This window comes from Anomaloglossus baeobatrachus, chromosome 2, assembly GCF_048569485.1.
Source record: "Anomaloglossus baeobatrachus isolate aAnoBae1 chromosome 2, aAnoBae1.hap1, whole genome shotgun sequence".
In the NCBI taxonomy this organism is placed as follows: Eukaryota; Metazoa; Chordata; class Amphibia; order Anura; family Aromobatidae; genus Anomaloglossus; species Anomaloglossus baeobatrachus.
In genome coordinates, this window is record NC_134354.1 from 367,093,815 (window position 1) to 367,237,993 (window position 144,179).

At 48.1% G+C, this 144,179-nt stretch overlaps 1 protein-coding gene across 1 annotated transcript; it reads left to right on the forward strand.

Annotated features, from left to right (window-relative positions):
- The first annotated feature begins 4,969 nt into the window (after nt 1-4,969).
- Nucleotides 4,970-114,400, forward strand: AGO4 (argonaute RISC component 4). Its single transcript, XM_075336028.1, has 18 exons — nt 4,970-5,104; nt 31,415-31,583; nt 31,710-31,830; nt 33,105-33,286; nt 33,423-33,559; nt 46,414-46,548; nt 46,635-46,722; nt 49,985-50,132; nt 50,240-50,359; nt 54,689-54,817; nt 70,301-70,434; nt 75,826-76,010; nt 82,323-82,482; nt 85,137-85,452; nt 94,146-94,280; nt 107,336-107,437; nt 107,514-107,713; nt 110,868-114,400. Exons 1-18 carry the CDS (start codon nt 5,086-5,088, stop codon nt 110,974-110,976), a joined length of 2,589 nt encoding a protein of 862 aa, XP_075192143.1. The 5' UTR covers nt 4,970-5,085; the 3' UTR covers nt 110,977-114,400.
- Nucleotides 114,401-144,179: the final 29,779 nt, after the last annotated feature.

Below are 144,179 nucleotides of genomic sequence, written 5' to 3' on the forward strand. Positions count from 1 at the left end.
TCCCTCTGCCTCTAGATCCTCCCTCTGCCTCTAGATCCTCCCTCTGCCTCTAGATCCTCCCTCTGCCTCTAGCTCCTCCCTCTGCCTCTAGCTCATCCCTCTGCCTCTAGCTTCTCCCTCTGCCTCTAGCTTCTCCCTCTGCCTCTAGCTCATCCCTCTGCCTCTAGCTTCTCCCTCTAGCTCATCCCTTTGCCTCTAGCTGCACGCTCTGCCTCTAGCTTCTCCCTCTGCCTCTAGCTCCTCCCTCTGCCTCTAGCTCTTGCCTCTGCCTCTAGCTTCTCCCTCTAGCTCCTGCCTCTGCCTCTAGCTTCTCCCTCTAGCTCCTCCCGCTGACTCTAGCCTCTGCCTCTAGCTCCTCCCTCTGCCTCTTGCTCATCCCTCTGCCTCTAGATCCTCCCTCTGCCTCTAGCTCCTCCCTCTGCCTCTAGCTCCTCCTTCTGCCTCTAGCTTCTCCCTCTGCCTCTAGCTCATCCCTCTGCCTCTAGCTTCTCCCTCTGCCTCTAGCTCATCCCTCTGCCTCTAGCTTCTCCCTCTGCCTCTAGCTCATCCCTCTGCCTCTAGCTTCTCCCTCTGCCTCTAGCTCATCCCTCTGCCTCTAGCTTCTCCTTCTGCCTCTAGCTCATCCCTCTGCCTCTAGCTTCTCCCTCTAGCTCATCCCTCTGCCTCTAGCTGCACGCTCTGCCTCTAGCTTCTCCCTCTGCCTCTAGCTCCTCCCTCTGCCTCTAGCTTCTCCCTCTAGCTCCTGCCTCTGCCTCTAGCTTCTCCCTCTAGCTCCCGCCTCTGCCTCTAGCTTCTCCCTCTGCCTCTAGCTCATCCCTCTGCCTCTAGCTTCTCCCTCTGCCTCTAGCTCCTCCCTCTGCCTCTAGCTTCTCCCTCTGCCTTTAGCTCATCCCTCTGCCTCTAGCTTCTCCCTCTGCCTCTAGCTTCTCCCTCTGCCTCTAGCTTCTCCCTCTGCCTCTAGCTCATCCTTCTGCCTCTAGCTTCTCCCTCTAGCTCATCCCTCTGCCTCTAGCTGCACGCTCTGCCTCTAGCTTCTCCCTCTGACTCTAGCCTCTGCCTCTAGCTCCTCCCTCTGCCTCTTGCTCATCCCTCTGCCTCTAGATCCTCCCTCTGCCTCTAGCTCCTCCCTCTGCCTCTAGCTTCTCCCTCTGCCTCTAGCTCATCCCTCTGCCTCTAGCTTCTCCCTCTGCCTCTAGCTTCTCCCTCTGCCTCTAGCTCATCCCTCTGCCTCTAGCTCATCCCTCTGCCTCTAGCTTCTCCCTCTAGCTCATCCCTCTGCCTCTAGCTCATCCCTCTGCCTCTAGCTTCTCCCTCTGCCTCTAGCTTCTCCCTCTGCCTCTAGCTCATCCCTCTGCCTCTAGCTTCTCCCTCTAGCTCATCCCTCTGCCTCTAGCTGCACGCTCTGCCTCTATCTTCTCCCTCTGCCTCTAGCTCCTCCCTCTGCCTCTAGCTTCTCCCTCTAGCTCCTGCCTCTGCCTCTAGCTTCTCCCTTTGCCTCTAGCTCATCTCTCTGCCTCTAGCTTCTCCCTCTGCCTCTAGCTCCTCCCTCTGCCTCTAGCTTCTCCCTCTGCCTTTAGCTCATCCCTCTGCCTCTAGCTTCTCCCTCTGCCTCTAGCTTCTCCCTCTGCCTCTAGCTCATCCCTCTGCCTCTAGCTTCTCCCTCTAGCTCATCCCTCTGCCTCTAGCTGCACGCTCTGCCTCTAGCTTCTCCCTCTGCCTCTAGCTCCTCCCTCTGCCTCTAGCTCTAGCCTCTGCCTCTAGCTCCTCCCTCTGCCTCTAGATCCTCCCTCTGCCTCTAGCTCCTCCCTCTGCCTCTAGCTTCTCCCTCTGCCTCTAGCTCATCCCTCTGCCTCTAACTTCTCCCTCTGCCTCTAGCTCATCCCTCTGCCTCTAGCTCATCCCTCTGCCTCTAGCTTCTCCCTCTGCCGCTAGCTCATCCCTCTGCCTCTAGCTTCTCCCTCTGCCTCTAGCTCATCCCTCTGCCTCTAGCTTCTCCCTCTAGCTCCTCCCTCTGCCTCTAGATCCTCCCTCTGCCTCTAGCTCCTCCCTCTGCCTCTAGCTTCTCCCTCTGCCTCTAGCTCATCCCTCTGCCTCTAGCTTCTCCCTCTGCCTCTAGGTTCTCCCTCTGCCTCTAGCTCATCCCTCTGCCTCTAGCTCATCCCTCTGCCTCTAGCTTCTCCCTCTAGCTCATCCCTCTGCCTCTAGCTCATCCCTCTGCCTCTAGCTTCTCCCTCTGCCTCTAGCTTCTCCCTCTGCCTCTAGCTTCTCCCTCTGCCTCTAGCTCATCCCTCTGCCTCTAGCTTCTCCCTCTAGCTCATCCCTCTGCCTCTAGCTGCACGCTCTGCCTCTAACTTCTCCCTCTGCCTCTAGCTCCTCCCTCTGCCTCTAGCTTCTCCCTCTAGCTCCTGCCTCTGCCTCTAGCTTCTCCCTTTGCCTCTAGCTCATCTCTCTGCCTCTAGCTTCTCCCTCTGCCTCTAGCTCCTCCCTCTGCCTCTAGCTTCTCCCTCTGCCTTTAGCTCATCCCTCTGCCTCTAGCTTCTCCCTCTGCCTCTAGCTTCTCCCTCTGCCTCTAGCTCATCCCTCTGCCTATAGCTTCTCCCTCTAGCTCATCCCTCTGCCTCTAGCTGTACGCTCTGCCTCTAGCTTCTCCCTCTGCCTCTAGCTCCTCCCTCTGCCTCTAGCTCTAGCCTCTGCCTCTAGATCCTCCCTCTGCCTCTAGCTCCTCCCTCTGCCTCTAGCTTCTCCCTCTGCCTCTAGCTCATCCCTCTGCCTCTAACTTCTCCCTCTGCCTCTAGCTCATCCCTCTGCCTCTAGCTTCTCCCTCTGCCGCTAGCTCATCCCTCTGCCTCTAGCTTCTCCCTCTGCCTCTAGCTCATCCCTCTGCCTCTAGCTTCTCCCTCTAGCTCCTCCCTCTGCCTCTAGGTTCTCCCTCTGCCTCTAGCTCATACCTCTACCTCTAGCTTCTCCCTCTGCATCCAACTTCTCCCTCTAGCTCCTCCCTCTGCCTCTAGGTTCTCTCTCTGCCTCTAGCTCCTCCCTCTGACTCTAGCTCATCCCTCTGCCTCTAGTTTCTCCCTCTGCCTCTAGCTTTTCCCTCTAGCTCATCCCTCTGCCTCTAGCTTCTCCCTCTAGCTCCTCCCTCTGCCTCTAGGTTCTCCCTCTGCCTGTAGCTCATCCCTCTGCCGCCTCTAGCTTCTCCCTCTGCCTCTAGCTTCTCCCTCTGCCTCTAGCTTCTCCCTCAGCCTCTAGCTTCTCCCTCAGCCTCTAGCTCATCCCTCTGCCTCTAACTTCTCCCTCTGCCTCTAGCTCATCCCTCTGCCTCTAGCTTCTCCCTCTGCCGCTAGCTCATCCCTCTGCCTCTAGCTCATCCCTCTGCCTCTAGCTTCTCCCTCTAGCTCCTCCCTCTGCCTCTAGGTTCTCTCTCTGCCTCTAGCTCATACCTCTACCTCTAGCTTCTCCCTCTGCATCCAACTTCTCCCTCTAGCTCCTCCCTCTGCCTCTAGGTTCTCTCTCTGCCTCTAGCTCCTCCCTCTGCCTCTAGCTTCTCCCTCTAGCTCATCCCTCTGCCTCTAGCTTCTCCCTCTGCCGCCTCTAGCTTCTCCCTCTGCCTCTAGCTTCTCCCTCTAGCTCCTCCCTCTCCCTCTAGCTCCTCCCTCTGCCTCTAGCTCCTCCCTCTGCCTCTAGCTCCTCTCTCTGCCTCTAGCTCATCCCTGTGCCTCTAGCTCCTCCCTCTGCCTCTAGCTCCTCCCTCTCAGTACATAGTCTCATCAGTAGCAGCTCTCATCTCCTATCTCAGTAATGGGAAAGTCCTCATGGACTACGGATTTTACCTCAGAAATGAGAATGTTGATAATGACTGATCAGTCCTGGAGGAGAAAGAAGCAGATTTGTCTGATAAGATCCATTACACAGTTACTTATTTTCATGTGTTCTATTGATTTATGAATCTTTGAACACGTTAAGCACTTCTAGGTAGTTGCTCACTAACTGCCTGTTGTGCCCCATGCTGTCCTTGGCACAGAGCAGACACAGGCCGCTCCTGCTGACGTCGCCTCCACAGATCAGTGGCTTTTTTCCGCCCTGCCTAACAGGGAAGCCGGCTATCAATCAGCACAATGTCAGCAGTCACACCCTGTCAGCAGAGCGGAGCGGAATACAAGCCTGTGGATGGACCGTCCGCAGAAGCCGCTGGATCGCCGGCAGTGCCGGCGGATAACAGTGCCGGCCACAATGGGGTGGCCTCTACCTGCCTGTTAGTGCTCGGCCAAAGCCCCAGATAGCCCAATAAAGGCTGTGTTTGCAGTATAGAGCTGAAAAGGGGTTGACTACATTTGTAGAGGATTTCGGGGTGTTCTACGCATATTTTGGGGCCAGTTGGAGGCTTTTCAGTATTCTAAGTGCCATTTTTTCCGTACATTTTGATTTCGAGCAGTCGTCTCCTCTGTAACTGGCAATGAGGACTGGCGCTCTCCATAGTGTACCCTGTGCCATAGGCGCTATACTGCCCAGTCCTGAAATCCCGGGAAGCGCCCGCCTCAGCCGCGTATTCACTGGACACGGTTCCATATGTGGTTCTGTAAAGATGGCAGAATGGAAAGAAGCAGCTTTCTTCTGTGTGGAAGTGTGAGAACACCGATATCCGGGCCTGGGCACTGTACCCACTGCTCTGCTGGATGGGATGTGTACATGCCACCTATGTGAGGGCAGCACATGTATAGCTGCCATCCAGCCTGCCTGGTGCCCGTCGCCCACTCTGCTCTGCCTCCTCCCCTACCTCCTCAGTGCGCGCCCCCGCCCCTCAGTGCGCGCTCCCGCCCCATGCTCGGTCCCCTCTTTTCCGTCTCCGGTGTCGCCGTACGGGCACAGCTGACCCGCGACTCTCCCGTTCCCCTCCGTGTTCCCGCAGCACAGACGTCCTCTCTGCTGCCGCTCCGCGCCGAGCTGCGCCACTTCCCAGACAGCGGAGGCGCCGGGCGTCCGGAGGCTTCGTCCCTTCCCCCAGACCCGATTCCGTCCGTGGAGGGACCCCCACCCGGAGCAAATATTCCGGAGAAAAAGAGACTCCCGGAGAGGACTGCTGCGGAGATGGAGGCGGTGGGGCCCGGTAAGTGCTGCCCGGCTGGATCGGTCTAGGCCTGGGCTGCCCGGGGTGGGTAGGCCTCACCTGAGGCAGGTCGGACATGGAGAGCAGGGTACGGGGCGGACGTGAGCGCCCCCAGCAGGACGCCGGGGTATGTGCCCCCCTGGCCACAGGTGACGGCTCCTGCGGGCAGGAATGGGGGGCTGCGCTACACTGGTGTTCATGGTCACAATGAGACCTGTATTTCCCAGGGAAAGGGGCCGCTCCACGTCTGTGGGGTGAGAGGATGGCGCGGGGCCACTCCACGTCTGTGGGGTGAGAGGATGGCGCGGGGCCGACTCCACGTCTGTGGGGTGAGAGGATGGCGCGGGGCCGACTCCACGTCTGTGGGGTGAGAGGATGGCGCGGGGCCGCTCCACGTCTGTGGGGTGAGAGGATGGCGCGGGGCCGCTCCACGTCTGTGGGGTGAGAGGATGGCGCGGGGCCGACTCCACGTCTGTGGGGTGAGAGGATGGCGCGGGGCCGACTCCACGTCTGTGGGGTAAGAGGATGGCGCGGGGCCGCTCCACGTCTGTGGGGTGAGAGGATGGCGCGGGGCCGCTCCACGTCTGTGGGGTGAGAGGATGGCGCGGGGCCGCTCCACGTCTGTGGGGTGAGAGGATGGCGCGGGGCCGCTCCACGTCTGTGGGGTGAGAGGATGGCGCGGGGCCGCTCCACGTCTGTGGGGTGAGAGGATGGCGCGGGGCCGCTCCACGTCTGTGGGGTGAGAGGATGGCGCGGGGCCGACTCCACGTCTGTGGGGTGAGAGGATGGCGCGGGGCCGACTCCACGTCTGTGGGGTGAGAGGATGGCGCGGGGCCGACTCCACGTCTGTGGGGTGAGAGGATGGCGCGGGGCCGCTCCACGTCTGTGGGGTGAGAGGATGGCGCGGGGCCGCTCCACGTCTGTGGGGTGAGAGGATGGCGCGGGGCCGCTCCACGTCTGTGGGGTGAGAGGATGGCGTGGGGCCGACTCCACGTCTGTGGGGTGAGAGGATGGCGCGGGGCCGACTCCACGTCTGTGGGGTAAGAGGATGGCGCGGGGCCGCTCCACGTCTGTGGGGTGAGAGGATGGCGCGGGGCCGCTCCACGTCTGTGGGGTGAGAGGATGGCGCGGGGCCGCTCCACGTCTGTGGGGTGAGAGGATGGCGCGGGGCCGCTCCACGTCTGTGGGGTGAGAGGATGGCGCGGGGCCGCTCCACGTCTGTGGGGTGAGAGGATGGCGCGGGGCCGACTCCACGTCTGTGGGGTGAGAGGATGGCGCGGGGCCGCTCCACGTCTGTGGGGTGAGAGGATGGCGCGGGGCCGACTCCACGTCTGTGGGGTGAGAGGATGGCGCGGGGCCGCTCCACGTCTGTAGGAATGTGTAGAGTCCCTCCACCGCATTGTGATCACACACTGATACCGAGCGAGGGGTGTACCTCTGTGCGCTGCGTGTGCCGGGGCCTGCCTCTGTGCGCTGCGTGTGCCGGGGCCTGCCTCTGTGCGCTGCGTGTGCCGGGGCCTGCCTCTGTGCGCTGCGTGTGCCGGGGCCTGCCTCTGTGCCCTGCGTGTTCCGGGGCCTGCCTCTGTGCCCTGCGTGTGCCGGGGCCTGCCTCTGTGCGCGGCGTGTGCCGGGGCCTGCCTCTGTGCGCGGCGTGTGCCGGGGCCTGCCTCTGTGCGCTGCGTGTGCCGGGGCCTGCCTCTGTGCGCTGCGTGTGCCGGGGCCTGCCTCTGTGCGCTGCGTGTGCCGGGGCCTGCCTCTGTGCGCTGCGTGTGCCGGGGCCTGCCTCTGTGCGCTGCGTGTGCCGGGGCCTGCCTCTGTGCGCTGCGTGTGCCGGGGCCTGCCTCTGTGCCCTGCGTGTGCCGGGGCCTGCCTCTGTGCGCGGCGTGTGCCGGGGCCTGCCTCTGTGCGCGGCGTGTGCCGGGGCCTGCCTCTGTGCGCTGCGTGTGCCGGGGCCTGCCTCTGTGCGCTGCGTGTGCCGGGGCCTGCCTCTGTGCCCTGCGTGTGCCGGGGCCTGCCTCTGTGCGCGGCGTGTGCCGGGGCCTGCCTCTGTGCGCGGCGTGTGCCGGGGCCTGCCTCTGTGCGCTGCGTGTGCCGGGGCCTGCCTCTGTGCGCTGCGTGTGCCGGGGCCTGCCTCTGTGCGCTGCGTGTGCCGGGGCCTGCCTCTGTGCGCTGCGTGTGCCGGGGCCTGCCTCTGTGCGCTGCGTGTGCCGGGGCCTGCCTCTGTGCGCTGCGTGTGCCGGGGCCTGCCTCTGTGCGCGGCGTGTGCCGGGGCCTGCCTCTGTGCGCGGCGTGTGCCGGGGCCTGCCTCTGTGCGCGGCGTGTGCCGGGGCCTGCCTCTGTGCCCTGCGTGTGCCGGGGCCTGCCTCTGTGCGCGGCGTGTGCCGGGGCCTGCCTCTGTGCGCGGCGTGTGCCGGGGCCTGCCTCTGTGCGCTGCGTGTGCCGGGGCCTGCCTCTGTGCGCGGCGTGTGCCGGGGCCTGCCTCTGTGCGCTGCGTGTGCCGGGGCCTGCCTCTGTGCGCTGCGTGTGCCGGGGCCTGCCTCTGTGCGCTGCGTGTGCCGGGGCCTGCCTCTGTGCGCTGCGTGTGCCGGGGCCTGCCTCTGTGCGCTGCGTGTGCCGGGGCCTGCCTCTGTGCGCTGCGTGTGCCGGGGCCTGCCTCTGTGCGCGGCGTGTGCCGGGGTGTATGTATACAATCATGCACTGATTACTATACATAACTTCCTATGTTTGTATGTACATTTTTCTGTACACGTGTATAGTAAGTAGTGCATGTTTGTATATGTACACACCCACACATGTGTAACATGTCTGTATGTATAGCCCTCGCACAGTAGTCTGTGTCCCGCCTCCTAGTCGCTGGCCCCTCCTTCACGTCCTGCCATATAGGAATGTGCTACCTAGTCCAGTGAGAACAGTAGCTAGACACTGTGCCCTTTTTTCCCTTTAAATATATGGGTTTATCACCAGACTGAGCAACGGTGTGTGGACTCTAATGACCCCGTTGTTTATTGTTTCATTTTATTCCGCGTAAATAGAAAACTACCCTGCATAAACCTGTAGAGGAATGGCCATTCATTCAGTCCAGCAACAATTTTCCATCTGGATTTCCCTGTGCTCTCGCTTTAGAGAGTGCTCTAAGGAATCACACACAGGCTCCTGCTCCAAAAGGACCCCACTTTATTAATCTGCCCAGGTCCTTCTACTTCTGACCTCTTTCCTGACAGCTGCACTTTCTTCCAGCCCAACTGTAGTGGTGATGTGATCATCAGGGTTGGCGGTCTAGTGCAGTTTATTAAAGAAGCTCTCCCACCAAATGTTTTTGTTGCCTGAACCAGTGTAAATGTACATGTAGTATAGTTGCGGTAATATACTGACTGAGTGCTGTCTTCCCAGGTTTCCAGCGCTGCTCTGGCTTTCTTCTCACTTACATATTTGTATTCTGACTTACCAGGTCACACTGGGGTTTGTCAGCCGGAAGTCGCTTCTACAGTGTAAATCTCTGGAGTTTCGGAATTCGGCTCCATAGACTCGCATTGTAAAAGCCGCTTCGGGCTCACATAAACCCATTGTGGCTGACTATGGCTTCCAGGTCTGTCATCTCACCAGATTTGGGCCTATAAGCTGCAGCCACCACCAGTGGGCTCTTATATACAGGAGTCTAACATGCTGTATATAAGAGCCTAGGCCACTGTGTGAAACAAAAAAAACACTTTATAATACTCTCCTAAACCGGTCGCTGCGGTGGATGTGGGTTTCGGCCATCTTCATCCTCCATCTTCTGAAGCCGCGGTGCATGAGGCGTGAGATGGCCATTTCGATAGAAAGTGAAATAATGCAGCCTGATCCCCATGCTGATTAGATCCGATGACCATGGGTGGGAATGAGCTTTGCGTTTCACACGTCTGTGTCTTTTGTCAAAACTAACCACTCATGTTAACTTTGACGTAGGATGCAGGACGTCTGAAATGCATAGCTCATTGCCACCCATGGTCATCACATCTAATCACCATGGGGATCCGGCTGCATTTTATTTCACCTTCTATGGAAATGGATTTTAAAGTTGAAATAAAGACTTCAGTTTTATTTCTATTTGAGTTAGATTTATTTTTTTCTATTTGGATTTCCACGCTAATGATTAAAGCCATCTCCTACACATTAGATAGCCAAGACGTCTTTATCATCAGACAGGATTACAATGATAACACCTTTATATACCATGATTACACAGGATCCACCACTCACAAATGTGACAGTGCCCTTCCTCTCTTTCCTACACTATGACCTCTTCTGAAGAGCATGGCTAGATATGCTTAATGGCTTTTAAAGCCTATTGTTTCCTAGGGTCAATGAGGCTGCTGTAAAGCAAAGCTCTGAATGATATTACCATGATCTGAGGCATCAGTGGTATCAATTATCATATAAATAAAATAAGACATGTAATATCTGGTTTTATGTACACTGCAACCTTGGTTAACGAGAACAATCCGTTCTGGGAGTGTGCTTATTAACCCCTTCAGCCCCCGGGCACTTTCCGTTTTTACGTTTTTGTTTTTTGCTCCCCTTCTTCCGAGAGGCGTAACTTTTTTTATTTTTCCATCAATCTTGCCATATGAGGGCTTGTTTTTTGCGGGACGAGTTGTACTTTTAAATGAAACCATAAGTTTTACCATATAGTGTGCTGGAAAACGGCAAAAAAATTCCAAGTGCGGAAAAATTGCAAATAAAGTGGGATTGTACAATAGTTTCTTTGTCGCTCCATTGGGAGACCCAGACAATTGGGTGTATAGCTTCTGCCTCCGGAGGCCACACAAAGTATTACACTTTAAAAAGTGTAACCCCTCCCCTCTGCCTATACACCCTCCCGTGCATCACGGGCTCCTCAGTTTTATGCTTTGTGTAGAAGGAGGCAGACATGCACTCATGCTCCCATTTTAGTCAGCAGCAGCTGCTGATTTTATCGGTTGGAAGAAAAGAGGGCCCCCACAGGGCCCCCGGCATGCTCCCTTCTCACCCCACTGAGTCGGCGGTGCTGTTAAGGTTGAGGTACCCATTGCGGGTACAGAGGCTGGAGCCACATGCCGTTTTCCTTCACCATCCCATAGAGGCTCTGGGTGAAGTGGGATCCTAACCGGTCATCCATTCACTGGGACCGGGCTCCCTCCGCAGCCCCTGTGGGAATCTGCCGGACCGGAGACTTGGTATCATCAGGGACAGGGCCCTGCATCCAAAGGTACTCTGGGTCCCCATGGGGACAGTGCTTGGACCGCTGGTGTCACTGACGCCGCAGCTGCGGCTGGTTTTTGTGACGACCGGGACTTCCGCGCAGACCGCGCCTGTTTTTCGGCCGCAGTATTAAATTTAGTCCCCGGCTTCATTGCGGCCTAGTACATAACTCCCGCCCCCGGGCCTGCCAGTCAGGGGTAAGGGCGGGACGGTCGACCTGACGTCGACAGTGAGGGCTGGAGCATACTTTAGGTTTCCTCCCCCCCCCCTCACTGATCACTGTGGGGCACCAGATTCCCGCACTTTATTAGTCGCCGCCCACGGCTCCCTCCTCCCCTGAGAGCTCCGGCAGCCATTTTTTACACATTCTGCCGGTGGAGGATTTCAGGAACGAGTTCTGAAGGACAGATCACAGCTCTGGGAGACCTGGGCAGGGAATCTGGTGGACACACACCGCTTTGAGCGGTCGGTAAGCCACACCGGTCACCCGGTGCTGGTCCCCCTAGGGTGCCAGAGTATATATATATATATATATATATATATATATATATATATATATATATATATATATATATATATATATATATATATACGGTATATATATACGGTATATATATATATATATATATATATATATATATATATATATATATATATATATATATACGGTATATATATATATATATATATATATATATATTTTCTCTGCTCGGCCGGGTTGTTTTGCTTTTGGCTATATACCCTCAGTGATCACTCTCTTGGGAGACAACAGCATGTCGTTCACAAGGAGCAAGGGCGCTAAGGCAAAGGGTTATTTTGCAACTTGTACCTCTTGTGCGGCTATGTTACCTGCAGGTTCCACCTACCCTCACTGTGAGCAATGCTCGGCCCCTGTTGCACTTGCTCAGCCGGAGCCTCGGGCACTAGGGGGACCCTCGGCTCAGGCAGACCCTCCTGCTTCCCCTGTCCAGGCGGCAGGGACAGAGTTTGCAGCTTTTGCTGAGAAACTCTCTGATTCGCTTTCACAATCCATGGCTCAATCTATGGACAAATGGTCTGCCAGGCTACTAGAAGCCTTGCAGTCCAGACCGGTCCTTACACAGGCCCCGGGCACTGTTGGATCATCGCCTCCAGGTCCCTCTCGGTCTGCGCCGCAGCGTGCTCCCGGGGTGGCCCCTAGGTCTCACGTGGAGGACTCCGGCACGGACCACAGTCCCAGACCGGCTAAGTGGGCTCGCTGGGAATCTTCCCCGACTTCCTCCCGCTGCTCGGGGTCTCAGCTTGAGGACTCTCTGGAGGATGAGGCGGACGTCGCAGCTCAAGGCTCTGACCCTGATGTTGCTCTCAATCTTGATACACCTGAAGGGGACGCCATAGTAAATGACCTTATTGCGTCCATCAACCAGGTGCTAGATCTTTCTCCCCCAACTCCACCTATAGAGGAGTCGGCTTCACAGCAGGAGAAACACCAGTTTAGGTTTCCCAAACGTACACGGAGTGCTTTTTTCGATCATTCTAACTTCAGAGATGCTGTCCAGAAACATAGAGCATTTCCGGACAAGCGCTTTGCTAAGCGCCTTAATGACACACGTTACCCCTTCCCCTCTGACGTAGTTAAGGGTTGGGCTCAATGTCCCAAGGTGGATCCTCCAGTCTCTAGACTGGCGGCTAGATCCGTAGTATCAGTGGCAGATGGCTCATCGCTCAAGGATGCCACTGACAGGCAGATAGAGCTCCTGGTGAAATCCATCTATGAAGCCACAGGTGCGTCTTTTGCCCCGGCCTTTGCAGCCGTGTGGGCACTCCAAGCTATCTCAGCTTGTCTGTCTGAGATTAATGCGGTCACACGTACCTCTGCTCCGCAAGTTGTGTCTTTGACTTCTCAGGCATCGGCTTTTTCGTCCTACGCCATGAACGCCGTCCTGGACTCTGCTAGCCGTACAGCGGTGGCATCCGCTAACTCGGTGGCAGTCCGCAGGGCCATGTGGCTACGCGAATGGAAGGCAGACTCTGCTTCCAAGAAATTCTTAACCGGTTTGCCGTTTTCTGGCGACCGATTGTTTGGCGAACGATTGGATGAAATCATTAAGGAATCCAAGGGAAAGGACTCGTCCTTACCCCAGTCCAAACCGAAGAGACCTCAGCAACGGAAAATACAATCGAGGTTTCGGTCCTTTCGGCCCTCAGCCAAGTCCCAATCCTCCTCGTCCAACAGGCCACAGAAGGGCCAGAGGAACTCTTATGCGTGGCGGTCTAAGTCACGCCCCCAAAAGACCGCCGGAGGCACTGCCTCCAAGGCGGCCTCCTCATGACTCCCGGCATCCCCGAACCGCATCCTCGGTCGGTGGCAGGCTCTCCCGCTTTTGCGACGCCTGGTGGCCACATGTCCAAGACCGATGGGTGAGAGACATTCTGTCTCACGGTTACAGGATAGAGTTCAGCTCTCGTCCTCCGACTCGTTTCTTCAGAACATCTCCGCCCCCAGTTCGGGCCGGCGAACTTTTTCAGGCTGTGAGCGTCCTGAAGTCAGAAGGAGTTGTGATCCCCGTTCCCCCTCAGGAACATGGTCACGGCTTCTACTCCAACTTGTTCGTGGTGCCAAAGAAGGACGGATCTTTCCGTCCCGTTCTGGACCTCAAACTGCTCAACAGGCATGTGAGCACCAGAAGGTTTCGGATGGAATCTCTCCGCTCTGTCATCGCTTCGATGTCACAAGGAGACTTCCTAGCATCAATCGACATCAGGGATGCTTATCTCCATGTGCCGATCGCTCTGGAGACTCTCCAGCGGTTCGGGTGGATCATCAACTTTCCAAAGTCCAAGTTGACACCGACCCAATCACTGACTTACCTAGGGATGGAGTTTCATACTCTCTCAGCGATAGTCAAGCTACTATTGGACAAACAGCTTTCACTGCAGACAGGGGTGAAATCTCTTCTTCGGGGCCAGTCACACCCCTTGAGGCGCCTCATGCACTTCCTGGGGAAGATGGTGGCAGCAATGGAGGCAGTTCCCTTCGCGCAATTTCATCTGCGCCCACTCCAATGGGACATTCTCCGCAAATGGGACAGGAGATAGACGTCCCTCGACAGGAACGTCTCTCTTTCCCTTGCAGCCAAAACCTCTCTTCAGTGGTGGCTGCTTCCCACTTCTCTATCGCAGGGAAAATCCTTCCTGCCCCCAACCTGGGCTGTGGTCACGACGGACGCGAGTCTGTCAGGGTGGGGAGCGGTGTTTCTCCACCACAGGGCTCAGGGAACCTGGACTCCGATAGAGTCCTCCCTGCAGATCAATGTTCTGGAAATAAGGGCAGTGTATCTAGCCCTAAAGGCGTTCCATCGGTGGCTGGAGGGCAGGCAGATCCGCATACAGTCGGACAACGCCACGGCGGTCGCGTACATCAACCACCAGGGCGGTACGCGCAGCCATCAAGCCTTCCAGGAAGTCCGGCGGATTCTGATGTGGGCGGAGGCCACAGCCTCCACTATCTCCGCAGTTCACATCCCGGGCGTGGAAAACTGGGAAGCAGACTTTCTCAGTCGTCAGGGCATGGATGCGGGGGAATGGTCTCTTCACCCAGACGTGTTTCGACTCTCGAGAGATCTGTCGACGCTGGGGAACGCCGGACGTCGATCTCATGGCGTCACGGCACAACAACAAGGTCCCGGCCTTCATGGCACGGTCTCTAGATCACAGCTCTGGCGGCGGACGCGTTAGTTCAGGATTGGTCGCAGTTTCGACTGCCCTATGTGTTTCCTCCTCTGGCGATGTTGCCCAGAGTGTTACGCAAGATCAGATCCGACTGTCGTCGCGCCATTCTCATCGCTCCAGATTGGCCGAGGCGGTCGTGGTACCCGGATCTGTGGCATCTCACGGTGGGTCAGCCGTGGGCGCTTCCAGACCGCCCAGACCTACTGTCTCAAGGGCCGTTTTTCCATCTGAGTTCTGTGGCCCTCAACCTGACTGTGTGGCCATTGAGTCCTGGCTCCTAGCGTCCTCAGGGTTATCTCAAGATGTCATTGCCACCATGAGACAGGCCAGGAAGCCAACGTCCGCCAAGATCTATTACAGGTCTTGGCGGATCTTCTTGTCCTGGTGCTCTGATAATGGTTTTGCTCCCTGGCCGTTTGCCTTACCCATTTTTCTTTCATTCCTTCAATCCGGAATGGACAAGGGTTTGTCACTGGGCTCTCTCAAGGGACAAGTATCGGCGCTCTCAGTATTTTTTCAAAAACGCCTGGCAAGGCTTCCGCAGGTCCGCACGTTCCTGCAGGGAGTTTGCCACATAGTTCCACCCTACAAGCGCCCGCTGGAACCCTGGGACCTTAACAGGGTGCTGACGGCTCTCCAGAAGCCACCTTTCGAGCCGCTGAAGGATGTCTCTTTATCACGTCTTTCGCAGAAGGTGGCATTTCTAGTGGCAGTTACATCACTCCGAAGAGTGTCGGAGCTTGCAGCGCTGTCATGCAAAGCCCCCTTCCTGGTTTTTCACCAGGATAAGGTGGTTCTGCGTCCTGTACCGGAGTTTCTCCCTAAGGTGGTATCTCCTTTTCATCTCAATCAGGATATCTCCTTGCCTTCATTTTGCCCTCATCCAGTTCACCAATGCGAAAAGGATTTGCACTCTTTGGATCTGGTGAGAGCACTCCGTTTCTACGTGTCTCGCACGGCGCCCCTGCGCCGTTCAGATGCGCTCTTTGTCCTTGTCGCTGGCCAGCGTAAGGGCTCGCAGGCCTCCAAGTCAACCTTGGCTCGATGGATCAAGGAACCGATTCTTGAAGCCTACCGTTCTTCGGGGCTTCCGCTTCCTTCGGGGCTGAAAGCCCATTCTGCCAGAGCCGTGGGTGCGTCCTGGGCATTGCGACACCGGGCTACGGCTCAACAGGTGTGTCAGGCAGCTACCTGGTCTAGTCTGCACACTTTCACAAAACACTATTAAGTGCATACCTATGCTTCGGCAGACGCCAGTCTAGGTAGGCGAGTCCTTCAGGCGGCGGTTGCCCACCTGTAGGAAGGGGCCGTTTTCGGCTATCTGTTATTGAGGTATTCTTTACCCACCCAGGGACTGCTTTTGGACGTCCCAATTGTCTGGGTCTCCCAATGGAGCGACAAAGAAGAAGGGAATTTTGTTTACTTACCGTAAATTCCTTTTCTTCTAGCTCCTATTGGGAGACCCAGCACCCGCCCCTGTTCCCTTCGGGCTGTTGTTCTTTTTGTGTACACATGTTGTTCATGAAGATTTGTTCTTTTGGTTCATGGTTTCAGTTCTCCGAACATCCTTCGGATTAAATTTACCTTAGACCAATTTATAAGTTTCCTCCTTCCTGCTTTTGCACCAAAACTGAGGAGCCCGTGATGCACGGGAGGGTGTATAGGCAGAGGGGAGGGGTTACACTTTTTAAAGTGTAATACTTTGTGTGGCCTCCGGAGGCAGAAGCTATACACCCAATTGTCTGGGTCTCCCAATAGGAGCTAGAAGAAAAGGAATTTACGGTAAGTAAACAAAATTCCCTTCTTTTGGGATATTTTATTCACCGTGTTCACTATATGGTAAAACTGATGTGTGGGTATGATGCCTCAGGTCGGTGCGAGTTTGTAGACACCAAACATGTATAGGTTTACTTGTATCTAAGGGGTTAAAAAAAATTCACAAGCTTGTCCAAAAAACGTGGCGCACGTTTTGCGCCATTTTCCAAAACCCGTAGCGTTCTCATTTTTCAGGATCTGAGGCTCAGTGATGGCTTATTTTTTGCGTCTCGACCTGACGTTCTTAACGGTACCATTTTTGCGCAGATGCTACGTTTTTATCGCCTGTTATTGCATTTTGCGCAAAATTTGCGGCGACCAAAAAACGTAATTTTGGCGTTTGGAATTTTTTTGCCGCTACGCCGTTTACTGATCAGATTCATTGATTTTATATTTTGATAGATCGGGCATTTCTGAACGTGGCGATACCAAATATGTGTGTATTTTTTTATTTTTTTAACCCTGTAATTTTCAATGGGGTGAAAGGGGGGTGATTTGAACTTTTAGGTTTTTTTATTTTTTTTTAATTTTTTAAAACTTTTTTTTTACTTTTTTTTTTATTTTACTAGTCCCCCTAGGGGGCTATTGCGATCAGCAATCCGATCGCTCTGCACTATCTGCAGATCTCAGCTACAGAGCTGAGAACTGCAGATTTGCTGCTTCACTTTCAATGCCGGCTGTATTCCGGCATTGAGAGGAAGTGACTCATGTTAGCTACAGGCGTCATCACATGACCCTGTGCTACCATGGCAACCGCCGAAAGTCACGTGATCATGTCACGTGACTTCCGGTGGGGGCGGGGTAAGTCACTGTCATGGCGGCGTCCATATACATATCGCTGCCAAGACCTTGGCAGCGAAATGTAAGGGGTTAATGGCCGCGGGTGGAAGCGATTCCACCCGCGGCTAGCAGGCACACATATCAGCTGTTGATAACAGCTGATATGTGCGCGTCTCGCCGCCGCCTGCCGGCGGCAGGGGGCGGGGCTTACCGGCACACGATCCATGACGTATCTAGTACGTCATGGGTCGTTAAGGGGTTAACCAAGTTACTCGTTCAGCAAAGCAACATTTCCCATAGGAAATCATTGTAATGCAGACAATTCGTTCCACAACTTGTTAAATGTCCCATCCTGGTCCCCTATTGTGTCATTCCACACACGTACAAACGCACAAGCACACACACACATATCATGCTCACCTTACCTTTTGTTCCATCGCCGGTCTCCTGGGACTTGCTGTTTGCTAGTACGGGCTGTGTATCGGGTAACCATCGCGACGAGGGAGGAACTTCCGCTGCCAGAGCGCTGACGTCAAAGGCAGGAGCTGCTTGCCTCTGATTGGCCAGCGCGCTGCCTTTGAGTAGCGGAAGTTGACAGAGGAAGTTCCTGCTTCGTTGCTATGGTTGCCGATGCACAGCCTATACCGGCGAACTACAGGACTCAGGAGACTGACGTTGGAACTGAAGGTACACATATTATGCTCACCTTACCTTCCGTTCCATCGCCGGCCTCATGGATCTTGTAGTTCGCCGTGAGGATTCCTACCTCGTCACGATGTACTGGGGAACTACAAGAACCATGAGGCTGGTGGTGGAACGGAAGGTAAGGTGAGCATAATACTGTATGTGTGTGCTTGTGCGTTTTTGTGTTGACTGCAAGAGCGAGTTAGAGCGCGGTGGATGTACGGAACCGGAAGTGTGTGCGGTGAGGATTTTGCTCGTACAGCAAAGCTTTCTCGTAATCAGAGTTACAAAATTACAGAAAGCTTTGCTTGTTAAGCGAAATTCTCGTTAACTGGGTTACTCGTTAAGCGAGGTTCCACTGTACTAATAAGTAATATATTCTGTTCATTCCAATGTGCCATTAGATTCCTTCTGACTATACCATATAGTTTGAAGTCGTCAGGGGCGAGAGACGAGACTTGTCTGTTGTGGCCCCTGCTGACTTCTGCTGCCCCACTCCAGTTACTTGATAGGTCCTCTTTATGTTTACATATGGGAATGGTGGGGGAGGGGATGCTAAATGGGCGCCGTACCATTTTAGATCGGTCTTTCATAGCTAGCCAAACACACAGTTCTTTACTGCAAGAGCAGTGGACTATGGCCCTCTTTACCACATACTCTTGTACTAGTTGATTCACAACTAAATTTTGAGAGGCCTTGATGCCTTTCTTGGAAAGTATAATATTACTGGTTATGTGCACGAGATTATGTGATGGGGGGTTGATCCATTGAACTAGTCTGATTGCCGTATGTGCAGTCAGGAATGATTTTTTTTTCTCCTAATGTGGCTCCTATTGTCTGCTCATTGGGTTTTTTTTTTTTGCCTTCCTCTGGATCAACATGTTAGGTTAGGTCATGGGTTGTACTCAAAGGACTTAAGACTACCTTAAACACTATGAAACCTATCTGGCTGCAGTTGTATAGCCAGGCTCTGATTCATGCTGCCCGTTGTTCAGGAACCATCACTCTAATGACATGTTCCCGCTTACCTCACTGTACAATCTGAACGGCTTAAATTAGAAAAAAGTCCCATATGTCCAGATGTCTGTTACATACTGGTCTTCGCATGTTGTTCTTCCCTCTGAACATGTACCTATGGACAATTCCACTTTTTTTTTGGGGCACGTTTCTGCACCCATATTATGGTGCAAGGTTATGGACCAGTGTAACAACCCAAGTTGATCAACTGATGTCCACGATGAGTGTCTTTTGATAGGGGAGTGACGTCCCTGCCCCTGAAACCATATACCCCAGTTTTGTTTTTTTAGCCCTTTATGGCAATGCTGCATAAAACTATGTAAGGCTATGTGCGCACTGGAAAATGGAATTTTCTCAAGAAAATTCCGCAGGTATTCAAAAATTACCGCACCCGCGGTAACAAACCGCAGCAAACCGCACCCGAAAACCGCATGCGGTTTGCCGCGGTTTGCTGCGGTTTTACCGCGGTAGTGTTCGCGGTATTGCCGCGGTTTTGCCGCGCTTTATTGCATTCAATGCAATAAAGCACATTGAAGAAAAAAAAAAGTCATTTCACTCTGAGATAGATAGACAGAAGAATAGATAGAGGGATAGATAGACAGACAGAGGGATAGACAGACAGATAGATAGATAGAGGGATAGACAGACAGACAGATGGATAGACCGATAGATAGAGGACAGATCGCTGCATTTCCCACGGTCGGCAGTGAGTTCACATTACCGGCTGTGGGAAATGACCGGTAATTACCTCTGCTGTCTGCTGCATTCATTCAGCGCTGTGTCTGTGTCAGTCGCGGCTGGATGTAAGCAGCGCAGGACCTGTGGATTACGCCGGAGCTGTGGATTGCGCCGGAGCTTTGTTTCGGGAGGGGTTAATAAAATGGTGAACGAGGCTTGTTTGTTTTATTTAAAATAAAGGATCTTTCGGTGTCTGTGTTTTTTCACTTTACTTCGGGTTGATCATGTCAGCTGTCACATAGACGCTGCCATGATCAAGCCTGGAGTTAATGGCGGTGATCCACCACCAATAACCCCTTGTATTACCCTGACAGCCACTGCTACACGGCGGCAGGAAGAGCCGGGGGACACTCTGGTACTGTCGCATAATGGATACGACAGTCCCGGGGCAGCTGCGGCTGATATTCTCGGCTGCGGGAGGGGGAGTGAGGCGGGGGACATTAACCCTGCCCCTCTCCCTCCCCAGCCTGAGAATACCAGGCCGCCGCTGTGTGCTTACCTCGGATGGACGGTAAATATACAGCGGAGCCCACGTGCTTTGTTTTCTATATTTCCGTTTGCTTTCTATGTGTATTCTATATGTTTGTGTCTGTGTTTGTTCTATGTCTGTGATGTCTGTGTGTGAGTGTGATGTGTGTGTGTTTACTCTCTGCTTTGCTTCCTCTTCCTGTAATGACATCACTTCCCTGCAAAATCGCAGACAAGCGATGTACATTACCGGAGGTAAACCGCGAAATACCGCAGGGAATAACGCAGGAAAATGCAGTGAACCGCACAGAATTTGCTTCCTGCGTTATTCCCTGCGGGATTTCACGATTACATTGCAGTCAATGGAGTGAAATCCCGCAGCGACGTGCGGAAAAGAAGTGACATGCAATTGTTTTTGCTGCGGGAATCCCACAGCAAAACATGCAGCTGTCAAATTCCGCATAGTGCGCACAGGATTTTTTTTGCCCATAGGTTTTGCTGGTGATTCACTGCAGAGATGTTATGAACATTTTCTGCAGCAAAACCGCAAAAAATCCGCGGCACAATCCGGTAAGTGCGCACATAGCCTTAAGACAAAAGAAGTTTTTCCACGTTTGCTCTTAAAGAGAACCTGTCAGATGCAATATGTACCCAGAACTACGAGCAGTTCTGGGTGCATATTGCTAATCCCTGCCTAACCGTCCCTGTATACACTAGAATAGATAAAGGGATCTGTAGACAAAGTATTTCTAAAGATCTCATATGATATGCTAATGAAGGTGGGGACTAGCCCCAAGGCTGTTATACCCCTGACTAGCCGCCTTCTTAGCATGTTAGTTTGCCCACAGGGGTGTACTAATATGCTATTCAATGCAGCATCACCAGCGGTGCTGTACGTACCTGTGTTGGCTATGACTGTGCATCTGAATGCCGGGCACTTCCGGTCATGCACGGTATGAAGCCGGGGTACGTGTCCCGGCTTCAGAGAGGTCTACTGCGCATGACTGGAAGTGCCCGGAGCATTCAAAAGCGCAGTCACAGCGAACATAGGTACACGAGTCACTGCTGGTGACGCTGCATTGAATAACATGTTGGTACGCCCCTGTGGGCGTGCTAACATGGCGATTAGTCGGGGGATATAACTCCCTTGGGACTAGTCCCCTCACTCATTAGCATAAGATAAAGGATCTTTAGAAATAGTTTTTCTAAAGATGTCTTTTTCTATGCTACTATATACGGTTAGGCAGAGAATGGTAATATGCACCCAGAACTGCTCGTGGTTCTGGGTGCATATTGGACCTGACAGGTTCCCTTTAATTATGATGGCAAGAATTTTGCACACACTTGGTCATTTACTGGGTACAGCTATAACATTTCACAGCGCTCCACGGTGGATTCAGCTACAACTTGTTATATAGCAAAGTTGTGGCTTCGGCCGAGAAACATTTGGTCTCCTGATTATGTTAGGATTGTGCACTGTTTTAACTTGAGGAACCATTCATGTGTTTAAAAATAGCTTTGAGCAGTGCGTTTAGTGGCTGGTTGGCAAAAGCTTCCTGTTTCACCTCTGCAGGCAGCAGAGTTAAGGATATACTCATGTGAACAGATGGCTAAAATAGCACGTAGCTGCCAAGAACTCCTTTTACTTTATGCTAGTATAAGGCTGGTTTCACATCAGTTTTTTTTGCCTATCGGCAAAAAAACGCAACGCGCATATCACCGGATCCTGCAGATGGAATGTCCAACGCATGCAACCGCAGTTATTTACTGGATCATGGATGCAGCGGGACATAGAATTTATAGGCCGGCACTGGAGTCAGCTGAACTCCTGATGTGACAGCCTGCACACGCTGTGGATGCACTGCTATCGATCACGTGTGCGGGCTGTGTGGTCAGGAGTTCAACTGACTCCAGCATCGGCCGATACTTGTTCTGTGTACTGCTGCATCCATCACAGCATGTACGGGCTATGAGGTCAGCTAAGTTCGTCCGGCACTGGAGTCAGCTGATCTGACCTCATAGCCAGCAGAACAAGTAATCAGATCAGCTGACTCCAGTGTCGGCCGATTACTTGTTCTGTGTACCGCTGCATCCATCGCAGAGTGTGCGGGCTGTGAGTTCAGATCAGCGGACTCCAGTGCCGGCCGAACTCAGCTGACCTCACAGGCCGCACACTCTGTGATGGATGCAGCGGTACACAGAACAAGTAATCGGCTGACACAGGAGTTAGCTGATCTGATTACTTGTTCTGCTGGCTCTGTGGTCAGGAGTAGGGATGAGTGAGCAGAAGAATGCTCTGGTGCTCGATGGGCAAAGCGCATGTGTATATATATATTTTTTTTTCTTAAATTCATTAAAAAAACAAAAACCCCAAACACACAACCCTAACGTTAGGGGTATAAAAAAAAAAAAAAAAAAAAAAGACGTGGGCTTCGCCATATTTTTGTATGCTAGCCAGGTACAGCAGGCAGGTACGGGCTGCCCCCAACCCCCAGCTGCCTATTTGTACGGCTGGGTACCAAAAATATAGGGAAGCCCTTTTTTTTTAATTATTTCATGAAATAAAAAAAAAACGACCTGGGCTAAGCCCAATTTTTGTGTGTCCAGCTAGGTACAACTAGGCAGCTGGGAATTGGAATCCGCAGTGCAGGGTGGCCCAAGCTCCCTGGGCCCCCCTGCTGCGAATTGCAGTCCGCAGCAACCCCAGAAAATGGCACGTACGTAGAAGCGCCATCTTCTGGCGCTGTATCCAACTCTTCCACAGCGGCCCTGGTGCTGGGTGGCATGCTGGGTAATAAGGGGTTAATACCAGCTTTGTTTTGCCAGCTGATATTAAGCCAGAGAGTCTTAATGTCAGGCCAAGTTTGACCCAGCCATTAAGAATCTCCAATAAAGGGTTAAAAAAAAAAAGACAACACAGAGAAAAAATACTTTGTTAGAAATAAATACACAGACACACTTAGAGACTCCATGTTTATTACTCCCTCTCACCCCTCCACGATCCTGGTCTTGAGAGAGATAGAGAGAGATCAGCTGATCGCTCATATAAGCCAGCTGATCGCTCATATAAGCCAGCTGATCGCTCATATAAGCCAGCTGATCGCTCATATAAGCCGGCCATCGGCTGATCAGCTAGCGGCCGGCTTTTATGAGCGATCAGCTGATCAGCCAGTAGCTTGCTTTTATGAGCGATCAGCCGAGACTCTGTTCACACCAGGCAGCTTCAGAGCATGCTCTGTAGGGCAAACTGGATCCGTTCGTGACGGATGCAACAGCATTTGAAAAGTGGGATCCGGCACCCATTCACATACATTACAGCTCCAGCCGCAAGCTGCAGGATCCGTTCAGATGCAGTTTTTTTGACCAAGGTCAAAAACGCAACATGTTGCGTTTTGGGACCTAGGTAAAAAAAAATGCTAAACAACGGATCCGAGGTGTGCCTCACTCACCCAACCGCATGCAACAACATCTTACCGCGATTCCATTGAAAATGAATTGAAATCAGGGCAGGATCCGGTCACATGCGGCTTGTGTTATTTTGCCGTTAGGCAAACAAACGCTGATGTGAAACCAGCAAGCCACATTTTCTCACTGAATTCAGCTGGCTTTCAGTATGCTGTTGTGGAAATTAGTCTCATATAAATCCCTTGCTCTTTTAGTTTGCTAGCAGATGAGGTAGGCTACTCGCAGATTGCCAATTCTCTGCAGTATTTTTTACCAATTCGTTGCCATCTTTTTTAAATTTTTATTTTATATAAGTAAATCTGTTGCTTATGGAATTTTACTCTTTTTAGAATGCGGGCTGTATAGGGACTTAAAGATGGCATAAATTTGAGGAGTGGGCTGAGGGAATGTTTGAAACTAAAAACCAGATTCTGAGCAGAGATATGTCTTAGTCTTTGCTAAAAATGGTTTGTTTTGTTTGTTTGCTTTTTTTGGGGGGGTGGGGTCTGCACAATTGTGATCTCTGCGAATTAATATGATTAGGGTAGTGCATTCCAGAGAGCTGGTGCAGCACATTGGAGATCTGAAGCAGCAATGGGAGGTTCGGATTGAGTGATGTTAGTTTTAGATTAATAGAATGGAGTGGACAAATAGGTTGGTAGTTGCATGGTTATGGAATACTGGAATTCTTTGTGGGTGAAGATGTTTTTGTTTTCTATAGCAGATGGGAAGCCAGTGCAATGACTGGCACAGAGTTGAGGCATTAGTGTAGCAGATGGACAGAAATAAGATCTCGTCTGCTACTGAGGATTGATTGGAGAGTAGTAATGGGCGGACCTGGACTGTAGAAGTCCAGAATCGCGTGGGTTCAAAAGCACCCATGCACCGACTCAAGGCCCAGAGTTCTCAGGGAACTCTGGGAACCTATCTGGATCTGGCAACTCGGATAATAAAAAAAAAAACGGAAAACTGGGCACTTTATACTTACCAGTCTGCCACGCAGCTGTTGAAACTCTTCTTCTGGGGCCACTCATACTACTTCCAGGTCCGCTCATTATCCTTCATACATATGCACAGCTTCCCCCGCTCACCGGCAGGCCCCGCGTCTCTGGTTGCAGTCAGACCGCACCCCCACCCTGTGTGGCAGCATGTCTGACTGCAACCAATCACAGATGCTGTGTGTCTATATTGGTGTAAATATAAATTGGCGAAGGGTCCTCCTACATTATAATACCCCGCACAGAAAAAGCATACAGCCACAGGCTGCAGCCCCCAGCCATGTGCTTATCTTGTCTCTATCAAAATAAAAGGGAGCCAGATTTCTTTTTTTTTTTTTTTCCAAAAATATTTTCAATAAATAATCTAAAAAAAAAATGTTGTGTGGTCCCCACCTTAATTTTGATGTCCAGCCATGATAAAGCAGACAGCTTGTCGCTAGTATTCTCAGGCTGGGGTGACCCATGGTTATAAGGCCCACCTAAAAATAGCAGCCTGCAGCGGCCCAGGATTGTCTCATCCATTAGATGCAACAATCCTGGCACTTTACTCTGCTCAACCCAATTGCCCTGGTGTGGTGGCAAACAAGGTAATAAGGGGTTAATGCTTAAGCTGTCACGAAGTCCTAGTAAAATAAATCCAACAAACCCTTTCAACCCTTTATTTACCCCAAACATACAGTTCTGATGTAATCTATACAAAGTGCCACAACGATTCCAGCTCTGCTACAAATATACTGAAGGCGCACAGTCCATTCGCACAGAACATGTCTGCACGCTGTGGGCTTCAGGCAGAGTATGACTGAGCCGCAGCGATAAGCGGTGACATCACTGTGACCGCAGGTAAACTGACCTCAGGTGACCTCACCTCAGATGAGGTCACTGAGTTCAAAGACCTGCATTTCCTTGCAGAAAACCGCTGTTTTGTTTTTTTTGCATAACGATGCAGATTTGTTGCTAAAATTTATACACTATATTCCTGCAGTTAATCTGCATCTTCTGACAAAAAAAAATAAAACACATCAAAATGCGGTAGTAATGCGATTATTTTTTTTGCCAGGAGATGCAGGTTTAGTGCAGTCATATGGTGTATAAATTTCACCACCAAATCTGCATCTCCTGGCAAAAAAACAAAACAACAAAAAACTGTTTCCTTGTCAGGGGAGTCAATAAAAAAATAGTATACATACATTAGAATCAGCTGCAGTCCCCGACTGTTTCTGTAATGAAAAACATTTCATTGCCTGTTTAAAAACTTGTTTTACATCACCGAAAGAATCTGCTGCAATCCTTAGCTGTAACTTTCCGCGCCTGGCTAGAGGAGTTATGTTCTGCGCCATATTGGATATGAAAGTGTGGTTGGGTGTGTTTTGTGCATGTGTAGTGACAGCACGTCAGACTTCAGAGAGATTTGTCCATTTACCATAAATTAGGTTTTTTTATTGCCTCAGTTCATTCAGCAATATAAACTTACAGCCTTAGGCCCTGTGCGCACAGTGCGTTTTTACCCGCGGTTTTGCTCCAGAAATTTCTTGAGAAATGTTTGTAACCTTTCTGCAGACATTTCCCAGCAAAACCTATGGGAAAAAAAATATCTGTGCGCACACTGCGTTTTTTTTTCAAGAACATTCTTTCTGCAGAATTTCTTGAGAAAATGTGCATGTCACTTCTTTTCCGCAGGTACCTGCGTTATTTCACTCCATTCACTGTAATGTAATCGCGAAATACCGCGGGTATACCGCAGGTAGCAAATGATGTGTGGTATACCCTTGGTATAGCCGCGGTTTACCTGCGGTAATGCTCATCACTGCCTGCGTTTTGCAGGGAAGTGATGTCATTATGACAGAAGAGGAAGCGGAGCAGAGTAAACACACACATCACAGACCCGGACATAGAAAACACACAGATCACACTCACACACAGACACAGACATATAGAATACACATGCAAATCAAACATACATATTACCAAAAAAAGCGTGTGCTCCGCCGTATTTTTACCGTCCAGCCGAGGTAAACACACAGCGGCGGCCCGGTATTCTCAAGCTGGGGAGGGCGAGGGCCGCCATGGTTAATACCCCTTCCCGCAGCCGAGAATATCAGCCCGCAGCTGCCCCGGGACTGTCACATCCATAATGCGGCAGTCCCGGAGTGTCCCCAGCTCTTCCCGATTGCCGTGATGCGGTGGTAATTCGGGGTAATAACGAGTTCATGGCAGTGCATTGCCGCCACTAAGTCCAGTCTTAATCATGTCAGCGTCTATGAGACAGCTTTCATGATTAACCCGTAAGTAAAGTGAATAAACACACACACACCAAAAAATCCTTTATTTAAAATAAAACACAAAAAAAGCCCTTCTTTCACCCGTTTACAAACACACAGCTCTGGCGTAATCCACCGAGGTCCCAGGTTGCTTGCATCCAGCCGCGACTGACACTGTACAGAATGCAGCCTCGCAATGAGCCTGCAGAGGTAATTACAGGTCATTTCTCACGACCGGTAATGGGAACACACTACCGCTCGGGAGAACTGCAGCGTGTTGATTGTTGATTGATCTGTCTTCTAGCTATCTATCTCAGAAGGAAATTACTTTTTTTTTTTTTTTCCAATGTGCTTTATTGCATTGAATGCATTAAAACACATGTACCAACCCGTGGCAATACCACAATAAAACCGCGGCAATACCGCGGGTGCGTTATTCTGCCACAGGGTGCGGATTTTTCTTAAGAAAAATCCATTTTCTAGTGCGCACATAGCCTTAGAATTGTCGTAACGTTTGTGTACACAGACTTAATGATCTCCAAACAAAGCCTAAACTGTGAGAACTGCAGCGTTTGCATATACCCTAACTTTACCCAAACTGCAACTAAAACTGCACCTTGTCTCAGACTGCCTGTAAATGTAAAAAAAAAAACCCCGCTTGTAATGATGGTGCGTTGTTAGTGAGTTTTTTTGGTGTATTTAATTCTGAATTTAAAGCATTTGTTAGTGAAAAAATAGTGATGGGTGGACCAAATTGTGAAGCCCAACCCCCGCGGGTTCAAAGGCACCCAGGGGGGAAGCAGACACTCTGGGAAATAAAAATAAAAAAAAAAAGTAAAACTAAAGAAAAAAATAAAGCTGGCGCGATTTACTTAGTCCCTTGCGCGGCTGAACACTGCTCCTGCAGCCGCACATTCTTCTTCCGGGGCTGCTCATTAGGCTCATGGATATTCATCGCTTCCCCTGGCCACTGATGCTTCCAATTACACACACGGTCTGCGGGTGTACAGTAAAAATAAATTAAAAAAGTGTGCCCCCCCAATTTTGATAGCCAGCCAAGATAAAGCCAGACAGCTGGGGGCTGTTATACTCAGGATGGGGAGACTCACAGTTATTGGGAGCCCCCCAGTCTAAAAATATCAGCCTGCAGCCGTCCAGGAGTGTCTCAACCATTAGCTCACAGCTGACCCTAAGCCCTAGATTAGGGATGGCAGGCATCTGAGACCCTGCAAATACAAAAAAACCTTATTTTTACTGTACTCCCGCAGATCGGGTCTGTGATTGGAAGCGTCAGTCTGTCACACAGACTGGGGGTGCTGTCTGACTGCAACCAATCACAGATGCTGGTGGGCGGGGGAAGCAGTGAATATATATGAGCCTAATGAGTGGCCCCAAAAGAAGAATAAGCGGTCGCGGGAGCAGTGTGACAGCCGTGCTGGTGATCGGTGAGTATGAAGCACATACTCCATCACCTTTGCCGCAGATTCTGGGGACTGGCATCCGGCCAGATACCAGGGATCAATCTAGGGGGATTGATCTGAGAATCCTCCCATCACTAGTGAGAAACGCAGGGACAAAACACAATAAGATAGAACATGTTGCATTTTTTGTCAGAAGTTTGTGACAAACTGGAGACAAAATATCTGATAGACTTTACTGGGAAGTCAAAAGTCAAAACTTTCTGACAACAAAACTGCAGCAAAAAATGCAGCGTTTGCATATAGCCTTATTTGCAGTCATATACCCTTCCCTGCCACCAACATCTAGCTGGCATACAGGATCACATATTAGAGGTGTCCTTCCTTTTACCACAATCCACCTAATGGAATGGATACAGGTGCATGGCATTCCATTTGCATATTCTGCACTCCCTTTTACCTTACCATAAAACTGACAAGTAATCCAGTAATAACGTTTCAAAAAACAAAAGTGGAATAGATGGTTTGTGCATGCCAAATTCTGTATTCTTAGTTCTAGCTCCCTGTATCTACGCTGGGGTTAAGGAGTTGTGTAGGCCATGTGTAAAATAATTAGGGAGGGCATATAACACAGTAAACTCTAGCACCGTGTAATATATGTTTAGCCTGTATAGCGCCATTGATTCTACTGTGCTTTATACAGCCTTCAACACTGTCCCCACAATGTAGACTACCTATAAGTATGTCTTTGGAGTGTTGTAGGAAACCCACACAAACACAGGTAAAACATACAAACGTGCAGATATTTTCTTTGGGCCACGGTGTAATAAACTCTGTGAAAGATATTGCAATGTTTGTGTTTTCTTCGCCTCTTTGCTTTATCTTAGTTTAGGTAATTTAGAGAAGCGTAAGTTGGTAAATTGCCTATGAGGAATTACGTGGCAACTGATGGCAGTGTGATACAGAGCCAAATCCTAACAGTGTATACAGTGTGTCCACCCATATCCTGTCCACCGCCATTAACTTGAGAACGGCGGCAGCTATAGGAATAGAAGTGGTGTCTAGGTACTGTAAAGTAGCCATGCGCTACGCAATGAAACCACCTATAGCACCACCTGGTGGAAAACAACGGAGTTAGCATTTTTATCTCAAAAACAGAACGAGATAGAGAAGAAAAGTGAATTAAAAATTTGTAGGGCATCATCAATTCAGTAAGAATCAACACCTTGCATATTCTCCAAGATTGTGTTGTTTAGACATCTTATCACTTCATCTATTGATGGCAGTGCACTTGCCCACCAATTCTTGGCAATAGATTTCCTAGTTTGCTGGAATATTTTTGATCAAATATCACCGGATCAACACGTAGAGGAGGGACGCTCTCTACAGAGGAAACCCGCACTATGGGTGATAAGCCCCACTACTAATATAGGCGCTATTTGAATAACCTAATTCATCAATATGCAGATGGCCAAGTATCAAACTAACTAATTTTTAGTCTTTGTATCCCCAGTGACGAGGGGGAAACGCGTCCGGGCGTCTTGATCGCTTCAATAATTAAGTACCTTTTCATTTTAGGCCAATTTGAGGAGTCCTATCAGACTGTTGATCACCTCGTAGCAGTATGAATTTGTGTATGGCCTCTATAACAACTGAAAGTATTATGACTATTAGATACGGACTGTATATTTCATCTACTGGACGTTTATTCTCTCACTAACACGGTGGTGGATGCCACATTATGTGGGGAGTAGGGGCAGAGAAGGGACAGCCAACGTGGAGCAGGGGCACCACAAAACTAGGGTGAGAAACCTCCGCTGCCAGGCAGGGAATAATGCAGGGTGAGCCAGTATATTCCCTGTCTTCAAACCCTGACACCGGAGCCTGATATTCCAGGCCCTCGCTGCTCTCACGCCCCTACAAATAATACCACAGGAAGGCATCCTCTTGTATTCACAGTGCATAACACCTTTTCTAATCTTTTTTGAATGGATGTAATAAAAAAGTATTAATTTTAGAGGATAATAGGTGGTTTTAGTTTATATTTTGGATATGGCCAACTGAACTGGGGGACAGTCTCCAGCATCTCCTACCAGACTGAAGACACAGGTCTTGAGACAAAGTGGGATTTGAATGTGCTGAACCTCCATAACTGGTCTTCCAACTCTTTCTCACAACTCTGTAATTGGAAACATGGCCAAAACCATTTGGACTCATGTTTGAGTGAATGTACTTTATTTTGGCCCTGTAGAGGTTACGACTTCTTTACTATCTGGCTATCCTTAGTAGCCTTAAGCTCAGGTTCATCTTTTTGTGACCACTCACCTTCACTATAAAAAGTCTCGTGTCTTACCATCTGGCGACGGTTATAGAATCTTATTCTTATGCTGTCCACTTTAGAAGGAGCCAGTCTCTGGAAGAAGCTGAGGAGTTGTGACCATTGCGTCTGTGGTGTTTAGCTGCATTGGAGGAGCTTGGAGTGTCTTCCTTTTTGTGTATTTTTTTTCTGTCTATCTCCCTTTCCTTGTGTTAAATTATTGTAGTGCTAAGACTAAGGCGGGCTTTGCACGTTGCGACATCGCAAGCCGATGCTGCGATGTTGCACGCGATAGTCCCCGCCCCCGTCGCAGGTACGATATCGTGTGATAGCTGGCGTAGCGAAAATTATCGCTACGCCAGCTTCACACGCACTCACCTGCCCTGCGACCGTCGCTCTGGCCGGCGACCCGCCTCCTTCCTAAGGGGGCGGGTCGTTCAGCGTCATAGCGACGTCACACGGCAGGCGGCCAATAGCGGCGGAGGGGCGTAGATGAGCAGGATGTAAACATCCTGCCCACCTCCTTCCTTCCGCATATCCTACGGAAGCCGTGGTGACGCCGGTAGGAGATGTTCCTCGCTCCTGCGGCTTCACACACAGCGATGTGTGCTGCCGCAGGAGTGAGGAACAACATCGGACCGTCGCGTCAGCATAATTATGGATTACGCCGACGCTGCACCGATGATACGATTATGACGATTTTGCGCTCGTTAATCGTATCATCTAGGCTTTACACACTACGATATCGCATGCGATACCGGATGTGCGTCACTTTCAATTTGACCCCACCGACATCGCACCTGCGATGTCGTAGTGTGCAAAGCCGCCCTAATGCTCTCGCCGGCCTTCTCACTTGCCAGGGTGAGTTCATGGCACGTGAGGGCTTAGGCACATGGTGGCGACGGGTGGGAAGGACCTGTATATGGACATTAGGGAGCATAGATTATAGACTCAGGTGAGTGGCAGGAGGTGTCCCCTCTTCCTATTACCAGGGCCTTCCTTCTAAACCAACCCTGTTGTTACCCCTGGGTTGAACCGCACGCTAAGCGTCTGTACACTCTGGCAGGACACTTTCTTTCTTTTTTATAAAGAATTCATATTTATCTTTTTCTGACAACTTGGCTTAGGGCGCATTCAGATGTCCATGCAGATCTGTCAGCCCAGGCTGAGTGTAGAATAGATGGTTTTTTTCCCATCGCTCAACACAGTCACAAATTGTCTGTCTGAGACGTGTTGTGTGACCAAAATCACTCTGTAACCCTAACCTTATCTGGTGATTGGACTATCCTTGATTCGGGGATAGTAGGCAAGTTGATGTAAACTAGGAGGTGACAAGTGTGGTAGGCTTTAACTGTGGGTTTGTTTTTTAAATTCTATAGTATTCTAATGTTAATTTTTACAAATAACTGCTATCTTAATTATGCTTCACTTTTTATCCCCAGGTCCTCCACCGACCAACCTCTTCCAGCCTCCGCGGCGTCCTGGTTTGGGAACCCTTGGAAAACCAATTAGGCTCTTGGCAAACCATTTCCAGGTACAAATACCAAAAATTGATGTGTACCACTACGATGTGGACATTAAACCAGAGAAAAGACCCCGGAGAGTAAACAGGTACATATTTTGAGAATTAAAAGTGTGTGTGTGTGTGTGTGTGTGTGTGTGTGTGTGTGTTTTTAAATAAAAAAAACAAAAAAAAACACTTTCTAGCTACTGCTACCCTTTTCTGTGTGCATATAGGGAGGTGGTTGATACAATGGTGCGACACTTCAAGATGCAGATATTTGGAGACCGTCAGCCGGGATATGATGGGAAAAGAAATATGTACACTGCACATCCACTGCCAATTGGAAGAGACAGGGTGAGAAATTTGATATAATATACTGTATATATGTGTGTATAATTTTTTTTAAGGGAATCTCTATTGTTTGCAACTCCATTTGAGAGCAACATCATGCAAAAGCAGAGAGCTTGATTCCAGCTGCTTACCTGTATTTGTGGTTGTTGTTTTTTTTGTTGTTGTTTTTTTTGTTGTTGTTTTCTTTGGTTAAATATATATAAAATGTGTTTTCTTTGCTGCAGATTGAGCAGTTATCTGAATGTTGATCTCTGTATAAACCTGCCCACCAAAAATTGGCAGCTTTGCTGCCTATGCATAGTGTACAGCTCATGGATACAAAGGACTACTAGGCAGCGGGTTTACTAGCTTTCTAATGGTTACAAGGGGCTGCTGATAAGTCTTTGGCTTTACCCAGAAAGAAACAAGATAAGATGATGAAACTTTACATTTATTCCACATACTCTCCACTGATGTCACCTCACTTCTTACATTGGTATTCCAAGTTCTGTAAGGGCCGTTTCAGATCAACGGTATTCTGCCGCACTCGCAGATCCGGCATAAGGGCAGTACAGTACTTTACAGTTCACTGTCAAGCTCCGGGCACATAGGGTCATGTGACCGGAGCATGTGACAGCATGTGACCGGGGCTTGCCGCACTGTCTGTGAACTGTAAAGTACTGTACTGCCCTTGTGCCGGATCTGCGAGTGCGGCAGAATACCGCTGATGTGAAACGGCCCTAAGCCTAGCAATAAGGATTTCAGTTGTGCCTTAAACCAGGCATCCGTAGCAGCCATGGCATCAGAAATGGTGTGAAATTTGGTACCCTTGAGGTGTTTCTTCAGGTTTGGAAACAGATGATAGTCGGAGGGAGCTAGATCTGGTGAATAAGATGGGTGGTCAACCAGCTGAAAGCCCAGCTCAGCCAGTTTTGCCGTGGTCGCTTGTGCGCTTGTATCTGGTACAAAAAATATATTTATTTTTTTTTAGGAAACTACAGCAAGCATTGCTGGAATCATGCTCTGTATCTACATTATTCTGCTCTCAGATTAGGAGACAAAAACCTGATTCCCTTTAACACATCCTTATTTTTTTACTTATTTGATTATAGACTTTTAAAAATAAAACAAATTACAAGTGAGTGCTTTGAGGACACATACAGCATTGGAGTTTAGTGAAGTATGCAGTGTTCCCATCTAGCTGGTCAGTAAAGGCCCTGTAGTTGTTGAATCCTGCTGCTAGCTATAGGTGTGTGTGACCATTAGTGCTTCATAGCCCTGTTTCTTACTTTCTGCAGGTTGATCTTGAAGTCACCCTTCCAGGGGAGGGTAAAGACCAGACTTTTAAAGTGACCATTCAGTGGGTTTCAGTTGTGAGCCTGCAGCTTCTCTTGGAGGCATTATCTGGACATTTGAGTGAGGTTCCTGACGACTCTGTGCAAGCTCTTGACGTGATCACCCGTCATTTGCCATCTATGAGGTATTTTAAGAATGAACTATATGATAGGGCATTACATAGGGTAATCCCATCTGTCTGCTTTGTTACATTTTTATTTACACTTTTTTAAAAAAAAAAAATTAAAAAATCCCCAAACATATATTTTTTTTTTTTTCAGGTATACCCCTGTTGGACGTTCATTCTTTTCACCCCCTGAAGGTTACTACCATCCACTGGGTGGGGGGCGAGAAGTTTGGTTTGGGTTCCACCAGTCTGTGCGTCCTGCAATGTGGAACATGATGCTCAATATTGACGGTGAGTAAGCAGAGTTCTTTTAATCAGGGCTGTGGAGTCGGTAAACCAAACCTTCGACTCTGACTCCTCAATTTCTCTTGCACCGACTCCGACTCCTACATATATTGCTTATAGTTAGGTGAAAAATGTATTGTAATACATGAACAGGTGTATGTGAACATCAGACATTTAATAATTTTTATGATACAATAATCAAGATATTTGGATAGAACATAAAATATATTTATTGGAATACAACTTTAGAACACAAAAAACTAATACATTGTAAATATGTAATACACTATGTAATATACAGTAGATTACATATATATCTTTGTGTGTGTGTGTATATATATAATATATAAATAATTACATATTGTATTTCATATTTACAATTTATTCGTTTTTGTGCTCTAAAGTTGTATCCAATAAATATTTTATGTTCTATCCAAATATCTTTATTTATTGTATCATAAAAATAATTAAAGGTCTGATGTTCACATTGTACTACAATACATTTTTCACTTTAACCCCTTCACGACCATGGACGGAAAGATCCGTCATGGTGCCCTGGGCCTTAACGACCAAGGACGGATCTTTCCGTCATGGCGTAATCGCGGCACCGGAGCCTCCGGTGACTGCGAAAAGTTAGGATAAACCGTAGATTCGGGGAGGAGGGGACCTGTACCTGACCTCAGGAGGGGTGGTGCCTCCTCCCCGGACCTACGGAGGCTGTGATTGGCTGACGAACGTCGCTCAACCAATCACAGCCACTGTAATGTTCCAGCCACTTAAAGTGACTGAAACATTGAAATCCAGCCCTGGCCAGTGCAGCTATAGCACTGGCCATTGGCTGGAGCTGGGTGACCTCACTGGATCACCCTCCCCCAGCTCCAGTAGCTCTGATTGGAGAGATCGGCCTTGTGACCGTTTTCTCCAATCACAGTGGACCTGTTGCCGGTGACCGCCCCCGTCATCGTCCCTGCAGCACGCCAGCACAGTGAGTGTACACAGTGCAATGGCAGGGCGACAAGCTCCGGTCCCATGCTGTTATGAGACCGGAGCATGGGACCCGGAAGTTGCCGCGCTGCCATTGCACTGTATGAAACCGGCCTCCCGATCCGCCGCCGCGATCTGCCACCCGCACCCCCACCCCTCGTATCTGCTGCCCGCACCCTCACCCCCACACCTCCCGATCCGCCGCCGCTGCTGCCCTCCGCCACGATCTGCCACCCGCACCCCCACCCCTCGTATCTGCTGCCCGCACCCTCACCCCCACACCTCCCGATCCGCCGCCGCCGCCCTCCATCTGCCACAGTGCCACCGGTCCCCCCCGATCTGCTGCCCGGCCCCTTTCCCTCGTGATCGGCTGCTCGTCCCCTCACCGCCGTGATGTGCGCTCCCTCCCCTGTCACTGCCGTGATGTGCGCTCCCTCCCCTGTCACCGCCGTGATGTGCGCTCCCTCCCCTGTCGCCGCCGTGATGTGCGCTCCCTCTCCTGTCGCCGCCGTGATGTGCGCTCCCTCCCCTGTCGCCGCCGTGATGTGCGCTCCCTCCCCTGTCGCCGCCGTGATGTGCGCTCTCTCCCCTGTCGCCGCCGTGATGTGCGCTCCCTCCCCTGTCGCCGCCGTGATGTGCGCTCCCTCCCCTGTCGCCGCCGTGATGTGCGCTCCCTCCCCTGTCGCCGCCGTGATGTGCGCTCCCTCCCCTGTCGCCGCCGTGATGTGCGCTCCCTCCCCTGTCGCCGCCGTGATGTGCGCTCCCTCCCCTGTCGCCGCCGTGATGTGTGCTCTGCTCACCTGTCTCCTCCGTGATCTGCGCTGCGCTCCCTCCCCCACCTCTCACCCTCCCCGATCTGCTGCCTCCTTCATCTCCTGTGATCCAGCTGCCTAGATCCATCCTGTAGGGTAACTATCCCCAATCTCACCTCCCATTCCCCTTCCCACCCATCCCCCCCTCCCCCCATCCTCTGCCGCTCCTGCATCCACTGCGCCCTCTCCCATCCACCCCCACCCTATCCCAGCCGCCGTCTCACAATCACAGATGCTCCCTTTGTATCCCGCTGCCCCCCCATCTGCTGCCGCCCCATCTGCCGCCCCCCCCCCATCTGCCGCTGTTTTTTTTTTTTTTCTATGCCATGGGGGTCTAGTTTCCAAAATGGGGTCACATGTGGGGGAGCTCCACTGTTTCGGCACCTCAGGGGGTCTCCAAACGCAACATGGAATACGCTAATTATCCCAGACAATTTTGCGTTTGAAACGTCAAATGACGCTCCTTGCCTTCCGAGCCCTGCTGTGCGCCCAAACATTTGATTTCCACCACATATGAGGTTTCTATGTACTCAGGAGAAATTGCACAATACATTTTATGGTGCAATTTTTCCTGATACCCTTGTGAAAAAAAAAGCTACCTGGTTGAAATAACAATTTTGTGGTAAAAAATTTTTTTTTTATTTTCACAGCTCAATTCTATTAACTTTTGTGAAGCCCCCAGAGGCTCAAAGTGCTCAATAAACATCTAGATAAATTCCATGAGGGGTCTAGTTTCCAAAATGGGGTCACATGTGGGGGAGCTCCACTGTTTCGGCACCTCAGGGGCTCTCCAAACGCAACATGGTGCGGCTAACGATTCCAGCTAATTTTCTGTTCAAAAAAGTCAAATGGCGCTCCTTCCCTTCCGAGTCCTGCCGTGCGCCCAAACAGTGGTTTTTCGCCACATATGAGGTATTTGCGTGTTCAGTAGAAATTGCCCAACAAATTTTAGGGGTTCATTTAATCCTCCTACCCTTGTGAAATGCAACATTTTTGTTGCAAAAAGTAAAATGTTCATTTTTTTCCTTCCACATTGCTTTAGTTACTGTGAAGCACCTGAAGGGTTAATAACCTTCTTGAATGTGGTTTTGAGTAGCCTGAGGGGTGCCATTTTTGGAATGGTGTCACTTTGGGGTGTTCTGTGTCATGTAGACCTTTCAAAATCGCTTCAAATGTGATGTGGTCCCTAAAAAAAAAGTGGCTTTGTAAATTTTGTTGTAAAAATGAGAAATTGCTCATAAACTTTGAACCCCTATAAATTTTTTTTTTTTTTTCCCCAAAATTGTTCTGATGTAAAGTAGACATGTGGGAAATGTTATTTATTAACTATTTTGTGTCATATGTCTCGTTGGTTTTAGAGCATAAAAATTCAAAGTTTGAAAATTACAAAATTTTCACAATTTTCGCGAAATTTCCGATTTTTTCACAAAGAAATGCAAAAAATATCGGCCTAAATTTACCATTAACATGAAGCCCAATATGTCACGAGAAAACAATCTCAAAATCACCGGGATCCGCTGAAGCGTTCCAGAGTTATAACCTCATAAAGTGACACTAGTCAGAATTGCAAAAAATGGCCTGGTCTTTAGGGTCAAAATAGGCTTGGGGCTGAAGGGGTTAAATATAAGCATTATACTAAATGTTATTATTTAGTAAAATATTCAGCACATTCTGCATTGCACTACTGTCCCCAATTTATTATATATTTTAGGAGTCGGAGTCGGTGCATTTTATACCGACTCCGACTCCACCAAAATGAGCTCCGACTCAGACTCCACAGCCCTGCTTTTAAGTTTACTTTTTTCAAGTGGATCCTTGGCTTTGTTGGCAGCATTTATCACAATCTGCAGCAGTGTAGCTTTACAATATAGCTATTATTTTGACACTCAAAAAAAAAAAAAAAAAAAAAAAAAAGCCGGACAAACCTAATGCTCCCCCTGGGCGAAAGCACAACTCAATTCAATGCAGCTTCAAGAAGGTACCCCAGTGTCACAATATCCTTTTGTTATGATTTTATAGATAGAGCCTTGAAAAAGTATTTATACCCTATAAACTTTTCCACATTTTTACATGTTAAACCCACATAACTGAATTGTATGTTGAGATTTTATGTGATCTACCAACAGAAAGTAGCAAGTATTTCTGAAGTGTAAAGAAGATGATATGATGCATCGTTTGCTAAATATTTTTAAAAATACAAGTATGATAATTGTGACGAGCGTTTGTATTCAGCACCCCTGGGTTAATACTTTGTAGGACCACCTTTTGCTTCAGTTGCTACTGCACGTTTTTTAGCTTTGCACATCTAGAGGCTGAAATTTTGCCCATTCTTCTTTGCAAATTAGCTCTAGCTCAGTGAGATTGGATGGAGAGTGTTTGTGAGCAACAAATTTGAAGTCTTCACAGATTCTCAATGGGATTAAGGCCTGGACTTTGACTGGACCATTAAAACACATGAATATGCTTTGATGTACCCTTCCATTGTAGCTCTGGCAATAAGTTTAGGGTGATTACCCTGCTGGAAGGTGAACCTACACCCCATACTCAATTCTTTTGCAGCCTCTAACAGGTTTTTACTCCAGGATTTCCCTGTATTTAACTCTATCCATCAACTCTGACCAGTTTTCCTGTCCCTATTCAAGATAGGCTTCCCCACAGAATGAAGCTGCTGTCACCACCACCAAGCTTGATGGTGGGGATGGTGTTATCAGGGTGATGTGCAGTGTTACATTTTCTGCCACATATAGCATTTTGCAACTTTTTTCTTGCTGATCTTCTATAAAAACCAGATTTGTAGAGTATACGACTATTAGTTGTTCTATGGACATATTGTCCCACCTGAACCTTGGATGTCTGCAGCCCCTCCAGAATGTTCGTGGGCCTCTTGGCTGTCTTTAATTAGTGCTCTCTTTTCTTGGAATGTGACTTTACCTGGATATCAATGTCTTGATAGGTTGGCGGTTGTGCTATACCCTACATTTTTGGATGATGGATTATACAGTCCTCTGTGAGACCAGACCAGGTCAGACTTGGGCTTTTTTTTGTATAACCCAGTTCTGCTTTGCTCTTTTTCACAATTTTCTACCTGACTGATTGTTTCTTTGTTTTTCATGATTCTGGTTGTTCTCAAACTGCTGAGGCTTTCACATAACAGCTGTGGTTTTACTGAAAACAAATTACACACAGGTGGACTCAATTTACTAACTGAGTGAAAAAATGCCTCCAGAAGGGCCCACTCACACTTGCTCTATTTTGACGCAAACGGAATCCGTCAGTAATGGAGTACAGTTCATTTATTTACAGTGGAAGCGCGACATCGTGTGGACACAAGCGGGTACTGCATGACACACACACGCGCCATAGTAACGCGCTTCCACTGTAAATAAATGAACGGTACTACATTACTGACGGATTCCGTTTGCGTCAAAATAGCGCAAGTGTGAGTGGGCCCGAAGTCACCTAAGATTTTATTTGAGGATATCTGACCACAGGGGTCTGAATATGAATGCATGTCACAATTTTCAGGTTTGTTATATTTAAAATATTTAGCCAATCCTTCACAAATAAAATATTTCCTACTTGGTGTTTGTAAATCACACAAAAAGCGTAAATTACATTTAAGTTTTGTAGTTATAAGGTGATAAAATGTGGAAAGGTTAATAGGGTATGAATACTTTTTTCAAGGCATTGTAAATCCTTTCCTTCCACAGCTAATTTTCATTTTTGCGGCTTTTCATTTTTTCCTCTCCTTTTTTTTTTAAATGGTCATAACAGGGACAGGCGTATTCAACATCAAATCAGTCCAAAGGCTCTCTGTGATCATATCATAGGAGGGACATTAAGTGCTCATACTACGTCTGGGCTGGAACATTTAAAGGGAACCTGTCACCATTTTTTGCCCTATAAGCTGCGGCCACCACCACCGGGCTCTTACATACGGCATTCTAACATGCTGTATATAAGAGCCCAGGCCGCTGTGACAACATAAAAAACACTTTATAATACTTGCCTAACGGTCGCTCTGCGGTGGATGAGGGCCTAATGGGCGTCTCTGTTGTCCTGTGCCGTTGCCGCCTCTTTTGTCCATCTTTGTGCTCCTTCTTCTCTAGCCGCGGTGCATGACAGGTCCGACGTCATACACACTCGCCGGCAGTCAGGTCCTGAGCAGGTGCACTTTGATCTGCCCTGAGCAGGGCAGATCAAAGTATTGTAGTGCGCCTGCGCAGGACCGGCGATTGTGTATGACGTAGCCATGTCATGCACACAGGCTGAAAGGGGAGGCGCCCGCATCGGACAACGGAGATGCCCATAAGTCCCTCATCCACCGCAGAGCGACCGTTAGGTAAGTATTATAAAGTGTTTTTTATGTTGTCACAGCGGCCTGGGCTCTTATATACAGTACTAGAAGGTGGCCCGATTCTACGCATCGGGTACTCTAGAATTTACGTATTGTGTAGTTCATGTATGATTTTTGTTATATATATATATATATATATATATATATATATATATATATATATATATATATATATATATATATATATATATATATATATATATATATATATATATATATATATATATATATATATATATAATATATATAGATATAGAGAGAGATATAGATGTTGTTGTGTGTAGTTACCAAGTGTTTGTGTAGGGCGCTGTACATGTTCTGGGTGTGGCGGGGGGTGAGAGCGGTGTTGTTTGTGTGTTGCGTTGTTTGTGGAGCGCTGTGTGTCTGTAGCGTTGTGTGTGTGTTGCGCGGTTTGTGTGTGTGGTGTGTTTTGGGGGGAGGTATGTTTTGTGCAATGTGTGTGTTGTGCGGTATGTGCGTATATTTGTGTGTGCAGCGTTGTCTGTGTGTGGGTGTCTGTGTAGGGCAGTTGTTTGTGGTTCCCAGTGTGTGTGTGTGTGGTGTGTTGTGCAGTGCGCGTGTGTGTGTGTTGGGGGAGGTGTGCACTTCCCATCGTGCTCCATCCCCTATGCTGCGCACCCCCCATCGTGCTCCATCTCCCATCCTGCGCACTCCCAAACGTGCTCCATCCGCCATGCTGCGCACTCCCAAACGTGCTCCATCCGCCATGCTGCGCACTCCCAAACGTGCTCCATCCGCCATGCTGCGCACTCCCAAACGTGCTCCATCCGCCATGCTGCGCACTCCCAAACGTGCTCCATCCGCCATGCTGCGCACTCCCAAACGTGCTCCATCCGCCATGCTGCGCACTCCCAAACGTGCTCCATCCGCCATGCTGCGCACTCCCAAACGTGCTCCATCCGCCATGCTGCGCACTCCCAAACGTGCTCCATCCGCCATGCTGCGCACTCCCAAACGTGCTCCATCCGCCATGCTGCGCCAGCATCAGCCTCTCTACCCGCAGCATCAGCCTCTCTGCCCGCAGCATCAGCCTCTCTGCCCGCAGCATCAGCCTCTCTCCTCCCAGCATCAGCCTCTCTCCCCGCAGCATCAGCCTCTCTCCTCCCAGCATCAGCCTCTCTCCTCCCAGCATCAGCCTCTCTCCTCCCAGCATCAGCCTCTCTCCTCCCAGCATCAGCCTCTCTCCTCCCAGCATCAGCCTCTCTCCTCCCAGCATCAGCCTCTCTCCTCCCAGCATCAGCCTCTCTGTCCCCAGCATCAGCCTCTCTGTCCCCAGCATCAGCCTCTCTGTCCCCAGCATCAGCCTCTCTGTCCCCAGCATCAGCCTCTCTGTCCCCAGCATCAGCCTCTCTGTCCCCAGCATCAGCCTCTCTGTCCCCAGCATCAGCCTCTCTGTCCCCAGCATCAGCCTCTCTGTCCCCAGCATCAGCCTCTCTCCTCCCAGCCTCCTCCAGCACGCCATGCTCCTCTGCCGACACTCACAGATCCGATCGCATACACTCACACACACCCGATCGCATACACTCACACACACCCGATCGCATACACTCACGCACACACACATTGACGATATTGCACATATGCGCTCATACTCACAACATCCGGAGATACCACATGCTTCTGGCCATGTGATCCTCCGGCAGGTCCTGGAAGGTCACAACAGCACAGTATCGAGGCCGAGAAGCAAGCGATATCGCCGGATGCTGTGAGTGTGTGGATGCGATGTGATGTATGTGTGAGGTGTGTGTGAGAGTGAGTGTGAGCCGGTGTACACTGGTAACTATGATACACATCGGGTAACCAAGGGACCTTAGTTACCCGATGTGTATAATGGTTACCAGCGTTCACGGCCTCCGTCAAGATCCCAGCATCGCAAGGTTATGTCTGGCGCTGCTGGGATCATGACGGAGCCGGTGTAGAAGCAAGCGATATCCCAGGATGTTGTGAGTGTGTGGATGTGATGTGTGAGAGTGAGTGTGATCTGATGTGTGTGTGTGTGTGTACTCACCTGGGAGTCGGAGCTCCGTGTCAATTGGGCCAGAGCGAGCGTGCATTGCGTGAGGGGGGCGGGGCCTGCAGAGAGCCGGGGCGAGAGGCCAATCCGTGGGGGGGGGGCGGGGCCATGGCGAGCCCAGCGGCCAATCAGCTTTGTGTCACCGTAAGGACACAATTTTGGAGCATGACAGACAGACAGACAGACTAAGGCAATTATATATATAGATGTTAGAATGCCGTATGTAAGAGCCCGGTGGTGGTGGCCGCAGCTTATAGGACAAAAAAGTGGTGACAGCTTCCCTTTTAAGAGCTCACAGCAGCGATTAATGGGCATACTAATCGCTTCTGATGGATGCACATAGCAACTATATAATATACCTGGAATCTGCCCTGTGCTTCTGAGCCCACTCCCAAAGTGTTACTAGTGTCAACCAGCATCAATAATATATTGGGTATTTGAATAATGTCACCTGGCCTTTTGCCATCGATGCAAAGAGGACAAAAAGTAGACCACTGCCGTATAAAGTTCAAGGAAGCCTTGGTCACTTTCCCTATTGGGCCTTGACCAGGCTCTTTCCCCCCCACCCTGTCCTCTTTTCGATAGAACTTGTAGCATTACCCAACTGTCCTTATTATAATGGACTCTCTAGTTTCCCTCACCGACAGCAGCTTTTCTTCTCGTGTTTATGCGGGGTTCACCAGGGAATTTATATAAAAAAAAAAAAAAAAAAACCTGGAGGGGTACATATGGTTGATGCAATCCCAGCCAGGTAACACATGTATGGTGTAACATGCCGTTGATGGCACCAACCTGAGCCTGCTTTTTATGGATGACTAGTTACAGTATATCAAAAAAGTAAGTGCACCCCTCAGTTTTGTAAATATTTTATTATCTTTTCATGGGACAACACTGAAGATATGACGTTTACATACAAAATAAAGTAGTCCGTGTACACCTTTGTAGCACAGTGTAAATTTGGTGTGCCCTCTAAATAACTCGACACACAGCCATTAATTTCTACACTGTAAAAGTAAGTACACCCCTAAGGAAAAATGGCAAAATTGTATCCAATTAGCCATTTTCTGCTCTCTGGTGTCATGTGACTCATTAGTGTAAAAAGGTCTCGGGTGGGAATGTGGAGCAGGTGTCTTAAAATTGGTGTTATCACTCACACACTCTCTGGAAGTTTAACATGGCACTTCCTGGCAAATAATTCTCTGAGGATCTGACAAAGGAATTGTTGCACTACGTAAAGACGGCATAGACTATACCAACGCCCTGAAACTGAACAGCAGCACGGTGGCCAAGACCAAACCGTGATTTCACAAGACAGGTTCCACTCAGAACTGTCCTCATCATGGTCGATCAGATGTAGAATGCATGTGCTTAGCATTATATCCAGAGGTTGTCTTTTCAAAATAGATGTATGAGTGCTGCCAGCATTACTGCAGAGGTTAAAGGAGTGGAGGGTCAGGCTGTCAGTGCTCAGACCATACACTGCACACTGCATCAAATTGATTTAAACGGCTGTCATCCCAGAACAAAGGCTCTTCTAAAGATAATGCACAATGAAACCCGCAAACCGTTTTCTGAAGATGCGCACACTATGGACATGAATTACTGGAACCTTGTAACAAAGTAACCATGGATTACTTGGTCTGATGAGACCAAGACAAATTTATTTGGTTCAGATGGTGTCAAGCATTTGTGTCAGCAACCAGGTGAGAAGTACAAAGGCAATTGTGTCTTGTCTACAGTCAAGCATCATAGTTTGGAGATACTTGAACACTGCCAACTGGGGAGCTACAGTTCATGGGGGAATTTTGAATACCAACATAAACTGTGACATACCGAAGCAGAGCATTATCCACTCCCTTTAGTAACTGGAACACATGGCAGTATTTCAACATAATGACCTCCAAGATGACCATTGCCTTGGTAAAGAAACTGAGGTTAAAGGTCCTGGACTGTCCAAGCATGTCTACAGACCTAAACCCTGTTGAGCGTCTGTGGGGCATGCTCAAAGAAAAGGTGGCGGAGCACAAGGTCTCAAACGTCCACCAGCTCTGTGAAGTCATCATAGAGGAGTAGAAGAGGAATCTAGTGGCAAACTGTGAAGCTCTAGCGAACTCCATGCCCAAGTGAGTTAAGGCAGTACTTGAAATTAATGGTGGACACAAAATATTGACACTTTGGGCACAATTTGGCCATTTTCACTGTACTCACTTTTATTGCCAGCAGTTTAGGCATTAATGGCTGTGTTGTGTTATTTAGAGGACACCAAATTTACACTGTTATAAAAGCTGTATACTGACTACTTTACATTGTATCAGTGTCATATCTTCAGTGTTGGCCCTTGAAAAGATATAATAAAATATTTACAGATGTGATGGGTGTATTTGCTTTTGTGATATATTGTACATCCTTTCTCACATGGTAGGCCATTGTCGGGCACTCCAAGTCCTCTCTCTTTTCCTCATTAATCAGGTTTTCGCACCCTGTGGTCATCTCCTGACATAGTTAACCATGTCAGTAGATGAGTTAAGATCAGCAGATGGACAATTGTCCATCTGCTTTGATATTTCAGGGTTGGAAAGTCCTGTCTGATTATAGCTCATCAGTGGGTGCGTATATTTTATGTGAGCATTATACATGTAGGGAACATCAAAGGGGACATTTATGGATATAGCTAAATGCAAACATGTTGCTATATATTCACATAATTGGGCATTCATGAATGTGTATATAAGTACATGGATACAATATATATTCTCTCTCTTTTTTGTAGACATACATGTACATTTTGGGGCAGTTACCTCTATAATTTCCCAGTTGTTGAGGATGTGGCAATGAAATTTGAGGGAAGTGTTGTGCTGGGATATATTTGTCTACTCAACCCCACACATAACAAGTAGCAGTTCAGGGTGGAGTGAAGTATAATAATGCACTTAGGTATGTAGACATCCCATTGTGGCAATCACTTCTTCCCCGCCCTTCACTGAAACCCCAACATCTCTATACACAGAATATGCTAGTTTCACACTTGCGTTGGACGGGATCCGTAGCATTGCGTTGTGTGACGCATGCAACGGATGCGTTGCATATAGTGGCACAACGCAATGCTACGGATCGTACAAAATAACGCAATCCGTTATAGGTTTTTTCCTTGACTTTACACATCTGGGCATGCACAGTTGTGTAAAGACGGATGCATTAACGGAATCCGTCAAATGACGCATTCTAACAGAATCCGCCACCATAGGCGTCCATTATAAAAACGGACGCCAAACGGATTCCTGCAGGTTGCGTTTTTTTGACACTCCGCCAAGCGCAGAAAAACGCTACATGCAGCGTTCCATCCGCCCGACGTAGCGTCAAAATAACGACGCTGCGTCGTCCAGCGGATGCAACGCAGACACTTGCGTTACAGTGCGTCATCCATACAACTCTATGGAGAATAGTGCAGTGCGTTAACGGACTGCACTATTCTCCATAGTGACGGAATGCGCTGAACGCAAGTGTGAAACTAGCCATACACAGTCTTCATCTTTCTGTCTTTCTTGGTTCAATAATGAAGTTCTTTGTTGTCTGAGACACTTCTTTTCTTTTGTCTTGGTTCAGGAATGAAGCTCTTTTTAGGCTTTTCCTTGGTGTCATATTGTTGCCATTCTCAAGGCATGCACTTTTTGTTTTTCTCCGAATACTGATTGGGCCGGTAGTCGTTCTTTCTTTGCACTGTTATTTATGAGCGGGGGGATGTTAATTTGAAACGGTGAAACTGATGACAATGTTTATTTTTCTGTTCCTTGTTCTAGATGCACCCAGGCTGCTATTCTGCTCTATTTCTCTTTGGGTATGTGCGCACGCTGCAGAAATTTTCTGCACTAAAAAACGCACCTTGTGGCCGAAAAACACACCAAAAAAAGCATGCCTTTTACGTGCATTTTTTGGTGAATTCAATGGCTGGAAGCACTAAAAAAAAGCTGAAAAAAGGCCTGGGACGCCTGTTAATTTCAGCCAGGGATCATATGTCTTTCTGAAACACCTATGACTGTGGATCAAACCAGATTTATGAGAAATCCCTGGGTGGTCCACTAGTATCACTCAACTTTACACATGCAAGGGGGGATAAGTTATTGGTCCTTATATCTATTCCCTTCTCGTGTTCCAACTCAATGATAGATGCGGATGGCAGATTTGTGTATTTGGGCTGACGTATACACAATTTTAATTGTATAGTTGCCCTCTATATACTATTTCCATATTTGGTGGAAATCCTTAAGACTTTCATCTTTTGTCGGCTCTCTCCCGGAGATTTCAGTCTTTTTTTTGGGAAATTTAAATATTTAACCTCAACTATACTGTACAATTTTTTTTTATTTTTTTTTATGGTTTTTACCAAGTAATGTTGTTCATGGGGTAATAAAGCAGAACATTCCAAAGACACATCCCAGAGAATCACGAGAGTCACTTACCCCTAGGAAAGGCTGTTAAAACCAGCACTATGTAAAAATGGCCATATTTATGGAACTGTATGAGTGATAAGAAAAAAAGGCTTAAGGGAGCAGCGGGAATAAAATAAGACCTGGCCACATTTGACTTGGTGACAGGTCGTCATTAATATAAGAGACTGTCAGATGTAATACATATTTAATGTTGTTTAACCTGGACCGTGAATGTATTTTTGCAGTTTCTGCCACTGCTTTTTATCGTGCTCAGCCAGTGATTGAGTTCATGTGTGAAGTCCTTGATGTTCAGAACATCAATGAACAGACCAAGCCCCTGACAGACTCCCAGCGTGTGAAATTCACCAAGGAAATAAGAGGTTAGTCCTGAGATTAGTCCTACTTTTTCCCTTTATTATTTTGCTTTAATGGTAACCACTTTTAATCTTGCATGCTTCCTCTTTAGGTCTTAAAGTGGAGGTCACACATTGTGGTCAAATGAAGAGGAAGTATAGAGTGTGCAACGTTACCAGGCGGCCAGCAAGTCACCAGACGTAAGAGTTTAAGATTTATTTTCCATTAATCTTCAAAACTGAATCTACAATAACCACTCCATATTCAAAGCATAAGCAACATAGTTGATGTTTTTGTTTATATATTTGGAATAAAATTCTTAAAAAAAGTGTTTTGCAATAATAATTGTGTGTATTTTAAAAAAGCTCTCCTCTGCCATTTCAGACAAATTTGCTTTCTAGTTGCAAATCTCTTCAAAATAGGGATATTTAATGTCCAACATACAAAGTAGGCTGGCCTTTCTTAACTCTTTGACAATATGTTTAAAAAAATATCAGCCATTAACTCATTCTTGACCAAGGACTTGATCAACAGCCATGTGCAGCTAACTGCTGCAAGTGAATCAGAGATTAACCCCTTAGATTGCACTGTGAAACTCTGACGGCGTTATCTAACGCATTCTGGCAGGACCGCGCTGTTCCCTGCCTCCATTGGCAGCGCCGTGATGCGATTGCAGGGTGCCAATGGGTTGCAATAACTGCTAGGGGTCAGCTGATTTGACCCTGGTGACTTTCATGACTCACTTCCTGTGAATGCCAGCAGAGCGCCGACACTCACAGGAGATCAGAGCATTTCTGCTGCTCAGAGGGATGCTGAAGCAGAAGCGATCGAACAGTGCAGGCATAAAGTCCCCTAAGGAAACTAGAAAAGTCAATAAAAAAATTTAAAAGCAATATGAAACCACCAAAACCTAAAAGTTAAAATCACCCCCTTTTGCCACATTGAAAATAAAGCAATTATATTAAAAAAAAACCCAAACAAACAAGTATTTGATATTGCTGCGGTCATAAATGCCCGATCTATCAAACTACTTTGATACAGATTGGTACACGGCATGGTGAGAAAAAAAATCAAACTGCCAAAATTTACTTTTTTTTTGTTTTGTTTTTTTGTCACCATAACATTGAATTAAAATGACAACATCATATCTACCCAAAACGGTATAATTAAAAATGTCAGCACAAAAAAATAAGCCATCACTGAGCCCCAGATCCCAAAAAAGGAGAGCTCTATAGGTCTCGGGAAAATGGCAACAAAAGCACAATTTTTTTTATTTTATTTTATTTTTTTTACAAATTTCAGAATTTTTTTCACCACTCAGATAAAAGAAAAACTATACATGTTTGGTATCTATAAACTCATACTGACCTGGAGAATCATAATGTTGGGACAGTTTTACCATATAGTGACCATGGTAAATAAATAAAGAAAAAAAAAGGGCAATTGCACTTTCTTTTGCAATTTCACTGCACTTGGAATTTTTTTTCACATTTTCCAGAACAATTTGAGGCAGAAACAATGGTGTCAATCAAAAGTACAACTCATCCTGCAAAAAAATAAGTCCTTATATTGTAGGAAAATAAAAATGTTGTGGCTCTTGGAAGAAGGAGAGGGAAAAACAGAAAATAGTCTCGGGGTGAAGGGGTTAAGGGTACAATTTTAAAATGGCATAAGTGTATTGTGCTCTGTAGAGTTCGAAAATCTCTGAGGTTTCAGCTACCAGGTGTAGCTAAGACACTCTGGAACATGATCCAAATATTTCAAATGCTGACTCATCAGTTCACCGCTCCTGCAGCAAATTTTCTGCACCCTATTTCTTAATGTATGGTTGAGTTTCTTGGCCACCGTGAAGGTATAGTTTTTGCCCGCTGGTCTCTCATGAAGACCACTTACGGCCACACGTCTCTCAACCGAAAATGGGTGTAGCTTGGTCCCTCTGGGTGCTTCCAGTTCTGAACTGATGGCACTGCTTGCTACCTGATTTCAAAGGGAAGTAAGCATGATGTCTTCCATTTGCTGCACTAAGGTTTCTTGGCAGATCACTGCGTCTGCAGTCATCAACATTGCCTATTTCTTTGCACTTCAAAAGATTTTGGAAACCTTGGGCGAGACCTTGCTGATGCAGTATCTTATGTATTGTGCTCAATCTTGCGATGGTGCATGTGCTGTGATTTATGAAATTATTTTCCACAACCTTTCAACAATACAGTTGTGGTCCAAAAAGTGTACATAAGGTCACTTCAACTAATATTCAATAATTCCAGAAAAGAGGCCTACAAACAACCAAATAGTGTAAATATTTTAAAAAAATCACAAACTTTATTGGAAGTGCATCAGATAAAAATATTTAACAATTAAAATGATTGTACGCTATGAAAAAGGTGTGATACAACTAGAAAAACTAACACAATCAAAGCTATTCCAGAAAAAGCCCATAACAAAGACTTTATTAGATCTTTGTAGAAATATACTGTACATACCATAATATAGCAGCTGTAAATTAAATAAAGGCTTACACCATCAAAACAATGTATCATAAATACAGACAATAATCATACACCGTGTCAAGATAATAATGGCCAAAAGATCATCACAGACACATATTCAGACATTGCACCCACCAGATAGATCAATGTGCCTACCCCATATCCTTTGTACGTGGGGCATGATAAAGCTTGTTTGCAAAACACATCTCAGCTGGGCACTCGGTCCATGTGGTTGTGCAGTCTGTATTCCTCGTACACCGCACTGGGACTGAACATACATTTGTTTCTGTACTTAGACTGATAGGAGGGAGGGGTGTTCTGTATGGAGTCAATGACTAATTCCAAATATATGCTACAAAAAAAATCAATTTAGACAGAACCTCCTAAACTTAATTGTATAAGTATGGTGTGTATATTGCAGTAATGCCATTTAAAGTTCATATGTTCAATGTTTGGTATGTATAAAAATATAGTATGAGTTTGTATACTGTTGTTATACCAATAAGTACAGCAGCAAACACTATGCTCCAGGATGCCTACAAAAAGTGACCTTTTTGTTCCGTATATACTCGAGTATAAGCAGAGTTTTTCAGCCCATTGTTTTCTGCTGAAAACATCCCCCTCTGGTTATACTCGGGAGAAGCTCCCCCAAAAAAATGATTCTCACCTGTCCTCCATTCCTGCGGTGTCCTCAGCTTCTTCTGGTAGACTGCAGGCACTTAGACGTCTCGGTAATCGTGTCCAATGCACAGTTCTGCTGTCTGCCATCATAACTTTACTGCAGTTGAATGCTTTACGGCGGCAGTGCCAAAAAGCATTCAACTGCTGTAAAACGCTGACAGCAGCTCAGTATTTCTCATTGAAAATGGGTTGCTTAGGACGTGCCACTGTGACCTGGTCACTATAATTTTGTGACACAAGACCATGTAGATCTGCTTTCTTGTTGGTTGCTTAACTTGTTTTTTTTTTTACTTAGTTTCCCCTTGCAGTTAGAAAATGGTCAAGCAATGGAGTGTACAGTGGCCCAGTACTTCAAGCAAAAATACAGTTTGCAGCTAAAATATCCTCATTTACCTTGTTTGCAAGTGGGTCAGGAGCAGAAGCACACTTATTTACCCCTTGAGGTAAGGTATTGAAAAATAAAAAATGTAAATATAAATGATGGCCAGTTCATCAATTTTCAACACATGCATTTCTTTTTTTCTTTCGCAATGATTATTTGTATTCGTAGGTCTGTAACATTGTAGCAGGCCAGAGATGTATCAAGAAGCTGACAGATAACCAGACCTCCACTATGATCAAAGCAACAGCCAGGTCTGCCCCAGACAGACAGGAGGAGATCAGCCGGCTGGTGAGTGTTTGCAGCTACATCAATTGAGTGCAGCGTTTATTAACGCATTTTTTTTTTTTTCTGTTTTTTTTTTGTTACCAGGAAAATCTGACATTCACATTATGTATGCAGACTTAAGATTTGTCATTGCCAGTAGTGTGAGTATAGCCTGTATCTTGGCACAGATATAGCCTGAAATGTAGACCCCATACTTAAAGGGGTTGTCCAGTAATTGGACAACCCCGTCTCATTCCCCAGGTTAACCTGTATTAAAAAAAAAAAACGCTCATACTCTCCTCCGGTGCCATTCCAGCAGTGTGGACATTTGGTCTCCTGGGGCTCACACGAGACATATAAGTAATGAACAGGAATTGAAAACTGCGGGGGGCATGGCTTTGCATACAAAGAAGATGGCCGCTTTCTGACTGAGCTCTGGCGGCTGGCACCCTAACAGAGCGACTTACAGCACCAATCAGGAAAAAAGGACACCCACAATCTTCACACTGCCCACCATGATGACCCGAGGTAAAAGACACCGGATGCAGCAAACTGGAGATTTTCTGACAAGAACGCAGGCAAAGATTGAGCCGCATCCTCCTCACTGTCCTACTCTCCCTGGCACTGTGAATCACTTACCCTGCCGCAGTGCTACGCTAAGGGAAAAGCGTTCTCCTCCAGCAGTGAGTGACTGTCACAGTGATTTCCCCGAAAGTCCTTTTACCGGGCTCGAGATATGGGTAGAAGAGGAGTTAGTTCTTGTCTCTGCGACGGGATATCTCCTCACACACTGTAAACCCAATTAAGTAGAGGCTGAGACTAACTGAAAGCCAGATGGGCATTTTGGCTTCCAAAGAAAGTGATCCTGTGTCCCAGCAGCACTTGCAGCATTCCAGAAGTCTGACCAGCCAGTGTCTGGCACATTACTAAAGGACATGTTGGTAGTTTTTAGCTAATCTTTGCACAATGATTTTGCCAGCCACTTGCTATCAGCGCAAGCCTTTACAAAAGAGCTAGATTATAGAGTCACTCACCTAGAACAAAAGGGAGACTTTTCAACCTCTCATTACACCCAAGTTGATGCCGATAATGACCTACCAGACGAATTGGAGGCTCTAAAACCCAAACTGGTGGACCTAGGGGACCGCTCAAGATGTAAAATTCCAGGGAATTCCCAAGGAGGTGCATAAGTGACCTACAAGGCTTGATTAAAGCTACTCTCTCTGATTGCTTGACAGCATACATAGGGTTTCGATTTTCCTCCCTAAACATTTACCGGATACAAGATGTCTTGGCCAGGATCTATTACTTTCATATCAAGGAAGATCTACTCAACTTTTCAAGGTAAAAAGGAGAACTCCCTTCCCGCTTCAACCACATTAAGATCTTTTCAGATGTCTCTGCTGCAACAATCTATTTCCGCAGGGCCCTTTCTCCAATTACTATGGCTTTGAGGGAGAAATCAGTGGTATACTGAAGAGGGTTCCTCCAGTTATACTTGGCTTTTTCGTTTTATCACATGAGGGGAGCAGGAACCTCCTGCAGAGGTGGGACTTCTCCATACCAGAGAAGTCAACTGAGGGAATGATCCTGCCAGCATCACTTGGAGAAAGAGTGGCAGCTGGTGAACTCAAACAAGAAAAAAGGTTGCTGAAATTTTATATTATTATAAAGGGGCCTTTGCCAGAGCCCATAAGTTGTTGTTTGTTTGTTTTTTTTACCTGGTTTCAACAAAAACATGTTAACTCCAGTGAGATCATGTCATACAGATTTCTGGACGGGGAAGTTTTACTTGTTGACTTTTATGCAAGCATATCCCCTGCTAAATATGAAAGTTTGGTGGCGAAAGGCTCATAAGGTGGTAAGGGATACGGTGGTCTTTAAAATAATCATAAATAAAAAAATATAACAATGACTTAATATTTAATCTTCAAATGTCAATGGGCTTAATAGTCCACAAAAGCAAGCTTTTCATGTTGTGAGAGGCTGCTTCTCTCAAATGGGACAACTATTGCGCTCAAGAAACACACATTATTCCTAGAGATGCACTTAGGATTCCTTATGATTAACTCGTTTGGTCCGACGGTGGGGAGAACAAAGCTGGTGTTAATTGAACATGGTGCTCACAACTCCACATGAGCCCTGGCACTGTTGCAATGGCGCAGATATGGGAGGCGAGTATAGGCTTCATTTTACCTGGTGGAATCAGAAGGTGTTGTCCTAGGTGTGGACAATTCCTTTAATCCCAGCATCCCTTCAATCCCAGCTCACATTGATCACCTAAAGTCTTGCTTGCAAGACTTCTTTAATGTGAATGCGGGCTCAGTAGACAATCCGTTCTTGGAATGAAATTCCTCTAAAGCCTATATTTGTGGGATCCTGATCAAACTCCTCCACAGGGCCAAAAGAGAGCTGGAGAGGAAGTTTGATGAACTTCTCACAAATTCAGAAGACCAAAACAAACTGATATAGCGGAGAGCACACAAATACACTTCCTACTCTAATCCTCCAGTTTAGGAACTGTTTGCCGCACAGATATGAGAAGAACTTAGGGTACCTTCACACTTTAGCGATGCAGCAGCGATCCGACCAGCGATCTGACCTGGTCAGGATCGCTGCTGCATCGCTACATGGTCGCTGGTGAGCTGTCAAACAGGCAGATCTCACCAGCCCCCAGCCAGCAGCGACGTGCAAGCGACGCTGCGCTTGCACGGAGCCGGCGTCTGGAAGCTGCGGACACTGGTAACTAAGGTAAACCTCGGGTATGGTTACCCGATGTTTACATTAGTTACCAGCGCACACCGCTTCCTTGCTCTCCTAGCTACGGTACACATCGGGTTAATTAACCCGATGTGTAATGCAGCTACATGTGCAGAGAGCAGGGAGCCGCGCACACTGCTTAGCGCTGGCTCCTTGCTCTCCTAGCTACAGTACACATCGGGTTAATTAACCCGATGTGTACAGCAGCTACATGTGCAGAGAGTCGGAGCCGGCACTGGCAGCGTGAGAGCTGCGGAGGCTGGTAACTAAGGTAAATATCGGGTAACCACCTTGGTTACCCGATGTTTACCCTGGTTACAGCTTACCGCAGCTGCCAGATGCCGGCTCCTGCTCCCTGCTCGCTTCATTTCGTCGCTCTCTCGCTGTCACACACAGCGATCTGTGTGTCACAGTGGGAGAGCGCCTTTGAAGAAAACGAACCAGGGCTGTGTGTAACGAGCAGCGATCTCGCAGCAGGGGCCAGATCGCTGCTCAGTGTCACACACAGCGAGATCGCTAATGAGGTCACTGCTGCGTCACAAAAAGCGTAACTCAGCAGCGATCTCGGCAGCGAGCTCGCTGTGTGTGAAGCACCCCTTAAACCAGATCAGGGCACAGTACTACTCACAAGATAACATTGCAGGGAAACTGTTAGCTAATAAACTTAAGTCAAAAGCAACTAAGATTAAAATTCCCTTCATTAGGGATTAGGCTGTTCTGGATAGGAAGACATATCCTCCAAGGGAGATGGCAAATTAATTTATTAAATATTATTCTTCACTGTACAATTTACAAAGTGGACTTGGTGATCCAACTCCTCCGAAGGTAGACGTAGTATTTCTAGGCCGACTAAATCTTCCTGCCTTATCGAAGGATCAATTGATATCCTAAGCGCCCCTTTATCCTTGCTAGAGCTATCTAAAACTATCAAGTCTCTCCCAGCACATAAAGCATTGGGACCAGATGGTGTTTTCTAATATTTATTATCAAACCTTTGTTGACGACTTGGTTCCGGTCTTATCAGAAATTCTACAACACGCCATACACATGTTTCTTTCCCAGAGAAATGCTCTCAGCAACAATTGTCACACTTCCAAAAGGAGGCATTACCCCAGATGTCCCTCAAAATTTTAGACCTATTTCCCTGTTAAATAATGCTCTTAAAATGTGTGCTAAATGCTTAGCGCCCCACATTTTTCACGTGATCCTTGGGAGAAGTGAGTGATGGCACCACTGGAATGGTATCGGCACGGGAGGGAAGTATAAACTTTAGAATTTTCTGGGGGCACACATGGGGAATGAGAAGGGGTTGTCCAAGTAGTGGACAACCTCTTTAAAAACTTGATTTTTGGACAACTACTTCAACCTTTTTATAGTCTATCCTTGGGATGCGCCATCAGTATCAGATTTGTGTGGTTGAGATTCTGTACACCACGACAGCAGTAAGTATAGCACTGCAGCGTCACTAATATTTTGCATTGCTCCATTTAGGTGCACTAAATTTGCTCAGTAGTGGCTGTGCTTGGTATTCCCATGTTGTACTTGTGTATGTACAGCATCCATATTTGTGATAATATACTTTTTTGTTCACAGGTGAAGAGTAATAGCATGGTGGGAGGACCAGACCCATATCTGAAAGAGTTTGGTATAGTTGTACATAATGAAATGACAGAGCTCACTGGTAGGGTGCTTCCAGCTCCAATGCTTCAGTATGGTGGCAGGGTAAGCATTTGCCTTTTACAATCATTATGATATGCAATATGTTAAGATGGTTTTGTGTTGTTTTTTTTTTTTTTTGTTTTGTTTTTAAAAGAAGGTTTGGGTTGTATGTCCAAATTAAAAACACATTTTTTTTGCTTGCATTGTCTGTATAGAAGGTGCAGTAGGATTTGTCTGCTTTGTTGTATCTGAGATTGATGGATGGTAGCTGACAAATGTCAAAGATTATCAAAGTGCCTAAGTTATGGAGTGCATCTCCTCCATCAAGAGAGATGAGGGAGTGAGGGGCAAGATGCATGCATAGACTTAAAACCGTACCGACATTAGACATATTGAGTAAATCCTGGCTGTCAGTGCCTTAATGACCAAAGACTTACCCAGTAGGTTCTGGTGATTGCGGGGGCACAGCAGCTTTACTCCTGCAATCGTTGCTGAGAGCTCGGCTAACCGGACAGCCAAGCTCTGGCCCTTACAACCGGGAGCCCCTAAATGCCACAATTGATATCGATCACAGCAGTTAAGGGAGAGGGATTGCGCTCCCTCTCCGTTTGGTGCCCCCGCAATGTAATCGTGAGGGCCTGATCGTTGCCATGGTGACTTGAGGTCATCACTAAGAGCTATGGGAAGCTTCCGGAATCATGCCAACAGAATGATCACTGGTGCTTTGGTCAGTGTAAAACTGACAGTATAATGTATTGCAATACATTATGCCAGTGATCAGGGAAATATAACGTAATGTCCCATATATGGACTAAGTAAAAAAAAAAAAAGTTAAAAACAAAAATGTGAACTTAAAAAAAAATCTGAAAAAAACTCAAAATTATTCCAATATATGTATATTTATTTGAAAACAGTGCACATTTAGCATCAGTGTCCATAACAACCCTTTCAATAAACTGTCACACTAGCTAACCACTTCAGTGAGCAAACTAAAAAAATAAAAAAACATAGCAAAGTTTAGCTTTCCATCATACAGCTGACATAAAAAGTGGAATAAAACGCAATCAAAGTCATACATACAGTAAATAAAAATGGTACCGCTGAAAACCTCATCTTGTCCCGCAAGAATCAAGCCACCAAGCACCTTTGTCAGTAGAAAAAAAACAAACTATAGCTCTCAGAATGTAGTAATGCAAAAACAATTTTTTGTTAGTGTAAAAGCTGCAAAACATAAAAAACCATAAATGTGGTATTGCCGTAATGGTACTGATCCAAAGAATAAAGCTGTCTTATCGCTCTTATGTCATAGTGAATAGCATGAAAAAAAATCCCTAATTGCTGTTTCTTCATGACTGTGCCTCCCAAAAAGTGGAATAGGAAGCGATAAAAAAAAACTAGCCCAAAATGAGTCCAATAAACATTCCAACTCATCCCTCAAAAAACAAGCCCTCACATGACTCTGTCAGCAGAAAGGTAAAAAAAACCTAACACTTTCAAAATCTGATAATGCAAAAACCCTTTATTTTCTTTAAAACAAATGTTTTTTGGTGTGCTAGTAGCTAAACCTAAAAATAAAAACCTATATACACCCTGGTATCGCTGTAATCTTACTTTTACTCCGTTTCCAAACGCCAAAATTACGTTTCTTTGTCGCTCCATTGGGAGACCCAGACAATTGGGTGTATAGCTTCTGCCTCCGGAGGCCACACAAAGTATTACACTTTAAAAAGTGTAACCCCTCCCCTCTGCCTATACACCCTCCCGTGGATCACGGGCTCCTCAGTTTTATGCTTTGTGTGGAAGGAGGCACACATCCACTCATGCATTCTCATATTAGTTATGTCGGTTGGAAGAAAAGAGGGCCCCCACGGGGCCCCCGGCATGTTCCCTTCTCACCCCACTATGTCGGCGGTGTTGTTAAGGTTGAGGTACCCATTGCGGGTACAAAGGCTGGAGCCACATGCCGTCTCCTTCACCATCCCTTAGCGGCTCTGGGAGAAGTGGGATCCTAAGCGGTCATCTATTTACTGGGACCGTGCTCCCTCCGCAGCCCCTGTGGGAACCTGCCGGACCGGAGCCTATTCAACCTCAGGGACCGGGTTCTGCAACTCAAAGGTACTCTGTGTCCCCATTGGGGACTGTGCAGGGAGCGCACCTTCTTCCCGGCAGCTGCTGAATTGAGAAGGCCGGTGGACTTCCCCGACTGTGCCTGCTTGTCGGGCGCGGTCTCAAATTTAGTCCCCGGCTTCATCGCGGCCTAGTCGCAAAAATCCCGCCCCCGGGCCTGCCTGTCAGGGGTAAGGGCGGGATTACCGACCTGACGTCGGATGTGAGGGCTGGAGCATCCTGCATGTTTTCCTCCCCCCTCACTGATCACTGTGGGGACCCCAGATTCCCGCACTTTCCTGGCGCCGCCCACGGCTCCACTCCTCCCCTGAGAGCTCCGGCAGCCATTTTTTTGGCATTCTGCCGGTGGAGGATTCTCAGTGAACAGCTCTGCAGCTCCGGGGGACCTAAGGCAGGGAATCTGGAGGACACACTCCGCTTGTTAGCGGTCGGTAAGCCACACCGGTCACCCGGTGCTGGTCCCCCTAGGGTGCCGGAATAGATACGTATATATATATATATATCTGTTCGGTCGGGCTGTATACCCCTTTTTTCCCATATACCCTCAGTGATCACTCTCCTAGGAGACAACAGCATGTCGTCCACAAGGAGCAAAGCTGTTAAGGCACAGGGTTTTTTTGCGGCCTGTACCTCTTGTGGGGCTATGTTACCTGCTGGTTCCACCTACCCTCACTGTGAGCAATGCTCGACCCCTGTTTCGCTTGCTCAGCCGGAGCCTCGGTCACTAGTGGGCCCCTCGACTCATGTAGACCCCCCTGCTCCCCCTGTCCAGGCGGCAGGGACAGAGTTCGCCTCTTTTGCTGAGAAACTCTGAGTCACTTTCACAATCCATGGCTCAGTCTATGGACAAATGGTCTGCCAAGCTGCTAGAAGCTTTGCAGTCCAGACCGGTCCTTTCACAGGCCCCGGCCCCTGTTGGCTCGTCGCTTCCAGGCCCCTCTCGGTCCGCGCCGCAGCGCGCTCCCAGGTTGGCCCCTAGGTCTCAGGCGGAGGACTCCTGCCCGGACCACAGTCCTAGACCGGCTAAGCGGGCTCGCTGGGAATCTTCCCCGACTTCTTCACGCTGCTCGGGTTCCCAGCTTGAGGACTCTCTGGAGGACGAGGCGGACGTCGCAGCTCAGGGCTCTGACCCTGACGTCGCCCTTAACCTTGATACACCTGAAGGGGACGCCTTAGTGAATGATCTTATCTTGTCCATCAACCAGGTGTTGGATCTCTCTCCCCCGCCTCCTACTGTAGAGGAGTCGGCGTCTCAGCAGGAGAAACACCAGTTTCGGTTCCCCAAACGTACACGCAGTGCGTTTTTCGATCACTCTAACTTCAGAGACGCTGTCCAGAAGCCCAGAGCGGTCCCGGACAAGCGCTTTACTAAGTGCCTCACTGACACGCGTTACCCCTTCCCATCTGAAGTCGTTGAGGGTTGGGCTCACTCTCCCAAGGTGGATCCTCCAGTCTCAAGATTGGTGGCTAGATCCGTGGTATCGGTTGCAGATGGCTCATCGCTAAAGGATGCCACTGACAGGCAGATAGAGCTCCTGGTGAAGTCCATCTATGAGGCCACGGGCGCGTCTTTTGCCCCGGCCCTTGCAGCCGTGTGGGCACTCCAAGCTATCTCGGCTTGTCTGGCTGAGATTAATGCTGTCACACGTAATTCTGCTCCGCAAGTTGCGTCTTTAACCTCTCAAGCGTCAGCCTTTTCATCCTACGCCATGAACGCAGTCCTGGACTCTGCTAGCCGTACAGCTGTAGCATCCGCTAACTCTGTGGCAGTCCGCAGGGCCATGTGGCTGCGCGAATGGAAGGCAGACTCGGCCTCCAAGAGGTTCTTAACCGGTTTACCGTTTTCTGGCGACCGTTTGTTTGGCGAACGATTGGAGGAGATTATTAAGGAATCCAAGGGAAAGGACTCCTCCTTACCCCAGTCCAAACCTAAGAGACCTCAGCAACGAAAAATACAATCGAGGTTTCGGTCCTTTCGTCCCTCCGCCAAGCCCCATTCCTCTTCGTCCAGCAGGCCGGAGAAAGGCCAGAGGAACTCCTATGCGTGGCGGTCCAAGTCACGCCCCCAAAAGGCCGCAGGAGGCACTGCCTCCAAGACGGCCTCCTCATGACTCTCGGCCTCCCCTAGCCGCATCCTCGGTCGGTGGCAGGCTCACCCGCTTTGGCGACGCCTGGTGGCCACATGTTCAAGACCGATGGGTGAGAGACATTCTGTCTCACGGTTACAGGATAGAGTTCAGCTCTCGTCTTGCGGATCGTTTCTTCAGAACCTCTCCGCCCCCCGCTCAGGCCGACGCACTTTTTCAGGCAGTGGACGCTCTGAAGACAGAAGGAGTTGTGATCCCCGTTCCCCTTCAGGAACGTGGTCGCGGCTTTTACTCCAACTTGTTCGTGGTGCCAAAAAAGGACGGGTCATTCCGTCCCGTTCTGGACCTCAAGCTACTCAACAGACATGTGAGAACCAGACGGTTTCGGATGGAATCTCTCCGCTCGGTCATCGCCTCGATGTCACAAGGAGACTTCCTAGCATCAATCGACATCAAGGATGCTTATCTCCACGTGCCGATCGCACCCGAACATTAACGTTTCTTGCGTTTCGCCATCGGGGACGAACACCTTCAGTTCTTGGCATTGCCTTTCGGCCTGGCGACAGCCCCACGGGTTTTCACCAAAGTCATGGCATCCGTCGTGGCGGTCCTGCACTCTCAGGGCCACTCGGTGATCCCCTACTTAGACGATCTCCTAGTCAGGGCCCCTTCTCGGGTGGCGTGTCAACAAAGCCTTACCGTCGCTCTGGCGACTCTCCAGCAGTTCGGGTGGATCATCAACTTCCCGAAATCCAAGTTGACACCGACCCAATCACTGTCTTACCTCGGGATGGAGTTTCATACACAGCCAGCGGTAGTCAAGCTACCGCAGGACAAACAGCTTTCTCTGCAGGCAGGGGTGCAATCACTGCTTCGGAGTCAGTCACACCCCTTAAGGCGCCTCATGCACTTCCTGGGGAAGATGGTGGCAGCTATGGAGGCAGTGCCGTTCGCGCAATTCCATCTACGGCCACTCCAATGGGACATTCTCTGCAAATGGGACAGGAGGTCGGCTTCCCTCGACAGGAACGTCTCTCTTTCCCTTGCAACCAAGACGTCACTTCAGTGGTGGCTCCTTCCCAATTCTCTATCGCAAGGAAAATCCTTCCTACCCCCAACCTGGGCTGTGGTCACCACGGACGCGAGCCTGTCAGGGTGGGGAGCGGTTTTTCTCCACCACGGGGCTCAGGGAACCTGGACTCCGATAGAGTCATCCCTTCAGATCAATGTTCTGGAAATAAGGGCAGTGTATCTAGCCCTATTGGCTTTCCATCGGTGGCTGGAGGGCATGCAGATCCATATCCAGTCGGACAACGCCACTGCCTTCGCATACATCAACCACCAAGGCGGCACTCGCAGTTGTCAAGCCTTCCACGAAGTCCGGCGGATTCTGCAGTGGGTGGAAGCCACAGCCTCCACCATCTCCGCAGTTCACATCCCGGGCGTAGAAAACTGGGAAGCAGATTTTCTCAGTCGTCAGGGCATGGATGCGGGGGAATGGTCTCTGCACCCAGAAGTGTTTCGAGAGATCTGTCGCCGCTGGGGAACGCCGGACGTCGATCTCATGGCGTCACGGCACAACAACAAAGTCCCGGCATTCATGGCACGGTCTCAGGATCACAGAGCTTTGGCGGCGGATGCGTTAGTTCAGGATTGGTCTTATGTGTTTCCTCCTCTGGCGATGCTGCCCAGAGTGTTACGCAAGATCAGGTCCGACTGCCGTCGCGCCATTCTCATCGCTCCAGACTGGCCGAGGCGGTCGTGGTACCCGGATCTGTGGCATCTCACGGTGGGTCAACCGTGGGCGCTTCCAGACCGCCCAGACTTGCTGTCACAAGGCCCGTTTTTCCATCTGAATTCTGTGGCCCTCAACCTGACTGTGTGGCCATTGAGTCCTGGCTCCTAGCGTCTTCAGGGTTATCTCAGGATGTCATTGCCACCATGAGACAGGCCAGGAAGCCAACGTCCGCCAAGATCTATTACAGGTCTTGGCAAATCTTCTTATCCTGGTGCTCTGGTAACGGTTTTCCTCCATGGCCGTTTGCCTTACCCACTTTTCTGTCATTCCTTCAATCCGGAATGGACAAGGGTTTGTCACTCGGCTCTCTCAAGGGCCAAGTATCGGCGCTCTCCGTATTTTTTCAAAAGCGCCTAGCCAGGCTTCCGCAGGTCCGCACGTTCCTGCAGGGAGTTTGCCACATAGTCCCACCTTACAAGCGTCCACTGGAACCCTGGGATCTTAACAGGGTGCTAACGGCTCTTCAGAAACCACCTTTCGAGCCGCTGCGGGATGTCTCTCTATCACGTCTTTCGCAGAAGGTGGCCTTTCTACTGGCAGTCACATCACTCCGGAGAGTGTCTGAGCTTGCAGCGCTGTCATGCAAAGCCCCCTTCCTGGAGTTTCACCAGGATAAGGTGGTTCTGCGTCCGGTCCCGGAATTTCTCCCTAAGGTGGTATCCCCTTTTCATCTCAGTCAGGATATCTCCTTGCCTTCATTTTGCCCTAATCCAATTCACCAATGTGAAAAGGATTTGCACTCTTTGGATCTGGTGAGAGCACTCCGGCTCTACGTGTCTCGCATGGCGCCCCTGCGTCGTTCAGATGCGCTCTTTGTCCTTGTCGCTGGCCAGCGTAAGGGTTCGCAGGCTTCCAAGTCAACCTGGGCTCGGTGGATCAAGGAACCGATTCTCGAAGCCTACCGTTCTTCTGGGCTTCCGCTTCCTTCAGGGCTGAAAGCCCATTCTACCAGAGCCGTGGGTGCGTCCTGGGCATTGCGGCACCGGGCTACGGCTCAGCAGGTGTGTCAGGCAGCTACGTGGGCTAGTCTGCACACTTTCACGAAACACTATCAAGTGCATACCTATGCTTCGGCAGACGCCAGTCTAGGTAGGTGAGTCCTTCAGGCGGCGGTTGCCCACCTGTAAGAGGGGGCCGTTTTTTCGGCTCTTGGTTATTGAGGTATTCTTTTACCCACCCAGGGACTGCTCTTGGACGTCCCAATTGTCTGGGTCTCCCAATGGAGCGACAAAGAAGAAGGGAATTTTGTTTACTTACCGTAAATTCCTTTTCTTCTAGCTCCTATTGGGAGACCCAGCACCCGCCCCTGTTCCCTTCGGGCTGGTTGTTCTTTTGTGTACACATGTTGTTCATGTTGAATTGTTCTTTTGGTTCATGGTTTTCAGTTCTCCGAACATCCTTCGGATTGAATTTACCCTAGACCAATTTATAAGTTTTCTCCTTCCTGCTTTTGCACCAAAACTGAGGAGCCCGTGATCCACGGGAGGGTGTATAGGCAGAGGGGAGGGGTTACACTTTTTAAAGAGTAATACTTTGTGTGGCCTCCGGAGGCAGAAGCTATACACCCAATTGTCTGGGTCTCCCAATAGGAGCTAGAAGAAAAGGAATTTACGGTAAGTAAACAAAATTCCCTTCTTTTTGGTCGCCACAAATTTTGCGCACAATGCACTAACGCGATCAAAACGTAGCATCTGCACAAAAATTGTACCGTTATAAACGTCAGCTCGAGACGCAAAAAATAAGCCGTCACTGAGCCATAGATCCCGAAAATTGAGAATACTACGGGTTTTGGAAAATGGCGCAAAAAGTGCACCCTTTTTTTTTTTTTTTTTTTTTTTTTTTTTGGACAAGCTTGTGATTTATTTTTTTTTAACCCCTTAGATAAGTAAACCTATATATGTTTGGTGTCTACGAACTCATACCAACCTAAACATCATACCAACATATCAGTTTTACCATATAGTGAACATGGTCAATAAAATATCCCAAAAACTATTGTGCGATCACACTTTTTTTTGCAGTTTTTCCGCACTAATTTTTTTTGCGGTTTACCAGTACACTATATGGTAAAACTTATGGTTTCATTTAAAAGTACAACTCGTCCCACAAAAAACAAGCCCTCAAATGGGAAGATTGAAAGATTGGAAAAATAAGTTACGGCTCTCGGAAGAAGGGGAGCAAAACAAAACGGGAAATCGCCGGGGGTGAGGGAGTTAATAAGCTTCTTGGATGTGGTTTGGAGCACTTTGAGGGGTACAGTTTTTAGAATGGTGTCAGTTTTCGATATTGTCTGTCTCTTATAAGCCCCCTCAAAGTCACTTCAAATGTGACGTGACGTCCCTAAAAAACATGTTCTAAATTTTGTTGTAAAAATGAGAAATTGCTGATAAATCTTGAATCCTTCTAACTTCCTAACAAAAAAGTTTAAAAAAATTGCAGTGATGTAAAGAAGACACATGGAAATGTTATTTATTTTGTGTGACATAACTAACTGGTTTAAGGGCATAAACATTAAAAGTTTGAAAACTGTAAATCTTTCATCAAATTTATGATTTCTTTGTCGCTCCATTGAGAGACCCAGACAATTGGGTGTATAGGCTATGCCTCCGGAGGCCGCACAAAGTATTACACCAAAAGTGTAAAGCCCCTCCCCTTCTGCCTATACACCCCCCGTGCTCCCACGGGCTCCTCAGTTTTTTGCTTTGTGCGAAGGAGGCAGACATGCACGCATAGCTCCACAGCTTGTCAGCAGCAGCTGCTGACTATGTCGGATGGAAGAAAAGAGGGCCCTTAACAGGGCCCCCAGCATGCTCCCTTCTCACCCCACTCTTGTCGGCGGTGTTGTTAAGGTTGAGGTATCCATTGCGGGTACGGAGGCTGGAGCCCACATGCTGTTTTCCTTCCCCATCCCCCCTAGGGCTCTGGGTGAAGTGGGATCCTAATCGGTCTCCAGGCACTGAGACCGTGCTCCATCCACAGCTCCTGAGGACTCTGCTGGATAGGAGCCGAGTATCGTTCAGGGACATGGCCCTGCTACTTTGAGGTACTCTGTGTCCCCGTGGGGACCGCGCACAGCAACACTCCAGCATTGCTGGGCGTGCTAGTGCACCGGGGACCGCGGCGCTGACCGCGTTTGTGCCATTACACACTGCAGCGTCGCTGAGTGTGTTAGTGTATGGGGACTACCGCGCTGACCGCCGCTGCCATTGTTATCACTGCGGCGCGGCTGGGACTGTTAGTGCACCGGGGACTTCCGCGCCGACCGCGCTTATACGGCGGCCGCGCTTATAACTCGAGTCCCCGGCTTTTGCGGCCTAGTCTCTTTTTCCTCCCGCCCCCAGGCCTGCCAGTCATGGGAAGGGCGGGACGCTGTACAGGACGGCAGCACTGAGGGCTGGAGCATGTTTTGCATACTCCACCCCCCTCACTGTGCACAGTGGGGCACCAGTTCCCGCACTTTCTGGGTCACGCCCACGGCTCCCTCCTCTCCTCAGGACGCCGGCAGCCATTCCTGTCAGCTCCTCTGACGCTGCAGAGGGGAGACAAGCTCTGGGAGACCCAGGCAGGGATTCTGGTGGCCACATAACCGCTTTAAGCGGGCGGTAAGCAGCACCTGAGGTGCTGGCCCCACTTGTGCAGAAGTGTAGTTATAGATTATAGGTTTATAGGCTATACTTTACACTGTATGGTGCACGGTTGATTTCTGGCTATATACCCTATTGTGTTGCTCAGAGGAGACAACAGCATGGCGCCCACAAGAAGCAGGGGTGCCAAAACACAGGCTTACTATGCTGCCTGCGCCGCATGTACGACCTCGCTACCGGCAGGTTCCACTGACCCTCATTGTGTGCACTGCTCGGCCCCTGTGGCACTTACTCAGCCGGAGCCTCTGCTAAGGGGGGCCCAGGGGGAACCACCTGCTAACACTGTCCAGGTGACAGGGACGGAGTTTACAGTTTTTACTGAAAGACTTTCTGAGACTATGGCTAAGATTCTAGAAGCCTTGCAGTCCAGACCGGTATTTCAGACCATGGCCACTGTGGAATCATTGCTCCCTGGTTCCCCTCAGTTGGAACAACAATGTTCCCCCGGGGTGTCGCATAGATCCCAGGGTGAGGTCTCTGACACGGACCGCAGCCCCAGACCGCCTAAGCGAGCTCGCTGGGAAATCCCCTCGACCTCATCACATGTTCAGGGTCTCAGAGGGAGGACTCTCTGTATGATGAAGCGGGGGTAGCTGATCAGGATTCTGATCCTGAGGCCGCTCTCAACCTTGATACTCCTGATGGTGACGCCATAGTGAATGAACTTATCGCGTCCATAAATCAAATGTTGGATATTTCTCCCTCGGCTCCTCCAGTGGAGGAGTCAGCCTCTCAGCAGGAGAAATTCCGTTTCAGGTTCCCCAAGCATACAACGAGTATGTTTCTGGATCACTCCGACTTCAGAGAGGCAGTCCAGAAACACCGAGTTTGTCCAGATAAGCGTTTTTCCAAGCGCCTTAAGGATACACGTTATCCCTTCTCCCCTGACGTGGTCAAGGGCTGGACTCAGTGTCCCAAGGTGGATCCTCCAATCTCCAGACTGGCGGCTAGATCCATAGTTGCAGTTGAAGATGGGGCTTCGCTCAAGGATGCCACTGACAGACAGATGGAGCTCTGGTTGAAATCCATCTATGAAGCTATCGGCGCGTCTTTTGCTCCAGCATTCGCAGCCGTATGGGCACTCCAAGCTATTTCAGCGGGTCAAGCGCAAATTGACGCACTCACACGTACGTCTGCGCCGCAAGTGGCGTCCATAACTTCTCAAACGTCGGCATTTGCGTCCTACGCTATTAATGCTGTCCTGGACTCTGCGAGCCGTACGGCGGTTGCAGCCGACAATTCGGTGGCAATCCGCAGGGCCTTGTGGCTACGGGAATGGAAGGCAGATTCCGCTTCCAAAAAGTGCTTAACCGGTTTGCCATTTTCTGGCGACCGTTTGTTTGGTGAGAGGCTGGATGAAATCATCAAACAATCCAAGGGAAAGGAAACATCCTTACCCAAGGCCAAACCAAAATTACCCCAACAGAGGAGGGGACAGTCGAGGTTTCGGTCCTTTCGGGGTACGGGCAGGTCCCAATTCTCCTCGTCCAAAAGGCCTCAGAAGGATCAGAGGAACTCCGATCTATGGCGGTCTAAGTCACGCCCTAAAAAGACCGCCGGAGGTGCCGCTACCAAGGCGGCTTCCTCATGACTTACGGCCTCCTCACACCGCATCCTCGGTCGGTGGCAGGCTCTCCCGTTTTTCCGACATTTGGCTGCCACAGGTAAAAGACCGTTGGGTGAGAGACATTCTGTCTCACGGTTACAGGATAGAGTTCAGCTCTCGTCCTCCGACTCGATTTTTCAGAACATCTCCGCCTCCCGAGCGAGCCGATGCTCTTCTGCAGGCGCTGGGCACTCTGAAGGCAGAAGGAGTGGTGGTCCCTGTTCCTCTTCAGCAACAGGGTCACGGTTTTTACTCCAACCTGTTTGTGGTTCTAAAGAAGGACGGGTCTTTCCGTCCTGTCCTGGACCTAAAACTGCTCAACAAACACGTAAAGACCAGGCGGTTCCGGATGGAATCCCTCCGCTCCGTCATCGCCTCAATGTCCCAAGGAGATTTCCTTGCATCGATCGATATCAAAGATGCTTATCTCCACGTACCGATTGCTCCAGAGCATCAGCGCTTCCTGCGCTTCGCCATAGGAGACGAACACCTTCAGTTCGTGGCACTGCCGTTCGGCCTGGCGACAGCCCCACGGGTTTTCACCAAGGTCATGGCTGCAGTAGTTGCGGTCCTCCATTCTCAGGGTCACTCGGTGATCCCTTACTTAGACGATCTGCTGGTCAAGGCTCCCTCTCAAGAGGCATGCCAGCACAGCCTCACCGCTACTCTGGAGACTCTCCAGAGTTTCGGGTGGATCATCAATTTTCCAAAGTCAAATCTGTCACCGGCCTAATCGCTGACATATCTTGGCATGGAGTTTCATACCCTCTCAGCGATAGTGAAGCTTCCGCTGAACAAGCAGCGTTCACTACAGACGGGGGTGCAATATCTCCTTCAAGGTCAGTCACACCCCTTGAGGCGCCTCATGCACTTCCTGGGGAAGATGGTGGCAGCAATGGAGGCAGTCCGTTTCGCGCAGTTTCACCTTCGTCCTCTTCAATGGGACATCCTACGCAAATGGGACAGGAAGCCGACGTCCCTCGACAGGAATGTCTCCCTCTCTCAGGCAACCAAAGCTTCCCTTCGGTGGTGGCTTCTTCCCACTTCATTATCGAAGGGGAAATCCTTCCTACCCCCATCCTGGGCGGTGGTCACGACGGACGCGAGTCTGTCAGGGTGGGGAGCAGTCTTTCTCCACCACAGGGCTCAGGGTGCGTAGACCCAGCAAGAGTCCTCACTTCAGATCAATGTTCTGGAGATCAGGGCAGTGTATCTTGCCCTGAAAGCGTTCCAGCAGTGGCTGGAAGGCAAGCAGATCCGAATTCAATCGGACAACTCCACCGCGGTGGCTTACATCAACCACCAAGGAGGGACACGCAGTCGGCAAGCCTTTCAGGAAGTCCGGCGGATTTTGATGTGGGTGGAAGCCACGGCCTCCACCATCTCCGCAGTTCACATCCCAGGCGTGGAAAACTGGGAAGCAGATTTTCTCAGTCGCCAGGGCATGGACGCAGGGGAATGGTCCCTTCACCCGGACGTGTTTCAGGAGATCTGTTGCCGCTGGGGGATGCCGGACGTCGACCTAATGGCGTCCCGGCACAACAACAAGGTCACGGCATTCATGGCACGTTCTCACGATCACAGAGCTCTGGCGGCAGACGCCTTAGTTCAAGATTGGTCGCAGTTTCAACTCCCTTATGTGTTTCCTCCGCTGGCACTATTGCCCAGAGTGTTACGCAAGATCAGGGCCGACTGCCGCCACGCCATCCTCGTTGCTCCAGACTGGCCGAGGAGGTCGTGGTACCCGGATCTGTGGCATCTCACGGTCGGCCAACCGTGGGCACTGCCAGACCGACCAGACTTGCTGTCTCAAGGGCCGTTTTTCCATCTGAATTCTGCGGCCCTCAACCTGACTGTGTGGCCATGGAGTCCTGGATCTTAGCGTCTTCAGGATTATCTCAAGAGGTCATTGCCACTATGAGACAGGCCAGGAAACCAACGTCCGCCAAGATCTACCACAGGACGTGGAAAATATTCCTGTCGTGGTGCTCTGCTGGGGGTTTTTCTCCCTGGCCATTTGCATTGCCCACTTTTCTGTCCTTTCTTCAGTCCGGATTGGAAAAGGGTTTGTCACTCGGCTCCCTTAAGGGACAAGTCTCTGCGCTCTCTGTGTTTTTTCAGAATCGCCTGGCCAGACTTCCACAGGTACGCACGTTCCTGCAGGGGGTTTGTCACATCATCCCTCCTTACAAACGTCCGTTGGAACCCTGGGATCTGAACAGGGTGCTGATAGTTCTTCAGAAACCACCGTTCGAGCCAATGAGGGATATTTCTCTCGCACGCCTTTCGCAGAAAGTGGTTTTCCTAGTAGCAGTCACTTCACTTCGGAGAGTGTCTGAGCTGGCAGCTCTGTCATGCAAAGCCCCCTTCCTGGTGTTTCACCAGGACAAGGTGGTTCTGCGTCCGGTTCCGGAATTTCTCCCTAAGGTGGTATCCCCCTTTCATCTCAATCAGGATATCTCCTTACCCTCTTTTTGTCCTCATCCAGTTCACCAATGTGAAAAGGATTTGCACTTGTTAGATCCTACGGCGCCCCTGCGCCGCTCGGATGCACTCTTTGTCCTTGTCGCTGGCCAGCGTAAAGGGTCACAGGCTTCCAAATCAACCCTGGCTCGGTGGATCAAGGAACCAATTCTCGAAGCTTACCGTTCTGCTGGGCTTCCGGTTCCCTCAGGGCTGAAGGCCCATTCTACCAGAGCCGTGGGTGCGTCCTGGGCTTTGAGGCACCAGGCTACGGCTCAGCAGGTATGTCAGGCGGCTACCTGGTCGAGCCTGCACACTTTCACGAAACACTATCAGGTGCATACCTATGCTTCGGCAGATGCCAGCCTAGGTAGGCGAGTCCTTCAGGCGGCGGTTGCCCACCTGTAGGACGGAGCCGTTCCGGCTCTATTATGAGGTATTATTTACCCACCCAGGGACTGCTTTTGGACGTCCCAATTATCTGGGTCTCCCAATGGAGCGACAAAGAAGAAGGGAATTTTGTTTACTTACCGTAAATTCCTTTTCTTCTAGCTCCAATTGGGAGAACCAGCACCCGCCCCTGTTTTTTTGTGTACACATGTTGTTCATGTTGAATGGTTTCAGTTCTCCGATATTCCTTCGGATTGAATTTACTTTAAACCAGTTTATAATTTTTTTCCTCCTTCTTGCTTTTGCACCAAAACTGAGGAGCCCGTGGGAGCACGGGGGGTGTATAGGCAGAAGGGGAGGGGCTTTACACTTTTGGTGTAATACTTTGTGCGGCCTCCGGAGGCATAGCCTATACACCCAATTGTCTGGGTCTCCCAATTGGAGCTAGAAGAAAAGGAATTTACGGTAAGTAAACAAAATTCCCTTCATTTTCACAAATAAAAGCAAAAAGATATTCTACTAAATTTACCACTACCATAAAGTACAATATGGTACAAAAAACTATTTCAGAAACACCGGGATATGTTGAAGTGTTTCTGAAATCCAAAAAATAGCCTGGTCATGAAGGTGAAAACAGGCTGCGGGGTGAAGCCCAAGAAAAATAAGTTTAAAAAAAAAGGTCGCAATTTTTAAAGTGCTAATTTACTGATATATTCACAAATAAAAAAAAAAGTCTTAAATTACCCACTTTTGTCAAGTACAATATGTCAGAATCACTGGGATCCATTTGAAGCGTTCCAGAGTTCTAACCTCATAAAGTGACACTAGTCAGAAATGAAAAAAGTGGCCTGGCAATGAAGGTGAAAACCAGGCTCAGGGGTGAAGGAGTTAAGACTTGCCTCTGTAAAAGGTTACTCGTATGCCTTACCTAGGTGCATCATAAAATGAGATGACAATCCTTCACAATCTAATAATAATATATTATATATATAGCGCTATTAATTCCACAGCGCTTTACATACATTGGCAACACTGTCCCCATTGGGGCTCACAATCTAGGTTCCCTGTGAGTATGTGAGGAAACCGGAGGAAACCCACACAAACACGGAGAGAACATACAAACTCCTTGCAGATGTTGTCCTTGGGACTTGAACCCAGAATCCCAGCGCTGCAAGACTGCAGTGCTAACCACTGACAAGTGAGCTGCGTGTTAAAAAAAAAAAAAAGTGGTCTTGTGGCAAGTGTGAAAGCTAAAATACATCTTCATCTCTATTATTTATTTTAAATGTCAACAAAAAGCACCTAGAATGTAATTTTTTTAGTAGAATATTGCATATTCAAAGCGGTTTACACATTCCATTTTATGCTATGTTTACTTGTTAGATGAGCATTTTGGACTAGACCTAATGACCTGAATTTTTTTTTCTCTAGAACAAAACTGTGGCTACTCCGAACCAGGGTGTGTGGGACATGAGAGGGAAGCAGTTCTATGCTGGCATTGAAATCAAAGTTTGGGCCGTTGCTTGTTTTGCGCCTCAGAAACAATGCAGAGAGGACTTGCTAAAGTGAGTTTTAACTTGGCATGTTTAGTTTGTCATATTGGGCTAACAGTTCTAGAATCTCTGAATACTTGATTAAGCTTATGGGTATTCTAGGGGCAGTTCTAGAATCTGTATATACTTGATTAAGCTTATGGGTATTCTAGGGGCAGTTCTAGAATCTGTATATACTTGATTAAGCTTTTGGGTATTCTATGGGCAGTTCTAGAATCTGTGAATACTTGATTAAGCTTATGGGTATTCTATGGGCAGTTCTAGAATCGGTATATGCTTGATTAAGCTTATGGGTAATCTATTTTACATTAAGTTTTTTTGTACAAAATATATTTTCTACTATTCTTAAAAGGTAACTAGTTTTTATAGACTATATGAATAGGGTTTCCAGTTAAAACACCCCTTTTTGAAGTATTTGCTTCTGAATGAGCTGCACACTGTGTGACCCCTGTGTACCAGCATAATGAATGAGGTTTATAGAATCTCTTGAAAGTTTTATCCCAACCTTTTGCAGTCCAATCCCTGTACTTGTTGCTGAATGTCATTCTGTACTTGATGATTTTCTTAGAGAGAAGTGGTTTCTTTCCTGTGCTTCTTGACCCCTGACAAACCTCAGAAAGCCTTTTCCTCACCTGCCTGCTACCATTTCTTAGCAAGCTCTGCACTGGTGTTGAACCAATCCATAGCTGAATAAGAGAAGAAGTCCAGCGCAGCCCTCAAGTTGTAAATAAAATCCAACATTTATTTAGTAAATTTCCATTAAAAAAAAAGCGGTGTGCAGGATCATTTTATCGATCTATTACCCCATTGAACATAGCAGACTCCTCTTTTTAGAAGATGGTTCAGTCACTTGGTCTTTTTTGTCTACCTTGAAGCTTCTTCCACAGCAATAAACCTTCTTTGAACCAATAATTGGATAAATGGTTAATAGGGGCAATTTTACAACTCTTTTGATGGAATGAAAAGACTTGTTTCCTGGGCATTAACTGCTTTAAAAGGGAGCTTATGCTTGAAATCAAGTCGTCTTCTGTTATCCAGTTTGTTCTTACCACTCTATAATGCTGATTGAACTACCATATTTTTCGGACCATAAGACGCACCCTGGTTTTAGAGGAGGAAAATAAAATTTTAACTAAAAAATGTGGTCATGACACACTGTTATGGGGCGAGGATCTGCTGCTGACACTGTTATGGGGGTAATGTCCCCAAATTGTCTACTAAGGTACCCCTTTCTGGTAACGATCCTCCTGCCTTGTATATGATCCTGCTCATATACCCCCATCCACCCTGCTATATACCCCCCCATCCTGCTCATATACCCCCATCCTGCTCATAAACCCCATCCTGCTCATAAAATACACCCATCCTGGTATATGGCTTGTATCCTATGGCACAGAAAAAAAATAAACGTTTATACTCACCTTCTTTCCTCACTCCCTGCAGCACTGATCATCTTCCTCTCTGTCTCAGCTGCAGCGCCGCTGAGTGGAGCCGTCACCGTTGTCTGCAGCATCGCGATGTCTTCCTGTCTGTGCCGGTCAGCTGATCTGTGTGGACATTAGCGGCGCGCACAGTGATGACGTCATCGCTGTGCTCACCGCTCTGTACACAGATCAGCTGACCGGCACAGACAGGAAACAGCAAGACATCGCGATTCTGCAGGGGGACGGCTCCACACACTGTGACGGGTGAGTGTACTGATTCACTGCACCCTGCGCTGATAATGATGCACGGGGAGCAGTGATTACAGCCACACATGATCACTCCAGGCTGTAGTTGCCAGGGGTGATCATGTGGGCCGGCTGTTAATTATGCGCGCACCCCCCGCAAATCATCCCGCCCACTTGTCAGCGCCGGCTTCACCGCTGAGAGATGGGCGGGAGGATGGGTGTGCATATGTAATGAGCGGGCCCACGTGGTCACGGCAGGCTGCTACAGCCTGCTCGTGCCCCCGATGACCCGCTCCACCGCAGCACCCTCATTCCCCGCAGCCACATTCAGACCATAAGACGCACCCCCCACTTTCCCCCAACATTTGGAGGAAAAAAGGTGTGTCTTATGGTCCGAAAAATACGGTATATCAGCTGCCTTGTCCTCTTAACACTTTTTCTTGAGTCTTGAGCTACAAGACCATCACTGAAATGAAGATGGAAGCAAGTCTTTTTGTGATAGGACTGGGAATCTGTGAAACGGTGTTTTTAGAATAACGTTGATTTATCGCTATACAAACTGAAGCAATTAACTTTGTGTCAGTTTCCACTGTGGGCTGCGACTGTAGACCCAGTATTTAACGTGCGAGTTTGCTGCCGGAGAAGTGTAGCGCTTAAAGCAACACCAGATGGCCACCTTAATATGACCACTGAATACACTAAAGACTCATAGAATGGCAAAGGAAAACAAGACTTTTCTACTACGTTTTGAAGAAAAACCCTTAGCAAAAGCAGCAGTCTTGCATTTTTGTTTTGTTTTCCCTCCCCCAGCAATCAGTAATGTGTGATGAGTATATTTACATCCTCGCCCATCGCTGTCCCCTGCTAATTCCAGTGCCGCTTCAATCCTCTCCTGGATCGTGTGACAGCAGTTTTGACCACCCTGCTCACACAGCATCTTCTGTGTAGATAGGAAGCGACTTTTTTTTCAATGTGACAAGAAATAAGCTCTCATGGACTTGTATTGAGAAAGGTATTAATGGTAAGGCAGAGCTGCAGTCACTTAATGCAGGAGAGGGATTAGAGCATTACTCGAAACTTCAGAAGGCAGTGACCAGTAAGTATTTTAATGCATACACTGAACAAAAGTTATTGATAGTTAATGGATGGGGAAATTAAAAAAAAAAAATAATTAAAACGAATGCTGCAGTGGTACTTTAAAGAGATAGTCCTGTTTCTGACACACTCAGTGCAAGTATATTGCAGGAGGCCGGAAAATATTCTGGTTGGATTCTGTCTGGGAGTATGCATATTATATACCGCATTTTTCGCTTTATAAGACGCACTTTTCCTCCCAAATATTTGGGAAGAAAATGGGGGGTGCATCTTATATAGCGGTACCTGGGGGGGTCCTGTTTGAGGCGATCAGGCGGCCGGGTACCTGTTATTGCGTGCAGTGGCAGCCAGGTACCCATGGCTGTGTGCGCGCGGCAGTCGGGTGCCCGTGCGGGCGGCAGCCGGCTGCTGCCCTCACACAGGCACCCGGCTGCTGCCCTCACACAGGCACCCGGCTGCTGCCCTCACACAGGCACCCGGCTGCTGCCCTCACACAGGCACCCGGCTGCTGCCCTCACACAGGCACCCGGCTGCTGCCCTCACACAGGCACCCGGCTGCTGCCCTCACACAGGCACCCGGCTGCTGCCCTCACACAGGCACCCGGCTGCTGCCCTCACACAGGCACCCGGCTTCTGCCCTCACACAGGCACCCGGCTTCTGCCCTCACACAGGCACCCGGCTTCTGCCCTCACACAGGCACCCGGCTGCTGTCCTCACACAGGCACCCGGCTGCTGCCCTCACACAGGCACCCAGGTGCCGCCCGCACACGGCACCCGGCTGCCGCCCGCACACAGCCACGGGTACCCGGCTGCCACCGCACGCAAGCACAGGTACCCGGTCGCTTGCACGTAGGGTGGGCGGGCAGCCTGCTGGCTCCCACTCTGTGCGTGCGGGGCGGGCGGCTGTGCAGCAAGTTACCAGTTGTCCGCGGTCCCACTTTCAAATAATGGCGTCGGTGGAGCTCTTGGATGAGAGCTCCATCTGCGCACGCGCTGCTCCGGGAGTCAGCGCGTGCGCAGATGGAGCCCTTGGATGAGAGCTCCATCTGCGCATGCTTTGCTCCGGGCGCCATTACTTGAAACGGGACCGCGGACACACTGGGAAAACACCGCAGTCGCCACCGCTGCCACCACTGAACCGGGACCGCGGACACTCACTGCACCCGCCGCCGCTGCTGCCGCCACCACGGACCCCACAGCTCCTGCCACCACGGACGCCACCGCGCCTGTAACCTCGGACGCCACGGCACCTGCAACCACGCACCCCGCTGCCACTGACCCGCCGTGACTCCTGTGACCCCGCTTCACCACCACTGCTGCCCACCTCCGGTAAGAGAACACCGGAGTATAAGACGGACCCCATTTTTCTTTTTTTATGTCTAAATTTGGGGTGCGTCTTATAATCCGGTGCGTCTTATAAAGCGAAAAATACGGTACTTGCATCAAGTGACCACCATTCCTGACACTGACACAGTGCGTGTGATGAGCTTCCACAAGTCTGCAGTCATATAGTGACTACAAACTTATTGCTTTAGACCACACAATTCCTTTAACCTGAGTACAAAAATAATTTGACAATTGAAAACCTAGTAATGATTATAAAACAAAGTACAAGCCTATAAAAAAAAAAAACACATTGAAATGATGGGTACATTTAAACTAGCTAGTTATAAGCTTGTACAATGGTACTTTATACCCCTTACACTTGGTCAGGTTTCGGAGACTGCTTAGAGGTCACTAAAAGAACTGCTTGCCATTTACCAGGTAGAAGCACTCAGCTCTGTGCATCATGCTTATGAAGGAGCCATGTACCGAGCCATAGACTTTCTACTGAGACCACACACTGCTCTGCACATACTCATGCTGGAGATGAGCGCTTCAGAACACGTTTAGGATGGCCATGGATCAACAGCAAGTATAAAGGGATATCGTATATAAAACCCTGTTAAAATAATAAGTACACTTTCTAAAGATTCATCTGCTAACCACAGCACTTGCAAATTAATTGTATCCAAATACGGCCACAAATCTTCAACTGATTTCCTACTATATCCTTATTGTGGTTGGAGATCACATTCAGGCTGCCCGTTTTTGTATCTAAGAATATACAAAACTCTGGAACTTACTATGTACTATTACTGCATTGCACTAAAAAATAACTGTTTGCAGTAAGCTTCCTCCAGTGGCTCCTAATGGAAGTTGTGTATAAAGGGGTTGTTGATCACCTCTCTGGAGGATTCACTGCGCAGCTCCATTTAGTGTGTAGCGGCCACTGCCAGGTGCTGCCGATTAGCTCCTATTCTCCCCGTCAGAGCTTATAGTTGATCAGTGAGCTGTTGGATCGACGCTGATATGATTTTGATGATATTTCACACATTTTCTTACTGGGCCACCCTTTAAAGCACTGTTTCCATAAGAGTTCCTAATAACTTGCACTGAAGCAGCTCCGACCTTTACAAAATGTATCACTGAATTCTAGATTTGCACTTAAGTGGCAAGGTGAAAAGCTGGATCTTCACTTTGTCTTGTGGAGATTTGCTGTTTTGGCAAGACTCATCCTACACTTTAATGAGCTGGTCTAATTAAATATTTTTGTCAAGTGAAGTAATATGAAATCTTTGTTCTGTTTCTGAACAGGAGCTTTACAGATCAGCTAAGAAAGATCTCAAAAGATGCTGGGATGCCAATCCAAGGCCAGCCATGCTTCTGTAAATATGCGCAGGGCGCGGACAGTGTGGAGCCAATGTTCAAACATTTAAAACTTACCTATGTTGGTCTCCAGCTTATTGTGGTTATCCTTCCAGGGAAGACACCAGTGTACGGTAAGAAACATTTTGTCTTAAAAATGTCGTTATGTTTGAGGATTACTTTGCTAATCAGGCAAATATGTCACAAATTGTCCTGGGAAGGGGGGAGGGATTATGCATTACCCAGCTTAAAAGATAGATGCCAGTCCTGCCTCTCTATTTTTACTTTCCTCTTAATAATTTTGCTGTAGACTTCCAGGCTTTAAAAGGCCTTGGACTTGAGTGAAGATAAATTTACCAGTTGATGCATACAACTTTATGGATATTTCTTCAGCGCTCTATTGGGAGACCCAGACGATTGGGGTATAGCTACTGCCCTCTGGAGGCCACACAAAGCACTACACTAAAAGTGCAAGGCCCCTCCCTCTCTGGCTATACCCCCCCGTGGTATCACGGGTACTCCAGTTTTAGCTTTGTGTGCGAAGGAGGTCAGACATTCCATGCATAGCTCCACAGATTTTAGTCAGCAGTAGCTGCTGACTATTTCGGATGGAAGAAAAGAGGACACATATAGTGTCCCCAGCATGCTCCCTTCTCACCCCTGGATGGTGTTGTAAGGTTGAGGTACCTATTGCTGGTACAGGGCTGGAGCCTGACATGCTGTTTTTCCTTCCACATCCCCTTGGGGGTTCTGTGGAAGTGGGATCCTGCCGGCCTCAAAGCTCTGTCGCCGGGCTCCATCCACAGACCCATCAGAACCTGATGGATACGGAGCAGGAGTACGATTAGGGACAGGCCCTGCATCATACAGGTACTCTGTGTCCCCGGCAGGCACAGACACACTCCGGGCTGGCTGGGTGTTGTAGTGCGCCGGGGACCGTACACTGAGCTGGTGTTCCTACAGTCATCTGGGGGACTTTGTGTTCTGGGAACGCAGCGCCGACCCTCACTGGACCGGGCGGCGCTGCTGTGACTTGTGGTGCGCCGGGGATACGCCGACCGCGCTTTTACGGCGGCGGCGTTTATAACTCTAGTCCCCGGCTTTTGGGCCTAGGACGCCGGCAGCTCCGATCGTTCCCGCCCCCCACCCTGTCAATCAGGGTAGGGGAGAGACGCTGTTTCACGGCAGCGAGGAGGGCTGGAGCCTGATTTACATGCTCCAGCCCTCACACTAGGCACAGAGGGAGCAGGCTTCCCGCTCTTGGCCAGGAACGCCCAGGGCCCGCCCCCCTTCTTCCCTCAGGACGCCGGCAGCCATTACATGCATGGCTGGCTGGAAGAAGGACGCAAGGCTCTGGGAGACCTAGACTGAGGGGCTTTGGAAGACCACACACCCGCTCTTTAGCGGGCGGTAAGCGGCTTTTCAGCTGGCCCCTCTAGTGCCTCAGTGTATGTTAGTGTATTGTGTCACTGGACATAGAGATTTATTGATTTCTTGCACTGTGAGGTCGCTTCCTGGCTGAATACCCCAGATCGCTCTGAGGAAGCAGCAGCATGTCATCCACAAGACGCAAAGCTGCCAAGGCTAGGGCTGTGTGCACTGTGTGTGCTGCTTGTGGGACTGCTCTACCAGCAGGTTCCAAAGACCCCCATTGTGTGCAATGCTCAGATCCGGTGCTGCTTCGCCAGCCGGAGTCAGGAGAGATAGTGACCCAGGCTGAGACGCCTGTAAGTCCTGCCCCGGTGTCAGGGTCAGACTTTGCAGTTTTTGCGGTTAATATGTCGGTGACTATGGCAAAAATCCTGGAAACTTTGCAATCCATGCCTGGGGCTCAGTCTATGGACACGGCGAGGTCTATGTCCTCTAACCCTCCGCAGTTGGATTTAATCCAGACTGCAAGGGGGTCCCCGGCCTCTCAGGATGAGTATGATGACTCAGATGATTGCCCCAGCCACCCCAAGCGGGCTCGCTGGGAAAGACCCTCAACGTCATCACACTGCTCAGGGTCTCAGCGCAATCAGTCTCCCTGTGATGTGTCTGAAGAGAGTGATCAGGAGTCTAATCCTGGAACCCCTCTCAATCTGGATACCCCGGATGGGGACGCCATGGTAAACGATCTTATCTCAGCCATCAATAGGCTGTTAGATATTTCTCCCCCAACCCCTTCAGCAGAAGAGGCAGCGGCAGAGCAGGAGAAATTTCGTTTCCTCTATCCCAAGCGTAAATTAAGTGCTCTGTTGGATCACTCTGACTTCAGAGAATCAATCCAGAAACACGATGCTCATCCAGAAAAGCGTTTCTCTAAACGTTCTAAGGATACACGTTATCCTTTCCCCCCTGAGGTGGTCAAGCGCTGGACCCAGTGTCCAAAGGTGGATCCCCCGATTTCCAAACTTGCAGCTAGATCCATAGTTGCAGTGGAAGATGGCGCTTCACTTAAAGATGCCAATGACAGACAGATGGACCTTTGGTTAAAATCTGTCTATGAAGCTATCGGCGCGTCGTTTGCTCCAGCATTCGCAGCCGTATGGGCGCTACAAGCTATTTCAGCTGGTTTAGCGAAAGTGGATGCTATCTTACATCCAGCGGTGCCGCAAGTGGCGTCCCTTACCTCGCAGATGTCCGCGTTTGCGTCTTACGCTATCAATGCGGTCCTAGAATCTACCAGCCGCACCTCAATGGCGTCTGCCAATTCGGTAGTTTTGCGCAGGGCACTGTGGTTAAAGGACTGGAAAGCAGATGCTGGTTCCAAAAAATGTTTAACCAGCTTGCCTTTGTCTAGAGAAAGACTGTTTGGCGAGCCATTGGCTGACATCATTAAACAGTCCAAGGGTAAAGACTCCTCTTTACCCCAGCCCAGATCAAGCAAACCTCAGCAGAGAAAGTGGCAGCAGAAGTTTCAGTCCTTTCGAGGTTCGGGCAAAACACAATTCTCCTCGTCCAAAGGGACTCAGAGGACGCAAAGAAACTCAGATTCCTGGAGGGCTCATTCACGCCCCAAGAAAGCAAATGGAGGAACCGCTTCCAAAGCGGCTACCTCATGACTTCCAGTCCCCTCCCTCCGCATCTCCGGTCGGGGGCAGGCTCTCCCGCTTTTACGACACTTGGATGTCACAGGTCAAAGACCGGTGGGTGACGGACATTTTGTCGCGCGGGTACAGAATCGAGTTCAGTTCTCGTCCTCCAGCTCGGTTCTTCAGAACCTCCCCACACCCAGACCGTGTAGATGTCCTGCGGCAGGCGGTGGACTCCCTAAGAGCGGAGGGAGTAGTGGTTCCTGTACCGTTTCAGGAACAAGGGAGAGGGTTTTACTCCAATCTCTTTGTGGTGCCAAAAAAGGACGGCTCATTCCGTCCTGTTCTGGACCTAAAACTGCTCAACAAACATGTACACGCCAGACGGTTCCGGATGGAAACCCTCCGTTCTGTCATTGCCTCAATGTCTCAAGGAGACTTCCTTGCCTCAATAGACATCAAGGATGCTTATCTCCACGTGCCAATTGCTACAGAACATCAACGTTTTCTACGTTTTGTGATAGGAGACGACCATTTTCAGTTCGTAGCTCTGCCATTTGGTCTGGCGACAGCCCCACGGGTCTTCACCAAGGTCATGGCGGCGGTGGTAGCAGTCTTGCACTCTCAGGGACACTCGGTGATCCCTTACCTAGACGATCTACTTGTCAAGGCACCCTCTCAAGAGGCATGCCAACTCAGTCTACAGGCTACGCTGGAGACTCTCCAGACTTTTGGATGGATCATCAACTTTCCAAAGTCAAATCTGTCACCGACACAGTCACTAACGTATCTTGGCATGGAGTTTCATACTCGAGCAGCGAGAGTGAAGCTTCCGCTAAACAAGCAGCGGTCCCTACAGACAGGGGTGCAATCGCTCCTTCAGGGCCAGTCGCACCCCTTACGGCGCCTCATGCACTTCCTAGGGAAGATGGTGGCAGCCATGGAAGCAGTTCCCTTTGCGCAGTTTCATCTGCGTCCACTTCAATGGGACATTCTCTTCCCACCTCATTGTCTCAGGGAAGATCCTTCCTGCCCCCATCCTGGGCAGTAGTCACGACAGATGCGAGTCTGTCGGGGTGGGGAGCAGTGTTTCTACACCACAGGGCTCAGGGGACGTGGACTCAGCAGGAGTCCACCCTTCAGATCAATGTTCTGGAAATCAGGGCAGTGTATCTTGCCCTACTGGCCTTCCAACAGTGGCTGGAAGGAAAGCAGATCCGAATCCAATCGGACAACTCCACAGCGGTGGCATACATCAACCACCAAGGAGGGACGCGCAGCCGGCAAGCCTTTCAGAAAGTCCGGCGCATTCTGAATTGGGTGGAGGACACAGCATCCACCATATCCGCGGTTCACATCCCGGGCGTAGAAAACTGGGAAGCAGACTTCCTCAGTCGCCAGGGCATGGACGCAGGGGAATGGTCCCTTCACCCGGACGTGTTTCAGGAAATCTGTCGCCGATGGGGAGTGCCGGACGTCGACCTAATGGCGTCTCGGCACAACAACAAGGTCCCGGCATTCATGGCGCGGTCGCGAGATCAAAGAGCGCTGGCGGCAGACGCCTTGGTGCAAGATTGGTCGCACTTCCGCCTCCCATATGTATTCCCGCCTCTGGCACTCTTGCCCAGAGTACTACGCAAGATCAGATCCGATTGCAGCCGCATCATACTCGTCGCCCCAGACTGGCCGAGGAGATCGTGGTATCCGGATCTGTGGCATCTCACGGTCGGCTGACCGTGGTCGCTTCCAGACCGTCCAGACCTGCTGTCTCAAGGGCCGTTTTTCCATCAGAATTCTGCGGCCCTGAACCTGACTGTGTGGCCATTGAGTCCTGGATCCTATCGTCAACAGGATTATCCCAGGGAGTGGTAGCCACAATGAGACAAGCTAGGAAGTCAACTTCTGCTAAGATCTACCACAGAACGTGGAAGATTTTCTTAACCTGGTGCTCTGCTCAGGGAGTGTCTCCCTGGCCATTTGCATTGCCCATTTTTCTATCTTCCTGCAATCAGGGTTGGAAAAGGGCTTGTCGCTCGGCTCCCTTAAAGGGCAAGTCTCGGCACTATCCGTGTTTTTTCAGAAGCGTCTAGCACGTCTTCCTAAGGTGCGCACGTTCCTGCAGGGGGTCTGTCATATTGTGCCCCCGTACAAGCGGCCGTTGGATCCATGGGATCTGAACAGGGTACTAGTGGCTCTCCAGAAGCCGCCCTTCGAGCCTCTCAAAGAAGTTTCTTTTTCTCGCCTGTCACAGAAAGTGGCGTTTCTTGTTGCGATCACATCGCTTCGGCGAGTGTCTGAGCTGGCTGCTCTGTCATCCAAGGCTCCCTTCTTGGTGTTCCACCAGGACAAGGTTGTGCTGCGCCCCATTCCGGAGTTTCTCCCTAAGGTCGTATCCTCGTTTCATCTTAATCAGGATATATCATTGCCTTCCTTTTATCCTCATCCGGTTCACCGGTATGAAAGGGACTTGCGTTTGCTAGATCTGGTGAGAGCACTCAGGATCTACATTTCCCGCACGGCGCCCATGCGCCGTTCCGATGCACTTTTTGTCCTTGTCGCCGGTCCGCGCAAGGGGTTGCAGGCTTCTAAAGCCACCTTGGCTCGATGGATCAAAGAACCAATTATAGAGGCCTACCGTTCTGCTGGGCTTCCGGTTCCTTCAGGGCTAAAAGCCCACTCAACCAGAGCCGTAGGTGCGTCCTGGGCATTACGGCACCAGGCTTCGGCTCAACAGGTGTGTCAGGCGGCTACCTGGTCGAGTCTGCACACGTTCACCAAGCATTATCAGGTGCATACCTATGCTTCGGCGGATGCCAGCTTAGGTAGAAGAGTCCTGCAGGCGGCAGTGACATCCCCGTAGGGGGGGGCTGTTTTGCAGCTCTAACATGAGGTATTTCTTTACCCACCCAGGGACAGCTTTTGGACGTCCCAATCGTCTGGGTCTCCCAATAGAGCGCTGAAGAAGAAGGGAATTTTGTTACTTACCGTAAATTCCTTTTCTTCTAGCTCTTATTGGGAGACCCAGCACCCGCCCTGTTGTCCTTCGGGATTGTTTTTTGCTGTTTGCGGGTACACATGTTGTTCATGTTGAACGGTTTTTCAGTTCTCCGATGTTACTCGGAGTTAATTTGTTTAAACCAGTTGTTGGCTTCCTCCTTCTTGCTTTGGCACTAAAACTGGAGTACCCGTGATACCACGGGGGGGTATAGCCAGAGAGGGAGGGGCCTTGCACTTTTAGTGTAGTGCTTTGTGTGGCCTCCAGAGGGCAGTAGCTATACCCCAATCGTCTGGGTCTCCCAATAAGAGCTAGAAGAAAAGGAATTTACGGTAAGTAACAAAATTCCCTTCTTCCTTTCCATTGCTGGAACATGGCCCAACTTGTAAAGACTTTGTATATTAAGCATTAGTTTGTGTCATTTTCTCTCATGTCAGCTGAAGTGAAGAGAGTAGGGGATACACTCCTTGGCATGGCGACTCAGTGTGTGCAGGTTAAAAATGTTGTGAAGACTTCTCCGCAGACGCTGTCCAATTTATGCCTGAAAATCAATGCTAAACTTGGAGGAATAAACAACGTTCTTGTCCCACATCAAAGGTAATCCAATTCTGCAGAGAATCTATAATTCATTCAAAGGGAACCTTTCATGAGTATTTTATACTTCAGATTACTTTATTGTATGTACAGGAGCTTTCATGTTTATTAAATCCATAACTTGATTGTAGACATCAGTTTTGCTGTTTGAGAAGCCCAGCGTTGAAATCATATGTAAATGAACTGCAAGTGCTTTGGGGTGGAACCTTGCACTTGCATCTTTCCTTCCCTTCCTGACTATTCTGCGCCTGCCTCCTCTGCTTGATTGACAGGTCAGGACAGGCAGATGACTGAAACAAAAGTGACCCCCTCAGCAGATGCGGGAGTGCATTGTCTCTGCCCTAAGAATTTACAGCTCATTTGAATATGATTTCAACGCTGGATTTCTCAAACTGCAAAACCAATTTCTAAATACAATGTATGGATTTAATCTGCCTCGTACATATATGCTATTAGTACGAGGTATAACCTCGTCATGAGATTTCCTCTAAATGTCATGAATTTAAAAACTTTTGGCATTTTAAACTTGACTTATTTTTTTGTAACTCATTTGATCTTAGATTAATCTTAGGCTACTTTCACACTTGCGTTCAGCGCATTCCGTCACTATGGAGAATAACGCAGTCCGTTAACGCACTGCGCTATTCTCCATAGACTTGTATGGACGACGCACTGTAACGCAAGTGTCTGCGTTGCATCTGCTGGACGTCTCAGCGTCGTTATTTTGACGCTGCGCCGGGCGGATGGAACGCAGCATGTAACGTTTTTCTGCGCTTGGCGGAGTGTCAAAAAAACGCAACCTGCAGGAGTCCGTTAGGCGTCCGTTGTTTTTATAATGGACGCCTATGGTGGCGGATTCCGTTTGAATGCGTCATTTGACGGATTCCGTTAACGCAGCTGTCTTTACACAACTGCGCATGCTCAGATGTGTAAAGTCAAGGAAAAAAAACTACAACGGATTGCGTTATTTTGTACGATCCGTAGCATCCGTTGTGCCACTATATGCAACGCATCCGTTGCATGCGTCACACAACGCAATGCTACAGATCCCGTCCAACGCAAGTGTGAAACTAGCCTTCATTTCTTATGGTAGAAATTGTACTTTGTAATTTTGATATATATTTACAATTTATACATCCAGTGGCATGCAATAGTTTGGGCATCCCTGGTTAAAATTACTGTTATTGTGAACAGTAATTGTTTTCTTTAATTATGTGAACTGTTGTTTTGAAAATGTAATTGTTTAATTATGTGAACATTTTATTAACAGCAAGTTGAAGATGAAATGATCTTTAAAAGGCATATAGTTAAAGATGACACTTCTGTGTATTACGGAAAAAAAATAATTTTTTTAAACTTGTTACATTTTAAAAATTACAAAAAGGAAAATGGGACGATGCAAAAGTTTGGACACCCTTGGAGATTTGTGTGCTCGGATAACTTTGACCAAGATTTCAGACTTTATTTAGGCTATTAAAGTTATAGCTTGTTCACTACCATCTTGGGAAAGGCCAGGTGATGCAAATTTCACAGCTTTATAAAAATCCAGCCTCCTCTAACCTTGTGCAAATAAAACAGCCATGGGTTCTTCTAGCCAGCTGCCTTGCACTCTGAAAATGGTGGAGACTCACAAAGCAGGAGCACACTGTAAGAAGATAGTAAAGTGTTTTCAAGTTGCTCTTTCCTCAGTTTAAAATGTAATTAAGAAATTGCAGTTAACAGGAACAGTGGAGGTTAAGATAAAACCAAGCAAAGTTTCTGTGATAACTGCTCATAGGATTGCTAGAGAGGCAAATCAAAACACCCTTCTGATTGCAAAAGACCTTCAGGAAGAGTTAGCAGACTCAGGAGTTGTGGTACATTGTTCTACTGTTCAGAGACACCTGCACAAATACGGCCTTCATGAAAGAGTCATCAGAAGACAGCCTCCTGCATCCTCACCATAAAATTCAGCATCAGAAATCTGCAAAAGAACATCTAAACAAGACTGATCCATTTTGGAAACCAGTCCTGTGGACCGATGAGGTTAAAGTAGAACTCTTTGGTCACAATGATCCAGAGGTATGTGTGGAGAAAAAAGGTCACGGCATTTGAGGAAAAGAACATGAGGGGGAATCAACCATGCTTTGGTGTTGTGTTGTAGCCAATGGCACATGGAAAATTTCACAGGTAGAGGGAAGAATGGATTCAATGAAATTTCAACAAAATCTTGATGCAAATGTAACACCATCTGTAAAACAGCTGAAGTTGAAAAGAGGATGGCTTCTACAAACGGATAATGAGTCTAAACACGTTAGAATCCACAATAGATTACCTAAAAAGGTGCAAGCTGAAGGTTTTACAATGGCCTACACAGTCCCCTGATCTGAACATCATTAAAAATCTGTAGCTAGACCTCCAAAGAGCAGTGCATGCAAGATGACCCAGGAATCTCACAGAACTGGAAGACTTATCCAAGCAAGAATGGATGAAAATCCCTCAAACAAGAATTGTAAGACTCTTGGATGGCTACAAAAAGCATTTACAAGCTGTGATACTTGGTAAAGGGGGTGCTTACTAGATATGAACCATGCAAGGTGCCCAAACTTTTTAATCAGCCCATTTTGGGGTTTTTTGTCAGTTTTTTATTTTCATCTTTTACATTTTTTTTTTGGCAGGCCGTCTGTGTTCCAGCAGCCAGTTATATTCCTGGGTGCTGATGTGACTCATCCTCCAGCTGGTGATGGCAAGAAACCCTCTATTGCTGCTGTGGTGGGTAGCATGGATGGTCATCCTAGCCGTTATTGTGCTACCGTTCGTGTTCAGACTTCCCGACAGGAGACATCCCAAGAGCTTTTGTATAGTCAGGAAGTCATTCAAGACCTTAGCAACATGGTGCGTGAGCTTCTCATCCAGTTCTACAAGTCAACTCGATTCAAGCCCACACGTATTATCTATTACCGTGGCGGTGTGTCTGAAGGTCAAATGAAACAGGTGGGTCTAGAGATGTTCACCCAATTTTCCCAGTGTGGGTTGCTTCACGTGGTTCTCTGTATCTCCCTCTCTTAGACATCTATGAAGCTGTTGCACTCAGGTCAGGAGACCAGCAGCCAGTCTGTGCATTGTGGTCCGTGCTCTGAAGATTTGCACGGACGTCTGAAGCAGCTCTAATGTATTGCCATGCTTAAATGCTCATTAGCCACAACAATTTCGCTCAAAGTGTAGGGTATGATAAGGGCGTGGCAATGAACTGGAGCTGAGCAGTCGTGTCTGAACTGAGCTCCTACCACCCTGCAAATTATTCTGTACACATCCTATACCTAGCAGCTCTCCGTGGCCTGAAACACATCTCCTGGAGCATGATAATCGCTGGACTTGGGAATGACTGCTGCAGAGTTGGCTCCGGTCTGGCAGAATCCGCAAAACTCCTGTATAAGGAGGACATCTGAGGAGGCGGCAGACGACTTGTGTACCTTGTTGACTGTGATTCTGAAGAGCGAAGCCAGAGGAACCCTGTGTCCAGCAGTCTCTCCAGGGCCATTATAGTCCTCGTCAATCATTAGAGAGAGAGTTGTGTTAAATGCTCTGAAAATAAAACAAGAAAAAAAGAATAAAAAAAATTACTTTTCTTTTTCGCTCTATTGGGAGACCCAGACAATTGGGTGTATAGGCTATGCCTCCGGAGGCCGCACAAAGTACTACACTTAAAAGTGTTAGGCCCCTCCCCTTCTGCCAATACACCCCCCGTGCTCCCACGGGCTGCTCAGTTTTTTGCTTTGTGCGAAGGAGGTCAGACACGCACAGCACAGCTCCACAGATTAGTCAGCAGCAGCTGCTGACTATGTCGGATGGAAGAAAAGTGGGCCCATATAGGGCCCCCAGCATGCTCCCTTCTCACCCCACTCTTGTCGGCGGTGTTGTTAAGGTTGAGGTATCCATTGCGGGTACGGAGGCTGGAGCCCACATGCTGCTTTCCTTCCCCATCCCCCTCTGGGCTCTGGGTGAAGTGGGATCTTACCGGTCTCCAGGCACTGAGACCGTGCTCCATCCACAACTCCTGTGGAGCCTGATGGATAGGAGCCGAGTATCGTTCAGGGACATGGCCCTGCATCTTGGAGGTACTCTGTATCCCTGTGGGGACCGCGCACGGCATCACCTCAGCTTTGCTGGGTGTGCTAGTGCACCGGGGACCGCGGCGCTGACCGGGTCTATATGTGCCATTACACACTCAGCGTCGCTGAGTGTGTTTATATGTAAGGGCTACCGCACTAACCGCCGCTGCCATGGGACACTGCGGCGCGGCTGGGACTTGTAGTTCGCCGGGGACTTTCACGCTGGCCGCGCTTTTACGGCGGCCGCGTTTATTACTAGAGTCCCCGGCTTCCTTGCGGCCTAGTTTACTTTTCTCCCGCCCTCAGCCCTGACAGGCAGGGGGAAGGGCGGGACGCTGCACGGAGCGAGCAGCTCTGAGGGCTGGAGTATGATTTACATACTCCACCCCTCTCACTGTGCACGGTGTGAGCACCAGTTCGCGCTCTTTCTCGGCCACGCCCACAGCTCCCTCATCTCGTCAGGACGCCGCAGCCATTACTGTCAGCTCCACCGACGCTGCAGAAGAGGGACAAGTCCTGGGAGACCCAGACACGGTCTCTGGTGGCCTCACAACCGCTTTAGGCGGCTGGTAAGCAGCACCTGTTGGTGCTAGCCCCATGGTGCTGTAGGGTATTGGTACATTATTTGTGTATCATATATACTTTACACTGTATGAGCACAGTGCATTCTGGCTATATACTCAAGGAAAACTATAGCATGGCGCCCACAAAAGGCAGGGGTGCCAAAACACAGGCTTATTATGCTGCCTGCGCCGCTTGTAAGACCCCACTACCGGCAGGTTCCACTGACCCTCATTGTGTGCAGTGTTCGACCCCTGTGCCACTTCTTCAGCCGGAGCCTAGGCTAAGAGGGGCCCAGGGGGAGCCACCTGTTGGCACTGTCCAGGTGACGGGGACTGAGTTTGCTAAACTCTCTGAGACTATGGCTAAGATACTAGAAGCCTTGCAGTCCAGGCCGGTATCTCAGCAACGGGACCCTGTTGAATCGTTGTTCCCGGGCCCCCCTCAGTTGGACCAACAATGTCCTCCCGGGGTATCTCCTACATCCCAGTCTGAGGGTTCTGACTTAGACCCCAGCCCCAGATTGACTAAGCGGGCTCGCTTAGAATTTCCCTCGACATCATATTGTTTAGGGTCTCAGCGGGGGGAATCTTTGGTTGATGATGCGGAGACAGCTGATCAGGATTCTGATCCTGAGAGCGCTCTCAATCTTAATACTCCAGACGGGGACGCCATAGTAAACGATCTTATTGCGTCCATCCATCAGTTGCTGGATATTTCTCCCTCAGCCCCTCCGGCGGAGGAGTCAGCAGGAGAACTTTCGTTTCAGGTTTCCCAAGCGGACACAGAGTATGTTTCTAGACCACTCTGATTTCAGAGAGGCAATCCAGAATCACCATGCTTGTCCAGATAAGCGTTTTTCTAAGCGCCTTAAGGATACACGTTATCCTTTCCCCCCGGACGTGGTTAAAGGTTGGACTCAATGTCCCAAAGTGGATCCTCCAATCTCCAGACTGGCGGCTAGATCCATACTTGCAGTGGAAGATGGGGCCTCGCTCAAAGATGCCACTGACAGGCAGATGGAGCTCTGGTTGAAATCCATCTATGAAGCTATCGGAGCTTCTTTTGCCCCAGCATTCGCAGCCGTATGGGCGCTGCAAGCTATCTCAGCAGGTCAAGCGCAAATTGAAGCAGCCACATGCACGGCCGCGCCACAAGTGGCATCCATTACCACCCAGACCTCGGCAATTGCGTCTTACGCTATTAATGCTGTCCTGGACTCTGTGAGCCGTACGGCGGTGGCGACCGCCAATTCGGTGGTAATCCGCAGGGCCTTGTGGCTACGGGAATGGAAGGCAGATTCTGCTTCCAAAAAGCGCTTAACCAGTTTGCCAATTTCTGGCGACGGGCTGTTTGGCGAGCGTCTGGATGAAATCATCAAACAATCCAAGGGAAAGGATACATCCTTACCCCAGCCCAAACAGAACATTCCCCAACAGAGGAGAGGGCAGTCGAGGTTTCGGTCCTTTCGGGGCGCGGGCAGGTCCCAATTCTCCTCGTCCAAAAGGTCTCAGAAAGAACAAAGGAACTCTGATGCATGGCGGTCTAAGTCACGTCCTAAAAAGAACATTGGAGGCACCGCTAACAAAGCGGCTTCCTCATGACTTTCGACCTCCTCTAGTAGCATCCTCGGTCGGTGGCAGGCTCTCCCACTTTTGCGACGCCTGGCTGCCACAAATAAAAGACCGCTGGGTGAGAGACATTCTGTCTCACGGTTACAAGATAGAGTTCATCTCTCGTCCCCCGACTCGATTCTTCAGGTCTTCTCCGCCTCCCGAGAGAGCCGAGGCTCTTCTGCAGGCACTGGGCACTCTGAAGGCAGAAGGAGTGGTGGTCCCTGTTCCTCTTCATCAACAGGGCCACGGTTTTTACTCCAACTTGTTTGTGGTCCCAAAGAAGGACGGGTCTTTCCGTCCTGTCCTAGACCTGAAACTTCTCAACAAACACGTAAAGACCAGGCGGTTCCGGATGGAATCCCTTCGCTCCGTCATCGCCTCAATGTCCCAAGGAGATTTCCTTGCATCGATCGATATCAAAGATGCTTATCTCCACGTTCCGATTGCCCCAGAGCACCAGCGCTTCTTGCGCTTCGCCATAGGAAACGAACACCTGCAGTTCGTGGCACTGCCATTCGGCCTGGCAACAGCCCCACGGGATTTCACCAAGGTTATGGCTACTGTAGTAGCGGTCCTCCATTCTCAGGGTCACTCGGTGATCCCGTACTTGGACGATCTGTTGATCAAGGCACCCTCTCTAGAGGCATGCCAACACAGCCTCGACGCTACCCTGGAGACTCTCCAGAGTTTCGGGTGGATCATCAATTTTCCAAAGTCAAATCTGACACCGGCCCAATCGCTCACATACCTTGGCATGGAGTTTCATACCCTCTCAGCGATAGTGAAGCTTCCGCTGATCAAGCAGCGGTCACTACAGACAGGGGTACAATCTCTCCTTCAAGGCCAGTCACACCCCTTGAGGCGCCTCATGCACTTCCTGGGGAAGATGGTGGCAGCAATGGAAGCAGTCCCTTTCGCGCAGTTTCACCTGCGTCCTCTTCAATGGGACATCCTACGCAAATGGGACAGGAAGCCGACGTCCCTCGACAGGACCGTCTCCCTCTCTCAGGCGACCAAAGCTTCCCTTCGGTGGTGGCTTCTTCCCACTTCATTGTCGAAGGGGAAATCCTTCCTACCCCCATCCTGGGAAGTAGTCACGACGGACGCAAGTCTGTCAGGGTGGGGAGCGGTTTTTTCTCCACCACAGGACTCAGGGTACGTGGACCCGGCAAGAGTCCTCGCTTCAGATCAATGTTCTGGAAATTCGGGCAGTGTATCTTGCCCTGAAAGCGTTCCAGCAGTGGCTGGAAGGCAAGCAGATCCGAATTCAGTCGGACAATTCTACAGCGGTGGCATACATCAACCACCAAGGCGGCACACGCAGTCGACAAGCCTTCCAGGAAGTCCGGCGGATTTTGATGTGGGTGGAAGCCACGGCCTCCACCATATCCGCAGTTCACATCCCAGGCGTGGAAAACTGGGAAGCAGATTATCTCAGTCGCCAGGGCATGGACGCAGGGGAATGGTCCCTTCACCCGGACGTGTTTCAGGAGATCTGTTGCCGCTGGGGGGTGCCGGACGTCGACCTCATGGCGTCCCGGCACAACAACAAGGTACCAACGTTCATGGCACGGTCTCAAGATCCCAGAGCTCTGGCGGCAGACGCCTTAGTTCAGGATTGGTCGCAGTTTCAGCTCCCTTATGTGTTTCCTCCGCTGGCACTGTTGCCCAGAGTGTTACGCAAGATCAGGGCCGACTGCCGCCGCGCCATCCTCGTCGCTCCAGACTGGCCGAGGAGGTCGTGGTACCCGGATCTGTGGCATCTCGCGGTCGGCCAACCGTGGGCACTACCAGACCGACCAGACTTGCTGTCTCAAGGGCCGTTTTTCCATCTGAATTCTGCGGCCCTCAACCTGACTGTGTGGCCATTGAGTCCTGGATCCTAGCGTCTTCAGGGTTATCTCAAGAAGTCATTGCCACTATGAGACAGGCTAGGAAACCAACGTCCGCCAAGATTTATCACAGGACGTGGAAAATTTTCCTGTCGTGGTGCTCTGCTCAGGGTTTTTCTCCCTGGCCATTTGCATTACCTACTTTTCTGTCCTTCCTTCAATCTGGACTGGAAAAGGGTTTGTCGCTCGGTTCCCTTAAGGGACAAGTTTCAGCGCTCTCTGTGTTTTTCCAGAAGCGCCTAGCTAGACTTCCACAGGTACGCACGTTCCTGCAGGGAGTTTGTCACATCGTTCCACCTTACAAGCGGCCGTTAGAACCCTGGGATCTAAACAGGGTGCTGATGGTTCTTCAGAAACCACCATTCGAGCCAATGAGAGATATTTCTCTCTCACGCCTTTCGCAGAAAGTGGTTTTTCTAGTAGCAGTCACTTCACTTCGGAGAGTGTCTGAGCTACCAGCGTTGTTGTGCAAAGCCCCTTTTCTGGTTTTTCACCAGGACAAGGTGGTTCTACGTCCGGTTCCGGAGTTTCTCCCTAAGGTGGTATCCCCCTTTCATCTCAATCAGGATATTTCCTTACCCTCTTTTTATCCTCATCCAGTTCACCAATGTGAAAAGGATTTGCACTTGTTAGATCTGGTGAGAGCACTCAGACTCTACATTTCTCGTACGGCGCCCCTGCGCCGCTCGGATGCACTCTTTGTCCTTGTCGCTGGCCAGCGTAAAGGGTCACAGGCTTCCAAATCAACCCTGGCTCGGTGGATCAAGGAGCCAATTATCGAAGCTTACCGTTCGGCTGGGCTTCCGGTTCCCTCGGGGCTGAAGGCCCATTCTACCAGAGCCGTGGGAGCGTCCTGGGCTTTGAGGCACCAGGCTGCGGCTCAACAGGTGTATCAGGCGGCTACTTGGTCGAGCCTGCACACTTTCACGAAGCACTATCAGGTGCATACCTATGCTGCGGCGGATGCCAGCCTAGGTGGACGAGTCCTTCAGGCGGCGGTTGCCCACCTGTAGGAAAGGGCCGTTTTACGGCTCTCTTACGAGGTATTATTTTACCCACCCAGGGACTGCTTTTGGACGTCCCAATTGTCTGGGTCTCCCAATAGAGCGAAAAAGAAGAAGGGAATTTTGTTTACTTACCGTAAATTCCTTTTCTTCTAGCTCTAATTGGGAGACCCAGCACCCGCCCCTGTTTTTTTGTGTACACATGTTGTTCATGTTGAATGGTTTCAGTTCTCCGAGTTTCCTTCGGATTGAAGTTACTTTAAACCAGTTTATAATTATTTTTTCCTCCTTCTTGCTTTTGCACCAAAACTGAGCAGCCCGTGGGAGCACGGGGGGTGTATTGGCAGAAGGGGAGGGGCCTAACACTTTTAAGTGTAGTACTTTGTGCGGCCTCCGGAGGCATAGCCTATACACCCAATTGTCTGGGTCTCCCAATTAGAGCTAGAAGAAAAGGAATTTACGGTAAGTAAACAAAATTCCCTTCATTTGGTATCGCTGCTTTTAGAAAAATCAGATCTATAAAAATATGAAGTAAATTAATCTTATTGGTAAAGGGCATGATGAAAAAAATGAAAAACTTCAGAATTATTTAGGGTTGTTTTTTTTTAGCCACCGCGACATTGCAGTGAAATAAAATAAGAGGCAATCAAACAATCGCTTCTTTCAAAAAATGGTATTTGTAAAAACCAGGGTGCAGAATATAAACCCTCACACAGCTTTAGATCCAAAAATTGAGATTGCTACCATCCTTGGAACATGGTGACAAAAGCGCCATTTTTATTTTTTCACACCAATGAAATAGAAAAAAATAAATAAATATGTCTGGTATCTACGAAATCGTACTGACCTGGGGAATCATATTGCCAGGTCAGGCTTATCATAGAGTGAAGGTGGCAAATAAAACCCCCAAAAAACAATTGATAAATAGCACTTTTTTTTAAAATCGCCAAGTAGTGAACAGGTTAATGCACTACACCAGAGATGGATGATTAGTCTATAGTTGTTTTTTTTTTTCTTTCTCCCCTGATTGCGAAGTATTATGAAGGTAGTAGTTCCAGTCGCTGAAATGTTCCGGTGTCAGTAGTGCTCTGGCACCACGTGACCTGCCACATGGCAGTGGTTTTTGTGTGGCGCGGAGGTTACTTTTTGGATTTCCTCCAATGCAAGTATAACTCTGGGTTAAATTTGAGTGTGACTCCGGCATTAATGCAAAAAAAGTTGCAATCAGTGAGTATCTTCATGATACCTGCATGTATAATGCCTAAAAAAGAAGAAAAAAAAAAAGTATATGTATGTATGTGTACATATATATATATGTGTGTGTGTGTGTGTGTGTGTGTGTGTGTGTGTGTGTGTGTGTGTGTGTGTGTGTGTGTGTGTGTATGTGTGTATATATATACTTACATAATCACCAGTTCTGTCTGTTCCCCTATTCCGTGATGCACTGTGACATTGTCCGTTGCGCAGCCGCAGTTGGAACGATGATCCGCCTTCCGGGTGCTCACTGCACGCACGCATACACACATATATACACACACACACACAGTAGACACACATAGATGCACCGAGCACATACACACACACATAGCGCACATGCACACAACACAGCCACACACACACTGCTGTATACTCACCTGTCCGGGGCCGCCGCCGATTCTGCTGTCAGCCCTTTCCTGCAGTTGAATGCTTTGTGGCGCCGTAAAGCATTCAACTGCAGTAAAGCCATGACATAAACCTGCAGCGGCCGCTCCGTACATGGCACGCTATCACGGAGGAGTCTGTCTGCTGCAGCTGGAGGCTCCGCGGGCACGGAGGACAGGTGAGACATGGCATAATAAGGGACAGAAGGGAACCAGCAGAAGCACATTACTAAACAATGTGCTCATTGCTGCAGGGGACATCAGCCTCCCTACACCAGATCTGTATACCCCCAGCCCCCCCCCCCACCAGATCTGTATGCCCCCAGCCCCCGCCCACCCGATCTGTATGTCCCCAGCCCCCCGACCAGATCTGTAGGCTCCCCCTGTGTGTGTGTATGTATATATACATATGTATATATGTGTATGTGATATAGATTTAGATATAGATATATATATATTCTAGATAGATATAAGTAGTGTGTGTGTGTGTGTGTGTGTGTATGTATATAGGTGTGTGTGTATATATATATATATATATATATATATATATTATATATATATATATATATATATATATATATATATATATATATATATATATATACACACACACCTATATACATACACACACACACACACACACACACACACACACAGAGCCTACAGAGAGATATAGATATAGATATATATATATATATACTTTGTGTATATATTTAGATTTGTGTGTGCATACATATATATAATGAGAATCATTACAATGCTGCTTTATATTCATTATTTTGCTACATATTGGTTGCTATAAAATTTATGAATTACGGCAAAACCTAACAGTTATGCTTTGTTCTTTTTTTTTTTTTTCTAGGTTGCATGGCCAGAGCTTATGGCTATTCGGAAAGCCTGCATAAGTCTGGAAGAGGATTACAGACCCGGAATTACATACATAGTTGTTCAAAAACGTCATCATACCAGACTTTTCTGTGCTGATAAAACAGAGAGGGTAAGTTTTCAGAACCATACAGTGAAGCAAAAGTACTAAAAAAAAATTCTACATTAGCGTCTTTTCTAGCATGTGAAAGGACGCACTTTAACATTTTATTCTTTTGTGAAGATGCTTATATAGCCATCTAAATATTTGTATGCTAGAAACATTTTCGTTCCATAGTGTTCATGGTTGAAGGTAGACTTAAGTTCATAGAGTTCAACCCATAGCCTAACATGTTGATCCAGTGTAAGGCAACGAAAAAAATCAAGCGACACAGTAAGCTCCATATTAGGGAAAAAAAATCCTTCCTGACTCCACATGCGGCAATCGGACTAGTTCCCTGGATCAACACTCAATGACAGAATCTAGTACACGTAACCAGTAATATTATATTTCTTTGTCGCTCCATTGGGAGACCCAGACACTTGGGTGTATAGCTTATGCCTCCGGAGGCCACACAAAGTATTACACTAAAAGTGTAAAGCCCCTCCCCTTCTGCCTATACACCCCCCGTGCATCACGGGCTCCTCAGTTTTTATGCTTTGTGCGAAGGAGGCTGACATCCACGCATAGCTCCACAGCTTAGTCAGCAGCAGCTGCTGACTAGGTCGGATGGAAGAAAAGAGGGCCCATAACAGGGTCCCCAGCATGCTCCCTTCTCACCCCACTTTGTCGGCGGTGTTGTTAAGGTTGAGGTACCCATTGCGGGTACACAGGCAGGAGCCACATGCGGTTTTCCTTCCCCATCCCTTAAGGGGCTCTGGGTGAAGTGGGATCCTAATCGGTCTCCAGGCACTGGGACCGTGCTCCCTCCGCAGCCCCTGGGAATCTGCTGGATAGGAGCTGAATATAGTCAGGGACAAGGCCCTGCTACTGTGAGGTACTCTGTGTCCCCGTGGGGACCGCGCATGGAGCGCTTGTGCCATACACATTGCAGCACTGCTGGGTGTGTTAGTGCGCCGGGGACTACCGCGCGGCCGCGCTTATTGCCGGCCGCGCTTATAACTTTAGTCCCCGGCTTTTGCGGCCTAGTATCGCATATTCCCGCCCACAGGCCTGCCAGTCAGGGGAAGGGCGGGACGCTGCACAGATCGTCAGCGCTGAGAGCTGGAGCATACATTAGTATCCTCCTCCCCCCTCACTCAGTACACTGGGGCACTAGATTCCCGCACTTTCTTGGGCACGCCCACGGTCCCCTCCTCCCCACAGAACGCCGGCAGCCATTCCTGTCAGCGATTCAGACGCTGGAGAGGAGAGACAACACAGGGAGACCCAGGCAGGGAATCTGGTGATCACACAACCGCTCTGAGCGGTCGGTAAGCAGCACCTGTGGTGCTGGCCCCACTGAGTGCCGAAGTGTATATATATATATATAGGCTTATAGGCTATACATTTGCACTGTACGGTCGCTCTGTTGATTTTTGGCTATATACCCTCCTGGATTGTTCTCAGAGGAGACAACAGCATGTCGTCCGCAAAAAGCAAGGGTGCCAAAGCACAGGCGTACTTTGCAACCTGTACCTCATGTGCAGCTATACTACCGGCAGGTTCCACTGACCCTCATTGTGTGCAATGCTCGGCCCCTGTGGCACTTACTCAGCCGGAGCCTCTGCTACTGGTGGCCCAGGTGGAACCACCTGCTACCACTGTCCAGGTGACAGGGACGGAGTTTGCAGCTTTTGCTGACAAACTGTCTGAGAGTATGGATAAATGGTCTGCTAAAATACTAGAAGCCTTACAGTCCAGACCGGTGATTCAGGCCCCGGGCACTGTTCAATCGTTGACCCCTGGTCCCCCTCAATTGGAATAGCAAAGTGCCCCTGGGGTGACCCATAGGTCCCAGGGTGAGATCTCTGACACGGACCGCAGTCCCAGGCCGCCCAAGCGGGCTCGCTGGGAAATTCCCTCCACCTCATCACACTGTTCAGGGTCTCAGCAGGAGGACTCTCTGGAGGATGAAGCGGAGGTAACAGATCAGGATTCTGATCCTGAAGCCGCTCTCAACCTTGATACACCTGAAGGTGACGCCGTAGTGAATGACCTTATAGCGACCATCAATCAGGTGTTGGATATTTCTCCCCCAGCTCCTACAATTGAGGAGTCAGCTTCTCAGGAGAAATTCCGTTTCAGGTTTCCCAAGCGTACATTGAGTACGTTTCTGTATCACTCTGACTTCAGAGAGGCAGTCCAGAAAAACCGAGACTGTCCAGACAAGCGTTTTTCCAAGCGCCTTAAGGATACACGTTATCCCTTCCCCCCTGATGTTGTCAAGGGCTGGGCTCAGTGTCCTAAGGTGGATCCTCCTGTCTCCAGACTGGCGGCTAGATCCATAGTTGCAGTGGAAGATGGGGCTTCGCTCAAAGATGCCACTGACAGACAGATGGAACTATGGTTGAAATCCATCTATGAAGCTATCGGCGCGTCTTTTGCTCCAGCATTCGCAGCCGTATGGGCACTCCAAGCTATCTCAGCTTGTCAGGCGCAGATTAATACAGTCACACGTACATCTGCCCCGCAAGTGGTGTCCTTAACCTCTCAGGCGTCGGCGTTTGCGTCCTACGCCATTAATGCTATCCTGGACTCTGCGAGCCGTACGGCGGTAGCATCCGCCAATTCGGTGGTAGTCCGCAGGGCCATGTGGCTACGTGAATGGAAGGCAGACTCTGCTTCCAAAAAGTTCTTAACCGGTTTGCCATTGTCTGGCGACCGCTTGTTTGGTGAGCGATTGGATGAAATCATTAAACAATCCAAGGGAAAGGACTCATCCTTACCCCAGTCCAAACCAAACAGACCTCAACCACGGAAGGTACAATCGAGGTTTCGGTCCTTTCGGACCGCGGGCAGGTCTCAATTCTCCTCGTCCAAAAGGCCTCAGAAAGATCAGAGGAACTCCGATTCATGGCGGTCTAAGTCACGTCCTAAAAAGACCGCCGGAGGAACCGCTCCCAAAGCGGCATCCTCATGACTTTCGGCCTCCTCAAACCGCATCCTCGGTCGGTGGCAGGCTCTCCCGCTTTTGCGACGCCTGGCTGCCACAGGTAAAAGACCGATGGGTGAGAGACATTCTATCTCAAGGTTACAGGATAGAGTTCAGCTCTCGTCCTCCGACTTGTTTCTTCAGAACATCTCCGCCCCCCGAAAGAGCCGATGCTCTTCTGCAGGCGGTGTGCACTCTGAAGGCGCAAGGAGTGGTGATCCCTGTTCCTCTTCAGCAACAGGATCACGGTTTTTACTCCAACTTGTTCGTGGTGCCAAAAAAGGACGGATCCTTCCGTCCTGTTCTGGACCTAAAACTGCTCAACAAGCATGTGAAAACCAGGCGGTTCCGGATGGAATCGCTCCGCTCCGTCATCGCCTCAATGTCCCAAGGAGATTTCCTGGCATCAATCGACATCAAAGATGCTTATCTCCACGTACCGATTGCACCAGAGCATCAGCGCTTCCTGCGTTTCGCCATAGGGGACGAACACCTTCAGTTCGTGGCACTGCCTTTTGGCCTGGCGACAGCCCCACGGGTCTTCACCAAGGTTATGGCAACAGTGGTGGCAATCCTACACTCTCAGGGACACTCGGTGATCCCTTACTTAGACGATCTGCTTGTCAAGGCACCCTCTCAAGGGGCATGCCAACACAGCCTGAACATTGCTCTGGAGACTCTCCAGAGTTTCGGGTGGATCATCAATTTTCCAAAGTCAAATCTGACACCGGCCCAATCACAGACATATCTTGGCATGGAGTTTCATACTCTCTCAGCGATAGTGAAGCTTCTGCTGAACAAACAGCGTTCACTACAGACAGGGGTGCAATCTCTCCTTCAAGGCCAGTCACACCCCCTGAGGCCCCTCATGCACTTCCTAGGGAAGATGGTAGCAGCAATGGAGGCAGTTCCTTTTGCGCAGTTTCATCTGCGCCCACTTCAATGGGACATTCTCCGCAAATGGGACAGGAGGTCGACGTCCCTCGACAGGAACGTCTCCCTTTCGCGGGCAGCCAAGGCTTCCCTTCAGTGGTGGCTTCTCCCCACTTCTCTGTCGAAGGGGAAATCCTTCCTGCCCCCATCCTGGGCGGTGGTCACGACGGACGCGAGCCTGTCAGGGTGGGGAGCGGTCTTTCTCCACCACAGGGCTCAGGGTACTTGGACTCAGACAGAGTCCTTCCCTCAGATCAATGTTCTGGAGATAAGGGCAGTGTATCTTGCCCTAAAGGCGTTCCAGCCGTGGCTGGAAGGCAAACAGATCCGAATTCAGTCGGACAACTCCACAGCGGTGGCATACATCAACCACCAAGGCGGGACACGCAGTCGGCAAGCCTTCCAGGAAGTCCGGCGGATTCTGCTGTGGGTGGAAGCCACAGCCTCCACCATATCCGCAGTTCACATCCCGGGCGTAGAAAACTGGGAAGCAGACTTTCTCAGTCGCCAGGGCATGGACGCAGGGGAATGGTCCCTTCACCCGGACGTGTTTCAGGAGATCTGTTGCCGTTGGGGCATGCCGGACGTCGACCTAATGGCGTCCCGGCACAACAACAAGGTCCCGACATTCATGGCACGGTCTCAAGATCACAGAGCTCTGGCGGCAGACGCCTTAGTTCAGGATTGGTCGCAGTTTCAACTCCCTTATGTGTTTCCTCCTCTGGCACTGTTGCCCAGAGTGTTACGGAAGATCAGGGCCGACTGCCGCCGCGCCATCCTCGTCGCTCCAGACTGGCCGAGGAGGTCGTGGTACCCGGATCTGTGGCATCTCACGGTCGGCCAACCGTGGGCACTACCAGACCGACCAGACTTGCTGTCTCAAGGGCCGTTTTTCCATCTGAATTCTGCGGCCCTCAACCTGACACTGTGGCCATTGAGTCCTGGATCCTAGCGTCTTCAGGGTTATCCCAAGAGGTCATTGCCACTATGAGACAGGCTAGGAAACCAACGTCCGCCAAGATCTACCACAGGACGTGGAAGATATTCCTGTCGTGGTGCTCTGCTCAGGGTTTTTCTCCCTGGCCATTTACCTTGCCCACTTTTCTGTCCTTCCTTCAATCCGGATTGGAAAAGGGTTTGTCGCTCGGCTCCCTTAAGGGACAAGTCTCTGCGCTCTCTGTGTTTTTTCAGAAGCGCCTAGCCAGACTTCCACAGGTACGCACGTTCCTGCAGGGGGTTTGTCACATCGTCCCTCCTTACAAGCGTCCGTTAGAACCCTGGGATCTGAACAGGGTGCTGATGGCTCTTCAGAAACCACCGTTCGAGCCAATGAGGGATATTTCTCTCTCACGCCTTTCGCAGAAAGTGGTCTTCCTAGTAGCAGTCACTTCACTTCGGAGAGTGTCTGAGCTAGCAGCGTTGTCGTGCAAAGCCCCTTTCCTGGTGTTTCACCAGGACAAGGTGGTTCTGCGTCCGGTTCCGGAATTTCTCCCTAAGGTGGTATCCCCCTTTCATCTCAATCAGGATATTTCCTTACCTTCTTTTTATCCTCATCCAGTTCACCAATGTGAAAAGGATTTGCACTTGTTAGATCTGGTGAGAGCACTCAGATTCTACATTTCTTTGTCGCTCCATTGGGAGACCCAGATGCACTCTTTGTCCTTGTCGCTGGCCAGCGTAAAGGGTCACAAGCTTCCAAATCAACCCTGGCTCGGTGGATCAAGGAACCAATTCTCGAAGCTTATCGTTCCTCGGGGCTTCCGGTTCCCTCAGGGCTGAAGGCCCATTCTACCAGGGCCGTGGGGGCGTCCTGGGCCTTGCGGCACCAGGCTACGGCTCAGCAGGTGTGTCAGGCGGCTACCTGGTCGAGCCTGCACACTTTCACGAAACACTATCAGGTGCATACCTATGCTTCGGCAGAAGCCAGCCTAGGTAGGCGAGTCCTTCAGGCGGCGGTTGCCCACCTGTAGGACGGAGCCGTTTACGACTCTATTATAAGGTATTATTTACCCACCCAGGGACTGCTTTTGGACGTCCCAAGTGTCTGGGTCTCCCAATGGAGCGACAAAGAAGAAGGGAATTTTGTTTACTTACCATAAATTCCTTTTCTTCTAGCTCCAATTGGGAGACCCAGCACCCGCCCCTGTTCCCTTCGGGCTGTTGTTCTTTGTGTACACATGTTGTTCATGTTGAATGGTTTCAGTTCTCCGATATTCCTTCGGATTGAATTTACTTTAAACCAATTTATAATTTTTTCCTCCTTCTTGCTTTTGCACCAAAACTGAGGAGCCCATGATGCACGGGGGGTGTATAGGCAGAAGGGGAGGGGCTTTACACTTTTAGTGTAATACTATGTGTGGCCTCCGGAGGCATAAGCTATACACCCAAGTGTCTGGGTCTCCCAATTGGAGCTAGAAGAAAAGGAATTTACGGTAAGTAAACAAAATTCCCTTCTTCTTTGACGCCTCATTGGGGGACACAGGACCATGGACCATGGGTGTTATGCTGCTTATCCATAGGAGGACACTAAGTAGATGCAAAGATGTTAGCTCCTCCCCTGCAGTATACACCCCCTGGCCCAGCCAGGCTACTTCAGTTTTAGCTTAGTGTCTGTAGGAGGCACATCTCTGCAGACTACTGCAGCAAGAATTTTTTTGTTTTTAGAGGGCGACTGTTTCCTTCGGGGACCAATTTCCCAAAACTATCAACAGGCGGGAACGCGGAGTGTCTCCTCTCCGTACCCCTCCTGCGACGCTGGATCCTGGGCTGTTACTCACTGGACGACAGGTCTCATGGCACTGATTTTCCAGAGCAGATGAAAACTTCCTCAGCCCCTCTTGCAGGCATTGAGTTGATACACGTTCTGCACCAAGTGTGACCAGACTGCCATCTCCACAGGAGCTGAGGTGAGATCATACGATTTTTCCAGAGCAGATGAAAAACTTCCTTAGCCCCTCTTGCAGGCTCTGAGTTGATACACGTTCTGCACCAAGTGTGACTAGGCAGCAGACTGCCATCTCCACAGGAGCTGAGGTGAGATCATTCCGATTTTTCCAGAGCAGATGGAAAACTTCCTCAGCCCCTCTTGCAGGCTCTGAGTTGATACAAGTTCTGCCAGCAGGCGTCAGACTCTCCACACTGAATTGGAGCAAAGGTCACACTGACTGGATGCACATGAGCTGTGATTGCAGACTCCTGCATAGCATTCCACCTGTGGCGGGGGAAGGGGGAGAGCCCCCAGGACTCAGTGCACCCGCACCTGCGGTACACTTAGAGTTTTTTCTGTCCACCATTGTTGTGCAGGGCTGGAGGGGGGAAGGGGAGTCCCTTCCCACCTTTTTTTTTTTTGTTTATTATATTTTATCATGCCTTCTTGTCAGAGCTAAGCCCCGTCCCCTCAGACACTCGATAAGAAAGCGCGCGTAACCCTCCTCACACAGGATCTGCAGAGCATTGCTCCCTCTTGTTGTGATCAGAGCCGGTGGGCGTTTCTCATAGCTGGCTTCCTCCTTCCCAGAACTGGGACGCAGGAGGAGGCGGGGAGGGGTCATCAGGGTTCTGGGTGAGTTATAGCCTCACTTGCATCTTAGCTCTGCAGAGCATTGCTCCCTCATTACAATCAGTTTGTGGCTCATCAGCCAGGGGCTGCATTCACATGTTTTATGCCCTGCACAACTACAGCAACAACTATAAGACGCTGAGCTACTAGGGGATGATAGCACCTCTTCCTTCTGTGAGTCCAGTGCCCCTGTAGCTTACCCCACCCAACCCCCCACCCCACCCCCCGCCACCATCGCAGCAACCGCTGCCAGCCCAGAGCCTACGGCTCCCATTCCCCCGGAATGGGCACAGTTCCCAGAACCTGGTGCTGGCTATGCAACATCGTCCTCACACCCCTCGGGGCCCCTGGACAGAACGCAGCCTGATGACACCTCTATAGAGGGTCCTTCTGATAAGAATCAGCCCTCTGCTTCACCGTTTGCAGATCAGAAAAAGGGCGTGACACCCATGGTTCTCCCACTGGGGTGCACAGATGGGGTTCTCCCACATGTTCCGCGGTCTCTGAGGAGCCGGAGGAAGGGGAATGATGTTTGTACCGGGATGATTCCTTGGTTTCAACCTCCCCGAGCGATCAAGCTGCGATGGACTCCCTTATTTTAGCAATCAACCAAAACTCTGCATGTGGAATATCTCCTATCCACTACTACTGACCCTGGGGTCTCCTTTAAAAGGGTGAAGAAACCTCAAAAAAAAAAAAAAGTTTTTTGACGCCGCTTCGGTATCTGTAAACTCATGGGGTCCCGGTACCCGGCTTCCGCCTGCCTGAAGGACCACTCCTGTCTTTTACTTGATAGATCCTCCTTCAAGGACCCGACAGACAGACAAGTGGAGCAGCTCGATCTCGAGGCCGCGGGTCCTTCTCCCCTTCCGTGTGGGTCGCACAGGCACAAGGATTACCAGTTTCCCTCAGACCCTCACAGATGTAACAGTTCACATTGCTGCGGCGGCAGAGTACCTCATGCAGGCCTCCCTCAACGCTGCTACCTGCGCAGTTATTGCCGCCTCAAATACCATAGCCATCTGTAAGGCCCTCTGGTTCCCATAATGGAGAGCGGACTCTGTCTCTAAGAAGCCTCTCACAGTACTCGTTTCCAGACCGATGGTTTGCCGATCGTCTGGACACTTTTTTTTTTTTTTTTTGTCTGATGCCATAGGAGGAAAAGAGTACCTCCCCCAACTCTAGCACAGGATGTTTTTTACTAGACACGCAGTTCCCGACCTTCTCAGCCCTCCCCGAGTCCAACTCGTCCTGGCAGTCTAGACAAAGACCGAGGAGTCTCGTCGTCCTCCTCCATCTGGGCCGCCGCCTCAGACCACAAATGGGTGTGATACCTTGTGTCTTCCGGTTACCACATTGAATTCTGGACCCGATCCCCTGGTCAGTCTTTTCTCTCAAACCCCCCCCTCCCAAAGGCTCCAAAACACCACGAGGCCTTCTCCTCAGCGATCCACTCCCTCCAAACGGCGGGGGTGATGGTACCTGTTCCCAACGGCGAGAGGTTCAAGGCCTTCTATTCTAATCTCTCGTGGTCCCCAAAAAAGGACGGGTCAGTTCGTCCCATCCTGGACCTCTAACACCTGAGCAAACATGTGCACGTAAGGAGATTCAGAATGGACTTCCTAGGGTCCATTATTACCTTTATGGTCGAAGGAGAATTCCTTGCCTCCCTAGCTATCAGGGACGCGTACCTGCACATACCCATCGCTCCAGCTCACCAAAAGTTCCTCCGCTTCGTGGTTCAGGACTTCTTTTTTTTTTTTTTTCATTTGTGGTCCTACCCTCGGCTCTGCCATAGCGCCAAGGGTCTTAACTAAGGTCATGGCGGCCGCCATGAGTGCCCTTCACGCCAGTAGAGTGGCTGTTCTGCCTTGCTTGGATGACCTCCTCATCAATTGCTCAACCAGCGTGCAGATCTTTGTGGGTACCCTATCCCACTGAGGGCAGCTTCTGACTCCAGTCAAATCATCCCCGGTCCTGTCAAAATCCGTCACCTGCCTGGGCATGTCCCTGGACACTCTTCGGGGCTTGATATTTTCCCCTCAAGACAAGGCGACCGCTCTACAACAAGCGGTATACTGCCCTCTACATACTCCTCTCGCTCCATACGATTCAGTATGAGAGTGCTAGGTAGGATAGTGGCGGCTATAGAGGCAGTGCTGCTTGCTTAGCCATACCGCTGCCCACTGCAGCTTGCGCTTCTAGCTGCCTGGGACAAGAGCCCCTTTTCCTTGGACGAACTTTTCACCTGACACCTTCAGTCAGGTATGCGCTTTGCTGGTGGCTTCAATCCTCTTCCATATTGAGAAGGAGTTTTTCTCCCCCAAGTAGACTGGCTACTCCTGACCACGGACCGCCAGCCTCTTAGTCTGGGGAGCAGCGTACTGGCTCCACACTGCTTCGGGACGTTGGACACCCCAGGAGTCTTCCCTTCCCAGAAATCATCCTGAAAATAAGCGCGATCTTCTCGCGCTCTGGTCATTCCCCCCTTCTGCTAGCAGGTTGTTTGGACAATGCAACAGCTGTGGCCTATTGGACCTGAATCAATGTCAATCGGCAGGGAGGTACCAGCAGCAAGACAGCTTATCTCGAGGTCCTCAGGATCTTCACCTGGGCCTAATCGACGGGGGTCTGTGTTTTTCAGCGTTACACATACCGGGAGTAGAGAACTAGGTGGTGGACCTTCTTAGTCGCCAAGACCTGGCCGCCGGAGAGAGGTTTCTCCACCCAGAAGTGTTCCCACACATCTGCACTCACTGGAGTACACCAGACGTGGATCTAATGGCCTCAAGGTTGAACGCAAAGGTAACCGCGTTCTTAGCCTGGCCACGTGATCCACAGTCCATTGGCGCGGATGCTCTAGTCTCCTGAAGTCGTTCTTATTAGTATCACCGGGACTCCTTCTACCTTAAATGTTTTTCGCCTCTGCCCCTGCTGCCGCGAGTAATCAGGAAGATCAAGGCAGAAGGAGTCCCGGTGATACTAATAGCACCGGACTAGCCCAGGTGCGCCTGGTATGCTGAATTAGTACAATTGCTCATGGCGCCTCGTAAGCATCCCAGACCTGCTGACCGAAGGGTCTATTTCCCATCAGAACTCCAGAGCCCTGAAGCGGACGGCCTGGCCATTGAGACCTGGATTTTAACAAGAGCGAGATTCTCTCCTGCGGTCATCTCCACCATGTACAGTGCCCGAAAGCCGGCCTTCATCCCGTATTTACCACCATACGTGGAAAACGTTCCTTTCCCAGTGCATGGAATCTAATGTCCAACCTATGCCTCTGGCGATCCCCAGAATTCTTGTTTTTTTTTGTTTTTTTTGCAGTCAGGTTGCAAAAGGGGTTGGCCCTCACCTCCCTTAAGGGGCAGGTTTCATCTCTCTCAATATTCTATCAATACCGCCTAGCTTGCAATCCGCAAGTCAAGACTTTCCTCAAGGGTGTTTCCCATCTAGTTTCCCTGTATAAACGGTCACTGGACCCATGGGACCTCAATCTCGTTTTGGACGGTATCCAGAGATCCCCTTTTGAACCTCTTAAGGAATCTTCTTGTGCTCTTGTCTCCTGGAAGGTAACATTCTTAGTGGCGATTACGTCCATCAGACAAGTTTCGGAACTGGCAGCACTCTTTTGCCGCAAACCCTTTCTGATCTTTCATCAGGACAAGGTGGTTCTACACCCCCTTCCGGATTTTCTTCTGAAGGTTACTTCCCCCGTTTCATATGAACGAGGACATTGTTCTGCCTTCCTTTTTGTCCACACCCAGTCCATAGGGTGGAAAGGGTTCTATATTCGCTAGACCTTGTGAGGGTTCTCAGATATTACGTACCCAGGACAGCCCCTTTAGGAACATGGACTCCTTGTTCGTCATTCTTGAAAGGCCTAAGAAAGGAGAGGCAGCTTCATAGGCAACGCTGGCTCGCTGGATTCGCTCTGCTTTCAGGAGGTCTACCGCTTGCAACTCAAGCCCATTCCTAGTGGGCTGCGGACTCATTCCACGCGAGCAGTTGGAGCCTCTTGGGCCATTAGGCATCAGGCTTCAGTGGAACAGAGGTGTAAGGCTGCGACCTGGTCTTGCCTACATACTGTTTCAAAGCATTACTGAATCCATACCCAGGCTTCTGCTGAGGTGAACCTAGGTAGGAAAATTCTGCAAACGACAGTGGAGCACCTATCTCAGTAGGCGCTCTTGGCTATCTGGGACTGGTTCCTAGTCCTTGTGTTGCTTTGTTTTATTGTTTGCCCACCCATGGTCTGCTTTAGGACGTCCCAAGGTCCTGTGTCCCCCATTGAGGCGTCAGAGAAAAACGGACTTTTGTGTACTCACCGTAAAATCGTTTTCTCTTAGCCATCATTGGGGGACACAGCACCCTCCCTTTTGCCCTGTTGGGCCTTAGCTTTTTTCTGTCTCAGTACTTTTTTGTTATGAGTATTCACTCACATTTTTTTTGTTACTTCTTCTCCTACTGCTTGTGTACTGAAGTAGCCTGGCTGGGCCAGGGGGGTGTATACTGCAGGGAAGGAGCTAACATCTTTGCATCTACTTAGTGTCCTCCTATGGATAAGCAGCATAACACCCATGGTCCATGGTCCTGTGTCCCCCAATGAGGGCTAAGAGAAAACAATTTTACGGTGAGTACACAAAATCCGTTTTTTTCAGGAAAGGCATCTAGGACTCGCTTAAATTTTAGTAGTGAATCAACCATTACAACATTATGTGGCAGAGAGTTCCATAGCATCACTGCTCTTACAGTAAAGAATCTGCATTTGTGATTATGATTAACCCTTATTTCCTCTAACCGTAGTGGATGTCCCCTTGTCCCTATTTCAGGCCTAGGTGTAAAAAGATCATTAGAGAGAGCTCTGTACTGTCCCCTCATGTATTTATACATTGTAATAAGATCGCTCCTAAGCCTTCTTTTTGCAAACTGAAAAACCCCAAGTTAAATAACCCTTGTGGTATTGCATTCCCCCCTATTTTTTTAATAACCTTGGTTGTTCTTCTCTCCACCTATGTGGCATAAGAAGTGTTTTCCTAGGGGCAGTGGAGTCTAGCAGGCATTTGACATCCATATTATCACTGTGGAATATTATATTGAAAAACGTCACACTTTAAAGGAAGCCTGTTACCTCCAGAAATGCAATTTGCCTATAGATTAGCAATCTGTGGTTTAACACCATTGAAATCCTACCTTACTGGCGCAATGATACAAGGAGAAAATGCAGTTAGTTTCCCTGCAGCCGCTCTTTTCCAGTCATTGCAGTGGTGCAGACGGCGGTTAGTCCAAGCTCACATTATTGTGTGTTTATCTAACCGGATGTCAGTTGTTGTGCCAGGGAGTGATTACAGCACACTGGCACTATAGTGAGCGGTGAATAACAGCTCGCTTCACCACTCTGATGACCGGAAGCCAGTGGCTGCAGGGCAAATACAGCTTAATTTTCTCACTGTAGCCACTGCTGCCCCTGTACCTGGATAAGCGGAAGGTAAATAGCGATTCTGGAGGTGACAGGTTTAATTTTAAATACGTAAATATGTAAATTACAAAGATTTCATTATACAAACTGCATTTTTTTACATGGTTACATTTTTTTTTTCTAAGGTGGGTAAAAGTGGAAATGTGCCAGCAGGAACTACAGTAGACAGCACCATTACGCACCCATCAGAGTTTGACTTTTATCTGTGCAGCCATGCTGGCATCCAGGTATGTCTCTTGCTATGCAGTAACATCTTTCACTGCTAATATTGCAGATACAGAAATAATTTTTTGTTTTCTTTAGGGAACAAGTCGCCCATCTCACTACCAAGTTCTTTGGGATGACAACTGCTTCACAGCTGATGAGTTGCAGCTTTTAACTTACCAACTGTGTCACACGTATGTTCGATGCACTCGCTCAGTCTCCATCCCCGCCCCTGCATACTATGCTCGTTTGGTCGCTTTCAGAGCAAGATACCATCTTGTGGACAAGGATCATGACAGGTGAGCAGTTTATCCAATTGCTTTCGCTCTTCATGTATAGACCACTGGACAGCCTGTGTTAATGCTTTAATGCGGTTGTCCTCCTCAGTGGACAATATATGTATATTATTTTACACTCTCTCTTGCTCTATTTATTGCTTTATGAGTTAACTGAGAATATTGAGAGTATGTAAGTTCATACTAAAGGTCTAATGGAAAACGTTTGTGACTCTTACCTATCTTTTTCTGAGCTCCTCTCAGTTAATTTATGACCACAGACCACATGGAAGTTGAATGTACAGGGAACGTAAAGGGCCTGTAAGAGCCAAATTAACACGAAGTCCCAGAAATTTCGAGCTCCATAGGGTTCCAATGGTAAAAATGTCAAATGACCGCTCTCTGGGACGTCTAGTGTTAAGTAAGGTTTTGAGTGAAACAGAATTTCAAAAATGGCTTTATTTATTCATTTATTTATTTTTTAAAGCCCCCAAATACTGTCATTTAACCCTTTCACGACCGGCCGATTTTTCGCTTTCCGTTTTTTTTTTTCGCCATTCTTTTTCTGAGAGACGTAACTTTTTTATTTTTCAGTCAATATGGTCATGTGAGGGCTCATTTTTTGCGGAACGAGCTGTACTTTTAAATGAAACCATCAGTTTTACCATATTGTGTACTAGAAAATGGCAAAAAAATTCCAAATGCTGAAAAATAGCAAAAAAAGTGCGATAGCACTATGGTTTTTGAGATATTTTATTCACTGTGTTCACTATATGGTAAAACTGATGTGTGGGTGTGATGCCTCAGGTCAGTGCGAGTTCGTAGACACCAAACATGTATAGGTTTACTTTTATATAAGGGGTTAAAAAAAAATCGGAAGTTTGTCCGAAAAAAGTGGCGCCCGTTTTACGCCATATTCCATGACCCGTAGCGTTCTCATTTTTCGGGATCTTAGGCTCAATGACGGCTTATTTTTTGCGTCTCGAGCTGACGTTTTTAACGGTACCATTTTTGCGCAGATGCTACGTTTTGATCGCCTCTTATTGCATTTTGCGCAAAAGTTGTGGCGACAAAAAAACGTCGTTTTGGCGTTTGGAATTTTTTTGCCGCTACGCCGTTTACTGATCAGATTAATTGATTTTATATTTTGATAGATCGGGCGTTTCTGAACGCGGCGATACCAAATGTGTGTATATTTTTTATTTTTTTAACCCTTTAATTTTCAATGGGGCGAATGGGGGGTGATTTGAACTTTTAGGTTTTTTTGTTTTTTTTTAATTTTTTAAAACTTATTTTTTAACTTTTTTTTTTTATTTTACTAGTCCCCCTAGGGGGCTATTGCGATCAACATTCCGATCGCTCTGCAGTATCTGCTGATCACAGCCACAAGGCTGTAAACAGCAGATACGCTGTCTTTCTCTTTTGCTGTGCCCCGGGCACAGCGAAAGTGAAACCAAGTCATGTGTAGTACAGGAGTCATCACATGACCCTGTGCTACCATGACAACTATCGGGAGTCACGTGATCGCGTCACGTGACTTCCGGTTTCGGGTGGTAAGTAAATGCTTACCGCAATCGCGCTTATAATGGCGCTGTCATGTATTGACAGCGCCATATAAGGGGTTAATCGGCACGAGCAGATAACGATTCTGCTCGTGCCTAGCAGGCACACATCTCAGCTGTGAAAATCAGCTGAGATGTGTGCCGATCGCGGCATGCTGCCGCCGGAGGACCGCGGGCAGTAACATTATGTCATTTAGGACGTAATTTTACTGCCCGCGGTCGTTAAGGGGTTAAAGGGAACCAATCACCAGGATTTTCCTATATAAGCTAAAGCCAGTGCTATACTGGGACCATCAGGCGGATTATCTACATTCAAATAGTGGTCAGCTCAGATGTTTAGGCGTTCAAATCCAAGAAAGTGAAGTTTAAAAATTTGTCAGCTTTTTGAGTGACAGGTCACCGCAGCAGATAATAGCAGAGTGGGTTATGCACATGATTCCCACCCCCCTGCCTGTTGTTCCTCCCTCTCTTCCTGGCTCTATGCTGATTTTTCTATTCAGTAAGATGGCGTCGGAGTTGGCGCTTGTGCATAGCGCTTATCTCTGGTGCCATTTTTCTGAAGCCATGTTACCCTGTTATTATATTCTTGTGGCTGAGAGGGCGGCGCATGCGCCCTCGCTTCTTCAGCTCTCGTGACCGCAGGAGCGTGTGCGGTCACTACAGCAGTGGAGATCAGCTGATCTTAGTGATTAGCTGCAGAATAGGACATCATGCTGCCCCTGGACACCTGGTAACAGGGGGTAACACGAGCTTCAGAAAGATGGTGCCAGAGTTAAGCGCTATGCACAAGCTCCAACTCCATCTTACTGAATAGAAAAATTAGCATAGAGCCAGAGAGAGAGGGCGGAACAACAGGCAGGGGGGCAGAAATCCATGTGCATAACCCACCCTGCTATATCTGGTCCGGTGAAACTTTCAGTCAAAAAGCTGATGAATTTTTAAACTTCACTTTCTTGGATTTGAAAACCTAAACATCCGAGCTGAGCACTACAGGTATGTATAGAATCAGCCTGATAGTGCCAGTATAGCACTGGCTTTAGCTTATATACGAAAATTCCTGGTGATTGGTGCGCTTTAAAGGGAATCTGTACACAGTTTTATTTCCTTTTGTAATTTTACCACACCACGCACGATTGATTTCTGCCATGTATCACTTAGTTTACTTTGTGCAGCAGTTATGATAGAATCAGTTTTCTCTTATGGATCTTCCAGTTCTCCGAATGCTGAGCTTTGTATAATCTTGCTCACACCACTGATTGGCAGTGTGTATTGTACGTTGGCAGAAATCTACTAATCAGTGGTGGGGGAGTAGTTGGACGAGGAGGCACAAGGTAGCTTGTCCTAATCTCCTGCTGATAAAACACCAAATGTATTAAAACCGCAAAACACAGCCCAGTAAATGTCAATCCTGGAATCAGGCTCTCTTCTGCTAAATCTTGCTGCTTTCAGATTACATAGCAAAAAAACAGCTGACAGATCCCTTTAAGGGGAAAAAAAGTCTTAAAGTAGACAACCTCTGTTAGATTTCCTTTTCATAAGATTTAGTAGATTCAGTAGATTAATTAGGTTTAGGAGTGACTGCGTGGACTTAATTAATTGTCTTCTTCTCTCCTCAGCGCTGAGGGAAGCCATGTGTCTGGACAGAGCAATGGTCGTGACCCTCAAGCTCTGGCCAAAGCCGTTCAGATTCACCACGACACCCAGCATACAATGTACTTCGCCTGACAGCGCAGCGGGGTGCCGCAGCAATCTCCTCAGAGCCCTAAAACACATGGCTGAACAGTCTCCTGTGGTTGTCAGGGATGGCGCTCTTGGCTTCCTACCAGCACACTTTGGACTTTTTGCACTGAATCTCTTCACAGTCTGATCCGAATTGAGGAAAGTTGTGGAATAGTTTGTTTTAAATGTTTTTATTTAAGTATATCAAAAACTTATGCTGTCTTCTGATGCATTGGACTGAATCTTTACCTCAAACTTGCAAGATATCTGAAGATTTTGCTCCAAATGGTTGTCTTTTAATTTTTTTTCTTTGAAAGCCAGCATTTGTCCATCCTTGGTTAGAACAAAAGTTGACTTACTTTGTCTTAACTACATGCTGCTTTGTGAGTATATACATACGTGGTAAAGTATAATTGTGTGGGGCCATAAACTTGCTAAATGAGGTTTAGTCTTTACTGTAAGATACCTTTTTAATTTTTTTACAGGTATTGCGGTCTGTCAGGTTCTTTACCGTTGCAGACTTGTACTTTTTAGCGCGTATGAGCTGCAAAACTATTGCACTATATTGCAAATGAATTAATTTTTCTGTATTAAATGAATGTGTACTATAAATAAGATTTTCCTATAAGGGCCATGTGGCGCACACTGCCATTGGTTTTTAGACATGCAGATTGCCATTACGTTTTCTTTTCCTTGCTGCCCTCCCCAGCAGACCTCCACTTCCCATACTAACAAAATGTAAGTGTTTTGCCAGCACATGAAGACGCCCGGGTTATGCTGCTGCGATTTGATAACTTTTTACTCTTGTAGGACGGGTTGGGGTTTGGAATCTGTTTCCGGCAATAATTTTCTCCGTAGCCTCACACAGTGTTTCTACGTGTCCTTGTATTGTGTGGCACCCCACTTTTCTGTCTTATAAAGACTGCTGCAGCCGAGGGGTTCCTTGTTTTCGTCTTAATCTTCTTGGTAGGCTGCCCACAGATGTCTGAAGCAGCAAGTGCCAGCAGGGCAGGCCCTGTCATTGGCGCGTCGCCCCCTATTGGTCATGAGTCAGTAGAGCCGTCACATTTTTATACCAGCATTTTCCAAGTGTGATGTGTCTCTGAGCTCGAAGCAATCCATATTGCACAGTATGCTTTATGATCGCATCCCTACGTATAATATACGTAATATACCCCTTTTTTTGTTTCTTTATCACCCCCAATAGCTGCATTGCTCGTTTTAGTTTCAGAAAGATGTCAGTATACCTATACTGTGCGGTCTTGTTGTGTAATGTGATAATGCCAGCCGGCTATACATTGTTTTCTCCCTGTAAATACCTCAATCACTTACTGCTCCGGTTTTATTTTGCAGCATGGCTATAGGTTTAAACAGAACTTTTCCAGCTTCTGCTTTTTATATTTTTTTTTTCCCAACACACGCAAACAGAATATACCTCACTGGGATAGTGGAAGTTATCTATAAATATATATGTCTTTTGTGGGGGGAGTATTAATGCTGCTTTTGGGCTTTGCTGCTTGTTTAACCCCTTCATGCCAGTCTTATTTGTAAGCAGGAGGCAATGTATTCATGCGGTAGAAAATGAGGTCTGCCGATTTTTGCTTTTTGGCATCTACAGCAAAATACAGTGCCTGCCTCCTGGTGTCGGAGGGGTTCTGGACTGCTCTTTGATGGCTGAGGTGACATACAGTGTTCATATCTACAGCTTTTTCTTATTTTTTACTTTACCTGTGCATAAGACAAACCTAACCTGTGCCATTAGTCTTGCAGATGTCACTGCAATATCCAGGTTGCCTGCTTGTGACTGGGGAGGACGGGTCAATTGCACGTTTCTGTACATATATTTAATCTGAGCCAGGGCGCATTGAGAAGAAATCAGATCTGTGCAGTCAGCTGAGAGTAGGGGAAATACTGCTTCGAATATGAACTTGGTCCTCTTTTTTTTTTTTTTTTTTTTTTTTTTTTTTGTGTTGAATTTCTTGATGTATGTAGGAAATTGGGGTGGGGTGGGGGGTAGCGCCATGTAGGTATGTGTTTGTACGTTTTTAAAACCTTTTTCAGATTGTGTTGCAGCAATACTATAGTGAAGTGTATTGGACTCGACAATATTTTAACTGAGCGCAGAATAGAACACGTTGGGGCTGTGTATGTATGAAGAGCTCTAGGGATTACTGGACTATAAACTTGGATTGAATAGCCCAGCTAACACTTTCACCCAGAGGATGACCTGTTAAAGCATGAAATGAGCAGAGGAAGAGGAGGCTTTAGTGACAGTCAAGCAGATGCCGCACTTACAAAATAACCTGCTATCTGCAGACTGCTATACACCTTGGTGTTGAGCCATTATCCATCAGTCCGCTGGGGATTTGGTTCAGGAGCTCTACCTTTCCCCAGATAGAATACCAGCAATTAAGGGGGCAATTTTTTAAATCTTCAGTTTTCTACTTGTTTTGAAGACATTTTTAAAAAGTTCCCACTAGAAGTGTCATTAAAGTGCTGTTCATGTGCATGTAGCGGCCTCACGTGTGTCTTTGAGGATTGGATGCGGAATATGAACCATGTGCGTTATATTGTAGCATAGAAGTCTAAATAGGTCTAGGAGTTGACAAAATTGTGCTAATGACAATCTTACAAGTGGAACGTGTGTGACATTATCACAAGCAAATAGTTTGTCAGTGTCTGACTTAAATGTAATGAATTTTCCTGAATAGCGGTGGTCTTAGAATTACGTTTCATTGTGATCTATGGTACCTCAATTTGGCTGTTGAAACATTTTCCCAAAGGCATGACTACTAAAGGCATAGATGAACTTGTAGGGATCCACGGTGTCCTTCTCTTCCCTATGAGAAGATGGGTAAGCCCTCGATTCCTACCCCTGTTCCTGAAGCTGGGTGGACGTTATGTGAGACTGTATAGGCTTAAAAGTAAGACGCCTGCTTTCCTCGAGGGCATTTAAAAAACTAAAATAAAGACTTCAACTTTTTTTTTTTTTTTCCTTGGGCTAATTTTATGATGTGTGAACTTTGACAACTTATTATCACTTTTTTATTCTCCTAATGTATACGTATAATACTTTACCATGTTATTAATTTCTATAGTGTTTCTATGTCTACAGAGGGGATTCCTTGTACAGGAGTTTGCATTTGTTTGGGTTTTGATGTAATTTTTTTTTTTTGTTTCTATATTGTTGCTAGACGTGTAATGTTTAAATTGTGTTTTATGAAATTCTGAATGGATGTCTATAGCAATACGAGGTAACTACACTTTTTTTTTTTTTTTATTCCTCTTCCCTATGCTATTTAAGGGCATCCTATGGCCCATGTTGCTAGATTAAGATGCTGGCTGTATTGTTTCTTTTTTTACCTTGCAGGGAAATAATTTGTTTGTTTTTAATGTGTAATTAAATGAAATATATGGCAAGTTGCCAAATAATGGTGTTTTGTGTTTTCAACACATTTATTTTTATTTCCATAACTGTATTTTTAAAGACATCACAACAATATACCGTATATGCCGGCGTATAAGACGACTGGGCGTATAAGACGACCCCCAACTTCTGCCCTAAAAATATAGAATTTGGGATATACTCACTGTATAAGACTACCCCCGTTCAGTATGCTTCAGTATGCTAAGAGCAGGGGGCCGCACTGTGTGAGGAGGTGTTTTTTTTACTGTCCAGTATAACGAATAGGATTAGTGCAGGGGCCAGCATGTAAGCTCTTCATTAATGTCCCTGCATGGATGCGAGGGGAATCTGGCGTTACTGCACTAATCCTATTGGTTATACTGGACAGTGAAAAAAAAAACACCTCCTCACACAGTGCGGCCCCCTGCTATATATACGCTATATATCCGCTGTATATATACCAGTATATATGCTGTATGATATACCAGTACGGGGCCGGGCTGTGTATCGCGTTTCCATAACGACGAGGCAGGAACTTCCCTGCTAGAGCGCTGACGTCAAGGCAGAGCTGCTTGCCTCTGATTGGCCAGCGCTCTGCCATTCAGCAGCGGTGACAGGAAGTTCCTCCCTCGTCGCTATGGAGGCAGAATCCAAGCGTGGAACGGAGTGGAGCGGCGCACTACAGCACCCAGGTATATATCCGGCGTATAAGACGACCCCCCACTGTAGCCATTATTTTAAGGGGGTAAAAAGTCGTCTTATACGCCAGTATATACGGTATATAAAGAGGGGAGTACAATTCATCAACGTTTGGAAGCCTTCATGTGAAAAGTGTCTAGAGCAGGGGTCTCAAACTCGGCTGGGTGTATGGGCCGCACAGAAGAAAAAAATAATTTGGGGGGCCGCATTCTTTGCGGGACAAAGTGACATTTTTATTGGTACCATATATATTTTTTTACACGCCTTTTGGATCACTTATTTTCAATATTTTTCACTTGTTTATTATAACAAATGTGCACATTCTTTGGTTAAATATATATATAAAAAAAAATAATAATTTGATGGTAAAAAAAAAGTCATGCCTTATTTTGTTTTTTTTTTTTACATTTTATCCCTTTCTTGTAACTAATAGTGTTACAATTATCACTATATAGAAATTTTGGCCAACATCTTTTAGTAATGTTCCCTATCCTATAGTAATGTGCCCACCTTGTCCCCATCCTATAGTAATGACCCTAGCCTTGTCCCTATTCTAATGTCCCCATCCAATAGTATTATGCCCATCTTTGTAATGTCCCCATCTTTTAGTAATGTGCCCACCTTGTCCCCATCCTATAGACATGTGCCCACCTTTGTCCCCATTCTATAGTCATGTGCCCACCTTTGCCCCATTCTATAGTCATGTGCCCACCTTGTCCCTATTCTATAGACATGTGCCCACCTTGTCCCTATTCTATAGTAATGTGCCAACCTTGTCCCTATTCTATAGTAATGTGCCCACCTTGTTCCTATCCTATAGACATGTGCCCACCTTGTCCCTATTCTATAGTCATGTGCCCACCTTGTCCCTATTCTATAGACATGTGCCCACCTTGTCCCTATTCTATAGAAATGTGCCCACCTTGTCCCTATTCTATAGAAATGTGCCCACCTTGTCCCTATTCTATAGAAATGTGCCCACCTTGTCCCTATTCTATAGTCATGTGCCCACCTTGTCCCTATTCTATAGTAATGTCCCCATCCTGCAGTAATGGGGGGGGGCAGTGGCGGCGGGTGAAAGGGGGCGCTATAATTTACCGATCGCTCTCGGCTTCCTTCCACCCACGGACGCTGGAGTGAAGCTGAGGGAGCGGTCTCCAGCCCCAGATCCACAGTGATTGGAGAGACCGGCCTTGTGACCGGTTTCTCCAATCAGAGCTGGGGGCAGGTGAAACTGAGGTCACCCAGCTCCAGCCAATGATCGGTGCTACAGCTGCACTGATCAGGGCTGGATTTCAATGTTACATCCATTTTCAATGGCTGTAACATTACAGTGGCTGTGATTGGCTGACGAACGTTTCTAATGGTACCATTTGTGCAAAACTTGCGGCGACCACTAAACAATGTTGGCGTTTGGAATTTTTTTGCCGCTACGTCGTTTACTGATCAGATTAATTGATTTTAGATTTTGATAAATTTCTGAACGCGGCGATACCAAATATGTGTATTTTTTTATTTTTTAACCCTTTTAATTTTCAATGGGGCGAATGGGGAGTGATTTGAACTTTTTATGGGTTTGGTTTTTTTGGTTTTTTTTTTCAAAACTATTTTAATTAATTTTGCAAATTTGTAAAAACATGACAAGTATCATTGCAAAAGAAGAACATTCGTCTGACAAAATGTGACATAGAGGTGGGTGATACCCCAATTTGGAGTTCCATGTTGCTGTTCGATTTAAGATAGTACAGTGCCTACAAGTAGTATTCAACCCCCTGCAGATTTAGCAGGTTTGATAAGATGCAAATAAGTTAGAGCCTGCAAACTTCAAACAAGAGCAGGATTTATTAACAGATGCATAAATATTACAAACCAACAAGTTATGTTGCTCAGTTAAATTTTCAACATAAAAGTGTGGGTCAATTATTATTCAACCCCTAGGTTTAATATTTTGTGGAATAACCCTTGTTTGCAATTACAGCTAATAATCGTCTTTTATAAGACCTGATCAGGCCGGCACAGGTCTCTGGAGTTATCTTGGCCCACTCCTCCATGCAGATCTTCTCCAAGTTATCTAGGTTCTTTGGGTATCTCATGTGGACTTTAATCTTGAGCTCCTTCCACAAGTTTTCAATTGGGTTAAGGTCAGGAGACTGACTAGGCCACAGCAACACCTTGATTTTTTCCCTCTTGAACCAGGCCTTGGTTTTCTTGGCTGTGTGCTTTGGTCATTGTCTTGTTGGAAGATGAAATGACGACCCATCTTAAGATCCTTGATGGAGGAGCGGAGGTTCTTGGCCAAAATCTCCAGGTAGGCCGTGCTATCCATCTTCCCATGGATGCGGACCAGATGGCCAGGCCCCTTGGCTGAGAAATAGCCCCACAGCATGATGCTGCCATCACCATGCTTGACTGTAGGGATGGTATTCTTGGGGTTGTATGCAGTGCCATCCAGTCTCCAAACGTCACTTGTGTGGTTGGCACCAAAGATCTCGATCTTGGTCTCATCAGACCAGAGAACCTTGAACCAGTCTGTCTCAGAGTCCTCCAAGTGATCATGAGCAAACTGTAGACGAGCCTTGACATGACGCTTTGAAAGTAAAGGTACCTTACGGGCTCGTCTGGAACGGAGACCGTTGCGGTGGAGTACGTTACTTATGGTATTGACTGAAACCAATGTCCCCACTGCCATGAGATCTTCCCGGAGCTCCTTCCTTGTTGTCCTTGGGTTAGCCTTGACTCTTCGGACAAGCCTGGCCTCAGCACGGGTGGAAACTTTCAAAGGCTGTCCAGGCCGTGGAAGGCTAACAGTAAGCACCCCCTTAGCGATCGATAAATTTTAGAGACATTTACACTTGTTACATCACATTCCAGTTTTGTTTTTTTTTTTATTTTTTAAAACTTTTTTTTTTTAATTTTTACTAGTCCCCCTAGGGGGCTATAGCGATCAGCAATCCGAGCGCTCTGCCCTATCTGCAGATCTCAGCTACAGATCTGAGAACTGCAGATATGGTGCTTTACTCTCCGTGCTGGCACTATACCGGGCATTGAGAGGAAGTGACTCATGTTAGCTACAGGCGTCATCACATGACCCTGTGCTACCATGGCAACCACCGAAAGTCATATGATCACACACGTCGCTTCCGGTGGGGGCGGAGGTAAGTAAATGTAATGGCTGCGCGCATATACATCTAACTGCCAGACTTTGGCAGCGAGATGTAAGGGGTTAAATGTTGCGAGTGGAAGCGATTCCACTCGTAACATGCAGGTACACATGTTAGCTGTTAAAAACAGCTGATATGTGCGCGGATCGCCACATCCTGCCCGCGGTAGGGGGTATGGCTTAACGTCACACGCTCCATGACTGATAGATCCATCTTTGGTCGTGAAGGGGTTAAAATAAAACACGACTTAGCCTTCGCCAAATAGCCAGGTACAACTAGGCAGCTGGGGATTGGAATCTGCAGCGCAGGGTGGCCCAAACTTTCTGGGGCCCTCCCGTTGCGAATTTAAGTCTGCAGCCTCCCCAGAAAATGACACTTTTATAGAAGCGCCATCTTCTTGCGCTGTATCCAACTCTTCTAGCGGCCCTAGTGCCGGGTGGCATGCTGGGAAATAAGGGGTTAATACCAGCTGGTATAAAGCCTGAGATTCTTAATGTCAGGACAAGTTTGACCCGGCCATTAAGAATCTCCAGTAAAGGGTTAAAAAAAAGACACCACACAAGAGAAAAAATACTTTATTAGAAATAAATACACAGACACACTTAGGGACTCCATCTTTATTACTCCCTCTCACCCCTCCACGTTCCTGGTCTTCTGTCTGAGAGAGAGCGAGTTCTATACTGACCATGCTAGGCTGCTTTCTGGGCATGCTCAGTACAGAAAACAGAATCTGTATCAGGATCCGGCGCCCATTGAAATACATTGCAGGTACCGCCGCAATGCATCGGATCCAGTGAGATGAAGTGTTTTGCCGAAGGTCAACAACGCTGCAAGTAGCGCTTTTTAAAAAAGGTAAAATACCGCAAAGCACCAGATCCAGTGTGTGCCGCATGTGACCGCATATTGCCACGATTCTATTGCAAATGCATTGAAATGACAACGCAGTTGTAAAGGATCCAGCTTTGCGGCATAAAAATCCATTCGTGCCGCGGTTAAAAAAAAAACGATGTGAAAGCACCCTAAGGCTATGTGCGCACTGACGTTTTTGCACTTCTCAAATACGCTACGTTTTTGCACTTCTCAAAAACGCTACGTTTTAAGTCTAGACTTTGCTGGGGAAGAAAAGTCATGCAGTTTTGAGCCCAAAAACGCACTCGAAAAATGCAGCAAAAAACGCTCAGTGCGTGCACAGCCTAAGGCCCTGGGCGCACTTGCCGGTTTTTGCCGCGGATTTCCTGGAAATTTGCTGCATGTTTCGCTGCAGAAAATGTTCATAACATCTCTGCAGTGATTCACCAGCAAATCCTATGGGAAAAAAAAAATGCTGTGCGCACTATGCGGATTTTTACAGCTGCATGTTTTGCTGTGGGATTCCCGCAGCAAAAACAATTGCATGTCACTTCTTTTCCGCAGGTCCCTGCGGTTTCGAGGGCTGGCAGATCAATCACCCGCTGACTCTGGGTCGGCGGAGGATTGATCCCCAGTATCTGGCCAGATGCTGCCACCCATATAAAGTTGATAGGGAACACAATCTGGCACAAAGGGGTAGGAGCAAGCGCTTCATACTTACCGATGACCAGGCGGCTGTCACACTGCTCCCACGGCGGCTCTTTCATCTTCAAGTGCCGACTCATTTTTCAATCTGATATTCACTCCTTCCCTGCTCATCGGTGGCTGTGATTGGTTGCAGGCAGACACCCCCCCACGCTGAGTGACAGCTGTCAGTGTAACCAATCACAGTCGCTGGTGGACGGGTCTATAGTGCACAGTAAAATAAATAATTTTTAAAAAAATGACGTGCGGTCCCCCCAATTTTGATAACCGCACCAAATCGCGGTAAAACCGCATGCGTTTTTTGATGCGTTTTTTGACGCGGGTGCGTTTTTAGCGGCCAAAAACGCAGCATCAAAAAAACGCAGTGTGTGAACTTAGCCTTATTTTAAATAAAAGACAAAAAAGCCCCCTCTTTCACCACTTTATTAACCCCTAATAACAGCCCTCCAGGTCCGACGTAATCCGCAAGATGTTCCACGACGCTTCCAGCTCTGCTACACCTGGCACTCACAGTGAGCGCCATAGACCATGACTGCTCACTGTGAGGATCAGGACGCAAGAGAAGGGAGACAAAAGCATGGCCCGGAGACTTCAGCACCACGGACAGCAGGAGCGGGGAGAACTGTGAAATCCCGCAGGGAACAACCTGCGGCAATTCCGCACCAAATCCGCAACATACCGCATGCGGATTTCGGTGCGGATTTTTTGCACTTTTTTCCCGCAGGTGCGGAAATCTTTAAGAGCCTGCAGAATTTTCTTAAGAAAATTCCTTTTTCCAGTGCGTACAGGGCCTAAGCCAGATTAACAGCATGAACCATTTTGATAAATCTGGTGCATTTTAAGACTGTCTATTCTAAGGTCTCATTCAGACATCTGAGAGTCACGTACGTATTCTGTCCATGTTCACAGACAAAACGTGCACATAATCATTATAGTCTATGGCGCTGTTCACATGTTTTTCTATTTTTGTGGACCAAGTGATCTGCAACGAATCATGGAGACTTGTTTGTTTTTAGCCAAGCTACGGATGAACATTACCCAAAGGTGTCTGTGGGTCCATAATAAACACTGTTTACCGGGTTAGTAGACACCCCTCCATTACTAACATCAAGGCTTGGTTCTAGCTGAGACTACACAGCTGATATCTAGAGGTGAGCAAACCTTCAGTCTTGAGGTTCGGCGTTCAGGCTTGGAAAATTACGTGAAAATCTCCGTGGTGAGTATCGCGCTGTGCTGGTGTCTGAGTGCTGCTCAGCATTGTGTGCGCTGCGGGATGTGTGATCAGCTAAAATTTGAGTTACATTCTGCATTCTAAGATGTTTTGTAAACGGAAAAATTGAAGAAACAAGACAGCCCCCCCCCCCTCCGGAGGTGGGTGGGGGGGTGCTTTTTTGTTTATATATGAACAAAACATCTAAGCGCAGAATGTAAGTCAAATTTGAGCCGATCACCCACATATCACAGCGTGAACCATGCTGCACATCACTCAGATACGAGCACAGCGCGATACTCACCATGGGGATTTTCACGTCCATTTCCGAGCCTTGAGACTGAAGATTCGGTCAGCTCTACTGACATCAACCTCACATTCTCTTACCCCCGATTGCCACCGCATCACAGCAAGTGAGAAGAGCCAAGGCAAAGTGCCAGTATTAGCGCATCTAATGTGATGGGTGGCTGCAGGCTGGTATTTGTAGGCTGGGAAGGGCCCAATAACCATGGACCTTCCCAGCTTGATATCATCCTACAGTTGTCTGCTTTACCCTTTGCTCATTATCAAAAATGGGGATGTTTGTTTACATATTTATTTTGGTTAATAGCTGTAAAATCTGTTTGTCATCTATCTGTCTTTGCACATCTTTCAAAAAATTCATTTCTGTGTCGTGTTTGGTTTTTTTTTGGTGTGTCTCACAGGGATGTCAAGCACCGTAGACACAGACAGCATACAGATGGTTACAAATAGTCAGAATGGATTTGTGAAAGGGAGCCTAAAATTAGTCTTGATAAATATCTGTTTTGCCCTTTTTTACTGTTCTGCTTGGACAACTTGGCCCTTAGGGCCTTGCAGAATTTCCTTTGCACATTGTAGTTTCTGAGCAGGTTCTGTTCCATTGTAGTTTTCTGCAAAAGTTGTAAATTCCCTTTTTATTCTCATAGTATAAATCCAAAACAGAAGTTATGGTCACTTCTGCATTAGGCTATGTGCGCATGTTGCGTACAGTCACTGCAGAAATTTCTGCAGCGATCTGAAGAGCACACGTGCGCTTCAAATCGCTGCAGAAAATGTCCATAGTGAAAAAAAAAAGCCGATTCCTTGCGCTCTGCCTGCAGCTCCTCCCATAGCCAGAGCAGGGGCTGCAGGCAAAGCGCACGGAAGAAGTGACATGTCACTTCTTAGAACGCGCGCTTCGGGCAGCAGCTGAAGCGCTGCGCTCTAAGACGCCACGTGCGCACGGCCCCTGCACAATCTTCATAGATTATGCAGGGGACGCAGGACGCATGCATGTAATTACGCAACGTGCACACATAGCCTTATAGTGCTGTAGATTAAATGGATATGTACAGTGACATGAAGTCTTATGAGCTATGACTGCCGCTCTATATCTTTTCTTAACCCCTTAACGACGGAGCCAGTTTTGTCCTTAATGCCCAGGCCATTTTTTGCAATTCTGACCAGTGTCACTTTATGAGGTTATAACTCTGAAACGCTTCAACGGATCCCGGTGATTCTGACATTGTTTTTTCGTGACATATTGTACTTCATGATAGTTATAAATTTAGAACGATATTTTTTGCTTTTATTTGTGAAAAAATCGGAAATTTGATGAAAATTTTGCAATTTTCAAAGTTTTAATTTTTATGCCCTTAACCCAGAGAGTTATGTCACACAAAACAGTTAATAAATAACATTTCCCACATGTCTACTTTACATTAGTGCAATTTCTGAAACAAAATGTTTTGGGGTTAGGAAGTTAGAAGGGGTCAAAGTTCATCTGCAATTTCCCATTTTTTCAACAAAATTCACAAAACCATTTTTTTAGGGACCACATCACATTTGAAGTGACTTTGAGAGGCCTAAGTGACAGAAAATACCTAAAAGTGACACCATTCTCAAAACAGCACCCCTCAAAGTACTCAAAACCACATCCAAGAAGTTTATTAACCCTTCAGGTGCTTCACAGGAACTAAAACAAAGTGGAATGAAAAAAAGCAAAAAATAAAATTTTACCTAAAATGTTGCTCTACCCCAAATTTATTCACTTTTAGAAGAAATAACACAACAAAATTAACCCCAAAACTTGTTACCCACTTTCTTATGAACGCGCCAACACCCAACATGTGGTCAGAAACCTTTGTTTGGACAAATGGGAGGGCTCGGAACAGGAGCAGCAATATTTGAATTTTGGAAAGCAAATTTGGCTGAAATAGATTGCGGGCACCATGTTGCATTTACAGGTCCGCTAAGGTACCTAAACAGAAGAAACCCCTCACAAGTGATGCCATTTTGGAAAGTGGACCCCTCAAGGCTTCTATCTAGGGGTATAGTGAGCATTTTGGATCCACAGGTACTTCACAGATTTTGATAACGTTACATTGTCACATTGAAAATTTTCATTTTTTTCTCAAAAATGTTGCTTTAGCATCAATTTTTTCACTTTTTCAAGAGGTAATTCCAAAAATTTCACCCCAATGTTTGTTACCCACTTTTTTATGAGCGCGGTGATACCTCACTTGTGGTCTGAAACCTTTGTTTGGAGAATTGGGAGGGCTTGGAACGGAAGGAGCAATATTTGAATTTTGGAAAGGAAATTTGGCTGAAAAAGATTGCGGGCACCATGTCGCATTTGCAGGACCCCTAAGGTATGTAAACAGCAAAAAACCACCACAAGTGACCCCATATTGGAAACTAGGCCCCTCAAGGAATTTATCTAGATGTTTGGTGAGTACCCTGAACCTCCAGGTGCTTTACAGAAGTTTATAATGTTGAGCCATGAAAATAAAAAAATAAAATTTTACCACAAAATTGTTACTTCAACCAGGTAGCTTTTTTTTTCACAAGGGTAACAGGAAAAAAATCACCATGAAATTTATTGCGCAATTTCTCCTGGGTTTGGTGATATCTTGTACGTGGTGGAAATCAACTGTTTGGGCACACTGCAGGGCTCGGAAGAAAAGGAGTGCAACTTGACTGCAAAATTGGCTGGAATCAATAGCGGACGCCATGTTGCATTGGGAGAGCCCCTGAGGTGCCTAAGCAGTGGAGGTCCCCCACAAGTGACCCCATTCTGGAAAATAGACCCCACAAGGAATTTATCTAGATGTTTGGCGAGTACCCTGAACCCCCAGGTGCTTCACAAAAGTTTATAATGTTGAGCTGTGAAAATAAAAAATATATATTTTTACCACAAAATTGTTAACTTCAACCAGATAGTTTTCCGTGTACTCTTGTTAAAAAAAAAAAGCTATCAGCATAAAATTTATTGTGCAATTTCTCCTGAGTATGCTGATACCTTATGTGTGGTGGAAATCAACTGTTTGGGTGCACAGCAGGGCTCGGAAGGGAAAAAGTGCCATTTGAACAATTGGCTGGAATAATTAGCGGACGCTATGTCACATTTGGAAAGCCCCTAAGGTGCCTAAACAGTGGAGGTCCCCCACAAGTGACCCCATTCTGGAAACAAGACACCTCAAGGCTTTTATCGAGGTGTATATTGAGCATTTTGAATCCACGAATACTTCACAGAATTTGATAAGCTTAGGTTGCCATATTGAAATTTTCATTTTTTTCACAAAAATGTTGATTTAGCGACACATTTCTCACTTTTTCAAGAGGCAACAACAAAACGTGTACTCCACAGGTTGTTATCTAATTTCTTGTGAGCGCAGGGATACCCCACATGTGGCCAAAAACCTTTGTTTGGATAAATGGGAGGGCTTGGAATGGAAGGAGCACCATTTGAATTTTGGAAAAGTTGAAGTAAATTGCGCGCACCATGTCACATTAGCAGGGTCCCTTGGGTACCTATACATCAGAAACCCCCCACAAGTGACCTCATTTTGGAAACTAGACCCCTCAAGGATTTTATTCAGGAGTATAGTAAGCATTTTGAATCCACAGGTACTTCACAAAAATGTTGCTAGTACACAGTGTCAGCCTTCCTGCAGAGATGTGAGTGTTGTCCACGGGAGAACGCAGCTGCCCATGCCCACGATTTGGGTTCAGGCTGCTGTGGACTTTGGCTCTATTCTACCTGCAGAAAACACTCATCTCCGCAGCATAAATTGACATGCTGAGGCTCGGGAAGCTGCGCCACAGGTCGGTTTATGCTGCAGAGAAAAGAAACACAGTGGGCACGGGATTTCTAAAAATCCTTCCACTGTGCTTCTACTGTACAACGCAGCGTTATGGACGCAGGGAAAACACTCTGCGCCCAAAACGCTGCAAACCCTGATTGTGGGCACACAGCGTAAAATGCTACAATGGATGAATGGATAGATGTCAAACATATATATAATGTCCACCCCCCTCTGCAGATTCTAAGCTGGCGCCCTTTAGTGCCTTTCATGTGACACTAAAGGGTGCCTAGCCTTGTATTTAGCCCAAAAGAAAAAAAAATAATTAAAATAAATGACGTGGGGTCCCCCCTATTTTTGATAGCCAGCTAGGGTAAAGCAGACAGCTGTAGCCTGCAAACCACAGCTGACAGCTTCATCTTGTCTGGTGATCAATTTGGAGGGCTCCCCAAGCTGTTTGTTTTTTTTTAATTATTTATAAATAAATAATTAAAAAAAAACAAAACAAACGTGGGGTCCCCCCAAATTAGATCACCAGCCAAGGTGAAGCTGACAGCTGGGGTCTGGTATTCTCAGGATGGGAAGAGCCATGGTTATTGGACTCTTCCCAGCCTAAAAATAGCAGGCCGCAGCCGCCCCAGAAATGGCGCATCCATTAGATGCGCCAATTCTGGCGCTTCGCCCCAGCTCATCCCGCGCCCTGGTGCGTTGGCAAACGGGGTAATAAATGGGGTTGATACCAGATGTGTAATGTCACCTGGCATCAAGCCCAGCAATTAGTTATGTCACGGCGTCTATCAGATACCTGACATAACTAATTGACAGTAATAAAAAAAAAAATTGACAACAAAAAAAAAAATTATTTGAAAAAACACTCCCCAAAACATTCCCTGATTAGCCAATTTATTGAAAAGAAAAAAAAATCCGCTGTAATCCATTTGGACGTCCCACGTCGACTCTGGACCTTCTAGAATATGGGGGACACGTTCAGGGAACGTATCCCCCATTTTCTAGGTGTGAGGACCCTCCATTTGAGGAGAGTGGGTGCAAAGAATCTGCACCCACCCTCCCTGGGTCACAGCTGCAGTGTGCCGAGCAGCAGCAGCAGCCAGCGTCTCACAGCACAGGAAGCTGTCAGCTGCTCGGCACATGTGACCGGCGTCTGCTGTGAAGGAGCCGGAGGAGGGGGCCGCAGGGGATCAGCGCTCCGACAGGTATGTAGGACACCGGGGAACACCGGGGTGGGGATAGGGGGTGACTTGGCAGGGCCTGGGGAGCAGGTTTCTGTCGCATGTGTTATGGCACATACGACAGAAACCATAGGAACAGTGTGAATGTGGCCGGCGCGCTGCTGTGCTCGCCGGTGCGCGCGGCCTTCTTGGTTTTTCGGGAGGGGGTTGGGGGTCGGGGGGGGCACTTTGGGGACACCGGGGGACCGGAGGGAACCAAGAAAGAGATTTATCTCCCATCTGACATGTTTGATCATGCCAGATGGGAGATAAATCATTTTTTACCGGCGCGGTCATTTACTATAACTTGATGATCGATATACGGTGTTTACCGGTCATCACGTGACTGGGGACCGGAAAAACCGGCCCGAATCATGATCTCCAGGGTCTCAGCTACCCCCGGTAGCTGAAACCCCGGAGATTTTCTGACGCTGGGGGGCGCTATACACTTTTTTCTGCCCGCCGTTTTAAAACGGCAGAAAGGAATAAGTACCCCTTTTTGGTGCCGTTTTAAAACGTAACGCGGTCGTAATGGGGTTAAACAAATTTTTATTGAAAATTGAAATGCAAGTTACATCAGAATGTGAATCAACACATGTATCAAAGAACAATTGTAAATAGTCTCATTGCATATCATACCCAAAAGGATATTGAGCCTGTGATAATCCATCAAGTACAACACGTGAAAAACACAATCCTTATGCTATATTAATAAACCCATAACAGAGTCCTTACATCAAAACCATATCATAGAGAGAAAAAAAAAGGAAAACAAGATTAAGAGAAAAATGGAAAGAAAGTCAGAGAAAGAAAAGAGACTAAGAGAAAGACGACACCAACAGGGGCACATACAGACAAACAATGACAGATTAAGGGAGGGCTTGGGGGGGGTGGCGGGGGGATAGGAGAGCTTATGTACCTCGTATTATGTCATTTAGACCATTCTAAGGTGACCAACCTCTTTATGGTAGGTAAATTTAGATCCAACTCTGGAGATCAGGTGAATCTCGGAACATAATCCAGCTTTGCCAAACCAAATAATATCTATCCATGTACAATTGATTGTAGGAAGTGAGCTGTTCCATTCTACTCAAGGCGTCCATTTCTGTCACCCAATCCTTCAGGGTGGGGGCAACAGATGATCTCCATTTTCTGGGGATAATAGCGTGAGCTGCATTAACGCAATGTTTTAAAAGACCTTGCTTAATTGTCTTAACTGAGCCAGGGATCATAGATAACAAGCATAACTGAGGGGTTTTGTGCACCTTCACTCCCGTAACCTGAGCATAGACCTCCAGAATCTTGGACCACAATTGCTGTATTGGCTGACACTCCCACCAGATATGTAGCATACTGCCCGGGGCCGCATCGCATCTCCAACACACTTCCGAAATGGAAGGGTAGATTTTGTGTAAAGTTTCTGGGCATTTGTACCATCTAGTAATTATTTTATAGTTCTGTTCCTGTGCTTTACACGCCATCGGGAGTTTACTGGTTGGTACGGGAAGTTATCTCTTAAGTTAGAGATGGTAGGAAAGGGTTGGGAAGCTGATACAACTTGACCCAGTCTAACACCATGGGTCGATGGCCACACTAAAAATTTGTTCACATTCATCCCTGGGGGAAAGTCAGGATTGTCGAATAATGGTGTCATGGGCCCTGGTACATATGACAAGGTCTGGTTTTTGTTCATGGTATCCCAAATCTTTATCACATCCCGAGTTAAAGAAACAGTAAGTGAGATATTTTGACGTTTTTTTTTAGAGATCCAAGGTAGTGAGGTTAAAGAGACTGGTGACATGTCTTTCTCAAGGGATACTCACTCCTTTCCAGCTTTCCCATGGAACCAGTCTACAATCCTTATCAATACTGCCGCTCTGTGATAGCCTTGAAAGTCCAGGAGACCCGTCCCCCCTTTACTTTTATGTCTACATAAAAATCTACGGGCTAATCATGGTCTCTTTTGCCCCCAGACAAAGCTGGAACATACTGTATTGAGTTGTTTAAAAAAATATGTTTGGTATTTTTATTGGGACCGCCTGGAAAATATAAAGCAGCTTCGGGAGGATATCCATTTTAATGGCATTAATCTTCCCGAACCACGATAATTTCGCCCCTTTGTACCTCTAGATGTCAGTCATAATTTTGTCAAGCATTGGTTTGTAGTTCAGTCGGAAGAGTTGTGTGGGGTCTGCTGTCAATCGTACCCCCAGATACTGCATTGAAGTAGAGCACCACTTAAAAGAAAACACTTTTTGTAGACCAGTCTGTTCCGAGGATGGTAAATTGATATTTAAAATTTCAGATTTCGTTAGGTTAACTTTAAAATTGCTCACGTCAACGGCATAGACACTCTTGGATTTGTGACATACAATAATAAGTCATCTGCATATAGTGACAACTTATAGCTGTTCTGACCGACAGAGATGCCCCCAATGTCAGGATTTTTTCTCAAGGCCACCGCAAAATGCTCCATCACTATAGCGTACAGTAATGGGGACAAGCTGCATCTCTGTCTGGTCCCATTTGCAATCTCAAAGGGGCTCGAGTGCATCCCATTACATCTAACCCTTGCTGATGGGTTCTCATATATAGCCATTATTTTATCAAGCAGCTTTGGGCCAAAATTAATCTGCTTTAGGGCGCTCTGTAGAAAAGACCAACTCACAAGGTCAAATGCTTTTTCAGCATCGATAGATAAAATGCATGAAGGTATTTGTTTAGATTTAACATGAGACATAAGCAAAAGGGTTTTTATAGTATTGTCTCTGGCCTCTCTTGTTGGAATAAAACCTACTTGGTCTTTGTGAATCAAGTACGGCAAATGAGTAGCTAATCTTAATGCTATAATTTTGGAAAACAATTTTATATCCAGGTTAATTAAAGAAATAGGTCTATAGCTGGGGCATAAGTTTGGATCCTTCCCTGTTTTAGGAATAAGGGATATGTGTGCTTCTAATGTTTGTTTGGGGAACATACAAGTTGAAGAGAGGTCATTAAACACTTTAACCAGGAAGGGTGCCAAGGTCGGGACAGAAGTTTATAAAATTTGGCCGAGAACCCATCTGGGCCTGGGCATTTGTTCAGTGGAGCCAATGAGATTGCCTCATTTACCTCTTCTAATGTTATCGGTTGGTCCAATTCGTCACTAGTCTCCTCCGATAGCTGAGGTAACGCTGTTTTGTGAATATATTGATTACTTTTCAACTGCTGTCGTGCCGGAGACATATCTGCATATTTACCTTTGATATTGTAAAGAGATTCATAATATTCTTTAAATGCCTGAGCTATTTTACCCGATTCATGAACTTCATTCCCTCCAGTGTTTCTAATCTTTGGGATGTAGGTGTTAGGTGCTCTTGAATGTCAGTGTCTTGCCATGGGTGCCCCGCATTTGTCTGCAAACTCATAGAAAAAGCCCTGCATTTTTTCCCGGGCTGAAATATATCTTTAGTCAATGAGTTGCTTCAGATCTTTTCTAATTTTACTCAGTGTAGCCAAAACATCATTCGTTGGATTGCGTTTATGTAACCCTTCAAGCTCCCTAATCTGATCCAGAAGCTTGGATATACGTGTAGATCTTTCTTTTTTTAGTCTGGTTCCTTCTCTTATGAAAATATCTATTATCACACATTTCAGGGCTTCCCACTGGGTAGGACGTGAAGTTTCATCAAGCTCATGGATAAGTAAGAACTCCTCAATCGTTTGTTTAATTGTAGTTACCGTGGGTTCATTTTGTAAAAGATTGGTATTCAGGCGCCAGTTCCAGGCCTTGGCACCATGACGGGGTGGTTGGAAAGACATAAAGATTGGGGCATGATCCGACCAGGTCATGGTGCCAATGGAAGTGGTTGGGTTCTATCCGAGAAGATGGTGAGAGATGAGGAAATTATAAATTCTGCTATATGTGTTATGGAGGGGTGAATAGTAAGTGTAATCTCTCTCCTTCGGGTGAAGGACTCGCCAAATGTCAACTACTTGTAACCGGGTCAAGTGGGATTTCAAAGCGGATAGTTGCGAGGGGGGAATTGCTGACTTACCAGAGGAAGAATCCATCTCCTTATCCATGACCAAGTTGAAGTCTCCTCCTAATATTAAGAATTCTTCCAAAAAGCTTTCCAGTCGACGCAGATATCTCCGGCAAGACTTAACTTGTTCTTTGTTCGGGAGATATAAGTTAGCAAAAGTATAAGTCTGACCCTCCACTGACATTTTTAAAAACACAAACCGTCCTCGTTCATCCAGGTCTATACCTAGCACATTTTGTTGCAAATTCTTATGCACCGCTATGCTCACCCCTTTAGATCTTGAGTCAGGGTTGGAGCTCTGGTACCACTGCGTAAAGTATTTGTTTTTGACCTCTTGAAAGTGTTGGCTTTTAAAATGTGTTTCCTGAACAAATAACACCTGTACCCCCATCTTGTGCATGCCATATAATATTTCTGCACGTTTCTGAGGGGTATTGAAACCCTTAACATTGAGCGAGGCCACCTTATTTGCTGACATGTTGATTTTTTTTTATTCCTCCTCACGGAAGGGACCTGTTGGGTAGGATAGGGAGAGGACACTGGGAAGTAGAGAGAGGTATGCACAAGAAGTACGATAAGAAAAAGCTGAAAAAGAAAGGTACCACAATAAAAGACTAGAATAGCAAGCCTATAAAGAGAATAGGCAAACTCCTTAACACTATGTCAAGGAGAAGTTTTATGGAGAATCCAACCCACTTGCGTGGGGCAGATGATCCACTACTTGTTGAAACAAGTGTAGTAAGTGGGGGGTGTCTTTCAATAACCAGAACAAACACTCACAGGGGATCCTTGTATGAGTCATAACCTATCCCCTCTCTGAGACCATTATTTTATGTCGTTAACGAAACATCCTGTCAGGAAGTCCAACTAGTTAAGTAAGTATCTTGGGGATAAAACAATCCCAACACTTTAGTTTTCATAAAGGGAAACGCCGGGTGACCCTAGATGCATCCCAACCCTCATCCCCACCATATGCCCTCCCCCAACCCTCAAAGGAGAGGGGAGGTTCAGAGGGGCCACCGGGAGAGGGAGAAGGAAAAAAAAAAAAAGGGGGAAGAGGGCCCACATCACCCCCCCCCCAAAAAAAAGGGGGGGGAGAAATTTCCAGCCCCTCCGCTTACCTATTGGGACGGTCCCGGTCACCCCCGCCTTCCCACCCAGCAAATAAAGCTCATACAACCTAGTATTCCAAATCTAAAGGAAACCCATATTCACAGTTCAGACGAACGTGTAGACCGGCGGATCATCGATGATTCTTTGTTTCTTGGCCGCGACTGTTGCTGTGCTGCTCTTCTGTGGGCAGTAGGCCTCTCAGGAGGTGCCAATGGGAATGATGGCCAGTCCAGATTTGGTATTGGTGGTAGATTAAGGCGCTCTAAGAACTCTGATATGCAACTTGGATCTTTCAAGGTCACCATACCTCTTTGATCTCTGACCTGCAGTTGAAACGGAAACCGCCAAGAGTAGGGAATATTTCTCTCTTTCAATGCCTCCAGAACCGGTCTCAGGGTTCGACGTTTAGCAAATGTCGTTCTAGACAGGTCTGCAAGAAACATTAGGCGGGCTCCGTCGAAATCAAATGGACTCTTGATCCTTGCTTGTCTCATTATTTCTTCCTTTAGTGTAAAGCAGTGGATTTGGCAAATGACATCTCTAGGGTTGTCAGAGTCCTGGTTACGAGGCCTTAGAGCTCGATGGGCTCTATCAATCAGCAGCTCCTCTGTGGGCTCCCTTCCGAGCAGTGAATTGAAAATTCCTTTAAGGGTAGAGAATAATTCCACTGCAGGAGTTGCCTCTGGAAGTCCTCGGATCCTAATATTATTACAGCGGGTACGGTTCTCCAAGTCTTCAACTGTACCGAAGAGGAAGTCCAATTGTTTTGAGTGAAGAGTGAGGGTCTCACCCTGTGTCTTCTGCTCCACCACCAAGGAAGTCGAAGTTGCTTCCAGTCGGGTGACCTGATCTGACATCTGCGCCACAGAAGTATTCAGGGCCTGTATTTCAGCTTTATAAAGATTCTCAAGTCTCCCTATGTAGCCCTCCATGTCTGCTTTAGTTGGAAAATTCATAATTTGGGATCTGAGATCTTTAAACTCTTCAAACACAAGCAACCAGGGCCAGATTAAGGTTGGTGGGGGCCCCTGGGCAGAAAATCTGGTGGGGGCCCAATAACGTTAACAATTTTAGCCGTAACAGTAGAGCACGCACTGTAGCATTTAGATATAAATACTGCACCTCAGTCTCACATTCCCCCTTCTCAGCATACTGTGCCCTCCTCCATACTGTGCCCTCACACTGGCCACCATGCTGCCCCTTATCTATACTGCTTATCTCCTTCACTATCCAGTCACTATACTGCACCTCAGTCTCACATTCCCCCTTCTCAGCATACTGTGCCCTCCTCCATACTGTGCCCTCACACTGGCCACCATGCTGCCCCTTATCTATACTGCCTATGTCCTTCACTATACAGTCACTATACTGCACCTCAGTCTCACATTCCCCCTTCTCAGCATACTGTGCCCTCCTCCATACTGTGCCCTCACACTGGCCACCATGCTGCCCCTTATCTATACTGCCTATGTCCTTCACTATACAGTCACTATACTGCACCTCAGTCTCACATTCCCCCTTCTCAGCATACTGTGCCCTCCTCCATACTGTGCCCTCACACTGGCCACCATGCTGCCCCTTATCTATACTGCCTATGTCCTTCACTATACAGTCACTATACTGTACCTCCGTCTCACATTCCCTCTCCTCAGCATACTGTACCCTCCATACTGTGGCCTCACACTGGCCACCATGCTGCCCCTTCTCTATACTGCTTATCCCCCACTACTACCCAGTCTCTATTCTATGCCCCTCACACTTTTCTTTCCCAATACTGTCCACTTACAATTTTCTCCCACCATACTGCTGCCTCACACTTTCCAATGGTGCCCCCCTGATTGCTGTGCAGGGGCAAATATGCCGCATGCCCCCCAAAGGTACGCCCCTGTACAGTGTACAGGAGAATACATGACTGGTATTCGCAGGGCCGGCTCCAGGTTTTTGTGGGCCCTGGGCGAAAGAGTCTCAGTGGGCCCCATCCACACATAGACATGCACACATACATTCACATACAGGCATACATACACATATATATTTAAAGAGAAATTCACAAAAACACATATAAATAGACATAAAGACACATCATACATGAACACACAGACACATTTTTATATTTTTATATATATTGTTAATATTGGGAAGCCAGCAACAGTCTCATTCACCTCCCCGCTTGTCTCCATCCAACTCCTCCTGGGCATGTGTCTGTGCCACGCTGATTGGTGGCAGTCACTAACAGACATGGCCGCACATAGAGCACACTAACACCGATGTATATACACATCACAAGAGGGGCTGGGGACATACACATTACTGGGGGGGCATAAATATTACTAAGGAAAGGGGTATGGAGCAATGGGGGGCATACAGCTCTAGAGGGGGGCAGTGGCTCTGAGGTGGGGGGACAAACAGCTCTGAGGTGGGGGGGTGACATGCAGCTCTTGGGGTATACAGCTCTGGGGTGGAAGGGACGTACAACTCTGGGGGTATAGTATTATGCAGCCTCAATATTCCTCCATATAGTATTATGCAGCCCCGATATGGCATAATGCAGCCCCGATATGGCACAATGCAGCCCCGATATGGCACTATGCAGCCCCGATATGGCACTATGCAGCCCCGATATGGCACTATGCAGCCCCGATATGGCACTATGCAGCCCCGATATGGCACTATGCAGCCCCCATATTACAATAAGCAGTCCTCATATAGTACAATGCAGACCCATATAGCAGTAGGCACCCTCATGTAGTATACAGCCCCCATATAGCACAATGCAGACCCATATAGCATTAGGCACCCTCATGTAGTACACAGCCCCTATATAGCACAGTGCAGACCCAGATAGCATTAGGCATCCTCACGTAGTACACAGCCCCTATATAGCACAGTGCAGAGCCAATAGCATTAGTCATCCTCACAGTACACAGCCTATATAGCACAGAGCAGACCAGATAATATTAAGCACCTTCACATAGTACACAGCCCCTATATAGCACAGTGCAGACCCTGATAGCATTAGGCATCCTCATGTATTATACAGCCCCTATATAGCACAGTGCAGAGCCAGTTAGCATTAGGCACCCTCATGTAGTATACAGCCAGTATATAGCACAGTGCAGAGAACCAGATAGCAATAGGCATCCTCATGTAGTGTACAGCCGCCATATCATTTAATGTACCCCCATGGTCGTCTGGCCACAGTGATTGTACATACTCACTTCCCCTCGTTCCCCCGCTGCTCCGGTCTCCTCGGCGCGTCCATTGCTGTTGTTCGACCTATCAGCAGGCGCGCAGTGATGACGTCACCGTGCTCCGCTGCAGAGCTGTCAGAGTGCCAACAGAGACAGTGAGGAGAATCATGAGAGAGAGCCGCCCAATCTCATCATTGCTCTCAATTGTATCGGCAACTGCGATGCCGATACAAATGAAAGTGCGATCCTCGGCGGGGGGGGGGAGGCTGGTGACAGCGCTGGCACCGGGCCCCCTGACTAGCGGTACGCCACTCCTGCCACCGCGATTGGGCCCCCCGGCAGCTCAGGGCCCCGGCATTTGACCGGGTTTACTGTGATACAGACACCAGATGTTATACAATATACACATTATATGCCATCTCATGTGTGTACATAGTATATCACACTGCTCTGTACACTGGATGTGGTATACCATGTACACAGTATATCACACTGCTCTGTACACTGGATGTGGTATATAATGTACACAGTATATCACACTGCTCTGTACACTGGATGTGGTATATAATGTACACAGTATATCACACTGCTCTGTACAATGGATGTGGTATACCATGTACACAGTATATCACACTGCTCTGTACACTGGATGTGGTATACCATGTACACAGTATATCCCACTGCACTGTACACTGGATGTGGTAAATAATGTACACAGTATATCACACTACTCTGTACACTGGATGTGATATACCATGTACACAGTATATCACACTACTCTGTACACTGGATGTGATATACCATGTACACAGTATATCACACTACTCTGTACACTGGATGTGGTATATAATGTACACAGGGTATCACACTGCTCTGTACACTGGATGTGGTATATAATGTACACAGTATATCACACTACTCTGTACACTGGATGTGGTATATAATGTACACAGTATATCACACTGCTCTGTACACTGGATGTGGTATATAATGTACACAGTATATCACACTGCTCTGTACACTGGATGTGGTATATAATGTACACAGTATATCACACTGCTCTGTACACTGGATGTGATATACCATGTACACAGTATATCACACTACTCTGTACACTGGATGTGGTATCCCATGTACACAGTATATCACACTGCTCTGTACACTGGATGTGGTTTATAATGTACACAGTATATCACACTACTCTGTACACTGGATGTGGTATACCATGTACACAGTATATCACACTGCTCTGTACACTGGATGTGGTATATAATGTACACAGTATATCACACTGCTCTGTACACTGGATGTGGTATACCATGTACACAGTATATCACACTGCTCTGTACACTGGATATGATATATAATGTACACAGTATATCACACTGCTCTGTACACTGGATGTGGTATATAATGTACACAGTATATCACACTGCTCTGTACACTGGATGTGGTATATAATGTACACAGTATATCACACTACTCTGTACACTGGATGTGATATACCATGTACACAGTATATCACACTACTCTGTACACTGGATGTGATATACCATGTACACAGTATATCACACTACTCTGTACACTGGATGTGGTATACCATGTACACAGTATATCACACTACTCTGTACACTGGATGTGATATACCATGTACACAGTATATCACACTACTCTGTACACTGGATGTGATATACCATGTACACAGTATATCACACTGCTCTGTACACTGAATGTGGTATATACACAGATATACAATGCCCTGCACTGATCACACCTGGGCCTACAGGACCTCACATATTCTATATGTAATATGGGCCATATAGTGTAATGTGTGCTGCAGGCTCACATGTGATCAGTGCAGGATTCTGTGTAGTGATGTTTGTGCTGGAGATCAGTGTGAGTTATTGCAGGGGAGGGATGAGGCCAATGACCCGGCACTGACAGCCCGACCTGATCTGCAGCAGGTCACACTCATGCAATAACTCACACTGGTCCTGCCGGCAGAGCTGCCGCTGACACTATGAAATCCCGTCCTGCTCCCTCCTCACTGCAGCCTCCTGCCCGGCACCATGATGGATGACATCACACTCACCATCATCCACCGAGGCCTCTGCTCCGGTCCTCCCACAAGCTCCTGTACGGCACGAAGAAGCAGCAGCAGGCGCGCGGTGACGTCATCCTTGCAGACTCAGCCCACACAGCATGCAGTGGGCGTGTCTGCAGCACAGTGACGGCCGGATTGAAATTCTTTAAGGGTACAGTGTGGTCCTGAACCTTAATAAAATGGTGCCCACACTGATGGTGGTGGGGGCCCCCTCAGAAGCTCTTGTGGGGGGGGCCCCTGGGCTGAAGCCCCGCCTGCCCCGCCTATAATCCGGCCCTGCAAGCAACAGGTGTCCCTGGGGTGCTGTAGTTGGGATAGCCAGGGGGACTGGGCTGAAGGGTCTGCTTACACATACCTCCCAACATTTAAAGATGAGAAAGAGGGACAAAGTATGCGTCGCGCTATGTGCGCCGCAGCAATTTTAAGCCACGCCCCTAACCACACCCATTTTGCAATCTGTCACGCCCACATCCAATCCTTTTCAGCACTGCTGATCACATTGTTTAAGGCTGCGTGCCCAGGATCAGTATTTGCAGCATTTTGGCTGTAGCATGATTTTGCTGTGTCTAAAACGCTGCATTGTACAGTACAAACACAGTGGAGGGATTTCTAGAAATCTGCCCATTGTGCTTGTTTTTTCTGCAGCAAACACTGACCTGTGGAGCGTCTTTCCAGACTGCAGCATATAAATTGTTTGCTGCAGTTGCATGTGTCCTCCGTAGGGAGAACACAGCAGAAGACCGCAGCGCACTGAACCCTGATCGTGGGCACAGGCAGCTGCGTTCTCCTGCAGAGGAGACATGCAGCCCCGCAGGTCAGGACCCGCTGCCTCCATGACACAGCGAGTCCTGATCGTGGGCACAGGCAGCTGTGGTCTCCTGCCTCCAGGACACAGCGAGTCCTGATCATGGGCAAAAGCAGCTGTGGTCTCCTGCGGAGGAGATGTGCAACCCCGCAGGTCAGGACCCGCTGCCTCCAGGACACAGCGAGTCCTGATCGTGGGCACAGGCAGCTGTGGTCTCCTGCGGAGGAGACGTGCAGCCCCGCAGGTCAGGACCCGCTGCCTCCAGGACACAGCGAGTCCTGATCATGGGCACAGGCAGCTGCGATCTCCTGCGGAGGAGACGTACAGCCCCGCAGGTCAGGACACGCTGCCTCCAGAACACAGTGAGTCCTGATCGTGGGCACAGGCATACGCACATATACGGTACATATTTGAAGACAAATTCCCTAAAATACATATAAACAGACAAATCTATACACAGTCATCTGCACTGACATACATAGATATATACATCATACATATACACACATTGGAGGTAATAACATGGGGAAGCCGGCAGCAGCCGCACTCACCTACCCCGCTTGTCTCTATCCAGCTCCTCCTCAGCATGTGATCACTCGGCAACACTTTAACAGACCTAGCCATGCACAGAGCACACTGACACCGCTGTGTATGTATCACAAGGGAGGATGGGGGTTTTATATACTCATATATATATATATATATATATATATATATATACACATATATATACATACAGTATAAACAGCACAGGAGGGGCAGGGGGCTACAGTATATACAGCACAGGAGGGGCTGGGGGCTACAGTATACACAGCACAGGAGGGGCTGGGGGCTACAGTATATTCAGCACAGGAGGGGCTGGGGGCATAGACAGTACTTGAGGGGCATACATATTAGGCCTGTTTCAGATGTCAGTGATTCTGGTATGTATGTGCTAGTTTTTATATAGCTGCGGTAAGCTGTAACCAGGGTAAACATCGGGTAACCAAGGGAAGACCTTTCCCTGGTTACCCGATATTTACCTTCGTTACCAGCGTTCGCCGCTCTCGCTGCCAGTGCCGGCTCTTGCTCTCTGCCCATGTAGCTGCAGTACACATCGGGTAATTAACCGATGTGTACTGTAGCTTGGAGTGCAGGGAGCCAGCGCTAAGCAGTGTGCGCGGCTCCCTGCTCTCTGCACATGTAGCTGCAGTACACATCGGGTAATTAACCCGATGTGTACTGTAGCTAGGAGTGCAGGGAGCCAGCACTAAGCGCGGCTCCCTGCTCTCTGGACATGTAGCACAGCGACGCGTGTCATTATGATCGCTGCTGCTTCTGCTGTGTTTGACAGCTAAGCAGCGATCATAACAGCGACTTACAAGGTCGCTGTTGCGTCACAGAAAATGGTGATGTAACAGCGACGTCGTTGTCGCTGTCGCTATGTGTGAACCCAGCTTTAGCAAACTTTTATTGCAGGCTTCAGATAGAGTCCAGCTTTCCCTGGCGACAGGCCTGCACTTCACCCAACTCTCTCAGCTACATGTGCTCAGCTGCTGGCAATATAACAAGCAGGCTGCATCCACACTGCTCAGCTTCACTGTTACCTGTATGGAGGACTCCAGACTGCACCGACCAGCTCTCCCAGCATTAGAGACCGCGGGCCACAGACTCCACCATGAGGTACAGGCCTGCTTAGGTCAAAAGCCTGCAGACCCCTTCACTCCTTCCCTGGGGATCCCATATCATGCTCCTCCACCGGCCCCGCAGCTCACTGCAGCTCTAGCATTAACCCCTAATCGTGCACGGTCCTTCTCCGGCGAAATAGCTCCTCTGTAGGGTAAGATTCCCCCGTGGGTGCCAGGAGCTCTCAGCACACACGTCTGCCTCCAGCCATTGCCAGGCCACGCCCCACCGCTCTATATCTTTAAACCTCTTTACAACACATGACGTACTGGGTACGTTATGGATCGTGTCAGGTTAAGGCTGGTTTCACATCAGCGGTTTTCTGCCGGTCGGCAGAAAAACGCAAACTGCATGTTGCCGGATCCGTTGTCTGCTCAATGCATTGTCAATGGACTCGCGGCAACATGCATTTGCATCCGTTTGCATGTGGCAGAATCAGGATCCAGTGAGTTGCAGTTTTTAACCATCTTTCAAAAACGCAACATGCAGCGTTTTTTGTCTCAGACCAAAAACAGCAGCTCACCGGATCCTGTACATTGCAGCACTAGCTGCAATGTATTTCAATGGGCGTCGTATATATTTTTCACATTTGCGGTTGCTAGCGGCTAGAATGATCCTTTTTGCCGTTGCAAACATGGTCTGAAGCAGATAGTTTTCTATCTAGATCTTCACAATCTTTAGTTAAACATAATATATATATTATATATATATATATATATATATATAATGTTAAATATATCTATATTTATATTTAACATTATATCTATCAATATTCACTCATCTATCTTTATCTATCTATAGCAATGTATCTAACTTTCCTTTTTTAAATTTTTGTTTGTTAAAATCTAAAATCAACTTATCTATTTACCGATCTATATATATTTCTTTCCATAATCTTGCTCACTTCCTATCTATCAATCTATATATATTTCTATGCATCTATCTATTTATCTATATTTTTCTGTCTCTCGATCTATATATCTCTGTATCTCTTCATTAGCTAACTATTTGTTTAGCTAACTTTTTTTTTATTAATTTAAAGTCTCTATTCTCTCTCTATCGGTCAGTCTCCCTCTCGGTCTCTATTCTCTCTCTGGTCATGTCGGTCTATCCCTCCCACCCCATCTCTCATACTCACTGATCCCCGATCACCGACGCGGCGCTGCACGGCGTTCACACTGCTCTGGTGGCTTCTTCACTTTTGAAAAAGCCGGCCGCTCATTATTCCATCTCGTATTCCCTGCTTTCCCCGCCCACCGGCGCCTATGATTGGTTGCAGTCAGACACGCCCCCACGATGATTGACCGCTGTCTCACTGCAACAATCATAGCTGCCGGTGGGCGTGTCTATATCATGAAGTAAAATAAATAAATAATTAAAAAAAAAACGGCGTGCGGTTCCCCCGAATTTTAATACCAGCCAGGGTAAAGCCACACGGCTGAAGGCTGGTATTCTCAGGATGGGGAGCTCCATGTTATGGGGAGCCCCCCCACCCTAAAAAGTCAGCGAGCAGCCGCCCGGAATAGCCACATCCATGAGATGCGACTGTCCCGGGACTCTACCCGGCTCATCCCGAATTGCCTTGGTGCGGTGGCAATCGAGGTAATAAGGAGTTAATGGCAGCAGCCCATAGCTGCCACTAAGTCCTAGGTTAATCATGGCAGATGTCTCACCAAGATACCTTCCATGATTAACCTGTTAGTTAAAGAAAATAAAAACACACATTCAAAAATTCCTTTATTTGTAATATGTGACAAAAAACAGCAACCTCTTTCACCACTTTATTAAAGTCCCCAAATACCCCTCCATGTCCGACGTAATCCAAAAAGGTCCCACGACGCATTCAGCTCTGCTACATCAGAAGCTGACAGAGAGCGGTCACAGACCATGACCGCTCTCTGTGAGCTCCCCGCAGTGACTGAAGTGAGTCGCGCTATCAGCGGAGCTTTCACTCAGGTTACCGCGGCCACAGATCTCAGCGGGAGGACTTCAGCTATGGCCGCGGGTAACCTCAGTGACGGCACCGCTGATAGCGCGGCTCACTGCGGTCACTCCGGGGTTTTTGCGGTCACCGGTGATACCTTCACTGGTGACCGAAAATCAGGCCATGTCACACAGACAGAGCCGCGGGATGACAATGAAGTCTGGTGACGTTCATCCGACTTCATTCTGATCGTGCGGCTCTGTCTGTGTCTGCTGTCAGCAGCCATTCAGCTCTGCTACATCGCTCTGTCTGTGGCTGCTGTCACCGGCCATGTAGCAGAGCTGAATGGCAGATGACATAGAATAAACGGATCCGTCAAAACTAAGCAAGGAAAACAGGACCCAAACGTATGGAAATGCAAGTGAACGGTCCGTTTTTTTGCAGGATCCGTTCAATGGATCCAGTAAAAAAACGTTCAGGTCACTAGCGGTGGCATGCGTTGTAATCCATAAAAACAGGATCCAGTGACATGCAGTTTGCGTTTTTTTGCCTTAAGGCAAAAAAACGCTGATGTGAAGCTAGCCTAATACCTGTCTTCTGCCACCGGCAGCGATCGCTGCACATATTGAACAGCTGATTTGAACAGCTGACATGTGCAGCTATCAAGCACGAGTGGATTCGCTACCAACTCGTGCCTGTTAACCACTAACAGCGCACTGTGAAAATGTCACAGCGCTATGTAACAGGGGGCCGCGGTAAGCATTTACTTACCCGGCTCCATCGGAAGTCACGTGATGTGATCACGTGGATCCGATGGTTAACATGGTAGCACAGGGTCATGTGATGACTCCTATAGCTATCATGAGTCACTTCATCTTACACCCAGCACACTGCCGTTTGTATGTAATAGGAGAGCTGGTTTTCTGCAGATCTCAGCTGTGTAGCTGTGATCTGGAGAAATAAATGAGCGATTAGACTGCTGCTTTTTATAGTCCCCTAGGGGGAATAGTAAAATAAAAAAAATATAACGTTTTAGGTTCTTTTAAAGTTCAAATCACCCCCCATTCGCCCCATTGAAAATGAAAGGGTTAAAATAAATATACACATGTGGTATCGCCGTATTCAGAAATGTCCGATCTATCCAAATATAAAATCAATCTGATGGTGTGTCCAAACTTTTGGTCGGTACTATAATTATATTATACTCAGTTACTGCAGTGGCCCTGTGATGTTCAGGCTGGAATCCCAATGGGTCATGTAATCTTGTCATGAAACGGCTGGCTGCTAGTTAGCTCAAGCCTTTCTTATTTCATCATTACTCCATGGATCGGAAACATTGAAATTAACCATGCACATATAGCAGCGATTTATTCCAGTCCCTAGACTAAGTATGGTAAGTTTTAGCAAGATTCTCAGACACACTTATGAGGTTGTCATGGTGGCTTTGAAGAACAAAGATTCAAGATATGGACAAAGGTGCCAGCGCTTGTCTCTGAATTCCAATTTTCCATTCACTTCCATTGTCATAGGTGTATAAGGCTATGTGCGCACGTTGCATAAATACATGCAGTTACGCTGCGCTTTGTAGCGCAGCGTAACTGCATGCGTCCTGCGTCCCCTGCACAGTCTATGGAGATTGTGCAGGGGCCGTTTGCACGTGGCGTTTTAGAGCGCAGCGCTTCGGCTACTGCCGAAGCGCTGCGTTCTAAGAAGTGACATGTCACTTCTTCCGTGCGCTTTGCCTGCAGCTCCTGCTCTGTCTATGGCAGGAGCTGCAGGCAGAGCGCATGGAATCGGCTTTTTTTTTTTTCACTACGAACATTTCTGCAGCGATTTAAAGCGCACGTGTGCTCTTCAGATCGCTGCAGAAATTTCTGCAGTGACTGTACGCAACGTGCGCACATAGCCTTAAATACAGCAGCTAGCAGTGTCTGCCTGGCAGAAGGGCTTGTGTGAATGAGCTCACTGAATGTGTGTTGGGGGCTCATTCACACAGCATTCATACATAAAAACTGATGGTTTGTTTTTTTTAATGGATGGTACTGATATGTGCAATAGGGACTGATATGTGCAATAGGGACTGATATGTGCAATAGGTATTGGGGCTCTTCACATGTCGGTGCGTTTTCTTGGACCTAGTAATTCATGCAGAATCATGGAGACCTGGCTGATGTTGATCTGAGAGTCAGATTAAAATCTGTAACGCAAGTCTATGGGTCTGTGAAAAAAAAATTTGACAGATGACATTCTCTTGTGATCTAATTTTCACAAACTATAAGAAGGTGAAACAATTCTGACTAAAACCACTAATGAAAAAGTCTTGTACGTTAAAAAACTTACATGTTAATGAGTCCTTACTGTAATAGGATGCCACCATCATAATAAATCAATTTGTGAACATTTGTTTCCCTCCTAAATGTTCCATGATTGACTTTGAATGTTAAAAAGTGAAGGTATTTAAGAACCCCACCAATGGAGCCACGAAGCAGCAGACATAAATTGGCAGCGTGGTGCTCAGATGAGTTCCACACTTACAGCTCCTTATATTCCTGTGACTCTACTTGCAGTTCAGCAGTGTTCTGGGTCTGCGTACTCCTGATTGACATCAGCAAAGATGCCTCGTGCCTGTACTGACCCAAACTGTGCACACTACCAAGCTGGAAGCAGAGGCTTTGTCTTCATACCATTGAAGATGTGAAATAGCTCTGAGGGCTCCGCCACACATCCGTGAAAACCACGTCCGTGTAAAACGGGCCGTTTTTCGGGTCCGTTTTCCGTTTTTTAGGTCCGTTTTTATGGTATGTGTGGCCTGCGTGTGTATCCCGTATGCTAGCCGTATGTGCGTGTGGAATGTCCGTGTGTGCGTGTGTGCGAGTGAAATAACTGACGTGTGTGTGTTGTCCGTGTGAAATGTAGGTGTGTGATGCAAAATGTCGTTACTACATGTCGGAAGACAGAGTAGCAGGATGAGAATGAACTTGGGTGAACTTCACCCGACTTCATTCTCATGCCGCGGCTCTGTCTTTGTGCCGTGT

What these genes read in the sequence shown, in the direction of transcription:
- AGO4 (XM_075336028.1), top strand. An exon ending in TGCAGAGAGGACTTGCTAAA is followed by an intron (nt 70,435 to 75,825) that starts GTGAGTTTTAAC and finishes GTTTCTGAACAG; the next exon opens with GAGCTTTACAGATCAGCTAA. An exon ending in GTGGACAAGGATCATGACAG is followed by an intron (nt 107,714 to 110,867) that starts GTGAGCAGTTTA and finishes TTCTCTCCTCAG; the next exon opens with CGCTGAGGGAAGCCATGTGT.